Source organism: Oryzias latipes, chromosome 4, assembly GCF_002234675.1.
Source record: "Oryzias latipes chromosome 4, ASM223467v1".
Lineage (NCBI taxonomy): Eukaryota > Metazoa > Chordata > Actinopteri > Beloniformes > Adrianichthyidae > Oryzias > Oryzias latipes.
The window spans coordinates 21376837-21520885 of record NC_019862.2 but is presented as its reverse complement, the minus strand read 5'-3'; the positions used below and the strand labels follow the sequence as shown (position 1 = coordinate 21520885).

General features: G+C 40.8%; 4 protein-coding genes and 2 long non-coding RNA genes across 10 annotated transcripts; 2 read left to right on the top strand and 4 right to left on the bottom strand.

Moving 5' to 3' along the window:
• Positions 1-2515: 2515 nt before the first annotated feature.
• LOC101165720 (adenylate cyclase type 1) lies at positions 2516-55998 on the bottom strand. Its single transcript, XM_011474265.3, has 20 exons — positions 54783-55998; positions 54131-54280; positions 48577-48695; positions 44517-44628; positions 34620-34747; positions 31980-32138; positions 31022-31163; positions 27736-27891; positions 24716-24910; positions 21696-21793; positions 21508-21592; positions 19878-19967; positions 18591-18838; positions 17543-17669; positions 16870-16986; positions 9347-9493; positions 8772-8870; positions 8255-8369; positions 5160-5284; positions 2516-4677 (listed from the first exon to the last, which is right to left on the bottom strand). Exons 1-20 carry the CDS (start codon positions 55395-55397, stop codon positions 4372-4374), a joined length of 3333 nt encoding a protein of 1110 aa, XP_011472567.1. The 5' UTR covers positions 55398-55998; the 3' UTR covers positions 2516-4371.
• Positions 55999-58526: 2528 nt separating this feature from the next.
• LOC105353969 lies at positions 58527-59343 on the bottom strand. Its single transcript, XR_908674.2, has 2 exons — positions 59159-59343; positions 58527-59055 (listed from the first exon to the last, which is right to left on the bottom strand). It is a non-coding gene; the product is annotated as an uncharacterized LOC105353969 (long non-coding RNA).
• A 20495-nt stretch (positions 59344-79838) lies between these two features.
• On the top strand, positions 79839-82883 carry LOC105353968. Its single transcript, XR_908672.3, has 3 exons — positions 79839-80233; positions 81200-81338; positions 82705-82883. It is a non-coding gene; the product is annotated as an uncharacterized LOC105353968 (long non-coding RNA).
• Positions 82884-82989: 106 nt separating this feature from the next.
• Positions 82990-90713, bottom strand: sirt5 (sirtuin 5). Of its 2 annotated transcripts, none has more exons than XM_004068127.2 (9): positions 90506-90713; positions 88520-88628; positions 88300-88433; positions 86977-87202; positions 86811-86898; positions 85535-85588; positions 85324-85447; positions 83512-83627; positions 82990-83430 (listed from the first exon to the last, which is right to left on the bottom strand). In XM_004068127.2, exons 2-9 carry the CDS (start codon positions 88620-88622, stop codon positions 83358-83360), a joined length of 918 nt encoding a protein of 305 aa, XP_004068175.1. In that variant the 5' UTR covers positions 88623-88628; positions 90506-90713; the 3' UTR covers positions 82990-83357. The 2 variants fall into 2 exon arrangements, with proteins under 2 accessions (XP_004068175.1, XP_020558208.1); XM_020702549.2 differs by lacking the exon at positions 90506-90713 and adding an exon at positions 89769-90182.
• Positions 90714-92145: 1432 nt separating this feature from the next.
• Positions 92146-135346, top strand: LOC101165469 (phosphatase and actin regulator 1). 3 transcript variants are annotated; one of them, XM_023954393.1, is made up of 13 exons: positions 92146-92334; positions 119574-119738; positions 122316-122396; positions 123190-123312; positions 125024-125215; positions 125296-125551; positions 129556-129752; positions 132009-132165; positions 132265-132320; positions 132393-132454; positions 133647-133787; positions 133857-133933; positions 134553-135346. In XM_023954393.1, the coding sequence occupies exons 1-13, from the start codon at positions 92220-92222 to the stop codon at positions 134566-134568; spliced, it is 1638 nt and encodes a 545-aa protein (XP_023810161.1). In that variant the 5' UTR covers positions 92146-92219; the 3' UTR covers positions 134569-135346. The 3 variants fall into 3 exon arrangements, with proteins under 3 accessions (XP_023810161.1, XP_023810159.1, XP_023810160.1); XM_023954391.1 differs by lacking the exon at positions 92146-92334 and adding an exon at positions 115812-116166; XM_023954392.1 differs by lacking the exon at positions 92146-92334 and adding an exon at positions 115813-116145.
• On the bottom strand, positions 135247-141596 carry LOC101162204 (TBC1 domain family member 7). Of its 2 annotated transcripts, none has more exons than XM_004068126.4 (7): positions 141104-141594; positions 139906-139986; positions 139631-139821; positions 137142-137279; positions 136152-136297; positions 135610-135739; positions 135247-135541 (listed from the first exon to the last, which is right to left on the bottom strand). In XM_004068126.4, the coding sequence occupies exons 1-7, from the start codon at positions 141213-141215 to the stop codon at positions 135455-135457; spliced, it is 885 nt and encodes a 294-aa protein (XP_004068174.1). In that variant the 5' UTR covers positions 141216-141594; the 3' UTR covers positions 135247-135454. The 2 variants fall into 2 exon arrangements, with proteins under 2 accessions (XP_004068174.1, XP_020558206.1); XM_020702547.2 differs by having other exon boundaries at positions 135264-135541; positions 139664-139821; positions 141104-141596.
• Positions 141597-144049: the final 2453 nt, after the last annotated feature.

Here is a 144049-nt window from a genome sequence, read left to right as displayed (position 1 = left end):
TTAAATTCTCCTCATCCCCAGGGAACGCTGCGTAGTTCCTCATGCACAAGCTGCACGTGCTATTTTGCGTCATCCCTTCTTAAAAAAAGAGAATTTTAAACAAATAAATTCAGACTGTTTGCAAATACATGAAACAAGTTCGAAGCACACGCAGAGTGTTTTTTTTCCTCCCTCGCTCCGGGGTCCAAATTCCAGCAGGATTTACAGTAAGTGATGTTATGACACATGGGGTCATTGGGTAAGCAAGTAAGAGGGAGGGGTGTCGGGGCAGTTAAACTGTCATTACCCCTTGCAGAACGCCCCGGTCAGTCGAATCAGAGCAGCGATTTCCCTGCCGGAGTTTGTCACTCAGGCTGCTGATACCGCAGCTGCAAACAAGGCCCGAAAAGGCCCGCTTCCGCTCCGCGCGTTTGATCCTATCAGAGACCGGCAGGTGGTAAACACTCCCACGCGCAAAGGCACACTCTGTAGTAAATCTCTGCTTTATCAACAAGTGGGGCATTGACATCCTCTGTGGTGATTACACACAATCAGCGTGACTCACAGAAAAAAAAAATCCTGCAGTTTTTCATGCATTTGCGGAAAAACACAACCTTGATGTTTTTCATCAACCTTGTGTTTCTATGACAACCTGTCACTCAGGATGCTCCGCATGCCACACACAAACATGTTCCCATCGCTGATGAATGCTTAAAGGCTGCTTTTTCCTAAGATAGAACTGGAAACATCCTTCTTGCTCGCAGATGTTTGTTTTCCTCGTCCTCCAACAAAGAAAAACAAAAGGATGACGGGGAAGGAGGCGTGGCAGTGGCAATCAGTTGTTAACAAGCTGAGGAATCTTCACCGTACAATGTTTACATGACTGTAATTTCCAAGCATGCAGTTCCCCGAATGGCCACTAGAGGCTGGCAGATAAATTGAGTCAAACAATATTTAACTCTTGTGTTAAAATAACATCACTGCAACAAAACAAAAACAAAAAAAAGAAAACTACTGATCCAGATTGTGTTCTTGGGCTGTCTGCTTTAGATTTGTTTTTGGGTAAGTTCTCAGTTTTACCTATTCCCGTAAAAAGACGTTTTTGATTGACATGTGCTGCATCTTTTTTACAGCTAGCAAGTAGCTTCTTAGCTGTTCATCAAATTCTGTCCACAAGAAATCATTATAATGTGAAATCAGAGTTCTTTTCACTTAATTAGTTAATTAGTTAAAAGATTTTAACATTCTTGAGTAAATTAAGCTGAGGGGTTGAATCTATCACAACCCCTAAATTCTAGAAACAACACACGTTGTTGTTATAGGCTCAAATGATTTAACATCTTAAAACTTGCTAAAGGGGTAACACTATTATGTCCAAAATCAAGTCTGTGAGAGATTATCTAAAGTACTTCCGTGTTTTTTTAATGAAAGCTATCAAGCTAACTAGCTAGCATTACCTGCTATAATTTAAGAGTGAATGCTGTAAGAAAGTGGAGTCACTCCTGCCAGACGAAGACTTAAATATGCATATAGCAAAAAACAGGTTCCTGTCACACAACTACCCAGCAGAACACATTTAAAGTGTTAACAGGACTTTTTGCAGTTGATGCAGTTGTCATCTTTGAAGTAATTTAACCCTGTGACTCCAGTGTTTACATTCTTCCATTTCCGTAATTAACATCATTCCGGTGCAGGAATGACGATCGCGTAAACAGTCGAAGAGTTGCAGTACGTCAAAAAGCGTTTGTCATTTAGGCGTCGCCGGTGACATCTCAGGTGTTAAAGGGTTAACAAGAAAGTTCTGCTGCAACATTTAGCGTATTGTTGATGTCATGCAACCAAACGTGGATGAAGAAATACCAAACATTTCTCTGTTTCTGATGCTCTGTCAGTTATCAGCCATTTCCTTTGAAATTTAGTTTGAAAAAAGCTTCTAAATTTGTCTGTCCGTCTGTTGATTCCAGTGGCATGATGTTAACGATGATGGTTACTTTATCTTTAAATTGTATCAACTAAAACCCTCCTGTAAAGGGGAAAAAAAACAATGTTCCTCTTCCTTAAAACTTTGAGTTTGTTCTTTCTTTTCATATGAATGCTTATTGGTTCTAATTAGTTCATTGCAAAACACATAGAAGTTCTATACTTACAATGTTTTACTCTAGATTACACTTTTGGGAATTCCTTTTTATGCGACAATGATGGGAAAATGGGTGAAATGCAAACACCTGTACGTTTTTACATTAACTTTATATGTGAAAATCTCAAGCACAAATTTCAAAATCAAAGGTTAATATTTAGTTTTCTTCCCTTAAAAATTAGATTTAATTTAAAAAATATAACGTTATGTCTTTTCATGTTTTTATTTACTGAAACAAAAATACAAGTGCACAAACTTCTTCTGAAATGGGACATGTTTTTGTTAGCATGAGGCTGACATTGACCTTTATGTTGCCCTAACCTGAAATCAGCTGGTGTTTTCTGCTGTTACCTAACTCCGGCCTAAGTGTAAGATGAAATGAGCCCAGAAGGATCAATGTTTTGTTGTTTTTCTGCAGGAATGGCATTCCCGCTGACTTTATTTTTATAATACGTCAATATTCTTGCAGTGCAAACACTTAGTATAAAATACGCTCTTTAACAAAATGTACATTCACATAAAACATCTTCATAAATACATCTTCAACCAAAAGAACATGACAAATATCAGATTAATCCTAATATATCTCTGAAAAAGACAGATATAGCCGGTAATGCCTACATATAACAATTGAAACCCGTATCGTACAGTATGAAAATATCCAATTTACACGAAAAAAAATACTACACGCAACTTTTTTCCATAGTTGATCAATCAAATATATAAAAATCCTCATTTTAAACTTTAAAGAAAGTTTCCTGTACATCTAGTTTCCCGCTCTTTCCATTTCTAGGAGTTTATGGCGTCCCCATAAATCCCTGCAAAGTTGCGATTGTTAAAAACGTTTTAAAGAACAGCTCAAACGGTAAAAACACAGGCATTCCACGCAGGCAAGTCCACAGAAACCGTAGCCACAGGCACTCAGTTGTGCTACAGCTCGACACGATAAAAGTAGTCTGATATGTTTATGAAAATAGGTTGGCACGTTTGAGAACCAGCTACCTGTTGACTAACAGCAGGCGGAAGGGGGCGGGGACACGCCCCGCCTGGCCTGATGCCCGTCGATCCTGAAGTGTGTCCTCGGAAAGGATTCGCTTCTCGAAGACACGTGTCAATAAGAGCACCTTACATTCAAGAGGAACCGCTACCTTGAGTGCATGCATGAGGACCACGGAGAGAAGAGTGCGCCTGCCGCTCGGCCTGCATCGTCAAAGCATGCATGCAGGAGCCACGGCCTTGCATGCAGTGTGTGTGTGCCAGGACAGGCTGCGCTCAGCCATACTCAGAGTAGCATGCTGAGTCGTAAAATAAACCTCGATGAGTCCAGAAGTGGAGCCATCCCCCCCCAATCAAGTGGTCTTTTCTGATGGGATATTCAACCAACAGAAAGAAATTCCACTGAAAAAGAAATAAATCATTCAAAGAGGCAGTAGGAACCACACCACAGAGAAGACGTGTTTTTTTTTTCCGTTTGCTTTTTTTGTCTAAGTCATGCTTAAACTTCACTGAGAATAATGGCTAGCAATGCACACTTCTACTGGCTACAAACACGTTCAGGTCCAGCAGGTGACCGCATGCATGGGGCGGACGGGCGGAGCTGGGAGACGAAACTGCGTTATTGCTACACTTTGACAAGGAAGAGTCTGGAAGTATCACGGGGGAAACAGAACGGACTGGATTGCAGCAGTGGCATCATGCGTTTAAGGGGCGGGGACGTCGAACACCCATAGGTGCCTGACGACTGTACCTGCCTCTGTTGTGTGTTTGTTTTTTTTTGGCAACTTTATTCCTTTAACAGCCAGCACTTGTTACACATTTGGCTTTAATCACTGTTAGATCATTTTGTCTGAATTGCTGCTCCATAAATCCAAAACAAAAAATGAAAGGCAACGTAAAAAAAAAATGTGAAAAAAGGCAAGAAAATTCGTTAGTAGTGGTTGCTAAGGCAACAGCACTGATTTAGTTAATAGACAAAGGGGTGAGCGGCTGCTACACTATCGGATGTGCATCATTGCTCCAGGTTTGACCCTGGTTTCAGAGACTGCGGTTGCAGGCAGATTCTGGGCAGTTCCACCCTGACATCTCGCAGACACCCTTGGCCTTTAAGGATGTCAACGTGGCGAAAGCTTCCTGTATCCAGCTGAGCTCAGGTGTCCCATTGGACCGGCTTGTCTCCGCCTCCCTGTGTTCCACAGACAGTAGAAGCAGCGTGGAGAGCAGCTTTGCTCCAGATCTTCACATCACCAAGAGTGTTGTTACACCTTCCCCGTAGGCAGATACCTGGTGGTGCTTGTAGACGTGGTTGGAGTGGCCACGCCTGGGCTCGGGGTCCTGATGTTGCCATATGATGCTGCGATAGGGGCGGGACTTAGCCTTGTGCAAACGCTCCCTTGTGCAAAGGCGCTGGAGCTGCGCTGCGTGCTGCCGGTCTGCTGCTGGCTGCCCGGCCTGCGCCCCTCCAGGAGATAGGTTAGCATCTGACCTTTGCCCTTTACGCTCACTTGACCACGGCACACAAAATTGTAAAAGTCGGTAATGAGGCGGTGTACGTCCTCCGTCACCTAAAAGAGAAGCACATCCATTGATTTCCTTGGTCCCATTTTTTCGTATCATCTAAACGCCATTCCACTTTTGTCTAGTAATAGCAACATTTCAAAATAGAAAAGATAGCAATTATTTGGTAAACCTTAATCTGTGAAATAAGACTGTCCAGAAAAAGGGATAGCGCAAAGAAACATTTGGATTCTTGACGTCTTTGACAGCTTAAGTTATGTTCACACCGGGCCTGTGACCCACATTCTTGAAGACGTGTTTATGATATGGTATTTATACTGGACAAGCAGGAGAGGGCTTCTTCTTCTTCTCTTTCTACTTTTTTCTAGTGCATGTCCACCACTACCAGCTGGAAGAGGTTTGGTGCGAAATGTCAAAGCATTATTTCTATTTATTGCTTGAAATAAACCATTTCAAATCAAATCAAATCAAAAACAATGGAGGAAGAAAGTAGACCAAAGCAATTTCAACAGATTTTCCAGTGCTTCACCTGGATTTTTCCTTGCACTCCAGTGCTGTCCATTCTGCTGGCAACATTCACGGTGTTTCCCCAGATGTCATACTGGGGCCTCCTGGCTCCAATGACTCCTGCCACCACTGGGCCCACGTTGATCCCTGGTGTAGACAGAAAGGTTAAAAAAAAAGTTGGTTTAAGTACACTTTAGTTGGACTACATTTAGATCTACTTTAACATCCAAGTAAAAATGCTGGTATTTTCTATCAGTTTTTACTTGACTTTCTTTACATCATAATTCATCCAACCATTACTCTGCTTTTGTATGGTTTCTGGCCTCATGCTGGGAACAACTTCTTCTTCATGCTCATATTTTTTAGTGAAGCAGTTCACACAGAGGCTTGGCAGGTTTTCATGCCAGATGTTCTTCCCAACACAGCCAGACGGTGGCCAAACCATAACTCCATAACCCACAGCTAGAAGATTCAAGCCGAGAGTTTAATGCCCAACAGCACAAAGCAGTGCAAAACCTAAAATACTAAAAATAAAACTGTGAAACCCCTCCAAGATAATACAACTCTCCAGGTATTTGACCCACTTTTTACTTCCTAGTTTTCTTCTGAATTTGAAAGGCTTTCAAAAGTTTGATTATTTTCCTCTAAATAAAAGAAGAAAGGATCCAAGAAAATATGGGGAAAAAATTGCACATAATTTTTTTGAGATTTTACAACAAAATGCAAAACAACAAAACTCGGGAACTCTTTTGTTTTTTGATGCACCATGCTGATGGGGAATTCTGAATAAATAAGTGGATGGCAGAGCCATGCAGTCATTTTACTGTTGTTGGTAAGGATGGCCATTCAAATGAGTCTCTTGTCTTTCATAATGTTTACTTGAATTCAAAATTAAAAGGGATGAAACAAGAAAGTTCACTGAAGAAGAACATCTAACCAAAAAAAAAAAACCATCTTCATTGACTATAGAACTACTTATTCAATATACTGTATTATATTTGGGGAAAAATAACAGCATTTTAAAAAAACAAAGAACACATGCATTTTCCTTTAAATGTATCCTAAACAGTAAAGGTAAACTAAGTCAAATTTACTTCAATTTGACTGAAATTTTGTCTTATTTTGGGGAACACAAATGTTTTATGAGCTCATAAAATGAGCTCATAAAATGAGCTCATAAAACATACTGCAGCCAGAAAATGTTTGATTTTATGGTTCATGTCTAAAGTTCATTTAAGATGTAATTTTGGGCACAGGTGCATAAAAGAGTTTATCTAATCAAAAAATCTCATCAAAACTGAAATCAAGAGATCTGTAATTATTTTCCTAAAGCATGAATCTGAATTAATAACATTTGGTTTATGGCAAACAATCCTAAAATAATGAGAATTTTGCTCCAAAGAGAATCACATTTTAAAAGTAGGATAAACCCTGAAATAATACACTGGTTGATCACAGAGTATCTGAGGAAATTCCTCACTTGACCAGCATGCTTTGCTTCGATACAAACATGTTTTTCTTCCACTCAGCAGTGCAACTAAAATGACCATATATGTCCTAGATTACTTATGATTTTTTAAAATCACACAATCGGCAGTTTTACATGATGACACTATTCATCAAAAGGCAAAAAAAGAAACAGTTTCAAAAAAGGGTTTTCCCTCCAACACTTCTTACTTCTAGTTTGACGTCTTAGTCACATGCACTTGAGGTTTGTGCGCGCGAGTCGGTTTAAAAATCCGCTTAACAACATCACCGCCTCTAAAGTGCTCTCTAGGTGTTCCACAGGGCAGTATTATAGGTCTTATACTCTTTGTTCTGTACATCAACGACTGACATCAAGTGCTCAACTTTTCCCGTTCTCTCTTATATTCCGATGACGCTGTTATTTCCCTGGGGCTCAAACATCACGCTGATTGATGACAAACTTAAAACAGAGCTGCAGTGTTTATATAATTGGCTATAAGATAATCACTTAACACGTAACGCACATTCAAGTGACCACTTTCAATGAAAAGTCTTATTTAAATGTACGTATATGCCCGTTCAGAACTCTCATGTTAAACTTTAACCAATCAGAGACTCGTATTTAGTAGTTTTAATTACAGAAGTGCCAACCATTTGAAAATTTATCGTGGAAGATAAATTAAATCTAGCAGTTAATTATAGCAGTTCCTGGCCAGAATTATATGACACCAAGTTTTTTTCGAGCTTTCCTTTTTTAGAACTGTGAAAGAAAAAGTCTAGAACAAGATTTGCACAACTTTGACATTTCACACCAAGCCTCTTCCAACTGTAGATGGCGGACATGCGCTAGTAAACTGTAGAAAAAGAAAAAGAAACCCCTTCATGCACGTCTAATGTGAACACCATGGGCTAAAAACACATGTTCAAGAACACATTTAGCGCTTTCTTGTCTGTTGTCCTAAATTCAAACAGTCAGGCTTCTCACTTACAGTGTCACTTGAACAGCACCAATGGGCCCCTTGCGCAGTTCACAGGATTTTAGGGGGTTAATGAACATATTCACTACTTCACTCTTACTCCCCTTTACGTGTTGTTTAGTGGGTGTTACAAAAAGTATTTGAACATTTTCTCTCTACGGGCTTGCTTGGCACTCTGCAACTTTGACATTCTCTGCAGGTTACTTGCACGCCCCATTCAGATTTGTCCATTTTCCGCCTGCAGACAGCTCGTCTTGACTTGACCCTTCTGCTGTTGAATGCCTTAAATGGCAACATAAAATGATTCCTTTCAAGGTTTTTCATTTTGTCCAATGTTTGTCATCTTTAATAAAACGTCTTCATTGAAGTTGTTTTTGGCGGTTCTTCAACATTTCCTAAAAATATCGTTTCTCAGTGTAAACAAAAGTGGATTTTTAACATACTCTGCAGACAGGATAGCAATGTATACAGGAGTTTACGCTACTCACAGGATACCCAACACAATGGGGACTAAGACTTCAGGTCGATCTGTGCCGAGTTTCCCGGTGGGTGGATTGGGGGGGGGGTGCTCTTTATGTGATGCATTTCCCAGCAAATTTACTGGCAATTAACTTTAATGGGAATCCAAGGAGCACATACAGGTCAAAGTTTGACATCAGACGTGTTGACTCACCGACTCTCAGGACAAAGTCGTTGTACGATTGGTAGTTAATGGCATCCAGGACATTAAACATCTCAATGGCGAAATCCGACACTGTGCACAAATGCGAGGTGATGGACTTTTTTGCCTATGAATCATATGCACAAGAAAAAAAAAGGTGGAAGAACAGATCCCCAATATTATTAGGCAAAAAAGTAATATTAACTCAAATTCCTCTTAACATGCATGACCTTATTATGCTCAAAAACAATCACAAAGGCTTACAAATGTAAAGTCCAAGTCGAGCTCTGCAGAATTGGCAGAAAGGACTCTTTTGTTTGTCAGCTTTGTAGGGTTAAAAACAACTTGAATGCAGGATATGCTGACGCCAAACAGGCCCGTAATCCTTTGTTAATGACTTTGTTTAGTCAAATGTGGCTTGGTTTTAAATAGAAAATTTATTTTTGTGAAAATTCCTCTTAACAATGACATTTCAGCTAATGCTTCTCAAACACTAAACAGGATCTAAATTAAGCTTGTGCACATGTACCTTGGAAGCAGTTGTAGGAACCAGCCCGACTGCAGCCATGTACGTACTACCAATGGTCTTAATTTTCTCGATATCTCTGTAGCACTCTTTATCCATCAGCTGAAATGAAAGAAATGAAGGAAGTCGGTGTTAGGGAAAAACATAGATCTCAAAGCTGATTATTTCCAAGGAATTTCATCTTAATGGTTCGTTTATTTTTTTTCCTGGAAAAGGAATCCAAATGTATATCAACACAGATGATTCACACTCTTTTAAATTAATGCTTTGTGCTGCTGATTACAGATTCGAGTCATCCAGACATCATCTGCAAGTGATTCCTCGTTTTGGAAAACTTTCCCAACCGCAACCATCGCCAATTATAATCCGTCAATAAACACAGTGTTTCTTTAAACCTCAGTCACTGCCGCAATGTCATCTTTGAGAAGATGATATCATGGGTGACACACGACTCTTAAGGCTTCCCTCCGTATTCTCCACAGAAGGAGCCGGCAGACATGCAATCTGCGGGGAGAAGTGTATAAAAACAGCTGGTTTATGGACAGGGGGTTTTATGGGACGAATCTCTCTCTGCCCACCTCATCAAAGTCAGCGATGATCTCATTGAGCAGCCTCAGACACTCGACTCCCATGTTGTTCCCGTCCAACTCGATGTAAAAGTCGTTGAAGTTAGCGATGGAGGCAAACAGAACTCCAACTTGAGAGTAAGACTGGTAGTACAGGTCCTGGATGGAATGAGTTTTATCAAGTATTAATGTTCTGATTATTCTACTTTAATTACAACAAAGCATGAAACATTTTTAACATTTACTTAGCAACAAACATGGCTAAACTTAAAAGAGTGGTTATCTTTGCCAATACTTGCTGGACTCATGTAGAAATAAAGGTCTACGTTGTTGTTGTTTTTTTTACATTACCTGTATTTATGATAATATGAGTACAATAGTCACATATAGCTCCGCCAAAATATAGCTGACAAAGGCTTACAATGAATTCAGTCACTACATCGTGCACTACACAGGACATTCGCCATGTTTTTTTGGTGTCCAAATCTACAATTCTGAAATCCAATGCCCTGGAAATTTCCTGCTGGTTTCTACGAACAACCAGTGCCTCAAAAGACTAGCAAATATAGGCCACAAGGCATTGTGTTTGAACAATTTGTAATTTAAAAAAAATACATGGAAGTTCATAAATCATAATGTTTTCATCATCAGAACACAATGGATCCATGAACAAATTTGTAAAATGTTGACATTTATTAGGTTTGTATTTTGGCAAAGGAGTGGCGTTACATTTTAGAATTAAAATAAAATAAATAAATAAATAGTAAGGATGTGTCCAATTTGCATTAAAATACAGGGTATGAAATAGTATTATAGTAATATAGTCTTTTAGGGGCTAGGAAGTAGTGAAGGAATTCAAAACAAGCCAAAGTAAACATGTAGTTTGAACAGTCAACTAATAATAAACTAGTTAAGCGACTACTTAACTAGCTACAAACAGTTAGGTTAGCCAACAGTTAGCTAAAACTCAATAAAATCAAAATTTTATATTGAATTAAAAAAATACAACAATGCCCCTGTGACCCTTCCGCGGGTGGTTACTCACACAAACTCGGGTCTTCTACCAGAGGCCTGGGAGCTTGAGGGTCCTGCGCAGTATCTTAGCTGTTCCTAGCACTGCGCTTTTCTGGACTGAGAGGTCTGAGGTCTTTCCAGGTATCTGTTGTAGCCACTCCTCCAGCTTGGGGGTTATTGCCCCGAGTGCTCCAATTACCACAGGCATCACTGTCACCTTCACTTTCCATGCTTTCTCCAGTTCTTCTCTGAGTCCCTGGTATTTCTCCAGTTTCTCATGTTCCTTCTTCCTGATGTTCCCATCACTTGGCACTGCCACATCCACCACAACGGCTTTCCTCTGTTCTTTGTCCACCACTACAATGTCTGGTTGGTTCGCCATTACCATCCTATCAGTCTGGATCTGGAAGTCCCACAGGATCTTTGCCCTTTCATTCTGTACCACCTTGGAGGTGTTTCCCATTTCGACCATGGGGTTTCCAGTTGATATTCTGCACTCATGTTCCTGTATTTAATTCCAGCCACTTGATTGTGGAGCTCCATGTATGCTTTACCTGCCAGCATCTTACACCCTGCAGTTATGTGCTGGATTGTTTCAGGCGCCTCTTTGCACAGCCTACACCTTGGGTCTTGTCTGGTGTGGTAGATCTGAGCCTGTGGTAGATCTGGTGCTCAGGGCTTGTTCCTGAGCTGCCAGGATGAGCGCTTCAGTGCTGTCCTGTAGGCCAGCCCTTTATAGCCATTGGTAGGACTTCTTGAAATCGGCCACTTCAGTTATGGTCCGGTGGTACATCCCATCCAGGGGTTTGTCCTCCCATGAGGATCTGTCCTCCAGCACTGTATCCTCTGCTCTCCATTGCCTGAGATATTCACTGAGCACACTGTCAGTTGGGGCCTTGAGCTTGATGTACTCATGGATCTTGGATGTTTCATCCTGGATAGTGGCTTCTACACTCACTAGTCCTCGGCCTCCTACCTTGCGGCTAGCATACAGTCTCAGGGTGCTGGATTTGGGATGAACCCTCCATGCATGGTGAGGAGCTTTCGTGTTTTAACATCTGTGGTCTGTATCTCTTCCTTTGGCCATCTTATTATTCCTGCAGGGTATCTGATAACTGGCGGTGCGTAGCTGTTTATTGCCCGGGTCTTGTTCTTGCCATTGAGCTGGCTTCTCAGGACTTGCCCTACTCCTTGGAAGTATTTAGCTGTTGCAGCTTTCCTTGTTGCCAGCTCCAGGTTGCCATTTGCCAGTGGAATTCCAAGGTACTTGTAACTGTCCTCAATGTCTGCTATTGTTCCTTCTGGGAGTGAGACCCCTCCTGTGTGGACTACCTTGCCTCTCTTTGTCACCATCCGGGCTGCATTTCTCGAGCCCGAATGACATCGCAATGTCAGTACTGTAGATCCTGGTGGTGTGGATCAGGGAGTCAATGTCACGCTCGCTCTTAGCATATAGCTTGATGTCATCAATGTAGAGGAGGTGACTGATGTTGGCCCCATTTCTGAGTTGGTATCCATAGCCAGTCTTGTTGTATATGTAGTACTAGGAAGAGCTCAGCACTGCGTAGGACCCTGAAGGTCCCAGGCCTTAGGTTAATGGTTTTAGTTCATTCATCAATATAAAGAATTAATCTGTAAATTATAGCAAGACTGGTTGATTTGTCTTTTTGTTTTAAATTTTTGATAAGAAAGCAAAAAGAGTCAGCCAACTTTTTCTAGCTCCTAAGGAGCCTTTATCACTGGTAGCTCCATCAGTTTATAGCTAAGATCCGGAAAATAAACAGCGCAAGTAAACCAAAGATGATCCCTTTGTCTTTTTATTTTTTTAAATCCTACCAAACAAGAATGTATGGCATCAGTTACAACACTAGATTACTGCTGATGGTGAAGCAGTTACATTTAAAAAACCTGAATGAACCAGCTGAATGCCATACTTCTGCCCCACTTCCTGTTAAACACTGATGTGGAGCGGTCCCTAAAACAGTTTATTTTAGAGGTTTTTTGTGGTACCACGGAGAGCCTCTTTGTGAAGTCAGCACACAGGTTCACATCTTCTGTGTAACAGTGGAAGCCATGTTCCTTTCTTATTTACTTTTGTACTGTATATGGTTTGAACAAACTTATTAACATTTGCCCTTTCCATTACTTTGCCATCAGAACGCCAAACCCTTCTGTAGACTGTCAAAAGTGATCTGCAGCTACAGCTTTTTATAATTTTCTAAAATTTGATTTGACTTAAACAAGATATACATACATATATTGGCAAAAGTGGGATTTAAAAAATCTCTTTCCGAACAATTAAATGCTTTAGTGAAATTTTGATTTGATTAAAATACCCTTTATGTCACATATGAGCACATTAGAGACCGTTGCATTCACTGGTGGGATGGCATTTTTTGTTGGAAAAGCACAACTTTGAATTTCAGTCTGCAGAGTCCCACTGTGCTGTGTTATGAATACAGTGTATGGCTGAACTTTAGCCTAGAGGAAGAAGAGGAAGTCTTTCTATACACTGTAGCTCCGTGGGGTCATCAACATGCTGGAAACATCTACTTCCTGGCTTCCCGTCTCCAGTCCGTCACAGTCTCAGCCTCAGATGATCCCTGCACTGTCTGAAGAATGGCCCCGCTGATTGTTGAAGGATGAAGGGTTGTTTGTCTTTATTATTAATATGATTAACAGATGGAATTACAGTTTACATTCTTCACCAGGATATTATTACTATATTTCTTAAATTCTATTTCACCTTTTAAACACAAAAATTGTGTGAAGTTTATCAAAATTTCTTTGAGTGCATTAACTTTTTCCAAGAATTTACTAAACTAAAATTTGAGGTTAGGATCTACGGAGAAGATCTTGTACCATACAGTTGATGCCATGGGATTTTAAAGATTTCATAGATTTGGGAATTCTGGGATAAAGTACTATGCACATGAAAAATGTTTGGCACTTAACTGCATCTGCATATTTTTACTTTTTAAAACATAAACCTTTGGCTCAAAGAGAACACGGGATGTTCTGATGATTGCAAATATTTTTCATGGGTTTTTTTTTTCATTCATCCATCCATTTTTGCTGCTGAATCCCTTTCCAGGACACAGGGTTGCTGGAGCCAACCCAGCTTGAGGTTTTGTTGTTTTAGTATTCTTCAGGATTTAGCTTCTTTTTTTTTTTTCCTCGTGTCACTAAAGCTTCAAAAATAAAAAATGTTATGTTGAATTTAAATAAGTGTACTTTAATGTACTTTAACACTTAAATTTAAAGTACACTTAAATAAGTGTACTTTAAATTGAAAAAATTTAAAGTGTAAAAAAATTTAAACTGTAAAATTGAAAAATTTTAAAGTGTAAAGTACACTTACATAAGTGTACTTTAAACTTTAATTGCGTAAAATTTTCATTACTGTAAAATGTGGCATATCAGCACAAAGCTGCATTTCTCCGCTTCAGAATCTGGTGGAATTTCCGTTTTTTTCCACTCTGAGGAGCACTTAAAAGCTTTACATTTTCAAAAAAATGATAGAGCACCTTTATAATCTGGAGAGCTTGATATATGGATTCACTCCGGTTGTGTTTACTTATGTCTAAGTGATTTAGAGATGTACCCTGCCCTCTGTCAAAATGTTTGGTTATGTATCATTGGGAATATACTAACACGGCTAGCATATAGCTGTGTCAGAGTAGCTGCAGATACATGTGCAAAATATCTTTGATCGGATCAAAGATTGGATTCGATTTGAATAAATCGTTTACATGCACCACAATCGGATCAATAATCAGCATAACCCACCTATCTCAATCAGAGAGAAGTTTTCATCCGAATGAGTCTGATCGGGGCAGACTATTTCGAACGGCATGTTTACATCAAGCATTTTTTTTCTGATCAGGCGTTTATTCCGATTACTTTTGTCCATGTAACTGCAGCTAGTGTGCTTATTTTAAATGCTAGTAACAAAGATGGATGTTTGTGTGGACACATTTTGTTTTACGTTTTGCAAACAATGGGTGCTTTTGTGAATACGCTGACGCGGCCAACGCTTTTAACATGGCTACTGTGTGGCGTGTTCTGAACAAATTCCAGAGTTACTGGAACCGCAGTTAATAAAGTCTGACTGATGGACTTATCAGATACTTTTCTCCCGCTCAACACCTCCAATAGTTCAGTGTGCCCCACATATGACACGAGTTAAAAAATAGGCCGTTCATTGACGATGCGTCGTACAATCCTTTACAGTGCATAAAACAATGTGTTGATTGTGTAAACATTTGAAGAATTGTTGTAATTTAAAAAACATTGACACGGTAGCTAAAGCTCCAATGTTAAAGGGTTAACACAATGCCCATTACCATTCCCGTGAATAATGTTTTTTTTTTCCTTTCAGCATCCTAATTAATTCGGTTTCATTTCATTTATCATCGGTTATCACCTCTCAGCTTGTACTTCGCTTATTTTTCAGCTCATTTATGAAAAGGTGGTAAAAAATAGATTGTTTTGTATTTTTAATATAGTTGTATATTTTTTGTGCTTTTAATTATGTGTAATTTAGCATCAAACTTTATAAAGAGGATATTTATTTTTTAAATCAATCTTGCAATTTAGTTAAAAATACATTCTTTTTCTGCCAAAATGTAGTCGAAATTTGTCCCAGAAAATTCACCAATCCCCTTTTTACTTTACGGTAATAAATACATGACATTGAGAGCCATTCTAGCAGACACATGATTGATTCTGACGTGAAGACACGTTTTTAGAGTCGTATTGATCTACAGAGACAGATGTGGGGAACTTTATGTTAGTTTATGTTAAGAAAATCTGTGCCTTAACTCCCCCTCCATCCTAAAGCTCCCTTCGGCTTATGGGTTTAGCAGCTCGACGGCTTTTAAGAAGTGTTTGAATCGGAGGGTCACGCAGTCTGTGACTCACTTTTCATCACGTCCGACTCTCGGTGGGGGGGGCAGAGGTCAAGGAAGCGAGGAGCAAAGGTCAGTGGAGAGGATGTTCTTCAAACTCTCAGGACTCTTTAACTCGCACTTCCACTGCAGCGCCGAGGGAAGCGCCGCTGCCATTGTCTTCAAAGGCTGGGAAGCTTTTCTGAAGTTTTACGGGGTTGAGGAGTTCCATGGGACGCCAAACCAGGATCTCAATCCAGATCCAGCTAACGTTAAAGTGAACCTTTACCCCATGTCTCGAAGTATCAGAACTAATATTTTGACATTTTGGAGTAAGATGTTTATCATTTTTAGTCAAAGTGTGTGAATTTTTAGCATTCACCTCTTAAACTACTATTCCGATAAATAATATATTTGCATATATTACTGTATTATATGCACTTTAAGATGCTCTTAACAGCATTAATTTTTTTTGACAGTGTACCTTATAGTCAGGAGCATATATATATATATATATATATATATATATATATATATATATATATATATATATATATATATATGGGTTATATATATATATATATATATGGGTTATTTCAACTTGCGCTTACTAATGTCGTAGCGATTTTGCGAGGTACACGCCGCTGTTTTTCAGACGTTCCAAACAAGGTTGGGTAAATACGCCAATGCGGCGAACATGTAGCGGTGTCGATGGTGGCGTTTTTTTTTTTTTTTACATATTACCATAAAGGTTGGGAGTTAGCGTAGTCACAGTCACATTTGTTTTTATGTGTTGAAAATACGGTTGGGAGGTGCAGGTATTGTGAATACGCTAACGCTGCTAACGTGGCTAACATGTAGCATGTGAACAAAAAGGTCTAGAGCTACTGTGAACGCATTTAGTAGATACAGTGCTGTTTTCATTGGTAAATCCTTCAGTTTATCAAAAATAGTGTCATGCTGCACCTCAGTAATTCACACGACTGAGGAGAATTTCTTTTCTACTAATTTCTGCAGAATTGCTAGTCATAAACTTTTGCTTTTTTGTGTTCTGTTTCTCAGCTTTGTGTGTGCTCAGAGCAAGTTTGGACAACTATCCTAGCTGTTAACACACACACACACACAAAAAATCCCCACAAAAGAGTCACGGCAGATGATCTATGTGTGCCTCACTGACACTTTTCCCAACGGCAACAGAAAATGTGCATCTTCATCTTGCTGTTAAAAAGTGACTCATGGGTCAGATATCCAGAAACACTTGAAACTCTGAGTCACAAACTTCATTAAGTATCAACTTGTGATCCTTCTGCATCATGGATCTCCGTGTACATAAGGTTTCCATGTAGCCCACCTAAGATGAGGCTTCTCCAACTGTTTTTGAGTGAAACAATAAGAAAAAAGGAACTTTTGTGTTACTTTACTAGGGACTAAGCAAAAGGAGCAAGATAACACTTGTTTTATAGGTCATTTTTTGTTCTTTATTTTGACTTTTTCTGAAATTCATATCCTTTTTTTCTCTTGTAAGAAAACTTCTAAGACAAGGTTTTTAAGGTTTTCATGTGTATCAAATAAAAAAGAGTTTTGTTTGATGATACCAGTGAAACGAGCCTGGGCTCGCTCCCGGATGCTCACCATATTCCTGGGGTTTGACATGAGGAAGTGCTGAGCCACATGAGCCGGCAGCAGGTTGAACAAGATCCTCTTGTTGTCCAGCTTCACCTTCTCCATGTCATTCCGGTCCTCCTCCGCCTGGACCCACAACAGAAGCAGAGGAGGCCTCTAACTGAAAATAACCACACCACCTTCCTCCCTGAATCCAATCCCAGATGGGACAGAGGCTGTAAGTGCCTCATCTGGTCACTAGAGGGAGATCACACTTCATGAACAGACATGCACACGGCTGTTCTAAAAATAAAAGCACGCAGACTTTTCTTGATCCACTGAGACGACACAAGACGGTAAACCTCAAAGAAACGCGGCGCATCCTTGCAGCTCTGCAGAGAGAGATAGAGCCATATCGGAACAGAATGTTTCCACGAAACGTTAAGGGTAAAAATAAGACATTTTGGAGAAAATGAAGCTTTTAGCAAGAAGTTGACAGGGTGAACAATAATCTTCTAAACCAAAAATTAGCCAAGTCTTTTAAGGCGTTTGCAGTCATTACCAAATGGGTTTTCTCCCCCCAGATTTTAGAGGACATCTTTAAGAAAACAGGACAGTGGTCAAACAGCGAAGCTGGGCCTAATGTGAGGCACAATAATAATTAGTTCTGCCTGATCGAGCTGCCAAATGGAGCCACACGTACCTGGGTTGCCCAGAGATAGTCCAGCCGCAGCTTCAGGTCCAGCTGTCTTGAATGAAGAGCCAGAGCTCCAGAAAAGAGCAGAACAGCCAAGACGGGGTCATAGCCTCGAGTGTGGAGAAAGCCGCCGCTGAGGGATGCAGACAGAAACATGAGAAAACCCGTTTGAACACATTCTGATTCCACCTCAATGACAGAAGGTGCTGTCGCCGGGTTAAACAAAAGATCACACTGTGCAAAACAATTATTTTGAAAACGAACATTTTCATGATGTACACAGTTGTGTTTGCTCAAAGCTTTTATTGTAACTATCTGATTGAATTGGCTTTTTGTAAAGTTTGGGGTTTCTTTTTTTATCTGGGAAGTCTACAAAAAAAAATTTGTTTTCTTCAATGGCAATGTATTTTAGTTAAAAAAAAAGTTTATTTTATTCATGTTTCCCGAAAAGGGTTATTATACAATGGCTGTCCTGAAGGAGTTTTAACATTTTATAAATATATTTTTTCATAGCATGGCCTTGGTTTGGTCCAAACTAAAGAGATGTTTAGTCAACAGTTAAAAAATGAATATGAGAAATTTTATAAAAACTAATAATTTGAAATTAAAGCCTTTTTTTCTACAACATCTTTGAATTTATTTCCCTGCTAGTATCAATAGAAATAGTTTATTTTGAAATTTTTGCTATTAAAAAACCATCAGGGGTTTTCAACAACCTCAGAATACAAAGGTTTTTGTTTTTATAACCAATACAGACTACCTGTCAGCTATTTTTCTATGGAATGTCATTTATATTCATGTGTTTAACCATGCATTAACCATGACCTAACTGTCTGGGATTTAAGGAAAAAAGGATCTCATATCAATTTAATTGACATGTCCATTATTAAAAATGCATTTGCGGGTTTTCCATGTTTACTGATGCTCTTTTCAGTTATGTCTTCAGAAACCAAAATTTCTACCCAAGAGTGCAGTCAAATACTTGCAATCTCAAAGAGATGAGGGATAAAGGATATGGAGAGCAGCAGTTTCGGCTGCCGACGCGCAGTCTCACCCCACAGCTTGGCGGTAGCCGCTGGTTTCCATGACAACAGTGTAGGTGACAGAGAGGAGGAGGAGCAGCAGGATTTTAGGCAGCGATGACACGCGGAGGTAAGGGACGATCGTGAGTGTGCCGGCCACGCAGGACAGCAAGGCGTAAGTCATGTAGTCCGCCGCTGTGCTGTTGTGGGGCCCCGCCCCCCGAGCGGCCGCTAAACGACCGGTGCTTTTCTCTGCCATTTCCCAGGGTACACTGCCGACCTGTAGGGAAGTGAAGCAGCGTTCAGCGTTCAAGCCACCACTCTACATAAGTCTACATACACGCAAATATCCATGTTGAGAACTCTTGTGTTGATGCGTCGCTCCGCAACTTTCTACAACCGTTTTCGGTCTCTATATACAAAAACGCACGGCCGTTGAAAGTGAATTAAAAGTCAAACCAGTTTGAACTTTGACCAATGAGGGACTCGGACTGGGCAGTGATGTAGAGATGGCATCTCTTTTCATTCATGGAAGTGCCAACCGTTGGAAAAATGATCATGGAGGAGAAATGATTAATTGCAGTTTGTACCTGGCCGTAATAATGACACCAAGTCTTTCATATATCTGGTTAGAGCTGTGAAAAGAAAGATTCACCAGAATTCACACCAAGCCTCTTCTAACTGTGCTAACAAACAGTAGAAACATTAGTAGAAGCCCCTCCCTGCTTGTTCAGTGTGAACACCATGGGCTAAACTGGTGTTCAAGAATCCGTGATAACTGCATACTCAAAAGCGCGTCACATAACCGATGAGTCTGTAGCTTCAGACATTTAAAAAAGAAAAAAGGTTTTTTTTGGCTCTTTTAGGGTTTGTTTTTTCCTTTCATTTATCCCTTTTGCATCCCTTTATGTGAAAGTTGGCTGCTAACTAGCCATGATAAACCTGAGAGATAATCTCATCATATTTCTGTTTAACTGGGTCTGTCTGTCACTTCTGAGAGAGCAAACACAATGAACTGCCTTTACATAACTGTCAGGGATGGACTACACACTTAATCCCTGATTGTTGGTAATCTCTCAGCAGCTACCTCCCAGCTGCAGATCTGCCCCAGTGTCTCAATTCCCAAAATGAAATACAATAAAAACTATACAATGTCAGCAACTATGCAATTTTCTTCAAGACAAAAAGGCAATCTCTGATAAAGATTAAAATGTTAATCCAGAACACCAAAAGCTTAGTTTGGGCTTCACCGGGGTTAGCACAACCAAATCCGTGATTTCAAACTGTTCGAAATGGGAAAGTCTGAGATTGTGATTTACCACACAGGCCTGGGTCACAGAGTACGTGAGCAGGACGAGGAAGACACACAGCACTGTTCGGATCTGGATGGTCAGACACCCCGGTTGGCACTAAGGAGATAAAAAAAAAAATAAACAAAGGATTCAGCTGCTTGACAAACAAACAAAAGGAGCAGCAGAAACACTTCTGTTGTCAATAGTAAATACCTTTTTTAAGACTCACTCTGATGAAAATGGTGTTTTTGGTGTATTTAACATGTTTTTGCGGCATTTCTCCTCATGATGGAGGACGTATATGAAGGAAATTAGGATTCAAATTGCTTGCCGTTTTTGCTGCACTGCTTACGTTAGATTGGGGTTGTGAGTAAGCTAGTGGGAGAGTGTAAAGAAAGGCTAAATAGGCAGGATCACTCAGTCTCGCCCACAAGGGAATTTCTAAAGAACTACTGCCGCTCTGCAGAAACTACTGTATCTCCTAAAAAAACGGCATTATCGCAATTAACGCAATTGATACCAATTACTGGAGCCAATTTCAGGTGACTTTAAAGGTATAACAGACAATCACAACAAAATAAAATGTTACCATTATAATAAATGTAAATTGTACAAAGTTTTTTGGCATTGTTATCGTAACATTAAGGAGTCGGTTTTGGAATATTATTCAGAGCAGGCTTGGTGTGTGAGAAAAACCGCCACAATAAATCCATATTTGGAGTAAAGACTCCGGTTTTTGTCTGATAAATACAACTTTCTCTGTTTTTTGTCTTTTAAATGGCTTCAGAGTTTCAGTTTAGTGGCCAGAGCTGCCTCATTCACCCTTTAACACCAACCGGTGACAAATAACACATACTCTTTGAATGACCGTAACGCTTCGTCTGTTTTTGCAGGAAACGTGTGTGATTTCAAAGGGTTCTGACGTAAAGTGTTGCATAACGGTGCAAAGCCACTTCTCTCTGCTTCAGAACCTGCTGGAATCACGTTACTGTATTTTCCACGCTAAAGGGCACACTGTCAATGAATTGTCTGTTTTTGAATTTATGTCATATTAAGTGAGACAAAAGTCATAAATAAGTCAGTCGGTCAGACTTCATTACCTGCGTTAACAGTAACTCTAGAATTTGTTTGTGAGACGCTACACTTTAGCCGCGTTAGCATGCCCACATTACCTAACCTTCTAACAAACAGACTGGTATCACTTAGAAAAATGTCACTGTGACAACGCTATATCCCAACCTTGTTAGTAAATGTCCCATTTATGCACTTTGAGGACCATGATTATTGCCATGCTTTTTGTGAAAACTGAGACACAGCTGTGTCTGAATTCACTCACTACTCTCCGGTTAGTGTACGAAAAACAATTCCAAGAAATCCAGCGCGCTTGAAATTTCCCTGAAATCTCTACAAAACAATCATTGTGCATCTATGGTCACTAGACCATAAAACTTCCTTTTAATTGAGATAATAAATAAGAAAAGAAAGAACAACTGCCTTCCCCCATTAACCTTTTTAAAGACAATAAATACATCTGTTTTATTTATGTTTATGACCATGTGAGGTAAGAAGGGTTTGGACAAAGCGTTTCCTTTGTGTCAGCTGACAGATAAACATGTGTTTACCTCCATGGAGGAAAAGGAGAGATGATGGAATCTACCTGAATGCTGGTAAGATGCAGGTACAAAACGCAGGCCACATGGAAACACAAGCACAGCACCAGCAGCAGCAGCACCACCATTCCCCTGAAAAGAAAACAGTAAAGGTCTTATCCCACTGAGTGGACTGAAAACACAGTCACTCCTTGTGTTTGTGTGTGTGTGAGTGTGTTTGTGTGAGGGTACATACTGTGGAATCACCAACAGATAGATAAGGCCAAACAGAGTAGCGAGGATCAGAGAGAGAACTACGGCACTGATGAAATCATCATCGTACACCTGGTGATACTGAGAAGAGAAAGGAAACAGGCGGAGGTTGTCAGTGGGAGGAGCATCCACCCATCCGGATTTTAGTCTTTAAGAGCAGATGCTGTTTTCTGCTGTAAAAACATGGTTTTTGAAATCCTATTGAAGTCAATCCAGTTGCTTCTGGCAATTTTTAGAGTCAAATCTGGAATCAACAATTAGTTACTCTCAATACTGGACAGTCAAACACCAACTCTTTTGTAATGGGTATCTGTAAGGATTCCGTGGTTTGCTTTTGTTCGTGGTCATGTTTTTCGTTTTCTTTTTGTCACTCACTCCAGTTTCAGGTTCATGATCCACAGCTTTCAGTTCAGTTACTTACCCTCAGCCTATTTAAGTGTCTTGGTTTCTGTTCATCTCTGTCAGGTCATTTGCTCTGTTGTGTCACCAGTTTGGTTCTCCCCATAGCTTTGTCAAGTTTCAGTTTGTTTATTAAATGTTTTATTTCCTGTCACCAAACCTGGTCTCCTGCATTTTGGGCCCTCCACCACCAGTTCCTGAAAGGTTTTAATGAAAATTCTTCTTTGGAACAGCCATGAATGTTTGCAGTTGTCGTTGACCCACACAAACATGCATTTTAGAGATGCATCAATTGTGCAAAGTTGCACTCTAAACCATTTCAGTCAGACAACTCATGCAGTAAAGAAATGTATTTTTAGTTTGGCATAAAGCTCCGTTCAATTACATAAGACAATATCTCCATAGAAAACTTCTGGGTAATAAACTACCCCTAGCGGAGCTCACAGGTGGAAGCCGGGGAGGAGGGTGGGTTGAGGAACCCAACACTAGTGGTAAAGGAAGAGAAGGAATGAACAAGCACGCCTGGAATTAAATAGGACGCTGAACAGGTGAGCTGATTGACTGAACCGCCCTAGGGAGGAGTAACCAGTTAAATCGCTCTGCTCGAGTTGTCTGCCCGAAATGCTCCCCAGGTCTCTCTCGTTGTACATTTAACCCTTGTGCTATCTTAGATGACTCCACCCTTGAATTGAGGTGTTCTTCCTACCATGACAAAGGTGGATAAAGGTGGAAAGATTTCATGTAAACCATGGACACCAGTGAAGATCACAAATCATTGAAGAAAAAAGGTTCAGAGCACTGTCTAGTGGGTCAAGATGACCCAACTCCCAATGTTAAAGTGCCTAGGATAGCACAAGGGTTACAATGATCTTACCTGCAATCATCAAAGCTGTGCAGTGCACTGACATTGTTGACAAAAAGATGCTATCACACTTGTACTACAGAAAAAATATCATTAAAACAATTAGGCTTAGCACGAACATAATTTAAAAAAAACGTAGCAGAGCAAGAGTGGTTAAAAAAGTAAGTAAAAAGACTGTAGACTGTCTGTTAGTAGGGCTATTAAAAATAAGGTCTACATTAATTTGGTACTGTCGACGTGACGTATTTAAAAAAAAAAATTGTCATTTCGGTTTTATGAGCCCGCAGACAGCCAGTTGTGTTCACAAGCACCAGATACGAAGGTAGCGACAAGGAGAAGATTCTTCTTCTTCAGTGTATTTACTGTTTATTAGCACTCGTCTGCCATCGACAATATGAAAAAGCTCGCTGAGCAAAGTCAAGGTGGTGCAAAGATGTTTTGTTTTCACAGCTCTGTTCCTATAAATGCCGTCTTGTTGTTATATAAATCCGACCGGACACAAACCCTAATCATTAATTTCTCCTTCGTGATCATGTTAACAACAGTTGGTACTTCTGTGTTTTAAAGCACACACACGTCACTACTAAATCTGAGTCCCCGATTGGTCACAGTGCTGCGTTGCTTCGATTTAGCGTGAAAAAGATCAACTAACCTTCAGCATGCGATCAATGAACGTCCCATAGTAGGTAGAGATTGAGACAGTTTGGTAGAGCAGTTGGAAAATTGATCATGAAGGAGAGCTTAATAATTGCGGTCTGTGTCCCGCTATGGACACACAGTCTATGACACCAATCGTTCATGTATCGGAATAGATGTAAAAGAAAAAGCCTAGAGCTAGATTCACAAGATTTATACCACTTTGACGTCACGCACTACGCCTCTTCCAACTGTAGGTGGTGGACATGCCCTTGTAAACAGAAGAAAAAGAGGAAGCCCCTCCTTGCCTGTCCCGTGTGAACACCATGGGCTAAACACGTGTTCCAGTGTTTAAATTAAAAAAAAAAAACATCTTTAAAGTACACAACTGTAGCATGAACCCAAACTAACAAAGATTTGGTAGATTTTTGTTATTCAAGAAGTCAAGCCAAAAAAAAATTAAAAGACAGTTTAACTTACTATTTCTAATAGTTTAATTTACGAAACTATCTTGATTAACGTCTCAATTTGTTGCACAGCTTGCATCATCCATTTTAATGATCAAGCCTAAGTGGACAAGAAAGTGAATAATCAGAGTATTATCTTCTTTCTTTTGCACCACATTCAGGTTCTTTGAAACCAGTTGGACGGTCTAGATGGCAAATCCACACAAAGAAACACGTGGGCGTGCACAGACCTCTCCCCGTCGGGGTTCCTTTATAGCGCCACCCACGCTCACACAGGAGAACAGCGTCACGTGCGCAGCTCAGACTCTCCCAAATCATTATCTGCATCCCCTCCTGAGAGGGTGGGTGGATTCCACGTGCAAACGCACACAGACACATGAGACAACAGGCGTGGGAGAAGGGGGGGGGATAAAATTCTAAACTGTGTAGGGTGTTGTGTGAGAACAAGACATATAGGACTCCTATATGTCTTGTTCTCACCCCCTCCCCTCTCCTATAATAGGAGAGGGGAGGGGGATGAAGATGCCATCACGAAGCAACTTGCCTTGTGCGTAACAAGGATAGATTTCTGTGGAAGCGAATTTTGTTGGAAAACAATAAATCTCAGCATCTGTTTGGGTCGTGTGCCACGGGCCTCACCCTGCGCTCCTTTTCTCTGCTGTGGTAAAACAGGGTGAAGTAGTTGAGGTCTGATGTCTCTGACTCGGTCTGCCGCGCTTCGATGAGGCGGCCGATGTAGCGGTTGACGCGGGTGGCAGGCGAATGCTGCACGGCCGTGGCTGAGAAAGACGTCCGACTCCTGAGCTTCTCCGAGGCAGTCCGCAGGGCCCTCCGCTGTTGAACGGCGGAGACACAGCATCGTCACTTTGTGCTTAGGCAGGCTGCGCTAAGGCAGCCAAAATGCAGTGTCCTGAGGAGACTTTCAGGGTCATTTTCTGTCTTTGAACATTTTTTACAGAGAGAAGATAGAAATTCTCAGTCTGACTAGTCAAAATGTCACTTTCACTGTGATTAAACTTACAACTCAATTCCTGCTAGCTTTTGCATAGCTATCTATGACAACAAAAATCTCATTTTACTGGAAGTGAATACTTCAAGACAACAAAAGAGCCAAAAGATGCCAACCCTAGTTATGACAAATCAGTGCTATCATTGGAATGCTAGGCTAATTTGCAACAAATGTGTATTTTTTCAAAATTCCTTTTTTAAACTTTTAGCTTAGATAAGGTCAGCTGTGGAGTGACTCATCATGTGCTCATGTCATTTAGAGATGGAATAGCATACCCAATGTTCCTGTATGCACGTGTAACGTGTACCGTGTTAGAAACATGTTGTAGACTTTCTGCAAATGAAGTTAAAAATGACAGAATGACAGACTTATCTCTTTTTTTGGCTCCCTTAATATGCCTTATAGTTTGGTGTGCCTTTTAAAAAAACATAAGCTCAAGAATAGACTGTTCATTGATGGTACGCCCCATAGTGTGGAAAATAGTGTAAGAAAATATTAAAAGATACTTTGAACATGAAAACTTTATGAGAGAGGGTATAGCTTAAAAAATGACTCCGCATGAATATGTTAGCTGGAGATGTTGGAACGCTACCAAGCAGACCAATTAATTAGTCCATTGGAGTCTGACTTGTCAGTTTTGTAAAAAAAATTGCATTTCTTATGAAGTGTGAAAACTCTTAACATTATAGTTTATTTTCCCAAAATGAGTTTTATCCATGTGTAAAAAAAAAACCATAAACATTGTTGTTTTCTTATAGCTAAATGGTCTTAATTTATGTAGATGTTTATTTAACCATGCGAATCCTTTAGCTAAAGATGATCCTAAATTGGAAGGATAAGTCATTTCCCTTTAAATTCTGGCTTTGAAGCAAGCTAAGCCATCCTTCTGAAGGTAATTAAGCCTAGAGGAAAACCACTAGACTGCAAAGTTCTTGGCCTATTTGACCTAACAGTGCCCTAACTGTGTAAAAAAAAAAGATCTAACACAGGTAGAACATCTACTACATGTGACTCCATTTGCAGTTTAAACTTTTTTCTCTGCATTAGCGCAAAAGAAGAGATGAAATAGGAAGTAAAGCAAGTTGAGGATCTGTTCTGAGAAGATCCTGAGATTATGGGAGTGGTGCAGTGGTGCAGTGGGCCTCTGATCAAAAGATTGCAGGTTCAATTCCCACCTGGCCCACCCATGTGCTGAAGCATCCTTCGGCAAGGCACTGAACCTGGTGGAAGGTTGGCGCCAGTGTTTGGCAGTGCAGCCGCCATCAGTGTGTGAATGGGTTAGGAAGGTAGAAATATAATGCCATATTATCTGATAACAGGTTCGTGTATGAGAGAAGCCAAACAAGTTGTGATGATGCGTTTGTTGCAGACTTTATTGGTAAAGGTGAGACCCTAAATATAAAGAGGTTTTCATTGCTTAACATTAAGAAGCTTGTACCACATCATCCCCTACATAAAGATTGTCAAATTTAGGTGTGCATAAGGTTGCGTATACACCACACTGACAATTAATGCAACTCATCAATAGATCTACCATTGAATTTAACTGCTATCTTTGATTCTGTATGGATTGTGCACTTTGGTTTGGATGGTTTTAGTGGCGTTTCCTTAGTTTTTGTCAGGTTCTGTTTTCATGTTTTCCCTGTCAGTCACACCAGGTTCAGGTTGTCAATCACCCACAGCTGTTTTGATTTGTGTTAATGATCTTCAGTGTATAAAGGTGTCTGGTTTTTCCAGTTGTTGTTTGTCAGGCTACTTGCTTGGTCATGATTTTGTTTCTCCATGGGTTTTGTCATGTTTAAGTTCATATACTAAATGTTTAAGTTTCTGCCACAAAACAGTGATGGGCACATGAAGCTTTAGAAAGTACGGAAGTGTTGCAAAGCTTCACTTGCTCTAGTAGGACATCTGCTGGATGTAAAAATATTAGGATGAATTTGAAGTGTGTGGCCTTTTGAAGAAAACCTGAAAAAAATCTGTCAGTAAAATAAAGCCTTATGCAAAATATTTATACTGTAGTCTCTTGTGTATTTATAAATATTTAGAGGAAGTATTGAAAATTACAACTTGAAAATGATCACTTACAATGAAATGAAAGTATGTATACTGATTGTTTGGATAATTTTTCACTTAAATCTGCAATTTAGCTTGACTTCTATATATTAAGAACAAAGCCAATTACTGCTTGTGTTAAAATGCCGTTCTCCCTAAACTTTGGTCACTCGGACATCAGAAATAGTATCTAATGCTAATAAAGGTGATGCGATCCAGCTTGCGAGTGATTAACGGCACTCGTACTGTAACCACATTAGAGTCATGGAGTGCTAAAGCCTTTGCTGAGCTCACGCAGCTCGACAGATTACAGCGAGCAGGCTTTTACTGACAGCCGGACTCTGTTATGCCTCAACCCCAATCCCCAGTGAAGCAGCAGTCTCATTAATGCAAAGTAGTATTCTAAGGCTGGGAGATGCACGAAGGTCATCAGAGGCATGCTTATCACGCTTTTCCACTGATAATGTAATATGGTTTGTGTATCACAATAAGTAGCACAAAAACACAAGCTTTATAGGTAACGTTTGTCAAATGTGTCCTACTTAAGTTTCATTTCAAGATGACAGCAGAAATGTGAAGTCCAAAGCGTGTCACGCACCTTGTCGTCATCCTCGCACGTCATCACGTTGGAGAAGGGGATCTCGGCCTTGAACATTTTCCTGCAGTGCATGAGCTGCACCAGCAGGTAGCACACCGTCTTGAACTTCATCCTTTTGGCTGGTTTTATGTCTGACAGGATGATTCCAGGAAAGATCTAAAAATACAACAAAACCAGTGAGGCTTATATGCAACTCAGTTTTAATTGTTTACAGTTAAGCACCAGAATCAAAAACAAGAGATGGGTGAATTTGGATTTACAACAGCAGTATTTTCTATAACAGTGATGTTGATGTTAGTGTGGATGATTACTGCACTGAGAAGTCATGCATTTTCAGCCTACTTTGCGCCCAACGGCACAATCCTGACTTGGTAGCATAACAAGTCTGACCTTTTACTAAAGCCCATCTGCAGCGCTTTTGCTTGAGCGGGTAAAGGTTTAGCCCACAGTCGTGGGGTGGCTACAATATGATGTGGCATGAAATGTCTTTGCTGCAGATTCGTTTAAATAAATGAACAAAGTACAGTTTTTTTCAAATTAAATGTAGCTTACTGTAGCGATTTGCATTTAGAATTAGGGGAAGGATTTTCCTGTTGCCTCTGCCCTTAAATACATTATAATGCGTCTCCCTGTTATGTTTTCACTGAAGTTTGAATCCTGAAAAAGATGCCCTGCTCACCCCAAAATCATGCCTCATAATCAACCAAATTTATTAATATGAAAAGATAAACATAATAGTGCTTAACAGTACCCCTTCATTGTGTATATTTTGGTCCATATTTTCTGCCCTGTAGTTCACCATCAGTCCACTAGGGGCAGTAGAAGGGCCTTTTTTTTTCTCCTGCTCATTTCAAAATGGCTGCCTACGTGAAATCTCAAAAACACTTGGCGGGAAGAAGGTTTGTTAATTTTCAGAACGTTCTGATGAGAAATAACTTATCTATTGTTGTTGTTTTTTAATATTTGCTTTTTTAAAAGACTGCTACATTTAGTCTTTAACACAGTTACACCATGTTAAAGTATTTTTTCAAGACAGTTAGTTTTTTGTCAAATTAATCCAAGGTGCACTTTGACTCTCTCTGTACCATTACCACTGTCTGTTCTAATGGAACAAATATAAAATAAATTAAAAAAACTTAAACTCAATAAATTAATTTTATTTATTTAAATCACAATTTACATTATTCTAATGAAAAATTAACTCTACTTTAATTCAGGTGTTCTCTCAAAATCACCCTCTTATGGCTCCATTTCTAAAAACAAATGACGGTTAAATAATGAAGCATTTCCACGTCATTTTCTTTTCTTTGCATAAATAGGTATCTACAGTTCTTGTGATATAGTTATTTGGTGATTCTATATTGCTTCAACTCCAACAGCTCATCTTTTACCAAACACATGCAGAGGGGAGCCATTCACACTCAAGGAATTCTAGGATTTTTTTTTTTTTTTGGTAATAAATGGAGTTCCCTGTTACATATTAGACCTTATCTGTAGTTCGACCTTACTGTCATCCTGTAAGGTTAGTGAACGTTGGTTTGGTTTTTGTCGGTTATGTTATGGTTTTTGGTCATGTTCTGTTTTGAATTGTCCCTTTTTTGTCAGTCCCACCAAATTCAGGTTTGTTATTTTTCACCAGATGTCTTCATTTCAGGGAATTACCCTCAATCTATTCATGTGCCTGCTTTTCAGGTCATCGTAGTCAGGTCATCTGCTCTGTTCTCCTGTGTCATCCTTTTTTGTTGCTCCCGTGATTAAGTGTTTTAGTTTATGCTACCATACCTGGTCTCCTGCATTTTGGGCCCTCCACTACGAAAAATCCTGACACATCCCAGGACTTTAACACACATTACCATTCACTGGCTTTAAACCTGCCATTTTAATTTGAATGTATTCAAATAATTAAAAACCTGCTTTTGTGGATTTGTTCATCGATGCATTTAAATGTTTCTGGGTTTGTTTTTCCACATATTTTGGGCTTTATTACTGCAGTCTTATTTTTACCACAATTTTTTATTTATATGTATAATTTTAAGCTTTTGTTTTGTTTTTTGTTTTTGAAATCCTGCATATAGCAGGACGATATAACATCCCTTTTCACATTTTCACCAAAATAATGTTTTTTTTACCGAGTATAAGTTGCAATTTTCTGCATAGTTTGGCCATGGGTGCGACTTATACTCAGGTGTGACTTATAGTCCGAAAAAAAATGGAAGCCTAAACCGAGAAGCCTCTCGCCTGACTTCACCACACATATAATTAAATGATATGCAAAGCATTGGTTTCTAAGAACAGAACATGCATTTAAGGCATAGGAGGCAGGGACATTGGTACACTTTTATTTACAAGGCCTTGCTTGGATTACTGCCTCCCCACATTTGTTCTTTAATCACAAGGAGAAGTGTGGAATCTTACTCCTTAAGATCTAAAGACCAGTTGTTGCTTTCTGTTCCATTTGCCCGCACAGAGCTGAGGAAAAAGCCTTTATCCACTCGGCTCCTTTTGCTTAGGAATATGCTGCAGAAAGACTGGAAACTAACTGAACTGGTATCTTTAAATATTTTTATGAACAAACTCAAAGCATCAGAGACTGAAACAATAATGTGCAACTGCTTTTTATGATGTATGTGGTTTTAATGATGTTTGGTTTTATGTATTTTTTTTATTGAAATGTGCTGCCTCTTGGCCAGGACTCCTTTGAAAAAGAGGTTTTTAATCTCAATGGGACTTTCCTGGTTAAATAAAGGTTAAACAAAAACAAAAAATACAGAGTTATTTTACTTTGGTGACTGCATGCTTGTCTGGAGGGGCAAACTGCGATTCAAGATGGCGGTTTACATGAAACGACATGCAAACCTCTTCTGCTTTCATTGAACCACAGTTTCAGTCACTTACTAAAAAAGTACCGGTATATAAAAAGAAACTTTCTTTTTGAGTTCCTGCAGTCCATTTTCAGAACTATTCCAGACTCCTCTAACAGCAGAGTCTCTTCCAGATCTGAACTTGAGAGACATTTACATGAAACTCTCACCTCACACTTCCCAAAAAATAAGAAAATACAGAGTTATTTTTGTGGTCGATCATTCGTTGTAAAAGACAAAAGTGCCAATTTTATATGCTAATTGATTAACTAACCATTATTTTGAGGAGAGTTCAATCAGGAACTACAAATATCAGATGCTAACTTTAGTTTGTAGTTGTAGTCGGGTTCAGAATCAAATTTCTTTTTCTACACCAGAACCGTCATGGCTGTGTCACCTGTAGGAAAGAAACTGATCTGGCATACTTTGCGTCTGTGCGACGGCACGATAAAGAACGTCTCGATGTGGTGCTTTTGCAGAAAAGAGTGCCTCTCGTGGCCAAAGCCCGGCTCCACCTCGTAGTCTCCGTTCAGACACTCCAGAGTGGTCTTCGTGATGTGCACCTTGCTGAGAGCACAAGCACAGACGAGGATGAAAAGCAGTCAGTGATGAAAGAAAGTTGCTGAGCCCTTAAATCCTTATCTTCCTCATTATTTTTATCAGCCTAACAGGCCTCCCAGTTTGGTCCAAACTTCACATGAAAAAAATGTACTTCTAACAACTTTTTAATCCATATAAAGACTTAAAATATTCTAACTTCTACTGAAACAAGCCCAAATTGGGCCAAAGAGGTGGCCTCATTCCACTGCTTTTTAAATGCAAATCTGCCCATTATTGTACATGGGTTTTTCCTAAACGAAGTGGAATTAGCTTAATACCCATTGGAGTCAGGTTTATTTCCTGCTGTGGTCTTTGAAGCAAAATCTGCTGCTGAATCCAATTTAAATAATTTCAGAACAAAACCTTCAAGGTGACTTAGACAAACTGTTGTTCGACTGATTGATTTGGTTGAATCCATTCAGAGGACCAGTGCTGAACCCCAGCGCTCTCGACTTATTTTCTCACGAAGAGCAGAAATTATGATTCTATTAGTAAATTTATTTTGCATATATACTGTATATGTATGATTTTGATGGCTCATGATCTACCATAATTAGTCATGTATGTGGGCTCTACTTCTTATCATGTTGGGATTCATTTAATATGTCTTGGATAAGCAAAGAAGTGTCTCCATTTATTCAAATTAAATAAAGAGAATTTGAACCGGTTGTCGGAATGGTTCTTTTTTGGTTGAACGCGCTGCTTTCTGGGCATCTCCGGTATTCTACGATCCGGCTGCTGTCTGTACGGCTTTGTGCGTGTTGCGTCTCAGTCTGCACTGACCCGGGCAGCCCTCCAGCCTCCATCACATTGGCCAGTGTGACATCGTTTGACCACACATCATACTGCCACTTCCTCAGGCCCAGCACGCCGCACAGCACGCGCCCCGTGTGCAGACCCACGCGCATGTTCAGATCCACCTCAGTCGCCTCCACCACCGACCTGCAGGCAAGCAAAGGTTTGAAGACAAATATTAAGCATCTGAACTTCTGCTGAACACCAGAGACTGCACGGTTTAGCAGAAATGAATGACATCCCTTGTGTTCACAATATATTCTTAAATCATGGTGCTTTACGTTTTCTTTTTCAACACATCTCTCTTTTATAAAAACGTTGTGTTATTTACATAAAAGCATACTGCCTAGCTATGTAGCCACAAGGGGGTTAAAGTCTGGGTCTCCCTGTGCCGGTCCCCACCCCGGATGAACACAGGGTTGTGTCAAGAGGGGCATCCAGTGCATAAACCCCCTGTTGAGATCAGTGAAAGCTGATTCGCTGTAGCGACCCCTGCGGGATATATCTAAAGGTGAAAAACACTAATTACATTGTTCTGGTATTACTATATCTACCTGAAGGTAAAATACCAAAAAGTTTGCATTTTGATTCAAAACAGACACGACATTTGCTAATACTTTTTTTTACATAAATAAATGAAATATTTTTATGGTCCATTTTACTGCTGACAATGCCAATGCACTGCAAATTCAGGCCCCTTAAGCTACGTACATTCCGGGCTTGACGAAGGTTCACAAACATGCGTGTTTTTGTCACACTGGACAAGCAGGGAGGGGCTTCTTCTTTCTCCACTGTTTTCAATGTTTGGTGCAAAATGTCAAAGCGGTAAAAAATCTCACAAATCTTGCTTCAGGCTTTTTCTTTCACAGCTACTTTCCGATATATGAAAGTCTTGGTGTCATGTAATTTAGTCCGGGCACAAACTGCAATTATTAATTTTTCCTCCATGACTAATTTTCCAACGGTTGCCACTTCCATCAGTGGAAAAGGGATGTCATCCAAGCGTCACTATCAAATCAGAGTCCCTGATTGGTCAAAGTTCAACCTGGTCTAATTTTCAATGTGCGTTCCTTGGCAGTGTGTTTTGTATGTAGAGCCTAAAAACATGCATAGCTACGTGTGATCAAGAGTGTTTTGAATGCAGAAGCCCAAAAAGTATTCTTAATCGGAAGTGATTGTTGTAACATGTTTTGCTGAGGGTGGTGTAAACATAGCTTAAGAAAGAAGTAAAATATTCTTACCAAATTGGGATAAGAAAAATGTTCTCACCACGAATTCTTACTTTAAGAAAACAGTTTTAGTCTAATACATGTTTTCTTAAACACATATTATTTTACCTTTTAAAAGCTTTGTTGATAAAACCTTTCTTCTTGAAACAAGAATGTAAAACGGGATGTCCCCGCTGGCAAACATTTGAAACCTTTGCATGGTCTGCTTCCAAGTGGTAGGGGTGTGGCCTCCCAACGAGCTCACTCTTGATTAACAAAGGTGGCTTCCATAGAAACAACTCAGTCTAACGTTGTTGCCTCCAACATCCAACGTCTGCATCACGAAGGGTGGCGACTGAATTTACTTCATTTTAGAATTGTGGTGGAAAAAAGCCTCAAAGCAAATGTGTGATGTGGTATTTCACGATACGTGTTTATCCAAAAGTAGCATCTTTGCAGTTCATCAACACAAAAAAAAGAAAGAAACCAGAGCGTCTCCTCCTGGGAATCACAAAAAGCGCTGCATCATAAGCAGGAAGTCTGCCACTTTCCACACAAGCCAGAGATGCAAACGGAGAAGGGCTGACAAATCAGGCATTTCTGTGTGTTTGTAGAGAGCAGGATAAAACCTGAGCCCATCAGGCTGAAAGAGTGATGTAACACACACACATTGATGGAAGAGTGTGTGCACCTGTCCTCAGAGATAAAAGACTCCTTCAGCGGCATCCATCCACTTAAACGGAGAAGCGGCGAAGGAACATGACAGGTGAGTGCTCGCTAAAGGAAATGAGATGAAGGTGCTGTATATGTGCGTTAACACACTTTTTTTTTCTTCTTTTGCAGAAGACTGGGGCTGTGCATGTGTGTCACCAAGTGTCTTTTAGCAGAAAAATGTTCCTAAATTAGAATCAGTGTCAGCAGGAGAGATCTAGTTGGTGTGAAGCAAAAGACAGCAGAACTCGCTACTGTCAAAGCTGAAATTAGCATTGTCAAGATTCACAGGATTATGGGATGTTTGGGAATTGGTTGGGGGGAAAAACAGCAATTTCTCCTGTAATAGAAATGAGATTTTTGATTTTGAATAGTTTGCCTCCTTCAATCTGTTGGATAAACCCAAAGATAAATGTATTGATTAAAAATGTCTATTGTTGTTTAAAGTTTATATTTGTTTTTCTAACAAACAAAAAAAAATGGAAAAAATGTGATTGTTCTACATAAATAGGAAAATACAATCTCTTCTTCTGGATCAAAAACACATTTCTACATTTTTTTGCGTTATCTTAATACGTAAAAGTTAAAAGTTGTTTTAAATGTAAACATTACGTCAATTGTTTTGAGGAACTTAATGCAAGTTTAGCTAAAAACCATAGACAAACTAGAAATGACGACATCACAGAGTCTGGATGTCAGTGACGCTTACGCAATGGTGTCGATCATGTCCAGCCCCATCTCTACGCAGCAGTGGGCGTGGTCAGCCTTGGGCTGGGTCAGTCCTGACACACAATAGTAACAGTCCCCCAGAATCTTGATCCGCCTGCAGTGGTTCTCCTGCAGACATAGAGGGACATGCATGAGAACCCAACAGCTCATGGTGATCCTGTAACCCTTTTAACCCGTGTGCTATCTTAGATAGCTATCTTAGAAAGCAAAACACTAACAATAATCAAGGATGCACACCACCCTGCACACAACCTGTTCAGCCTTCTGCCCTCAGGGAGGAGGTACAGGAGCCTCTGCTCCCGGACCACTAGACTCAGAAACAGTTTCACGCACCAGGCCATCAGGATGCTAAACACCCTCTCCCCTCTCCCCTCTCCACCTACCCACCACCCATATCCCCCCATGAACAGTGCTCAAACGAACCCCCCCCCACCCCACCCCCCCGCTGCCTTGAGACACTGCCTTAAGTGCACTCGCACTTTTATAGCAAATTGCCTATGTTGTATACTGTAAATTGTATCTTTTTCTTTCTTTTTACTTATTTATTTTATTCTAAACGTATACTTTGTTTTTATTTTTCTTCTACTGAACAGACACGAGAGAGTAAGAAACAGATTTTCGATTCATTGTATGTGATGCACATGTGAAGAATTGACAATAAAGTTGACTTTGACTTGACTTTGACTTTTAGATGACCCCACCCTTCCATTGACGTGTTCTTCCTACCATGACAAAGGTGGATAAGGGTGAAAAGATTTCATGTAATCCATGGACACCAGTGAAGATCACAAATCATTGAAGAAAAAAGGTTCAGAGCACTGTCTAGTGGGTCTAGATGACCCAACTCCCAATGTTAAAGTCCTTAGGATAGCACAAGGGTTACAATCTGCTTTCAGGTGTAGTACCTCATAGATCCATATGGTGGCACTAAACACATGGATGAAGATAACTTCCACCGTCATTTATGAAGCAGAGAAGACGAAGTTAACATTTTAACTATATAAAAAAGATCTGTAATGGTTCCATTAAAAGCTGTTTTGCGATGAAGAACACACAAAACTGAGGTGACCATGAAGACACGTAGAAAGATACGGTTAAAGTACCACTCATTCTTATGTGAGCATTTGTTTTAATTTTTAAAACAAAAATTTGTTACGAATTTTAAATTAAGTCAAAGAGGCAAGCATGTGGTGCAACCACCCCCTAGTGGTAACATGGTGAATTGACCTGGCTCCACTTCCTTTTATAATGAGTTTTAAAACAGAAGCTAAAGGGTTGATCAAAATGTGTTTACTTTGTGTATCTACTGTATGTTTATTATGAGATAGTTGATGTGGTTGACATCCAAACAATCCACTGTAAGAATAAACTGAAAGTCAGGCAAAATGTACAGATCATGGCTGAACAGCAACACGCCCAGTGAGCAATGAATTCTGGGAAATGCAGGGTCTGCAAATGAGCTGCTAGATACTAGCAGCCAGGACGCATGTGGACTCGCATGATCAAATGTCTGATGTGGTCTTAAGAGAGGAAATCAATTAACTGCAGCCGCCTGCGCAGCTGCTGGCAGGTCAACCTTCACCTCAAATGACTGATTTGGACGTTGTCTATGTTCGACAGCATCGGGACAGTCTCCGCCTGACTTTGACCACAATTTAATTGATCAATTAGAAATGGATCCGTTCTTTTGGTGTTCGAGATTTTCTCTGGCAAAGTAATTTGTTTTGCTGCAGATTGTAGAAAAATGTTTTGTAGCGAACTGAGTTGGGCTGGGGGGCTGTCTGGGTTCAGGAGCTCAGCGAACGCACCACGCTGAGGTGTAGTACTTCTAGGTTCTGTCATCCAACCTGTTGTCAATCCACTAATAAATCAAAAACTAATTTAAATAAAACAAAACTTTTGCGTAGCAATTCTGTTGATTTTAGTTGTAACCACAAAATAAAGAACTTAAACCAGATTACGTCTCAGCGTCTCAGTGTGGGACAGGGAAAGAGGGACACTACAGTATATTCTTTGTTATTTGGTTATAGGAACAAAATGAAATTTGTTTCCTCGTGATAACGAAATAGTAGACGTCTTTATCACCAAAAAAACGGGCAAAAAGAAAAAGGAGGGTAGGCCGTTCTCGGCTTCCGTAGTATCCGTTTTATCCCAAATGTTTTATTTGTTTCAGAATTTATATACACAAACTCTAGTATGAGACCACACTAACACAGCACTAGGACTAAATAAAAAAAACAAATGTCATCAATATTTACATTAAAAATGCATTAATCAAAAGCATAAATTATCTTTGAATGTTTTTCTGAATTTTCTGTATCTATGTCCTCCACCATCAAAAAATTGCATAATTAAGGATTTTATGTCATTTTGCTGCCGTCAAAGAGGGTCAAACATTTAGTAAGTTCTCCTGGAGATTTTTCAAAGATAGTGAACTTTTGCTGAGTTTCTATTTTAAGACAAAGAATGGCAGCTCCAGTGCAAATCACGCTGATGAGACGTTTTTGTTTGTTTGTTTGTTTGTTGTCCGGGTCTGCTTTAAATGCTCCATCGTGCTCTTGAATTTTGCAGCCAGCCCACATGTACTCAGACAGTTGGTCACAAAGTGTGAAAAAATAAAAAAGCGTTTGCAGTTCTAAAGTTTATTTTTAGCCACAAACGTGCAGAAAAACACAAACAACCCCGTGACTGCACGTTAAATACTGTACTGTCCCATTTATTTTGGAACAGGCTTTCCTTTTGGCATGTCACTCACAATCGTCAAAAATAATAATTGTAGACCCTACAAAGCTTAGCCTGCAGCAGCCCCTGAGTGAAAAACACACATTTGTGGGAAAAGTACACACACACACACACACACACAGAGGCTTCATGACATCTGTGGGGAATGAGGAGGAGATGAGAAGAGAGAAGACGTGGTGCTCTGGTTTTCTGCTCACGGCTGCAGAAAGATTCTGGCGTGGGAGAATGTGAGAATTCATAACGCGGATGATTATCCCAGTAACAGAAATATGTGTGTGTGTGTGGGTGGGTGTGCATGTGTGTGTGCTGAAGCGGTGGGGGGAATCGTCAGCTGACAGGAGTCGGGAGAGAAGAATCTGTGTTTGCTTTCAGAGACATATTTGAGAATGTACGCTGGCTGATTTGGATGGGTGGAGGAGCTGGTGTGTGTGTGTGTGTGTGTGTGTTTGTGTGTCTCCCCACAGTGATGCATTTCTCTTGTCGCTTGTGGTTTGAAGCTTGGGTTTGGCGTGTTGCGTTCCGGGTTCAGGGAGTAAATGTGTTGTCAGATTTTCTCAGCATCTGTGACAGAGCAGGTTTAAAAGTGAATCTCTCTGGAGCAAAGGCGACAGGTTCTAAATCTCAATTAGGATGTAGCTGCTGACACTCACACACACACACACACTCATGCAATATGTGCAATATGTCCTCATCAAAAGATTTCCATATAATAGGTTGCTGAGAGCTGCAGCAGTGATAGTGAGCCACATATTACCTTGTATCAAGCACCCCCCCCCCCCCCCCCACTCTCCGCACAGTAAGCCATGACTGATTGTGGAGATACAGAATTAACTGAGGAGGGATAATCCATCTGTGTGTGACTGTGTGCACCGGTGTGTGTGCGTGTGTGTGTGTGTGTGTTATAAAACAAGAGTAAAAGGTCTGAAGACTTGTCTTGGCTACTTGGCAGGAAGTCAAAGCGAGCGGCTCGCTGACTTTGATGTAAAAAAGGATTTTCTTTTCCCGGGTTTTTTTTTTTGAATTAGTCAAATGTTTTTGATGTTCTCCAGTTTAACCCGCAGTAGTCTGGGGCCTTTTGTGTGGACGTTTTTTCACTCAGAATTTAAACTAATAAGCAATTCTCAGTTGTCAGTTTAGTTTGCAGTTTGATCTAGCAATACGAAAAAGCATCTTGCAATTTAAATTTCAATCTGAAATTTTTATAAATAAAATTTTAAATAATTGCAAAATCAAGTGCATTTTAAACTGTCACAGGTTTTTTGATATCATCGATCACATGGAAATGCAGTTTGAAATGAAAGTTTGAAATAAAACAAAGTTTACAATCCAATACCAAAAAAATGATATTTCAATACACGGCTTGTTTTATATTCATTTTAGAGTAACTGAAAATCTATTCCATTTTAATTTGAAATGGTGTTTCTGTCAAAATGAAATTGCTAAACATCGCCTCCTGGTTGGTGGACTTCAGCAACAGCGTGAGTGTAGATGGACAAGCTGGAAGACCATAAGGTGGAAGCTGAGCAATTCCAAACGAATGTGGATCAATCCCAAAAATGGGAGTCTCAGTAAACCTGGTGTTCTAAGTAGACTAGCAGGACCCATTCAGGGTGTACCTCTTCTTCACCTGACATAAGCTAGGATAGACTCTAGCATCCTAAAGAACCCCGAAAAGGAATGAAGCGGATGTAGTGGATGGATGGATGGATGGATGGATGGATGGATGGACTGGCCTTTTTTTGTACTTTTATTATTCTATCCATACTACTTTAACATCAGCAGCAGTTCTAACTGTGACACTTCCTTTTCTAATCTCAAATAAAGAAGTGCAAAATTTTGACATTCCTCACCGAATCCAATGCAGCTTATAGTATAGAAATACTCAGAATTCATTTGGAGAAAACTATCAGAATAAACTAAGCTCCACAAGGAGACAAGCTAAAAAGTAAAACCACACTTGGTTTTGAGAGTGAATAAAGCTCCAGTTGTAGATTTTTGGTAAGTAGTCACTAGAAACCCCTCAGAACCACAGAGGGACAAATGTGTGTCTCATACAAAATTAACATGATTCCAGTGTTACCGTTCCAGATCACCTATCACTCACCTACCGGTAATCCTCTTTCCCAGGGAACAATGCCAAACCAGCTCGCCGCTGCATCCTGCACGCCACCATGCACCATCTCCCAAGTCCCACCACACAGTAAAACAATCCACCTCCTCAGTCGTGAGCTCTCCTTCTCTTACCCTTCCAGTGCCTTCTCCCTCTTGACTTTCTCCTCTTCCTCCTCCTTGTCACTCAGCCTCTCTGCTTTACTTTCACCGTTTGGATCAATACATAGAAAGCTTGACATGAAAAGTGATCTTCAGGAATCGCTGAAGGATAAAGCTCAATTCAAATTGCTATTTTCTTGAACTAGACTTTGGTGATTGATTTATTCTATTACTAAATGATTATTCAAATGAAAAATTATGAGTCAGTTCCTTGAACAGTTGCCATGACAACATTACAATCAATGTTTATGAGTTGCAACTTTGAGTCAAATATGTTGCTTTCGAGTTTTTTCACAATGAGACACGGGAGGAACTTTCTTTGGGTCTTTTTTGACTATAACATTTAGATAAATACAAATAAATAACTTTAAATACAGTTTTTTAATTTTCTTTTTTGTTAAAGTACAAGAAAAAAATAAAAATTGAATGCTGAAAAAAAAGTACTAAGGCGGATGTTCTGAGTTAGAACTCTTTGTATTTAAAATTATGAACCGAGCCTCATAAATTACATCAAAGTTCATGAACAGTTCTTGCCATTTGGATTTAAAACTGTGTGAGTTCTGCCTGATGTCACATAAAAAGAAAAACAAGATACAAAAGACACATTTATGCTTACAAGGAAGTACATACACACACTGGCCACTTTACAGCACACCTGTCCAGCTACTCAGTGCATTGAGGCATGTTAACATGGTCAAGACTATGTGCTCCAGTTCAAACCGAGCTTCAAAATGAGGAAGAAAGTTGATTGAAGTGACTTTGAATGTGTAGTATTTCAGAATGGTCAGAGAATTGGCAACAGTTATGTTGGTAGGAGCGGAGGAGAATGAATAGACTGGTACCAGCTGATAGAGAAGTAACAGGAACTCAAATCTTCTTTCTCTTTCGGCTTTTCCCATCAGGGGTCGCCACAGCGAATCATCCATTTCCACCTCATTCTATCATGAACATCTTCTATCCTAACATTAGCCAACTTCATGTCCTCTGTCAAGACATCCATGTATCTCCTCTTTGGCCGTCCTCTTGCCCTCCTGCCAGGCAGCTCCATCTCCAACATCCTTCTACCAATATATCCACTATCCCTCCTCTGAACATGTCCAAACCATCTTAGTCTGGCTTCTCTGACTTTGTCGCTAACACAGGCAACATGAGCCGTCCCTCTGATGTATTCGTTCCTTATCCTGTCTAACCTGGTCACTCCTAAGGAGAACCTCAACATCTTCATCTCCGCTACCTCCATATCAGCCTCTTGTCTCTGTCTCACTGCTACCGTCTCTAACCCATAGAGCAGAGCTGGTCTCACCACTGTCTTGTACACCTTTCCTTTGAGTCTTGCTGACACTCTTCTGTCACACAACACTCCTGACACTTTCCTCCACCCGCTCCAACCTGCCTGCACTCGCCTCTTCACCTCTTTTCCACACTCCCCATCACACTGAACTGTTGACCCCAAGTACTTAAACTCCTGCACCTTCTTCACCTCAGCCCCCTGTAACCTAACGCTTCTACCTTGATCCCTCTCATTCAGACACATGTATTCTGTCTTACTATGACTGACCTTCATGCCTCTTCTTTCCAGAGCAAACCTCCACCTCTCTAGCTGTTCCTCCACCTGCTCTCTACTCTCACTGCAGATTACAATGTCATCCGCAAACATCATTGTCCAGGGAGATTCCTGTCTTACCTCGTCTGTCAGCCTGTCCATCAGCATAGCAAACAAAAAAGGACTCAAAGCTGATCCTTGGTGTAGTCCCACCTCCACCTTGAACTCCTCTGTCTGACCTACAGCACATCTCACCACCGTCATACTTCTCTCATACATGACCTGAACTACTCTGACATACTTCTCTGCCACTCCAGACGACCTCATACAGTACCACAGCTCCTCCCTCGGCACCCTGTCATACGCCTTCTCTAAATCTACGAACACACAATGCAGCTCCTTCTGACCTTCTCTGTACTTTTCCATCAACATTCTCAAAGCAAAAATGGCATCAGTGGTGCTCTTACGGGGCATGAAACCATACTGCTGCTCACAAATCTCCACCTCTTTCCTAAGCCTGGCTTCCACTACTCTTTCCCACAGCTTCATTGTGTGGCTCATCAACTTTATTCCTCTATAGTTGCTGCAGTTCTGCATGTCACCCTTGTTCTTAAAGATCGGAACCAGAACGCTTCTCCTCCATTCCTCAGGCATCTTCTCACTCTCTAAAATCCTATTGAACAACCTCGTTAGAAATTCCACTGCTGTCTCTCCTAAGCACTTCCATACCTCCACAGGTAGGTCATCAGGACCAACGGCCTTTCCGCTCTTCATCCTTTTCAGAGCCTTCCTAACCTCATCCTTTCCAATCTCTGCTACTTCCTGCTCCACAACAACCACATCTTCCTCCCTTCTTTCCCTGTCATTTTCCACGTTCATCAGCTCCTCAAAATACTCCTTCCATCTTTTCTGTACACTCTCCTGGGTTGTTAGCACCTTTCCGTCTCTGTCCTTAATCACCCTTATCTGTTGCACGTCCTTCCCATCTCTGTCTCTCTGTCTGGCTAGCCTGAACAAGTCCTTCTCTCCTTCCTTTGTGTCTAACCTGTCATAAAGCTCATCGTAAGCTTTCTGTTTGGCCTTTGCCACCTCTCTCTTCACTCTACGCTGCGCTTCCTTGTACTCCTGTCTACCTTCCTCAGTCCTTTCTACATCCCACTTCCTTTTAGCCAACCTCTTCCTCTGGACGCATTCCTGTACTTCCTCATTCCACCACCAAGTCTCTTTACCGTCTTTCCTCTTTCCAGATGACACACCTAGCACCTTCCTACCTGTTTCCCTGATAATTTCTGCTGTAGTTTCCCAGTCATCTGGAAGCTCATGCTGACCACCCAGGACCTGTCTCAACTTCTGCCTAAATTCCTCACAAGTTTCTTCATTCTGTAGCTTCCACCACTTGGTCTTCTTTTCTGTTTTCCCTCTCTTCTTCTTCCTGACCTCCAGAGTCATCTTACACACCACCATGCGGTGCTGTCTGGCTACACTCTCTCCTACCACCACTTTGCAGTCATTAACCTCTCTCAAATGACCTCGTCTACATAGGATGTAGTCCACCTGAGTACTCCTACCTCCACTTCTGTATGTCACTCTATGTTCCTCTCTCTTCTGGAAGTAAGTGTTGACTACAGCCATTTCCATCCTCTTCGCAAAGTCCACCACCATCTGTCCCTCCAGATTCCTTTCCTTCACACCAAACCTGCCCATCACCTCCTCATCACCTCTGTTGCCCTCACCAACATGCCCATTAAAGTCTGCTCCAATAACAACTCTCTCTCCTCTGGGAAAACTCTCTATGACCTCATCCAACACACTCCAGAATATCTCCTTCACTTCTAACTCACAGCCAACCTGTGGCGCATACCCACTGACTACATTCACCATCACCCCTTCAATTTCTAACTTTAGGCTCATCATCCTGTCTGAGACTCTTTTCACCTCTAGAACACTGTTTACAAACTCCCCCTTCAGAATCACTCCTACCCCGTTTCTCTTCCTATCAACACCATGATAGAACAGTTTGTATCCTCCTCCAATACTACGTGCCTTGCTGCCCTTCCACCTTGTCTCCTGCACACACAGTACATCTACCTTCCTTCTCTCCATCATGTCTGCAAGCTCTCTGCCTTTCCCTGTCATTGTGCCAACGTTAAGAGTCCCTATTCTCAAACCTATGTTCCTGCCTTTTCCCTTCTCTCTCTGGCCACGGGCCCTTCTGCCTCCCCTCTTTCTTCGACCAACAGTAGTCAAATTTCCACCGACACCCTGTAGGTTAACAGCATCGGTGGCGGTCGTTGTTAACCCGGGCCTCGACCGATCCGGTATGTCAAAAGTGTTGTGGATGATTCGCATGGTTATTTTGGCAATTTTTACGCCGGATGCCCTTCCTGACGCAACCCTCTCTATTTATCCGGGCTTGGGACCGGCACAGAGGCAACTGGCTTGCAACCCCTGTGGCTAGATTAAACAGGAACTCAAATAACCACTGGTTAAAACCGAGGTCTGCAAAAGAGCATCTCTGAACGCACAACACGTCCAACCTTGAGGCAGATGGACTACAACAGCAGAAGACCACACCAGGTGCCACTCCTGTCAGCTAAGAACAGGAAACTGAGGCTACAATTCATACAGGATCACCAAAACTGGACAATAGAAGACTGAAACAACGATGTCTGGTCTGATCAGTCTCTATTTCCACTGCAACATTCAGATGGTAGGGTCAGAATTTGGCATCAACAACATAAAAGCATAGATCCATCCTGCCTTGTATCAACGGTGGTGGTATATACTTTAAGTAAGAGTGATATTTTTTACTTTCTTGGCACACTTTGAGCCCCTTGATACCAACTGAGCATGGTTCCAGTGCCACAATCTACCTGAGTAATGTTGATGACTGTGTCTATCCCTTTATGAGCACAATGTACCATCTTCTCATGGCTACTTCAAGCAGGATAAGGCACCATGTCATAAAGCTGAATCAACTCAGAATGGTTTCTTGAATGTGATAATGAGTTCACTGGACTCAAATGGCCTCCACAGTCTCCAGATCTCAATCCAATAGATCACCTTTAAGATGTGGTGGAACGGGAGATTCTCATCATGGATGTCCAGCCAACAATTCTGCAGCAACTGTGTGATGCTATCATGTCAATATGGACCAAACTCTCTGAAGAATGTTGCCAGTACCTTGTTGAATCTATGCCACCAAGGATTAAGGCAGTTCTGAAGGCAAAAGTGGGTCCAACCCGGTACTAACAAGGTGTACCTAATAAAGTGGGTGTTGAGTGTATTACTGAGGATTAACTGATTAAAAAAAGCTCTTACCGTGGCGAGTTCATCAAACTTCCCAAAGAGTTCATTGAGCAGCTTGACCAGTTCCTGAGCAGTGCACTGAGAAGCCAAGCTGGTGAAGCCCACGATGTCTGCAAACAGGATGCTGTCAGGAAGCAAAGAAAGAGATTTTAATCTTAAGTGAATAGCTCATCTGTCATGACAGTTGATTTATCTTCTTTCTTTTTCCTGCAACTTCAAGCGCTGCATTTTTAAGAGGAAATTTAAAAAAGAAAAGAAAGCTACAAAAACTGACAGTTTCACCAACCAAACACCCGTAGATCGCACAGAGGCAGACTAACCACCTAATAGTGATCAAGAGCAAAGCGCCATTGAGTGTTGTAATCCAGTCCCTGATAAGGAAAAGTGTCTTTTAAAGCAGACGGTAAATCAATTACAGTTCTGAATTGGCTGAGCTGATGTAGTGGTTGAGGAAGGCTTTGGGAACCACTTAGCCCCTCATTCATTTGCTCACAGGCGGGCCAGATGGCAGCAAAACAAGGTGTTATGAATCTTATTGACGCAGTGAGAAAGCCTGACGTCTCACAGGAGAGGACTTCCGAGTCGCAGCAACATTTATTTTAATTACGAAAGTTGGCTGTCTGAGTTTTTAAGCACTTTTCCTACAGGATGTGCTGAGGCAGGTTTTCTTTTTTTCCCCTCTGAATCCTGTGTGGGAGGGTTTGCAACAGTTGCAATGTAAGTCATCTCGACTTTTGTCATTTTTTCACGGATTAAAGAAAATCTACATTTTTTAAATTCGATTATCTATCTATCCCTTACCGCGGTCCAACCAGGCACATCTGTCTGAGACAAGTTGTTAGTTTAATACCATCATAAAATTGATTCAAAATGGAAGGAATTGATTAAATCAATATTGGAAATTACCATTTGGATTGAGATACAAAAAAACAACCAAATGCATCACAGACGACACACGTGATGCAGCAAAAAATGATTTAGCCATCATTGCAGTCCAGTGTGTGGAAACACTTTGGATTTAGCAAAGACGTGACCATAGAATATTCTAATAAATTGTATTATTTTGATGTGAAAAAACAACAGCTGGCTGAATTATAGGAAACTAAAATGTGAATGGATTTGCCATTAATTCTAGTTTACGTGTTTGTTTGTACACATATTCAATTTACACTTTATCCTCTTAAGGAATCTGGAAAGGTTCACCTGTACCGTTCAGTACCCAAATATTCATCTATGAGTCACAACGGACGAATTTTTGGCCAAAGATGGATTTTAGGTCAGTGAATCGGATCATTCAAAATGAACAAATATTGACTACGAATCATATTGGCAACCACAACTTAGGAATTCTTAAAATGAATCATTACACCCATTTTTAGCATTGTTGAGTCTATATATATATATATATATAACCGGATGTGAGCTAAATGATTTAATTTTTTTCCCCTTTCCAAGTAAAACTTTTGTTTTTAGAAGCCGATCTTTGACTTATCACCTATCATTATTCACCATCCATACAGATGGAAACGGTATAATACTAGAGGTTTCTATCAGCTCCATCGATGACCTGATACGACCTTGATACACCATTGATACACAAATGACGTTGTTCGGATTTGTGACATAATAACTCGAACGCTCAAGAGAAACCGCCTCATTTCCACCTGTTACACTGTAGTTGGATGTAGTTTGGGTTAACCCGTCTGTTACCGGTACAGGAGGGTAAGGATAGGTCCAGTGTAATGTTGCTTTGACTGTCAAAGGCCGATAGGTTAGGTGTTGATGATGTTCAAGTGTAGAAGTGAAGTGAGGAGAAGAGGTTTATTAGAGTTACTCTATGAAGGAGTCCAGTACTTCATGTAACATTAACAGCACTTCTGCTGAGAGAGATTCTCACCGCTTTGTCTGTCTCGTTTTTCACGAATCGCTGTTCCCCAGACGTTTTCCCCCAGCAATCCGGCTCCCACTCATCTCTGGGGGAGCTGTTGCAAATCCACGCATGAACACAAAGCTAATAAAAGGAAAAGAAATCTGTTGTATGCTGCCACGTAAAGGTGTGACCGTCCTCCAATCTGCCCCTCCTCTCTTTGATGTGGCCCCCAGAACGTTTGATCGCATGTGTAGTTACCCCCACCACCACCACCACCAAACCGCAGCACAGCACCATTCAGAGCAGAGCTCTTCTGTCAAGCAGCAGTCGTGATCCCAGCTTTGCATACATCAGAATCCTCTGCGACCGAGCTGTGCTGCCAAAAAAAAAAGCAAAGGGAGGGCTCCCATCATGCAACATGCGCTGCAACAGCAAAAGAAAAGCAGCCTGTTGCTCAAAATTTACCATCATTTTACATCAGATCAGACTGTTAGCTTAGCCTTATGAGGCCCAGCTTTGCTTTTGACAGCTTTAATCAGCAAAAATGTTTATCCTATCAGGAAGCAAATAGACTGTGAGCTAAAGAAGACTTCACAAAAGGACTCGGCGGCATGTTTTGTGTCATTTGATGTTTCTCATGTCTACAAATCTGGATTTATTCAGTGAAGATTCCACTATTTTACTTTTTTGTCCTTTTGCAGTTCCTGTAAGTACAAATAAACTCAAGCTAGTTTTCGCATTATGATATCTCATGAACTCATAGCCCCACATGGATCTCTGACTGCAGTGTCAGTTTCTCACAACTGAAATCAAAGACGATTTCCTAAATCTAAGTCCTTTGATGCATTCTTGAACTAAGAAAGGAAGAGAAATTACGTGTGTATAAAATAATAAATAGCTTTAGTTCTTTAGTGAACTTTTAACTTCGAACTGAGGCAAAGAATAAAGGAGTTTTCGTCAACGCAGAGGACAAGAAACTCAGGAATCAAGTTGATTTTTACTCTGACGTATAGTTTATAGTAGGAAAACACACCAAAAAAAAAATGAATAAAGTGCTTTAGAGCACAGCCATATTTTGCGTTCTGTACATATTTTGGGGAAAAAAACAAAAACAAGAAACAGCTAAGGTGGAAATCATCTTTCACTGACTTTCAGATGAATTTACACCATGTAGTTAACAGCTCACTTAGAGTTCTTTTTAATTTCATTTACATGTTAAGATGTTAAATCTACACAAGAAATGTCAGACAGAATATGTCAGGACTCTGCCCTGATAAATTTTCTAACATGTTCTTGATAATCCTAATATTTTTCCATGATACTTTTCTCTGTGCAAGTTTTTCAAGTTATAAACTGACCAATCAGATGCCTCACTAAAAGTATGTTGTCTCACGTCAAACGTTCGAAACATTGAATTGAGTGATTCTGCCAAGCCCGCTGTCAAGTGGTAGGGGGTGTGGCCTTCCAACAAGCTCACACCTGATCAGTAAGAGTGGTTGCCATAGAAAAGACAACTCAAACCGACTCGGACCATTCACTTCTTAGTGTTGATGCCTGGCTCCAACATGGCAAAGTCATTTCACAGGAGGACGTTGTTGTTTTCTGTGGGGGGTGTCATAATTGGTCATTTTTACATTATAGTAAGTGTTAATGGTAGTTATCAATTGATTTCGTTTTGAAACAACGTTATAATATTAAGGTTGATTTGATTGACAGCTTTCCTCAGACAGATCAATCTGGTTGGATCATAGGAACATAAATCGATTCATCAATTAAGTCAATCAATGGTTAGTTAATTTGCAAGTTGCTTGGTTTTAAGGTTGTTCTACTTTTTTTTCTGGTTGCTTGAAAACCTTCACAATGAAGGAAACTCTCATTTTGGTTGCCAAACAAAAGCAGAAATATCTCTCTGACACATGAGCTCCTTCATCTCCTGTGGAGGAAACATCTGGCTCAGTTTGCCTCTAAATTGACTCGCTGTTCTCCTGCTGGCGGCTGTTGAGCTCGAATAGATAGACCAGTTTTGAGATCGACGCCAAACATCAACTTCCTAAAAAGGTTTGAGGTTCAACCTGCAGGAGGTAGAAGCTCCAACCGGTTTTTTGTGCTTTAGTTGCATTTGTGCTAACAACCCATTTTCCTGATGTCACAGCTGGATCAGAGCAGCACACCCCTGCAGTTGTCATGGTGCCGCCTCCATACCTGACATTGTCATGACGCTGGATGTAGATCTTGTGAAAGATCCTCTCGGGCGGCTTCAGAAAGTCCTCCTTCATCTCCATGGCAACATTTCTGGGGAGCAGGCTCATTAGCAGACGCTCCTGGGGAGGGAGGGGGGGGTCACGACAGAAGAAAATCAGACGCTGGTAAAACTTCAAACTTGGCTGGATAAAACCATGTAAAGAGAAGGGCTGCTCCCTCGCTGGAAACACGCAGACATATTTTCAGATCAGCTGGTAAAACCTTCAGCGCTCACGCTGACTCTGCACTGAGAGGATTTGTGTGTTTTGTTCTTTTTTGGTGTTCAGTACTTAAAAAAAAGTGTATTTGGCTTTCAAAACTTTTGATGGACATTTCTCCCAGATTTCCATCATTCTTTATCATTGTATTGAAGGTCTCTAGCAGCAAACGAGCATCAAAAAACAAGAATTACATCAGCTGCATTTATAGTTTGAAAAGACAAATGTTTGACTTTGAATATACAATATATTGCCTTTTCTTGTAAGTGTTGTGTTCTAATGAGTGTTCTAATATTGAAGCTAAACAAGATGCTGTTAACAACAAAACACCAAACTAAAAGGACCACAAAAGCCAAAAACCTGGATCCATCTGACTTTTGATCCAAATAGGGAAAGAAGCCTTGGCCACGTGACCTTTAGTAAGGGAGATGGCATATTTTAACCCTTGTGCTAGCTTTTGGGGGTGCCCCACCCTTACTTTGACGTGTTCTCCCTACCATGACAAAGGTGGATAAAGGTGGAGAGGATTTCATGTAATCCATGGACACCAGTGAAGATCATAAATCTACATGCTACTGTTTACCAGTGCATGTCTTTTATGCTATGTTCACACTTGGTATATGAGGCCTGTTCTTGAACGCTACTCAGTACCGGAGCATGTCCACCACCTACAGTTGGAAGAGGCTTGGTGTGAAATGTGGAGGCGGTGCAAGTCTTGTGAGTCTTGCTCCAGGCTTTTTCTTTCACAGCTCTATTCTGATATATAAAACACTTGGTCTCATATAAACACAAACCAAACACAAACCTCAATTACAAAACTCTCCTTCACGATCAGTTTTCAAACAATTGGCACTTCCGTGAATTCAAGGGGAAGCCATCCATACGTCACTACCAAATTTTGAGTCCCTGATTGGTCAAAGTTCAACTTAGTGTAACGTTTAACGTGCGTTCATAGGCTACTCATATTGTTCCTACAGCCAGTCGTAGAAACTTGCATAGCTGGGAACCCTGGGAGTTTTGAACACAGAACCCCGATATGTGCATTTATGTGTGTTTACATAGACTTTTGATTAAAAGTGGTGGCTTGAACATGCACTACCGAGGGATTTGTAAACATAGCTTTTTAATAAAACTGAATGTGCCTAAACTGTTTTAGTACACAGACACAATTACAGATGCTGACATTCAGGGTCATCGTCCGCTTATCCTCCATATTCTTTATAAATGTCACACCATGAAAAAAAAAAGCCTCTCCAAATCTTTTGTTAACATGATGCATTTTTAAAACCAAAAATTATCCTGACAAACACAAGTTTCCTTTGAATCTGAACGCTTTGCTTGTCCGTTCAATTGAAGTAAAACTTTTTAAAAGTTGTAAATTTTGGAAATAATTTTGGATGCTTATTTCCCCTTTTGTTGAGTAGCTATGTCTGTATGGTTTACAACAGAAAGTATGGAGAAAATACAAAATAAGCATTCAGCTGAAACAACAGAGGAACTCAGAATTATAAATAGCAAGTTCATCTTTAAGGCTTTTGATGCTCACATAAGTCGCTGACACCAAAAGAGCCTGAAGAAAGCATTGATGTGAGATATTTTTATCAGCCTAAAACTCAAACTCCAGACTGGATAAAAAGCCCGACTGCAGGTGTTCAGCGCAGAGAAGCTTTTTTTGTTTCCGAATGGTCTCGAATCAAGTGTTCTCGAAATTCCTGCAGGATGTCAAATGGTTTGAATGCTGGGTGAATCATCAGGCGGCTGCGCTGAGCGGGCTGCTGAGAGGCAGGGGTTGCCCCCCCCCCCCCCCCCCCCCCCATCATCATCATCGTCATCATCATCATCGTCGTTGAATGCTTCCATTCACACAGCTGCTGCTCACCTCAGCCAAGCGGGGCTGTGTGTGAACGTCTGTCAGTCCCCTTCTAGCCACGGGGTGAATGTCGGCCGTTTGAATAGAGCGACGGGTTAACCTGCCTAATTAATCCCTTCAAATTCCATTCATTAGTGAAGAGCACTTCTCTGATAAATTGTGGCTTAATTTTGATAGATTTTCTGGGAAATCGCTACTAAAAGTCACCAAATGATGATGTTAACGTGTTAAGTCAGCCCTAAATTTAAGAGAATCTGACTGCCATTTTCTGTGGAAAAACATTACTATAGGCAAATATTTTAAATTTTTGTGTGCAACTGAAATATCCGCAGGGTGAAATTTAATCCCAAGTGTTACCTAATTACCTTATGCTCATTTCAGATAGCCTGAACGCTTGAACCAGACAAACGGTTTAGCACCAGTTAGAAATTTTTCAAATCTAAGATCCAAACGTGAAATGACATGAGCTCGTTAGCAGACTTTTATGCCAATGCTATTATGCATGCAGCCATGCAAAAAATGATGTAAATAATGCATGCATGAATGAATTAAAAAGGCCTCCAAACAAAATGAGTTGTCAGTCAAGAAGCTTCAGAACACAAAATTAATTAAAAGTGTTAACAAATCGGAGTAATTGATCGAATCAGGTCAGCTCTTCCTATTGATCTGCAACAGTTCTCACACCATACTTTGGTAAATAGTTGCACACTGGGTAAAACCTTATTAAAATATATAGACAAATATATTGACATTCTTGCCAATAAAATACTGAATCCGTTTATACTTTCACTATCTATCTATTTTTTAAAAGCTGCTGGAGAAACCCGACTTTGAGATCTTCCTATTTTTTTTTTAGAAAAATAATGTACTGTTTTCTGGTTATGATTACAATGCACATTCTTGAATGTGCATTCAGTCAATGGTGTTCACAACGCACAAGCAGAGAGAGGCGTCTTTATCCTTTACTTCTCTTCACTGGCACAGGTCCACCATCTACAGCTTGAAGAGGTTTGGTGCGGAATGTTGAAGCAATAAAAGTCTAGAAAATCTTGCTTCAGGCTTATTCTTCGCAGCTCTGTTCCGAAATATGAACGACTTGGTGTCGTAAAAATCCATCGAGGCAAAAATCTCAAATATTTCATTTCTTCTTCATGAACAATTTTCAAATGGGTGCCACTTCTGTGAATTAAAAGGGACGTCGCTCAAACATCACTACCAAACCTGAGCTCCTGATAGGTCAAAGTTTGACCTTCATTTAACATTGAATCAACTTTTACTGATTCACTCAGGTGATTTAGCAGTGTTTACGCCAGATGGTTTTCCTGACACGACCTTGTATTTTATCCCAGCTGGGGACTGGCACAGGGGGACACAGACTTGGGCTCCTTTGTGGCTCCATAGTTAGGCTGTAGCACAAAGAGTCTTGCACAAGGACCTACTTGAGATGAAGCTCACCGCTTATCCTGGGAAACGAACCCTTATTTCCCATGCGCCAGTCCAACACACAGCCAACAGAGCCATCCAGCCGCTAAATAATAAACAATTTTAAAAATCTCAACAGTCTTCCCCTCATTTATGGCATGGGTTATGTTTTAAAATTAATTTACAATGGGAGAAATCAACAAAGTAAAATTGCAGATATTTTAAGGCTGTGAAACTCCTCAATACACACTTTATAAGCTTTATACAGACAGACATAAACATTTTCCCACTTTTCTCTCTTGTTTAAACTCTCCTAGATTTAGAAATAATTCCAGGATTATAGAGTGAAAACAAAGATCTCATCGTGACTGAAGATTTATGTAGATTTGGCAAGATGACCGCATTCTGTAAAGGAGACGCAGCATGGAGGAGACTGATTGGCAAGGTCAACAACCAATCAGGAGGCAGACCAGCGTGCACTGTTGGAAAAAAAACAATTGCACTAAAAAAAATCAATGACATCGTCGACACAGTTAAGGCCCATAAGTTAGCATGAAAATGCTATATCATCTTTATATCAGCAAAAATTTTCTTTGCTATACAAGAATAAACATCGACTACATTAGCCTTGGACCTCGGATCTGTAAGACCTGCGTTAATAAAAACATTCAGCTACTGGACTCTAGTCACACACTGAACCTACTCAATTCACCTCATTGTTCTAAATCAACCACATTACAACATACTTCTTCTGCTGGAAAAGTGTTAGCATCAGCAATGAAGCTCGGCTACATTAGTAAACTATCAAGTAACATCGTCTTTTTTTGCCCCACAATGTTTTATCCCTTATATTTGTTTCACTGATGTTTCATCAGCAAGAGTGACCGAGTAACTTGACATTGGTCAAGAACGAGTTGGATGTGGTGGAAAGTTTTTTTTTTTTTAAAAAAACTTTCTTCAGATTCAGATCATGAAAAAAACAAGAAAATGTAGATTGTTCTTTTTTTACTCTGTAGCCCGGTACCAACTGGTACCAGTCCTGTTATAAATCCACTTTAAAAATAAGTGCAACGGATTGAAGATTCTGGGATTCTGATTTTCCTAGTTCACAGTAAACACATGTTTTTGCTAAGTGGTATCTAGTAAAAGATGAACACTGAAAAAAATCGGATGAAGAAGTCATAAAAGTCCCAGACATTCAGACTTTGGGCTCATTTGGCCTCCTGTCAGTACGGAAAGCCAAACAGATGACGTATTCTGCTTTCACAGGAAAGAAAAAAGGAAGCTCTTCCAGCCTAGTCTGGATTTTGTTGAAGAATCAATTGCACCTTCTGGATTCATCTTCAAGCTAAAACCTAGGACAAACACCCGAGGGATGACAGACATCTAAGCCTCCAACGGGCGTCTCAGTCGTGTGTTCACAGATGCATCAGGCCAGCTTGCTGCCTGTTGATGGATAACAATCAGGGAGTCAGTGTGTGCGTGTTTTATGCTCAGATAAACTGTGACCTTTCCCGGAGTAGAGAGGCCATGAAAGCAATCTGCTCTTATAATTACCTGTCAGAAGGGAGCCTGTTACTGGCGGGGAAAACACAGCATATCATGGCCTAATCTGCAAAGCACAGGTGCTAAGTGTGCGTGTTAGGAAAGAGTGGAGGCAAAAAAACTATATATCCTGCGTGGATGTGTATTAAACACGGGGGATATTTAATTTTTTGTTAAACATGTGTGGGTTAAAGTTGCCGGATTGTCGCTCGGATAAATTGCTGCATGTGAGTGAAGGGAGGGAGGAATTTGAGGCGCTGCCGCGTGCTCCATGGTAATTGTTCTTTCCTTAAATAGCTGCTGTCATAGTTACTGCGCACCCGTGGGCAGGTTGTTGGAAATCATTGGCACCTGAAACGCCCATGATATAAAAAAATAAAAAAAAACACACACACACAAAAAGAAAAAAAACTTCCAAAGTTTTCAAGTGGCGCTTTAAGGACTAAAGCACAGCATGTACCTGCTTCTCATTCTCATCCTCCAGCCTCAGCCGCTCCTGGATGCAGTTGCGGGCCTGCAGGAAGACCTTCCTCTGGGTGCGCTCGGTGAGGATCCTCACGAACACCCCTGACAGGTTGACGCTGGTGAAGAGGACAGCGTTGGCCACGAGCTGCAATAAGAGCAGGCAGTGCTGTGTAGCTGGAACAAAAAGGTCCTTATAGCCTGTTTGTCCATGTAATTGGAGACCCAAAGCTGCAGTAAGCGTGTGGTTATTGATCAGCAGATTCCTGATGTATGATTCTGCTACAATTAGATGTAGTATGTGCATCCTTCTGCTGTGCAAGAAAATACAAGCCTCGCTGCTATTGATTTGACCAAAATAGATTGGAAAGGGACTATAAATAGGAACTTTTTAAACAAATGTTTCATCTAAAAAGCTATTTAAGGTGAGAAACATTAAAGTGAAACTTCCAATCCCGTGCAGAAGTGTTAAAAGTATCTGTTTTCTGAAGTTTTTATCTGTCAGAAAGAAGTTTCAGCACCAGCGGCTGGACAGCTCCCCAGCCTCAGATCTGCGTCTCCCAGCATCAGCATCCCGCCGCTCAGCCTCTTCCTCCAGCTCCAAAGCCCAGCTTGTGGAGTGAAACTTCCCAGCCCCGCAGGCCACTCACCGGTCTCCACATCCGCTGCTTCCTCCCCGTGAACGACGTGGCGAAGACAACGAAGTGAGACGCTGCCAGCATGATGCCGAACAGCACGGCCAGCAGCGTCCGCACGGGCAGCAGCACGTACGCCACCAGCGTGACCAGCATGAGCTGCCACACGCCTTGCTCAGGGGCAGTGGCGTGCGCCGGCTCCGACGTGCCGAGCGCGAGCGGGAACGGGCAGCAGAGCAGCGAAAAAGTGAAGCTGAAGAGCAGCGCCAGCTTGGCGATTTGCTGCAGCTGCGTCACCTGCAGGTACTTGACGTTGGTGACGATGAAGAGGGAAAGGAAGACCACGCAGTGCACCGGGTTGGAGCCCTTGGAGAGGGTGAGACGCGGGCTGGAGAGCAGCTCCATCAGGGTCATCGACGACGCAGCCACGATGAGGACTGCCAGCGCTTTGAGGGTGGAGGTCTGCTCCAGCTTCAGGTTGTAGCTCTGGAAGAGAGCCTCCAGTTCGTGGCTGTTGAACTCGTCCTCGCAGGCGATGGCGTCCAGAGGGGCAGGGGCCGGGCAGTGACCCGTCCTGCGCCGCTTCTGAACTCTTGCGAATGGCATCTCCTCCATGTTCCGGCCATTCATAAAGCGGGGTGGGGGGCTGGGGGAAAAGGGGGTTGAGGAGGGTGGCGCAGGAGCCTTCAACTTCCAAGCATCTGTCCTCCTGCTGGGAATCGAGCAGGCATCCTCCTTGAGGGTCAGAGGGAAGTGGGTGTCCGTGGGCGCTCCGCGCGCCTCATCTATCCACAGGTTGATGCGTCGTCAGAAAAGTAGCCCGACCACTTTTCGCGCGCGCCTCCCCTTTCTCTCGTCCCTCTTCTTCTCTCTCACCCCTTCTTTCGTGCTCGCGGACCACCTGCCTTGCTTTCAGAAAGTGGGGAGGAAGGGGGGGTCACCTGTAGTCCTGCGCCTCCCCACGAGGCTCAACAAACAACCCTCCGTCACTCGGAACCCATGCTTCTCCTCCAAAGAAAGGGGGGGAAGCCTGTGCGTCCGTGCGTCTTGGCTGCTTGCTTTCACGTGCTTTAGTGATAAGTCAGTGGTTGGATGAAGCAAAGCAGCGCTGGTGATTTCCCCTTCCAGCGTCTGCAGGCAGAGCTGATGTAGTTCACGACTAAAAATAGATCAGCTGCACCGGTGGATGCGCCGATCCAGCAGGAATTTGGTCTTTCCCTTCCTGCTTTTAACCCCCCCCCCCCCCCCCCCCCCGCGCGGTGAGAAATGACCACTTTGTGCAGAAGAGAACAATTGAAGGGTCAGATTTGATGTCAGAGCGAGCAGAAAGAACGTGTGAAAGCAGCCCAAAGAACCTGATGCATCATGGAAAAGGAAGGAATGAAGGCACGCAATGAGGAAATTAGCATATTAGAGATGGTTTGCATTTTTGCATAGTTACCATCACGTTGTCATAAACATATTTCCATACAATGTATACGTATACGTTATTTAATCATGATTAAATAAATGAAATAAAATGTGTTTAGACACACTTATATATTTACAGATCCTTTCCAAAAAATTAAAGTAAACCTCACAAAAAAGCATTTCAAAAAATTAGAATTGTGGAGAAATCTGCCCACATTTTTCCAGGAAAATAATGAATGTACGTAACTGAGTTAAACCAACTAATCATTTACTAAACTCAAAGCACCTGCACAGGTTCCCCATTTTTGTCAGATCGGTTGGATATGGGGAAGACTTCAAACTTGACACCCAGCCAGAAGACCATCATTGATCCCCTTCATAGTCTGGGTAAGCCACAAACGTTCCTAGCTAAGGAGGCTGCTGCTCACAGACCGCTGTGTCCAAGCAGATCGACGGAAAGTCTAATGGAAGGAAAAACTGTGGCAGGAGAAGATGCACCAACAAAAGAGACGAACAGCGAATTATCACAAGAACCTGCAGACATCCAGAAAGAGTGGAATGAAGAAGAGGAACAGCTTCAAGAACCACCACATTGAGATGCATTTAAGATATGTGTTCGGGTTCTTCGGGTCAAGGCATTTGGGCCAACAGAACAAATGTCTCAACTGAGTCAAGAAAAAGGACCGGACTGTTGGTCTCTGGTCCAAGATCCTGTTTTCTGATGCCTTTTTTATTTGGGAATCAACGTCCAAGGGTTTGGAGGAAGACTGTGAAGAGCAGAACCCGTGCTGCATTAGGTCCAGCGTGAAATTAAAAGTCAGTTATGATTTGCGCTGCAATGTCCAGTGCTGGTGAAATCCTGTTTTTGTGGGTTTAATGAACTGAAACCCCAATTTATGCACAAAAAAACAAAGAAATAGTTGAAATAAATAAAACTGTGGGCACTGAATTCATATTCTATGAAAGTTTCCATTTTAAATGGAATTATGGAAATTAATACACTTTCCCATGATATTCTAAATTTTTAGAGAACATCTGAATGAATACTTTCTTATAGCTGGTTAAATATTAGACTGTATGTTTCAGTTGTGATGTCACTCGACTCTGTGACCACTGTCCATGCACTGCAAACAAGAAGTGTAAATATATAGCAGAACTCAGGAAATTAAATTGGGGATGTGGAGAGATGACATCATGGAGCCTACAGTACACGCTGATGGTGGTGCAGGGACAGACCAAAGCATTGTTCCAGGTGGAGAATGGGGTAAAGGAGGGCAGGCTTATCATCAAGAATGCAGAGAGAGACAACCATCCATGAATTTAAAGGCAAAAATGTAATTGTGATTGGCTGAGAAAAAAGGCAGACAAACTATCTACTGGTTCAAAGTGAAGAGCTAATCGATACTGGCGTGTAGAGTGATGTAACAACCCAACATACCTAGCAGTGTGGTTGATCTTACTTGTTGAAATTGCACAAAAGTTTTACTTAAATATACATCCAAAAAAGTGAACACCTTTTGTGTTAAAACATTATGCCAAACAGAATCTCAACTAGTTTATGCTGATGATACTGTAATATATGTTACTGTAATGTTTTTATTTGATCAATTCTGACTGCAGCTTTTAATCATAAATGTCCTTAAGTGAAAATCTTGACTTTATTTTCAACAATTCCCAACTTGAATTCTAAATATTTAGTAAAATTAGCTGAATCTGACATTTGTTCTGATTAAAATTAAAGCAGTGTTGTATGGCCTGCAGGCGCTACCAGACCCTCCCTGCCCCCCTTTCAACTTACCCTCAGAGGCTGCCACACACCCCTCCCTCTCCCTTTCTGCCCCTGCCAGCCTGGATAGATCTGCATGTGACTAATTCCTTAAAAATAATAATAATAAAGAATTCTTTATTTCTGTTGGTTTTATCTCCATAGCAACCATTTTATGATTTTTTTTTTTGGGTCGTCTGAGGGTGACGGAACAGGTCGAAGGGATTTTTAGAAGAATTACTTAAAGTAAAATTTGGGTTTCTGTGACAACAAAGGTTTTTTTTTTTTTTTTTCACAGCTCTATTCCGATATATGAAAGACTTGGTGTTATAGAATTCCAGCCAGGCACAAACCGCAATCATTAATTCTCCTTCATGATCAATTTTCTAATGGTTGTTAGTTCTGTGAACTAAAAAACATGCCATGCGTCACCAAATCAAAGTCCCTGATTGGTCAAAGTTCAACCTGGTTTAACTTTCAGTGTGTGTTTAATGTCTGCCCGTTTGTCATAGAAACTTGCGCAGTGTTACGTCCCTGGGGAGGGCGCAACAGTACAACCATGAAATAAGACAAGTAGTCAAGGATGATGTATATAAATATGGTTTATAATATTCAAAGACTCAGGCTGCTGCAAACAATTACCTGTGGGGGAGGAAGTGACGTTTGGGTTGTGCCAAATAAATAAACTCAATATAACAAAACCAGGCCTAACTCTGCAACTAAACCCATAAATCAAAAGAACAACAAAAGACTACCTAACTAGTCTAAATACAAACATACAAAACATTACAAGAAATGGCACCAACCCCTTACCTGGTGTGTCTAACAAAGTTCAGCCTGCGTGTGAAAATGTATGGGGCCCCAAACTTGCCTGATCACAACCTCCCACCACGTACCTGAGGAAAACAGCTTAGTCAGAAGCATGCAGCCAAAAGAGAGTCAGGATCGCAGTGAGTGTCAGCCAGAGACAGTTCACCAGACTCTGCCAGGCTCAGCTCCCAGGTGTGCTTTAATAGGCTCCGGCTTCCTGGTAGAGGAGCACCACATGACCAGCAGGCGGCCAGTCACAGCTGATGAAGCTGCAGTCCCAGGTGAACATCATCAGGAAATTAACTGAAGTGAAAATCAACAGGATGAGGGCAAAGCAGAGGGCTGTGCCCGTAACACTCCCACCCTTACAAGTCCAGACCACGCACGAAGAAAAACACTCGCCTACACAGAGTATGATTGTGGTGCATCTCGAGGTTGTAGTCCTGTACGAACAGCGCCCAACGCATAAGGTGCTGGTTGTGGTTGGACATCCGCCTAAGAAATACCAGGGGACTTGAAGCAGAAGATTACTCAAAACCACAAACTGGTGTCCAAAGATGTGCAAATGACAAATTCACACAAATGAGCAAAATGACTCAAGCAAAGTGTCAGCACAAGGCACAAAGAAAAGCACCCCGAAACAAAGTGCTAACACGAGCCACAAATGCGCATTCCAGTGCCCAAAAACCCAGGACAGATGACAGAGACAACACAGGCTGTACAAAGACAGACCTACAACTAAGTATTGCCAAAAAAAAAAAAAAAAAACCTGCCACTGGTCAAGCGGGATAAATCCCAGACTCCTTCAGGACTGTGCATTGTAAGCTGTCAGAAAGAGAGGATACAACCTCCTGAGCTTTCCCCCACCAGCTTACATTGGAGCAATATGGACCACATGTCCTCTGGCCAGTCAAGAGCTATTGCCACACGTTCAAAAGCTTTAAAGTAGGAATCCACCTCAGACTCACGAAACGTAGGCACCATCGCTATGTTTCTGCTTACATCAAACCCCCTTTTCCCGTTAGAAACCGCTAAAGCAGTAGCAGTGTCTGCCATCGAAGACTGTGCTGCAGAGTGTTGCAAAGCCTCAACCTCCAGCTGCTTCAGCCGGACTTCCTTGTCCGCCTCAATCTCCATCCTGCGAACCTGCAGGCGGAGCTCATACTCTGCCCGTCGCTCTCTTTCTTTCTCCCTCTCCTCTGTCTCCAGACGTAGCCGCGTGAGGCGAAGCTTAAGCTTAGCATCACTGCTAGAACTCCCCAATTCGGGGGACAAAGGATCAAAGCGTGGTAAAGTCGCAGGAGGGACCTCAGCTTCCTCTACCTTTCCTGGAGGCGTGACAACACCCACAGCGTTGCTGTCAACAGCCACACCGGCAGTTTCATCTTTAGAGACAGACGGGACACTGGCAACAAGGACCTTTAACTCCACTAAATGCTCTATAAGCTCAGCCCTGAGCTCTCTTTTAATGGCATGTCTAGACACTGGTATACCAAAATGGGCGGCAACACACAATAAGTCGGCCTTACGACAAGACTCAAGGACTTCGATCCTCGGACTATCAAGGAACGCCTGCAAAGTAAAGATCATTATTGATTCTACAAGAATACGCAAACGGTAACAACAAAAAAAACCACTTGCTTACTCCAGGGTTGCGTGATCCCGGACGAGCCCCCACTTGTTACGTCCCTGGGGAGGGCGCAACAGTACAACCATGAAATAAGACAAGTAGTCAAGGATGATGTATATAAATATGGTTTATAATATTCAAAGACTCAGGCTGCTGCAAACAATTACCTGTGGGGGAGGAAGTGACGTTTGGGTTGTGCCAAATAAATAAACTCAATATAACAAAACCAGGCCTAACTCTGCAACTAAACCCATAAATCAAAAGAACAACAAAAGACTACCTAACTAGTCTAAATACAAACATACAAAACATTACAAGAAATGGCACCAACCCCTTACCTGGTGTGTCTAACAAAGTTCAGCCTGCGTGTGAAAATGTATGGGGCCCCAAACTTGCCTGATCACAACCTCCCACCACGTACCTGAGGAAAACAGCTTAGTCAGAAGCATGCAGCCAAAAGAGAGTCAGGATCGCAGTGAGTGTCAGCCAGAGACAGTTCACCAGACTCTGCCAGGCTCAGCTCCCAGGTGTGCTTTAATAGGCTCCGGCTTCCTGGTAGAGGAGCACCACATGACCAGCAGGCGGCCAGTCACAGCTGATGAAGCTGCAGTCCCAGGTGAACATCATCAGGAAATTAACTGAAGTGAAAATCAACAGGATGAGGGCAAAGCAGAGGGCTGTGCCCGTAACACGCAGCTACACTTGAATGCAGTAGGTTTTTTTGCCCGTTTACAAAAACATTTCACTGGAAGGGGTGAACATATATTGTTAAGGTTGTTATGAACGCAGCTTGAGAGAGGAACCTTTTCAGATAAAAAAAACTTAGAAGCAGTTTTGAAGTCAGCACAAACAGCTTCTAAACCCCGTTTCATGTTTCCTCTTCTCGACTGAATTCAAGTCTCACTTTTTTGTTTTTTTTAATTATGGATGTGAGAAGGCAGCACTTGCCTCTGCCTGCAGTGCAGTGCGTGAACAGCTCTGGGTTTTGCTCTGGAACATCTGGGCCGTCTGGTTGGGAGCATCATTGTCACTGCTGAGCCTCTTACCTGCAGGCGTCAGGCCAATCCGTGCACCGGCTTTGTTTCTTCTGAAGTGAGCGACAGCTGCGAATTTTCTTTCTTTTTTTTATTTTATTTTTTGGATCATCCCACCCTCGTCAGGATCCCTGACAGTTGCCATGGCAACAGAGGCAGTAAGGCTAGCAGTTGTGACTGATATGCCACAGAGGTGTTTCCCAATCTGACACTGCGGCTCCCCTCCCTTCAGTCTTTTGTCTCCACTGCAGCCTCCATCCGCTCACCCTCTTGCTTTGCTTTGAGATGATGCATTTGTAGCTACCCGTCTGCGGTGACATGGCCTCGCCGTGCTCACTGACATTTCTCCAAATTGAGGCTCTGACACGAAGGACGGGGAGGCGCTTCGCAGGTGACCAAGCCCCAAAAAACGTAACCACCTCCCAGGTAGAGAAGGGAGAGCGAGGCGTGTGTGTGTGCTGCGAATCTACAGATTCAAGTTCAACTCTGAAAATGTCAAAGCCAAACCTGCCTCTCATCCAGGCGGCTTTGATTGTCCCGCTGCAGTCATCACAGCCAGATGACTCCCCGACCAAGGGTGCGTTTGCGTGCACGACCCCAGTTGGCAGGGAGACGCGGCGAAAGACAACCGAGAGCTGGACTCTCCATGAAGGAGGATATTCTCTTTGCATTCATGAATAAACCTGCCCGCTGCCATTCACGCAAACACAATTAGCTCCATACTTCACCTGTGAGAGACGGGGGGGAAGCACACGCCAGCTGACATGGGCCGCACAAATGCTAATGCAGCCCCAGAAGGACCTCATTAAGTCTATTGTGCTCGTAAATCGTTCCTACAGTGCATTTCTACCTCCTCATATGTTGACAACAAGCTTTAAATGTAGGAATATGCAAAACAGGCATTGATATTTTAATAAAATAATTGAACGATCTCTTTGACGCCCACCTGCTTTGATATCTTTTTTTTTTAAATCGCACCACAGCTGGCAGATTGAACATATTTATCTATGCGCACGAGAGAAGAGCGTAAGCTGAGAGTTACAGTGTGTGTGTGGCAGCGTGTGTGTGTTTCAGCTGCCTCTTGGGTTGCAGCATGTGTGGGAGTGTTATTGAGAGATATTTTTAATTCTGCGTGTCAGCGCCTCTCATCTCCCTCCGCAAAAGATTTCGGATCGAAACTGAAGCAGCGCTTTCCATTGAGCTATTATTTAAATAAACAAACACTATGAATTTGATAAAGTGTTGCAGACAGTACAAAGAAAGTGGGTCTAAATGTTGTAATCAAAGTGTTTCTGTATAAAAGTTTGCAAAAGTCTCCCCAAAAATTGACAATTGGACACAATTTTTGTTACTTGACAACATTTTGGAGAATTCATATCAGGAAATTGTAAAAGAAAAAGTCCACCAGGCCACAAGGAGGCGGCGCAGCAGGAAGCAGTGTTAACACTCTATTCAAGTGCGTCCAACGTGTTCCTTTGTAAGTGTTAAATCGCCACTCCTTGAGTTTATTAGGATCAAAAATGTTTGTTTAAAGTAGTTTCTTATTTTCAAAGAATATTTGTACCATGTAGCAGTGGATGCAGTTTGTTTTTGTTGAATCTTAATCAGTTTGTTCAGGCTTTTTGTGCTATTTCCTGGAGGAAAGCTTTACGATCAAAACAATGTGTTACGCTGGATTTGTCAGAAAGCTGAATTCTAAACTGGAGAGTGTAATAACATCACATAAGTCTGGTAAAAAATAAAACATACCGGTAATCTAGGTGTCATTGGGGAAAAAAGGAGATTTTTTTTTTAAACGTAGCCTTATAATTTTCCACAATTATTTTAGAGCCAAAATTAAATAAATAACAGGCATTATAACTTTATGTTTCAAAATAAAGCATAGTCTCCAGAGCAGATAGCTGCTTCTCTTTTTAATACACCAATGCTCTGCAGTTATACTAACAGTTTAAGTACTCTATGTAGTTCCAGTCCATTGATGTGTCACACTAAATCTGACTGCTTTGCAAAAGTTGGTGTGGAATATTCAATAGTGGGAGTAGTTAAGAGCGCACTAAAACAGCAAGTCTGTTTTGTTTTTCTGAACATATTGGTTCTCTCTGGATCCAACCCCCTTCCTCTGTGCTGCTGCTTTCAGGAGTATTAAATTCAATTCAATTCAATTTCTTTATTTTAAACACAAATGAAAATAAACACGAGTTTAAAACAGACAGATGAAACAAGAGGGTGTGCTTGTAAAGTAGTGGGTTGAAGAGAAATCTTGTATGATCCCACCCCTTTTTACAACACCTGATGATCTGTGCATTTCTATTTACAGTTTTACATTTTGCATACCACCTATGCAGAAGTGATATTTTTGTATTTGTATTATTTGTATTTATTGATAATGTCTTGCCTTGTACAGTTCCGTCAGTGACATCTTGTTGGTTTTTTTGAATGCATGTAAACTTTTGGTTTGTTCTAAACCTTCGTCCAATCCATTCTATAAATCACCATGGGCTGCAGGATTACAGCCGTCCTGATGGACGAGGATGCAGGATTTCTCCCACAAGAAAGTAGACATAAATGGATTTGCCCCAAGTCATCTCTGTCATCAGTGAAGCCTTACAAAACCGCTAAAAAAAGCCCTTCTTCAGAAATTCAGCAGTTTTAAACCTTTACTTGTGTGATAGCCTCTAAATTCTAAATCCAGTTTCACTGGTTTTCATTAGGAAGAGTTGACTCACAGTGAAAGATTTTTTTTAATCTTTCTCTGATTGATCTGGTTTGGAAAAGGATGTGTTTGTGTGAAGTGAGAGCGTCGACTAAACACATAAATACTTCATGAAAACAGCAAAAGCTGCAGTGCAGACCAGAAGACAAAATATATCACTCAATTGTAAACTATCATCAATAGTTGGAGAGTATGACGAGTCAAATCTGCCTTTTTTATATCACCATTCGCTGTGACTCCAGTTGCTTTTTACCAAACATCTTATCAATGACAAAACTGTTGCAGCTCTCTTCATTTATGTTAATAATCCTTAAAGTATGAATGAAGTGTATGTGTAAAGTAAAATGTAAATGGACATTCCTCTCAGTGCACTCAAGTTAAATATGGAGTCCCACAGGGCTCAGTTTTAGGACCCATCCTGTTTATGCCATTCTACCCCTAGGAAACATAATTAGGAAACACAGCATTCATTTGCATTGTTATGCTGATGATACGCAGCTGTATTAATCCATTAAACCTCACCAGAATGACAATAAAGAGAAACTGAATGCCTGCACGAGAGACATCAAGACCTGGATGACAATTAATTACCTCTTCTTGAACCCAGAAAAAACTGAGGTCATTATACTAGGTCCTAAAAACCTCAGAGATGCTCTGTCTGCTCAGATAGTCTCCTTGGATGGTGTGAGTATAGCCTCCATTCCAGTTAGAAACCTTGGGGGTTTTATTTGACCAGAATTTATCATTTAAGGCTCACATATCTCAGGCGTGTAGAACTGCCTTTTTTCACCTGCGTAATAATCCTAAGATCAGAAATATACTCTCTAAAAGTGTTGCTAAAAAACTGATCCATGCCTTTGTTACGTCTAGGCTGGATTACTGTAACTCCTTGTTAGCAGCGTGTCCTAAGAGTTCCTTAAGACGTCTCCAGCTTGTTCCGAACGCAGCAGCTAGATTGTTAGCTGGAACTAGCAGAAGAGATCACATCACTCCTGTGTTAGTTTCGCTCCATTGGCTCCCAGTCGATTCTAGAATCAAGTTCAAGATCCTCCTGTTAACCTATAAGGCCTTACATGGACTGGCCCCATCCTATATTAAGGACCTCATAGTCCCTTACCAACCAATCAGAACACTTCGCTCCCAAAATGCAGGACTGCTTGTGGTTCCTAGAATTAGTAAAAGTACAGTTGGAGGTAGAGCGTTTAGCCATCAAGCTCCTACTTTATGGAATAAGCTCCCAGCTCATGGAAGACACAGTTGTACACAGTAGTTGTAGACTTAGATAAGTTAATTCTTCTCTATGAGATCTGGTAATCGCCTGTCCATCCTGGGGGAGGATCCCTCCTTCATGTGGGCACCCCTGAGGTTTCTTCGTTTTTTCCGGAATCCGTTTTCTTTTGGAGCTTTTCCTTACCGCGAAGGGGGGTCTAAGGGAAGGGATGTCCAGTTTAGTTTAGTCAGTTTGTTAGTTCAATTTGGTATTTTCCTATTGAATTATATGTTTTCATGATCCTTTTGATTTTATGTTTTACTTTTCAATTCCCGATACGAAGCCCATCAAGACGACTGTTGTTGTGAATTTGGGCTATTTAAATAAAATTGAATTTAATTAAAGTCCCACATCTCTTGATCTGTTTTAAATGCTGTTTACTCAGAGCTAGAATCAAAAACCTGGGTCATATTCGAGGCCATAGTTTCTGCAGAGCAGCAAAGGTTTATTAGAAATTCACCTGAGTTGTGAGTGGGACTGTAGGCGCGGAGCAACTCCACCCCCACCTCCCATCACCCATCTGTTTACAATCTCTTTCACTAGCTTACAGCCCCTAGTAAAGTGTTGCACGGCAGTGCAGGGCTGCTTTTCCTCCTCTTCAGGATCAGCTGGAATTGCGTTAACTGCGTAAAGAGTTGAAGAGTTCTGGTATTCAAAAGAATGTCAAAACTGGAGCCAAAGCTCTGGAGTGAACGGATCAAGGAAAGGTAAATATTTGGCTGAGTTTTAACAGGGAAAACAATTTACCTGTACTTTTCAGCATAAAACTCCTTACGGTCTTTAAATCAATCAACATAAAAATTATCATAAAGTTTTTGGTTGCTTTCCATTGCCCCTGATGTTGTAGGCAGAGAAAATGTTGGTTGCTCTGCCCGTCTCACACCGCCAAGACAACCTCCTGCTTTCGTTTAGCTTCATCTGCCATCTTTTCTCTCACAGAATAAAAAGTTCTTATAGCAAAAGTCCAGGATATTTTCTAGTTTTCATAAAATCTAACTCTGAAAGCCCACAGACACTTTTCTCAGCTTCTCCAACTGTCAGCCATAGGTGCAGGATTTTTCTCACAACACTTTTTTGGAGGAAAATTCTCTGGAATGTTCCTCATGGTAGACATGATTATAAAAAAGGGGCTTGAGTTTAAAAACATGAAAACCGCAGTACTATTGGCATGAATTAACTGAAAAGAAGCATGTGTTTTAATCTTGTTTAAAATAAGAAATGAGAACTTTCCCTTTAGTTGCTCTGTCACAATAACAATCAAAGACCACAGTCACAGCAGCATCTATCAGGATATTCCCCCCAAGCTCTTCCTGCTATCCTGAGGGTACTATTTTTTTTTTTTGCAACAGTCCAACTTCAATCATCTGTTATAGCAAACTCGGATACAGTATGTTCTGTTAGTTGTGAGTCCAGAAAATCAGATCACATTGCCATCAAACGTGCAGCAGAGAAGGAAAAGGCTGCATCATATAAAAAATGGATAGATGTTTGCCGCAGGTCTCCACTTTTTATTTATATTAAAGTATGAGAGCTGATTTGCCCGTTTGACCTGAAACGTTCCTGGAAATGACGCGTGATGAACACATTTCACTCACCAGTAGTGATGGAGAATCTCTTTGTGACCCACAGTTCTATGAGGTTCCATTTGTGCCAAAAATCTGTTTTTGTGTCCACTGTCTATGTCTTTGGTCGTCTCACTTTGTCGTCAGGACTTAGCAACCGTTGCTACTGTCGATAGCTACTGTCGATAGCTACTGTCGTTAGCTACTGTCGATAGCTATTGTCGTTAGCTACTGTCGTTAGCTACGGTGTTTGCTACTGTCGATAGCTATTGTCGTTAGCTACTGTCGTTAGCTACGGTGTTTGCTACTGTCGTTAGCTACGACGTTTCCCCGTGTTTTGTCGTTAAATGTTCTCGTTTTTCAAATTTTGCCAAAGTCGTCAGAAAAGTCCTTTGTAAGGCCGGTAAATTTTTTCCTGTACTACCACGGAACGAAAAAGAAATGTTTATCAAAGCAGACGTCAGGGTTAACCATGACAACACGTTTTTAAGATGAACTTTATTTTGATATTCCCTCAAACGCGTATTGCCAGAAAGGGGGGGGGGGGGCATGCATACAACGCTTGAAACGAAAACAAAGTGGCGCATTACCGCCACCACCTGATCTGGAGGCGAACTACTTCTATTTAACGCGTAGAATGACACATAATAAATATGAAAATTTTACGAAGACTATTTATGAATGTGCTGTGTTCTGATCATGAAAAACGTGGTTGATTTATTAATAATAAAATTACAAACACATTGGTGTTGATTTAATGTATTTGTTCAGAAATAAACCCTCAAGTCATTAGTCCATGGCAATATTTATTTTTTTGCCGCTGAACGATTTACGGGGGCCTTGCAAGGAGGCCTTTAAAATGTCTTTGATGAGTTACCTTCTCAAATTTTAGTGGGTCGAGTCACTAACACTTTTAAAAGTTTGTTCTGACTATGGCAGAGACTTTGACATAAAATACAATCCCTCCAAAAGCAAAGTAATGATCGTAAGGACCAAAGACGACAGAAATGTAAACTTTCCTGTTTTTAAGCTTTGTGGAACGCCTCTGGAACAAACATCATCTATCAAATATCTTGGACATTTCATTACTGACGATTGGAGGGATGATAGAGACATTCAGAGACAGTACTGTAAACTCTATGCTCAGGCAAATATGCTGATGAGAAAATTCAGTGCATGTTCTCTTCAAGTGAAGTGTTCGCTGTTCAGATCTTACTGCACTCCTCTGTATACGGCCCCTCTTTGGTGGAACTATGGACGTGGGACATTCCACAAATTCTTAGTGGCCTATAATGATGCTTTTAGGCTTCTGCTACAGGTGCCCAGGTGGTACAGAGCCAGTCAGCTGTTTGTGGACGCTCACATCCCCACCTGTGAAGCTCTACTGCGTAAGCTTACATACAGCCTCATGGAACGCCTGGACAAATCTAAGAACTCAATTATCATGTCTCTGACTGATCCCAAAAGAAGCTCATGCCGCTACACTTCTGCCCTAAGGAAACACTGGATACAGCGATTATACTCTTTTTAAGTTATATCTTTTTACTTTTTATTATAAATACTGTATTTGTATCTTATGTTTTATTTTATTCTCTTTTCCTCCTATGGACCACCTGAGTCTGAAATAAAAGTTTGATTTACTAATTATGAATGTAACAGTCGAAAACTGTTTGGTTTTTGAGCTTTTCTTTTTAATCTATTTATGTGACCATGAGATGGCGCACTCGGGACCACATAAGGCTCTTATTAGCCCGTCTGATCCTCGTTTATCCATCAGATTTGTAACAACATATTTTATAAAGATCAGTCATTTTTCAAAATAATTTGAAATAATAGTTTCATCACAAGATTAAATTAAAGCCATACTCTAAATAACTTTAAACGGGAACGTGAAACCGTTGTACGCTGCACCCCCCCCCCCCTTTCTGGCAGTGCGCGTTTGCAGGATTGTCAATAAAGGTTTTTTTTTTTTAAGTGTTTTGTTCCGTGATAATACGGGAAACAATTTATCGACCGTACAAAAGACTTCTCTGACGACCTTTGCAAAATTTGAAAAACAGCAAGATCTAAGGACACGACATGGTGAAAGAACGTAGCAAACGACACTAAGAACGGTTGCTAAGGATCTTCCTGACGACACGTGAAACGACGTAGCAAACGACACTAGCAACGGTTGCTAAGGATCTTCCTGACGACATGGTGAGACGACGTAGCAAACGACACTAGCAACGGTTGCTAAGGATCTTCCTGACGCCGTAGTTAGACGACATGGGATAAGGACAATGACAAAGATAAAGTTTAAGGATAAAGCAAGCATATACATCACAAAGTTAATACAAAGTAATAATCAAAGAATCATGGGCATGCAGAAGATATTGCTTAGTAATACATAGACATGAACCAATGTAAAATGAACTCGTTCAATAGACATAGACAATGAGCCCAAAGCATAGACAGTGGACGCAAAAACACGATCAGTAGACATAGACAATGGACCAAAGACATAGCAGTGGACGCAAAAACACATTTTGATATTTTTGGCACAAATGGAACCTCATACAGTTCTGCAGGACCATCGTGTAAGAATGATGTGAACCTACGAAAGCTCTCTGGAGTCTATTCTTGTTCCGTTGTTGTTGGGTCGCTGAAAATGAATGAAGAAATGGAGTCTGTCCATCCATCCATCCATCCATCCATCCATCAATCCATCCACCTTCCAAACCCACTGAATCCCTTATGGGGTCACAGGTTTCTGGAGCAGGTCACAGCTTTCTATCCAATTACTGTTGGGGCAAAGACGAGGTCTTTGACTTTATTTGAGAACTGGACTGAGTGACTCCTGCCCCCTCATGTTCCAAACAGGAAGAAGAAACCAAAAACCCATAGACTTCCATCGAGAAAGAAACGGCTATTCAATCGTTCTATTATTCAGAATAAACATTCTTGCTCTGACACCTTTTTTTAAATCATGTTTTTGTTAATAGAATTTTTTTTATGATATTCTTTCCTTATTGCAAATTATTCAAGTTATAAACTGGCCACTCAGATGACTCAATAAAAGTATGTGATCTCAACTCAAACATTCATAACGTTTGACAGATGTGTGGACTTCCTACAAGCTCACTCCTGATTGGTGAGAGTGATTGCCCAATAGGAAACGTTGACTCAGACTGACTTAGACCAATGACATCTGTATCGCGAAAAAAACCCACAAACTGACTTCCTTTTGATTGTGTCCGATGTAAAGCTATGTTCACACCGCCCTCTGCAACGTAAGTTCAAGAGGCCACTACCAATGAAAAGTCTACAGTATGTAAACGTGCGCTTTGGGCTTCTGTGTTCACAACTCTCGCTTTTATGCAAAATGCAATGCCAAGGAATACTCATTAACCCTTTTGCTATCCTATGACCCCACCCTTTCATTGACGTGTTCTCCCTACCATGAAAAGGTGGATAAAGGTGGAGAGGATTTCAGGTAATCCATGGAAACCAGTTGTTACGGCTGTGGCCGTATTTGGTTCTGTTTATTCTGTGTTTTGTGTATTTGGATTTGTATCAGAGTGGGACTTCTGTGTTTTTTGTGGATCTTTGGGTTTGTATATCCAGGTCTAATTATTTTCAGGTGTGCTGGAAAGGGTGTGGCCTCCCATTGGACCCAACCTGATGTAAGCAGCCTTTAAAAGCACCACATGGACCTCCAGTCTGTGAGAAGGGAGTTTGGCTGCAACCAGTCTCCATTGCAGCTTGACCCTCGGCTCCATTTTTGTTTTGTAGTTCTCCACCTGTTTTGTTGTGTGTTGCACTTTAGTGTTGTGTTGTAGAATTTTGTGGTTTTGTGCCCACTCTTTTGAGTCTTTTGGTTTGTAGTTATGTTATGTGAAGCTGTAGGGTGAACTGCCATTTTCTTTAGTTCATGTTTTCTCCTGTTTCTGTTTGGTCAGGGAAGTTAGTGTTTTGTCATTGATTTCCCTTTTCTTTCCTTTACTGGTAAAATTACATGTTTCAGTTAGGTGAAGTTTTTGTTTGTTATTTTGGCCTTGGTTCACCCTGAAGCCTTTTTGCTTCACTTGTTCTTGTTGTTTTGTTTTTTTTGTAAAGTTGTTATATTTTGAATGGAGACATTCGTTTGGCGTTTTTGTTCATTTAAAACAGTAGTCAAAATGAATACTTTTTATGTTATGCCCTCCAATCACCCCTAGATGCAAATGGGGTGTTACACCAGTGAAGATCACAATATCATTGAAGAAAAAAAGGTTCAGAGCACTGTCTAGTGGGTCTAGATGACCCAACTCCCAATGGTAAAGTGCCTAGGATAGCACAAGGGTTAATTCAAGTGCTAACTATTTGAAAATTGATCATGAAGGAGAGGAGAGGAAAGGAGATAATAATTGCGGTTTGTGCCTGGCTGGAATTCTATGACACTAAGTCTTTCATAAATTGGAATAGAGCTGTGAAAGAAAAAGCCTGGAGTAAGACTTACGAGATTTACACCACTTTGACTTTTCACACCAAGCTTCTTCCAACTGTAGGTAGCGGACACAGGTTTGTATTGAGTAGCAATAATGCAGGGTGAACACCATGCTGAAATCACGTTCTTGAACGCATGTCACATGCCCGGTGTGAACGCAGCATTAATCATTTGCTTTGGGGGACATCACACTCACTCAGTCCAAATCCATATATAGTCAATGGGGGGGGGCACACACTGGACAGGTAACTATACTGTTGCACATATGGATAATGATTGGAATGTTGTATAATACAACCCAATGCAAGAATATCTATACATTACTCTCATTGGCTGCACGGTGGCGCAGTGGTTAGCGCTCTTGCCTCACAGCAAGAAGGCCCCCGGTTCAAGTCCCGGCTGGGGGACATGAAAAAACACAACATCAATGGGGGACCTTTCTGTGTGGAGTTTGCATGTTCTCCCCGTGCATGCGTGGGTTTTCTCCGGGATCTCCGGCTTCCTCCCACCATCCAAAAACATGCTACACAGGTTGATTGGCAACTCTAAATTGTCCATAGGTGTGAGTGTGAGAGTGAATGGATGTGTGATTGAGGATATTCCACCCTGCGACAGACTGGCGACCAGTCTAGGGCATCCCTTGCCTACGCCCAAGTGGCCGGGATAGGCTCCGGCAACCCCGTGACCCCGAAAGGGAATAAACGGTTAAGAAGATGAATGAATGAATGAATACTCTCATTGTCTGGTGCTGTATACTGTAATCAAAATGACATCAGAAGCTTTTTTGGTTTCCTTTTGATTTGTCTGCATTTAAAAAGCTGAACAGTTTTGGTTCTACTTGGTTTCACAACAGAACCAATTAGATTAATCTACATAAAGACTTGAGTTGAAAAAAACCTAAGCCTGTCTTGAAATCTAAAACTAATCTGACATTTTCCCATCCACCTAAATTCTAGCAAATCCGAAGTCCTGAATCTCCAAAAAAAATCCTCAAAGGCTGTTTATTCAAGCAGCTTTAGGACTATTTATATACATTTATATTTTACCTACCTAAACCATAAAACAAACCCTCATCTTGTCCACCTTTTCTTTACCTTTTGGGGACACTCATCTGTTAAAAAACAATTGATGGAGCTTAAAGCAAAAACTTTTGGGTTGTTCCATGTTTTAAATGATAAAAACCTAAAGTCTAAAAGATTAAAACAGCGTTTTCTCAGACAGCAGTGCGCTGCAGGTTAAACATCAACCATCCACAACTCCTTCACACAGAAAACGACAAAATGAAACATTTTTCAATTCTTGCACTTATCCCTGGCAGATCAGGGCTCCACACATCAAATATTAAAGAAGCGCTGTTAATTATTGATCCTAATCAACGACTGCAGACGGCAGTGGATCAGCTCGCGTGTGGGCGTCAAAGGAGCGGCTGGGCAGCTCCAAATCCACAGCTGTAGGGAAGCACCGACAGACTATTACAGAAAAAAAAACAGAGAAATCCGTGAAATAATCATGCGGTAATGTTCCCTCTAAGAAAGGAAGATATGCCGATAGATTTATTTACAGACAAATTGTGCAGATTGTTATAAAAAGAATACTTTCTTGCTAAAGAGCAATGTTTATTCATAGCAAAGGAACTGAATGTAGGAGTTTTTTTGTTATGCTGATTGAAAATTAAGTTTCAAACAAGAATCAAGTGAAAAATTGTTATTTTAGTTTGTTTTATTTTCAGTTGTCCGTGTTTTTGGCTTTGCTATGGTGACGTTATTCACGTGGTGATTTGCCGTACTTCCTTTTCGATGTAATCCAAGGATGTAAGAAAAAAAGTTCCAGTATTTGTCGTTCGTCAGAAGTAGCATTTTGATGTATTTGTTCCTGCTTTTTCTTCAATCTTTTAAAACAATTCAGTGTTCAGGTCATACTACTGTATTTGAAGCATCATAGTGTTGTTTTCACAGACTCAGACCAATGTTCAAGTCATTTTGTTCAATTTGCTCGGTAAACCTGTAGAGAAAAAAAGTTCATGCACATTTTTTTCTATAGGGATGCTACGGGCGACAAGTCATAAGGGTTTACCTACCCTTAGGTGAAGGGGATGAGACGCAGATGATATCCCGTATCTCTTCACGCCAAATGCCTTATGGTAATAATGATGGACAAACGTCATCGACCCATCAGTGATGTCCCATAGCATCTACCTTTTTCTGGTTTCTTTTTTTGTTTTTTAACATTTCGTTTTGTTTTCTGGATACTAGTTTGGCATTCGGAAATGTTTTTTTCTTTTTCTGAAAACTGGAAAAGGTAGGTACCAAAGGACATTGCTGATTGGAAGATGACTTGTGTCCATTATTTCAAACTAAAGTTTTTTGGTATGAAGCAATACTAAATATCGTCATCCTATCAGATATCCCATAGTACCTACCTTTTTCCGGTTTATCTTTGTGTTTTGCTTTTCTAACATATTTTGTTTTTAGACACGTTTTTCTTTTTTCTTTTTTTATGTTTTTGGCTTCTGAAATGTTTTTTTGTTTTCTAAAATGTAATGCTGTTTTTTTTATTTGTTTTGCTTTTTAATTGTGATCCATCAAAAGGTTTTTGCGTCGAGTTATTTGATGATCTGTTTTGCACTTCAGGGCCACCATAAATTAACCCCCTATCAAAACCTTTGCACTGTGTAGGGAGGCTCTTAGTGCTGTTAAACTTGTGCTATCCTAGGCACTTTACCATTGGGAGTTGGGTCATATAGACCCACTAGACAGTGCTCTGACCCTTTTTTCTTCAATGATTTGTGAACCACACTGGTGTCCATGGATTACATGAAATCTTTCCACCTTTATCCACCTTTGTCATGGTAGGGAGAACACGTCAATGCAAGGGTGGGGTTTTCTAAGATAGCACAAGGTTAAAGTGACGTGCAGTAAGATAGATTGTAGTTTGTGTGGTCGGCCTACGGGCACTTATATATCACCTGCACGTGGTCATTAAGGAGCACCTAATTGATTAGAGCAGGGGAGGACAATTGTTTATGAGAACAATGGTAAACAGAACAATAGTATTTGAACATTTTTGCATAACAACGATAATTTTCATTCACCTTCTTCCAAAACCACATCTTGAGTTTCACAAGTTGTTAAAAAAAACACTCAACAAATCCCAATATTTCAGTTTTCTGAAAGCCAAAATGTACCATTTTTAACATCTATATGCCATAATCATGCAAATGACAGAAAAAAGGTTTGATTCTAATTGTGTACAACATGAGTTGTACTTTTTGAAATGACTGACAAAGATTATGGAGCTTCTTCTAACAGCCTACATTCTTAACCCTTGTGCTATCCTAGGCACTTTAATATTGGGAGTGGGGTCATCTGGACCCCACTAGACAGTGCACTGAAGCTTTTTTTCTTCAATGATTTGTGATCTTCACTGGTGTCCATGGATTACATGAAATCCTCTCCACCTTTATCCACCTTTGTCATAGTAGGGAGAACACATCAATGTAAGGGTGGGGTCATCTGGACCCCATAAGATAGTACAAGGGTTCAAATATACCTGCAGCTGAAATATCTTTGCTGCTTTAACAGTGGTACGCTCTGGTGAAGGATTCAGTGCTTCTTGCAGCTTTAGTTTAAAGACCCACTCTGATGAAAAGGCTGTTTTCATGTCCTCATGTCTTTTTTCTGATCATCTAGGAAATATATTAAGGAAAATCAAGCTTCAAAATGCATTTCTGAGTATTTTGTTATTCATGTTGCAGTAGCAGATGAAAAAATGCAGTTGGCAAATATGCAAAAGCATATTTGTGACGTAGAAAACACGCTGGGCAGGCCACAAGCTCCGTGCTCCGCTCCATTCTGATGCATCCACTTGCAGACAAACAGATCTTGGGAAGATGTTGGGAAGTGGGGGAGGCCAACAGCCCCGCCCACAACTCAGAGTCGAATTTGTAATTAACTACCATCGCTCTGCAGAGGCTATGTCATAGAAAACGACAAAGGTTTTTTTTGTGTGCTAAAAACGGCATAACCATAGGTAAAAGACTATTAGAAAAGATTTGACTAAAAAGATGATCGAAGAGGGACTTGATATTCTCAAAAAATGTTTTCTAAAAATGTCTGTCTAAATCGTACAATATTATTTTTAGGTTTGTTTCAGTCAAAGAGAAATAGTGTCTACATTTAAGTGAGGAAAGCAGCAAAAGCCCTTTAGCCGCTTTCAGCGAACCAGTGCGCTGAGCAAATGTGTACTCTGCTCTGCTATTACACAGGAAACACACACACAGACTCACTTACAGGTAGAGCAGCTGTGAGCACCACATCTGATTATGTTATTGACACTGGGCAGGAAACACAAGTGAAAGCTTGCCTCAGCTGAAGGGAAATAAATCCACAGAGGACGATGCTGGTCCATCACATTAAATGACATAACTGGTTTCCATCACTGCCGCCCTATGCACAAGCAAGGCATTGGGGGCTAAAATACACGGTTAAGCACAGAGGATCTGCACAATCCACACATCACTTTGTTCATGTATTAGAATTATTAATGCGGCTTGCTACTTTGCCAGCCTTGGTTGTGTCTGAGCATTTCCAAAGCCCCAGGCTCTGTGCTCCAACTAATGATTAGCATTTACATAATGAGCTAAATGTTAGCTCTTCCCTTAAAGTGGTGCTCCTCAGCTGTAGGGGGCAAGTTGACCTCCACAGAGACAAACACAGAGGCTCAGGGGGAAGGGACTCAGACCAAAATGTAGTGGGAAAAGTGTGGAGGTTCAAAATAGTGGATGACCAGAGATAACCCTATTTTCAGATGGTCTTTTAGAGAATAATTAAAATAAACAAGATGTACGTTGGGTTTTTTTTTTTTGGTTTTTTTTCAAGGAAACTGAATGTCATGGCAATTGTTGTTGCATTACAGCACAAAAAGAACAACTTTAATAATAGGATTAGTTTTTATGTTAACTCTATTTTGGATAATCTCAGATTATGCAAAATGTGTTTTCCTATCAGATCTTTTATTCATCCATCTTCATTCTATCCAGTTCTCTTGCATCCTGTTCTTGTGAAAAAAAGCTACAAGAACATGTTAAAAACAACCAAAACATCATTACATGTGTTTTTAAATTACTCTCTTCCTTGCTGCAGAGCAGGTTCCAGATAAAGTCAAACTTCAAACATCTATCAAAATGATTGTAAATGAGAGTTTTTCCAAATCTCCAAATCCACAATCATCGAATAGTTTCCAGCTGAGGCTCTGACTGCAGTGAGGTCACCTCGGAGGACGTGTCAAATGTGAAAAACGAATTTTCACACAGACCTAAAAATCCTCCTCACAGTTGGAGACAATATGTTTACGTAAAGGAATTCTTTCTGGTGTTTCTTTACATCCTCAGAAACTCCTCCTGCCTTCCTCATCAAAACCTCCTCATCTTCAAACTCTGTCTTCTCATATATAGACTCTTCTCTGACTGTGTGGAATACTCAGTCAGACCTGCTTGTCACTTCACATCTCTCTCGTCTTCGTGTCTCCTCCACCTCTCTCTGCGTCTGTCCAGCCCTCCTCCTTGTAATCTGTCCGTCTCCTGCTCCACGCAAGCAGATCAGTCTGTGGAGGTTTTCATTTTTTATTCCTCTGCGGAGGAACTGAGGGAGTTGTGGGGGCAAGAGAAGGTGGGGCTCCAAATCTGTAGAGCAGGGGACATGGGAGGGGGGGGTCTAAATGTAAACTGTGGAACACAGAGCAGCTTAACAAAGCTATAAATAGAGCACTGGAGCATGAGAGAAAGCGAGCAAGAGAGAAAAAGCTTTGCTTACGGAATAAAAATTGCTCCCGACAGTCGGGGATTAGTGCTTCCCTGGAGGATTTTCACTTTCCAATCTGGGGCGATTGGGAAGAGCACCAGCCTCAGTCATCTTAATTCAGTTAAACCCTGCCCAGCACAGATAGGAAGCATGGATCCGTCTATGTTGCACCAAAATAGATGTGGACACATTCAGCCAATAAAGACACAATCCCCGTTGGGGGGGGGTGAGGATGGTTGAGTCTCAGAAAAAGCTTTAAAAACGGCCACAATCATTCAGCAAAACGAGTATGAATCTCATCACCAGCAGATTACTCAGCACCGTTTGGCTGCTGTGCCTGCTGCTCGGCGCATGTGTGTCCAATCAGGATTCTCTGAACTTTGGGGATTTTATGATTTTATGAACCTTCAAATCAACTCATATAAGAGATAATCATCAATACCTGAATATGTCCGGTTTGGTTGATTGAAAGATGTTTTTTCTGCAGCTACATTCACACCGCCCTCGGCAACATACATTAAACCGACAACTTTCAATGAAAAGTCTGCGTAAACGTCTATATGCGCGTTTCGGGCTTCCACGTTCAAAGCTTTTGCATTTACACATATCTACACAAGATTCTACAAATGTTTTTGGGCTCTACAAACAAACAGCGTGTGGCCATAGGCAAAGAAAATGGTATCCCACAATTCCTTGCGCTGCCTTGCATTATGACGTCAAGACACATTGACAGCTTCACACCAAAGTTACACCAACTTAATTGAATTAAGTTGATTGAAAGTAAAATAACTATGTCAGACTACGTGTTCTTCTTAAGTTGAATGAACTCAAAAAAATGATTTATTTTCACCAAACTAAATAATTAAGTTAGATCAATAAATGTACAGCTCAAATACTCTTTTTAGAGTGTAGATAAACAAAAGACCATTCACCGAAATGGGACAAAGTGCTGAAGCCATTAAATAAACCAGATTAATACAGGATTGAAGGGAGTTGCATAGTTTTCTGAAAAATGTTGAACTCCTCTGTTGCTCTTGTGGGCAGAATTCTCTGAAAATATTTCTGCTTTCGGGAAAAAATATAATAGTCGAATAAAAAACATTGAGAACAATGCGCATTTTTAATTGAAGAATTAAAACTTTTTTTAAAAAGAATCTGTCATATCTCAATGGGTTTTTGCAGTCAGGGGCACCATGAATCCCTTATGAGATTATAAATACCAGCAAGGCTTGTCACAATTTAACCCTTGTGCTATCTTAGATGACCCCACCCTTACATTGACGTGTTCTTCCTACCATGACAAAGGTGGATAAAGGTGGAAAGATTTCATTTAATCCATGGACACCAGTGAAGATCACAAATCATTGAAGAAAAAAGGTTCAGCGCACTGTCTAGTGGGTCTAGATGACCCAACGCCCAATGGTAAAGTGCCTAGGATAGCACAAGGGTTAAACCTACCAGACAACATCCACCTTCAGCTAAAATATTTTTTGCTTTAGAAGTCTTGCTAAAGTTGCAACAGGGTGTAATGCAGTAAAACTGTTTCTTTGGGGATCATTTTGCTGAAGGGCAACACTGCTCAAATCCCACTGCATCTCCTGAACTCTAAACCATACAGACTAGAAAAAAAAGGGTTTCTGCTCATGAAAGTTGGACTTCGTAAGCACCTGAAGTGAATTTGCAAGAGTGAGTAATATGGACAGAACAAGGAGCCTTAGTCTGAATTTTAGAGGAAGAGAGTTCTTGAAATGCAATGGGAGAACCAAGGGAAAGAGTTGAAGGTGCGAGTATGAAGAAATTAGACACTGTGAATGGGGATATGTGTCATGAGTTGGTTAAGTGTAGGACTGGCACATGGGAAATCAGCGTTTGATTCCCAGGGGACTCGATGATCTTCACCCAGTGAGGGCAACCCCCTTTGTGCTACTGCCAATTATGTAGCCACAAAGGGACCCGGGTCTGGGTGTCCCTGTGCCGGTCCCCAGCATGTATAAAATACAGGGCTCTGTGAGGAAGGGCAGAAATCTCTGCCAAAACCACCTGTGGCAACCCGTGATGGGACATGCCCAAAGACGAACACATGCATTTCAGATATGTACTTGTATGCTTGTCATACATGCTTATAATGCAGTCAGTCAGTCAGAAATGAAAAGGTGATCCTGATTGGCTGCTTCATCTCCCCCTGTGGCCCACAGCAGTCTTGCACTGCAAGGACCAGAATTGTTCTGGAATTCTTCTTTCTTACTGCCCCTCCCTCCTTTACTCAAAAAAACCACCAAGATCTGCACGCGCCTATACCCGCTGGAAAGGAATTTTGGGAGAAGTGAACCTCAAAAAAATGATGACAAAGTCAAAAAAATTACAGAATCCACTGAAAAAAACAACGTTTAAAAATTCATTTTGGCTGTGGGCCATACTTGGACTTGTCTCCTTTATTTCAAATTAAAAGCCTTCATTAATAAAATATTTGATTTTGCTGACCAGAAGATCTGTCCTCATACTGAGGAGGTTTGGACCAACGATTGTTCGGTTTCTTTTAAGTGGGTGGGAAAATGGCATCTGCACAAAAGAAATAAACCACGAAAACAAAGGTTTCTGTTGCGTTATTTATACAAAGTACTCAAATTATTTAATTTTACAAAATTCCAGTGTTGGGCCAACCGAGCACAACTCAGCAAATGGGGGGTGTTGTATCCTGGCTGATCACATCATTGACACAGACAGAGGGAAATTACATAATACATAACAGTCTCAGATAAATATACAATTAAATCAGCGAGTGTTCAATGCAACAAATAATTTACTTAAAGTTTAGCTCAGTACCACAACCAAAAGGTTAAATAAACAATCCTGATCCCCCCTTTTCCTCTGTCACTGGTGGTTGGGTCCTTCCAATGAGCTTCTGCATAAAAAGCAGCTCCACCCTCATCCACCTCTTTGGACCGGGAAGGGCTCCACTGGTTTTTTGTTTTTTTATTGATGCAGAACAAAGGAAGGGCTCCACTGGTAAGAGACCAGGAAGTCAAACTCTACACGTCACTCAGATGAAATGAATCCAAATGAATCACTGATGAAAACTAGATATAACAGAACACGAAAAGCTAAATGTGCACTGCGTGAAGCTAATCTCACGGTGTTAGGTAAATTCAAATTAAAAAAAATTGTTTGTGTATCATGGCATACTGAAAATCCTCCTGAGAACCAGCCTTTTAATTTATGACTCAATTTTCCCTAGAAAACTTCCCATGATCCCATCCAAACACATGACGTCATTGGAAAGGCCAAACTGAGTCAAAGGACACAATCCAAAAACAAATGTCCTACAGAAGATTAAAAATGAATGGGCTAGTCCCTCAGGAGGATAGAACATGTGAAAATAATGCGGCTGTGGACACAAACATCACAGGGGAACATCACATATGGGTCATGCTAGTACCTTTTGATTGATAATCAAAAAATGGCCCATTCCTTTGTGTTGTACCACATCTAGATCAATATTTGCATGCAGATTCCTCAAGGAACTAACATGGTAACACGTTTTCAGCTGCTTCTACAACAAATCATCTGCCTCCACCAAACGCTCTCCTCTGCATCCTCCTCGCTCACACTGTTGACTCTATAGGAGAAGTGGACCGAGTGACTTTAAGTGGACCTCATAATGTGGAAAATACGTCGGTAAATTATTTTGTTGGTCAAAATAAGCGGTTTTTATACTATTTATACTATACGATTTATACTAAACTGTATTCATCTTACTCTTATTTGTGTTTGTATTATGGACCAGTCACTGCTTCCTGACGACATCTGGTTCCAACATGGTAGTGTCTGTATCGCAAAAAAATGGCAACTGATTTGATGTTTTTTTTTATTATAGACATCACACTCACTCGTTCCAGTTCCCATATACAGTCTATGGTTCACACCAACCATCCTCATGTACATCCATCAACCTCCTCTTTGATTATGGTTTAGATCTTTTCTCTGGTTGCTCCAACCTCATCATCCTTTTACCGACATCATCCCTGTCCTCCGTTGAACGATGCTCACCTAAATCCGGATGTTCTACTGGTATCAACTGGAGACAGCTGATCAGAAAAGCTTTACATAAAAGGTAAGTAACATCTGAATATTCCAAGATTTATTCCGAATATAGCTCAAGTAAAAAAAGGTGCTAAGTTATTCAAATCAGAATCATAATGAGGGCTTAGGGGCCATTTTAGGAAAACTGTGCATAAACTTAAAGTTCTTAAGTGTGTTTACAGAAGAAGTCTTTTCAGGTTTATCAGAGCTGACCTATATTTTCCTCCCCTAGCTTTGCCTTCCTCTTGCACCTTATTTCGTGCCGTCTCTGACAGGCGTAGTTGGGCAGTACATCTCAGATTGGTGTGAAATCGCCGCCTAACAGGCGGGAAATTGGCTCTGTTATTTTTGGAGCCGAGTCACGGGGGACCGTCGGACCATCATCCTCTCTCTAATGAGCAGGTGATGGAGGCGTATCTAGGGAGGTAGGGAGGGGAGATTTGTGTCTCCAATGCTGCACACATGGCAGGTGATCAGATGAGGGGAGAACAGGACGAGTCGAAGCAGGAGGAGCGTTGAATAGACACGACAGCGGATAATATTATACAACAAAACTCAAGAAAGAAAGAAACAAAAGGAAGGATCCGGGTAAAGGGGACTTTGGGTGGGCAACTGTGGCTCAGGGGTGATGCAGTCTGATTCCTGGCTACTACAGTCACATCTTGTTATTGTCTTAATTTCTGGGATAATAAATATCAAACTAATGAAGATGGTGCTTCTTCTCATTCATTATCAGTAATATCAAAGGGAACCTAAACTTATTTCACTAAAATTCAGACCAAATAAGCACTTAGTAAATAACAATATCCCTAACTGACAAAACATTGGTTTTGAATTGTAGCAGTAAAATATTGAAAACTAATAATTTTCTGTACTATCAGGCACACCGGATTATAAGGCGAACCATCAATCAATCGTCTATCTTAGAACTTATGCCACACATAAGGCACACCGGCAAAGGCCCATTAAGTGAGACAAGAGTCAGAGATAATTCCATCAGTCAGACTTTATTAACTGCATTCACAGTAACTCTAGAACTTGTTTGTGACACGGCCACAAACGCCCAGCTGGCCTCTGGCTCTAAAATGTACGGCTGGATAGCTCCAATATGCCCGCCATTTTTGTCACACCATAATGTTAAGTTGGGGTTGGGAGGGGCTATAAGACAGTGGGAGCAGGCTTGTGAATTCTTTATCTGTTAAATAAACACAATTTGTAAAAAAATATATATATATATATCATGTATATTGTATGTGTATGTAAATATGTATATATATATGTATACATATATATGTATGTGTATGTATATATGTGTGTATACATAATTATACAATTTGTATAATTCACAGTTGAGCCACTAAAGACAGTTTCTCTATTTTTTCATGTTCTTTCTCCAGGATGTGCCTTCTCCTCCATAAGAACGAAGAGTTCTTGGAGAGATGAAGCTGCTCTGCTGATACAGCTGGACTTGACCAGAGGACAGCGTGTTCATGCTCAGATTATAGAAGTCTGTAGGGGGTGGTGGTGAGGGGGGTGGAAGTTGAGGATGAGCAGCCAAGTGTCAGACCAAACCTCACCTCAAGGAAGCATAAAATCAGCTGCAATAGAGAATCGGTTGCAACAGAATTCATTTTGATGAATTCTGTAGCTTTAGTGCGACTACACGACACACACACAGTATGGAGGCTCAGCAGTTTGATTTTATTTTTTTACTTCCCCCCAATCTGGGGAGAAACTCTTCAGAAAGATGGAAAGACGCGCTCACGACGGCATTCGAGCCCGCTGGAAGGCGTCACACACCACATTCATCACACTTCATAAATCCAGGCATTACTGCACTGACAACACAAACAGCCTAGAAAGTCTGCACTGCAGTGGCTGAACACTGCCCCCTCCTGTCCAACAAAATATAGCTCTGCACTTTCCTTTTCTTTTTTTGTCACACTAGCAGCTTTGTAGTTTTAAAAACAGAATACCAATAAAAATAGAAAAATCCCTTTGTTTTCTTTTTTTCTGACTTCATCAAGTTGCTGGTGCAGCACCTACGGCCTCAGTTTGGCTCGCTCTTGTGGCGCGCCAGGGCGGCCGGCAGCGTCGTCCCACAGGGCCCCTGGAAGTGGAACCTGAGACAGAAGTGGAGACTGAGAAAAGGCTGCAGGGGGAAGCCGCAGACGAGCAAAAATAACGCAAAAAATGACACGTGCTTAAAGTGTGTGGTGGCCGGCGTGTTCTCCATGTTGAATTCAGCAACGGGGACGCCTCTGGCTGCCACCTGGGGGGCAAACATGGCCGCCGGGTACACCACAGATGAGGTGCCGACCTGCAGAGAAACACGTGAGTAACTGACAGCTCCACCAGTAACACTCCCATGAAAACTGTTTTGGGTGTTTTTAAGCATGTTTTTGAAAAATTCTGTCGCAGCAAACACGCCACGATCTCCCTGCTCTGCTTCGCAATGGGAAGGGGAAAAGGAGGCGGGGTTGTTCCACGCCAACAGTCTGTCCTACAACTTTGAGAAAAGGTCTGTAAGTTTTCAACATTTTATGGTGAGAATAACTCATCTATTGTCATTTATTTTTTTAAAGTGGCTACTTGTATTGAAAGAATGCTAAATGTGTTGATAATGAATTCTTTATAATACAGTTACACCATGTTAAAATGTGTGTATTACCTGTAAATTTGAGACAGTGGGTAAATAAGGCAATTAATTTTTTATTCCCTGAACAAGCGTAACAATATTTTTGCATCCTAAGCTAGCATTGTAGACAAAAACTTACCAAATCACCCAACGGATCAATAATAATTTTTATTGTAGATTTTGTCAAAAGGTTTAAAAAGCACAATAAGTCAAAAAATAAAATACATTTTCAGTCAATTTTCTGATGTAGCGAGCTTTACGGGGTTAAAAGACCACCGTGTACACTTTCAAAAGGACTCCAAAGATGTTTAGAGTATTTTTTCAGATTTATTTATACTTTTCTTACTAACACACACTTTTAATGTAACATTAGAAAGAAATAAGCATCTTTAGGAACAAACAGATTCCATCTTCCTGCTTTCACCAGAAAGCCTGACTTAAGCAGAGAATGTGAAGCAAAAACAGAACAGATGAGTCAGAAAAAAATCTAACAGAAGCATTAAAAAACAGGAGAAGAATCGGGGGAGACGAGAAATGGCAAAAATCCATCAGAATATAACTTTTACCTCATAGTAGTACAGTAGTACACCATTTATTTTCAACAATTCTGAGAAATTAATGTCAAAATATATATATATATATATATATATATATATATATATATATATATATATATATATATATATATATATATATATATATATATATATATATATATATAGGTTATTTTTCCAAAAAAGTGAACAAAACCTCAACATATTTTGCTGTAAAGGAGCCAAATGCCTGTCTGATTGATATTCAGAGCGTGTGTGGTTGCTATGGCAATATTTTAAATTTATTTATTTATTTATTTTTTAAGGATTCCTAAAGTGGTGTAGGAGGCAAAAGATTACTTCAGAGCCCTTTTCCTTAAAATTAGAAATCAGAAAGTATAGATCAAATTTGATTCAATAGAACTAACAAATAATAGAGAAATATATTTTTAGAAAAATGTTTGATCTCTAATCTGGTCTACACTACTTAGTAACTTAAGTTAAGGGGAATAACCTTGAACACGTGATTTCATTAAAGGAATGTTTTGTCAAAGTAGTCAATCCAGGAAATAATTTACTTCCTGGTAACCTACAATGGAAAAGAAGAACATGATCTGGGACGATTAAACTGCTCAGAGCAACACTGTATTCACACACAAGAGAAGTGAACTTTGAATTTATATTTTGTACAAAATAATCAGAAGAAATGGCCAAAACAGTCAGAAAGCTCCAACAAAAAGTTAATTTTTGACTAAACTGCAAAGCTTTTATAATCGATAATTCAGTGTGTGTCTGTTTCGCATCAATTGATAATGAATAGTACAGAAAAACTAAAGGGAACCCACCACAAGACAGAGATCGCAACTGTCCAACACTTCATGTGAGCGGGAAAGGACGTCTGCGTCCAGAGATTCTCCAAACCACACCACCGCCGGTCTCAGGAGGCCACCACAGCCGGCCCGCTCGCACCTGAAACGCAAAGAAACGGCGTCTCGGCAGATGAAAAAAGCAGAGCGGTGGGAAAAGCAGAGCGGTGAGAAAAGCAGAGCGGCTTACCGCGGCAGCTGCTCCACGGGGATCTGGGCGTCGTGCGTGTTTGGGTCTGGAGCTCTGAGAAGACAGCCAGATGTTACATCGATTCTACTCGAATGCTGCTGGTGTTCCTTCAAAGATGAAGCTCAAATGCAAAATATGGCTCCAGAAACTGATAAAGCAAGACTAATAAAAGTTCATATTTTCTTAAAATGTATTTAAAAAAACTCTGATATCTTGGAGGAGGAGCCAGACATTAAGCTACGTTCACACCAAATATTGTCAAGTGACCACTTCTATGTAAATAGAAGTTATTGTTGATGTGTAACAACACAAGTTTTTACAACCATTTTCAGGCTCTACGTGCAAAACACGCAGCCATTGAACGTGCCTGAAAGGTTAAACCAGGTTCAACTTTGACCAAATATTTTCTTCTTCTGTTTCCTTTGACAACTTCTTTTTTTTTTTTCCCCCCACCATTGTCAGGAAAGCTTACCTGGAGCTGATCTTCTTTTTAAAATATTTTTTTATTTTAATAATTTTTTTTAAAGAATTACAAGTTTCGCAAAGGTCCTTGGGCTGAGAGCTCTCTGTTTACACTCCCTCCCACTAGCTTACAGCCCCTCAAACCCCCAAAATGACTGGATACAAAAATGGGGAGCAATATCATGCTGTCAATTTTTTAAATTAATTTACTATGTATAAAAAATGCTATTTAAATTAAGATTTATTTAAATTTTGAAATTGCAATTTTTTTTTCTGCCAAAACTAACAAACAGTGAAGGAGGGTTTCTTCTTTGTACAAGGCCTGGTAAGGCCTGGAAAATTCTTTAGCTGTTAAATAAACACAATTTTTAAACTCAAAAATAAAAAAAAGTATTAAAATATATTTCAAAAACTAATTATTGGAAAGTGTAAAAACATACTTTTTTTATGTATTACAGCACTTAACAGTGCAAAAGAGAAAAAAAAACATTGTAAAAAAACTGACTGGAAATTTTAATGCCAAGCATAAAAATTGAAAAGTGATGCTTGTAGATTGTTTTTTTAGTAACTTCTTTATTATTTTCTGCTTATTTGTCAGGCCTCGCTCATCTGTTTCAAATGTTGCATTAACTGACAGAGATGCTTTCAGTGTGACATTTGATTTTTGCTGGATCAGATTGCGTTGAGCTGGTTGACATTTGACTGCCTGAACCAGTCATTTTTCTCTGGCATTTTGGCGCCTTAATGCCTGCGATCCATGTTTCTCACAAACAAACTATATTCAAAATATTTGGTCACAAAGGGAGGCTCTCACCCTTTGTCCTTCAGGGCGGGGCAAATGGGGCTCTTGTGGTTGGCCTCCTCGTGACCGCAGCTCAAGCAGCGGGTTTTAAACAAGCTGCCTGTGTGCAAAATGTAACTGAATTTCAGAACTTTATCGCATTCACCTCGAAATAACGACACAGGAAGTCCTCACTCACCGTGGATTTCCAGGATGTTTTTGGAGCCGGCACGGCGGTGGAGTTCGTCGATGTTCTGGGTGATCACCGTTACTTTCCGGCCCTGTTTGCCCAGCCGCTCCTCGCACTCGGCGATGGCCTTGTGAGCGGCGTTGGGATCTTTGGTGAGCATGACCTCACGGCGATAATGGTAGAACTCCCAAACACGGGATGGATTTCCAGAAAAGGCCTCGGGGGTGGCCAGGTCCTGATGCAGGAGGAAAGAAATGGTAAATGGCGTATACTTGTACAGCGCTTTTCTACCTTCCTCAAAGGCCCAAAGCCAAAAGCACACAAAGATATCCAAATAAAGTTTTCAAACTTATTATGGGATGACCACAGGCTCGGTGGCAATTTTGTGGCAAAGTGAGAAATATGTCGATTTTTGCATTTTCCCCCAATATGAGAAAAATAACAGTGTACCTACCAAACTTTCACACACAACCACCACACAATTTCCACTGACGTTTGACTTCAAAGAGAGGCTGCCATCTTATTTTTATTTTATTTTTTAAAGGCACCTTTAGTACCTTCTACAAATTTAAACTCCTCCTGGAGATTTCGCTGTCACCCCCTAACTCCTCGAGCATCATTGGGAAGCTACTGTGGAAAAAAAATGTTGACATTGGGATAAGAAGTTGAACTGAGAGCTCACAAATGTGGCGATCTTTTCTTGCTCGCACATTTAAGTATTGTGAACATTCGTTATATAAAGCCCTGGCTCAAGCTGATCGAATCCGATATTTCATACAATATGAACCTACTAAGAATGTGGCTGTGGTTCACCTCCGTTGTTTCCAAGGAAATCCAAAAGTCTTTTAAAAGTTACACAGACCTGAAGGTGATGGGAGGCAACAAGGGTGAGATGTGAGGGCGGGTAGCGCCTGCACGCCATAAAAAGCTGCTTGCAACTTTACTTTTTCTTATTTTTGAGGTCTTTTGACTCTAAAGTTACAAATTCATCTAAATGTCTAACATTTCAGAAAAAAGCCTGTCAGCCAACATGTCAGAGGGAGGATTATATACACCAACCTTTATTTTGGAGTGTGTTGTTTATATATATATATTTTCAAACAATGACTAAAACTGGGTACAGAGAGAAAGTTTCCCCCAAGATTAACGTCTAGTAAGCTAAGTTTTTGATTATGTGCATTAATAAAATTGTTTCTCCCTTTTTGTTGGTGATGTAATACACATTCGGATGCTTCTTTTGCCCTCAGAAGGCAGATGAGCATCAAGGAATGACGTCTCATGCCTGATTTAGTCTCTATTGTTGTAGTTCTGACCTCAGGTATTGGTACCCACCTGTGCCTGCCACTTCCTCCAAAAGCCTCCAGCACCTCTGAAAGTGGGGACTCCGCTCTCGGCACTCACCCCAGCTCCGGTGAGGATGGCAATGTTTTCAGCTTTGGCAAAAAAGTCCCTGAATGCCGCCAGGTCTACAGAAAAACGCACCCGGACAGTTAGCACGCCCCCCGCCCCCACACAGCCCGGGTTTCTATGTCAGGACGCTGCAACGGAATACCAGAGCTGGGTTTGGCCATCTCTCTGCTTCCAGCCAGTCTTCTTATGCGGGCCTGAGTGCAAGCGTTTACCACGGCTCTGCAGGTGAACTGCCGCAGAATCATCAGCGTCTAAAAATTTGAGAAGAAAGGGGAAAAAAAACCCACAGTGACTTAAAACCGAAATTTAAACTAAATGTCTCCCAACATATATTTCAATGCAAACATTTTGACTTTTCTCTAAGGCTCCCATCTAAGGCCTTGATATTAAAAAAGAAAAAAAGCTCTTACATTTCCTCTAAAAAACAGTTGAGGCTTGTATATATAACTATTATAGAAAAGAATTTATAAGAATTACTACAAAAAAATTTGAACAATTTTTTAATTCAAACATGGTTGCTAGGCAAAATTTCCCATGACAGTCCATTAAAAACTGTCCAAATCCCAAGTTCTTCAGCAGAATGAGTGAACGGGTTCGTGGCGCAGACGCCATCTTTGTTCTAAGACACAATTTTTTTTTCATTTTTTAATAAGGCTTATAATGATTAAGGCTGTCCTACAAAGAGCAGGTCATCCGTGGACAGGAAGTTGGTTTCTGAGTACAAAATAAAACACCGAGTCAAGTTTCAAAATAAATCAACCTTATTTAAGGCGACTTCGTAGCTTTCTCAATACAGGTCTGTTATAGCTGCTTCTGGCATCTCCCCTTTGCAATGGTTTAGTGTATTGTCTAACATTTAAAAAAAAAAAAAAGGTTAGGTTCCAGTTGGTGAAAGGAGTCTTGAAGTTGAGCCACAGCAACTGGACTTAAAATCTTCTTCCTTGAAACGTTTCATCCAAATACCTGGTGAGTGGTTCACCCATTTTCGGTCAAATCTAGTTGTTTAAACCCAGTTGAGCAGCAATAAGAGTAAGAGTCTTTATGAATCTGTTCATGTTTATTGTAATATTTTCTGTCAGAACTGCCTTCTTTAAACTCTGTATCATTCAGTTTCACAATCTTTTGGATTAAAATCTTGCCAATCACACCAGGATAAGATGCAAAAGAGAGTTTAGCTGGCTGTGAATTCCCATATAGAATAAGAGTCACATTGGATACAGCTGTCAGGACCTGGAGGTGTAGGAGCCAAAATGCAGGAAACTGAGTTTGGTGGTAGAAACACAAAGATTTAATAAATAAACTTAAACAGGACAAAAACCATGGAGAAACAAAATGGGGATAAAGCAGATGATCTGATGATGTAGAACTTAAAAGCAGACACGTCTACTCACTGAAGACAATGAACAGAAATGAAGACATCTGTGGAGGATTGATATGATCCTGGAGTGACTGACAGAGGACAGAACATGTCTAAAAACACCACTGAAACACTGAACTAAACTGCAGAATCCTCACAGCAACACTATAATAATAAACAGAAGAGATGAGTCAGAAAAAAATCTAACAAAAGCATTAAAAAACAGGAGAAGAATCGGGGAGGATCAAACTTGACACGTTGATTATGCCTGCAGCACATTGTGTGTCAATATAAAAAGCCTCCAATGATTTATTGTTTTGTCTGCACGTCTATGATGAAGTTAACAACTCATGTTGACAATAATCTGACGTAAAAATGACAATTGTATCACTTTCTGCTATACATGTCTCATAGCTGAGTATTTATCTATTAATTTTACTTAATTTCCATACTTTATAAATTACGGTAAAAGAAAAAAAAAAGTGTGTTGTTGCTCTTTTTCCGACGTTGAGCGCCTGCCCCTACGATCCCGTGCACGTCCCTGGTCGTAGACGTGGAAAAAAAGCTAAATCTGTCAGCACTTTGTGCCAACAATAATCCTAAAGGGTGCACTTTTGTGCGTTTTTGTTTGTTAAAATAGTTCAAACGTTTATGTCCAAGAACTGACGCGGCAGCACACTCCAATGCTAAAGGTTAAGCTAAAGCTAACTAGCTAGCGCAGCTAACGTGGTGCTGATTGGAGTCCTATGAGCGTGAAGGAGGAGCTCTTACCTCTAGAGATAAGAAGACGTCTCTCCTGGGAAATGAGAGTTCAACAGGCAAAGACTTCAGGTTGGATAAAAACTAGGCTGTCAATCAGAAACTCAATAGTTTTCTCCTCATTCAGAGCAGGGGTGTGTTGTGTTGGATCAGCTGGAGTAACGACAGCCAATCACAGCGAAGAGCAAGGTAAACAACAAAAATGGGCTTTCGATCATACCATTTTAGAACCAGCAGGGGGAGCTTTTGCACTGCTGCACACTAAACCAGCATAACCCCGAATGCAGGGGTCACAAACAACCCCCGGCAATAAAAGTATCTACAATGGCCAAACAACCAACTGAACTATGATTGGATGAATATACAGAAAAGCTATAGTTAAAAAAGACTCAAAAACACAAAAGTGATTGTTTAAAAAAGCATTTTAGGTCACAATAAACATTTGTTTACACAGTTTTTCCATGATTTTTGGGGTAAACATACCCATTACAACCCGAAAAAAAATCCTGTTTTTTTTTTTCCCTAGGAATTTTGATCCATCTTCCTAACTCATCATTAGGAAGCAACTTGGAAAAAAATGTTGAATTAGAGATTGTATTTTGAATGGTGTTAGCATGGCGTGCTAGCAAAAGTGTTGTTTCCTTTTTGCTTTTACATTTTTTGCCGGTATATTGTGAAAAATGTAATACACAAATTGTTGGTCCAAGCTGAACCAAACAATATAATATGACTATTTTAGGCTGCACGGTGGCCCATGGTTTAAGTCCGGCTGGGGGACCTGAAACAGAACATCAATGGGGGACTTTTCTGTGTGGAGTTTGCATGTTCTCCCTGTGAACGCGTGGGTTTTCTCCGGGGACTCTGGCTTCCTCCCACCGTCCAAAAACATGCTTAAAGTTAACTATTTACTCTAAATTGTCCATAGGTTTGTGCATGGGTGTGTGATTGTGGCCCTGACATACTGGCAACCTGTCCAGGGTGTCCCCTGCCTTCGGCCGCAAGTGGCCAGGATATGCTCCGGCACCCCCGTGACCCCAAAAAAGACAAAAACGGATTAGAAAATGAATGAATGACTATTTTAAGAATGTAGGCGTAGTTGACAAAAACCTCCGTTGCCAAGGAAATCCGAATATTTACTTTTACCAATTCTTCTAAAAATGGCATTGACGTGTTTGTACCCTTCAGGCAACCGAAAAATAAAATGGTTGCTATGGAGATAAAACCAACAGAAAAGCTGTCATTTTAAACAGTATTTTTTAAAATGAATTTGTCACTTGCACCTTTGACTAGGGCAACAGAGACATTGGAGTGTCAGGCGCCTGAAGTGGCAGGTAGAAAAGGGGCAATCAGAGGTGCAGCGAGAGCAGATAGCACTGCCTGTGGCTTGGTGTTTTTTTTTTTTTTTTTTCATCATTTAATTTCAATAAAATTTTAGATTGAGTTATAGATTTGATATAATATAAAGTCAAAGTTTTGTCATTATGTAATCTTTTTATGTATTCTCTCTAGTTTAATCCTGTAATAAAAAACTAAAATAAAAAAATGACCCCCTTCACCTCCCTCTCTCCTTTCACTGCTATCACAAACACACATTCACACAAACACACACACACACGCGCGCGCACACACCCTCCTTCCTGGGCGGTGCAGAAGGGACTGCTGCCGCCTCTCTCCCTCCCTCCCTCGCAGTCCCGCCGGTCGCCTGTGGACTCTGCCCGGCTCGCCGATGATGGCGGCGGCCCCGGAGGAAGAGGTGGACCGCAGACCGATCCGGAGGGTCCGCTCCAAGAGTGACACTCCGTACATTAACGAAGCGCGGATCTCTCTGCACCTCGAGACAGGTGAGGCTTCCGGCCAGCCTGGCGTTTGGGCGTTTTTAGCTGCGTCCATGGGGTTCCCGTGCGGGCTTTCGCTTTCTTTTGGTGTTCTATTTTATTTTTAGTTTGCGGGACACCTCCCACAAACGCATGGACGGACACATGCATGCATGACTCTGATTTTTCATTGTGCAGCATTGACGGCATCAGTTGTGCTCGGCTATTCCCGTTGATTGGAGGCGTCTGCAGCTGCACTGGACGCATGCTAGTGGGTTTTTTTTTCTTCCAGCCAGACTCCGCCTTGACTGTCGGCTGCAGAGAAAATCGTGTGGGAACTCGGCTGTTGCTTTTTTAAACGAGTCTCTCTATACACGTGCAAGGGGGAGTGCGGGAGTCATGCCCGGCCCTACCCGAGCGTGGCTCTCCCGGCATGGGCAGATAGGTTTATGATCCTCCTTTGTTGCCATGGTCACGATGCTTCATCTGCATCTTGGTGCTGCCCTGCAGCCGCAGCTGCAGTCGGTCTCCGGATTCGCTTGATCACACCGCAACTCAAAACGTGGGAGCGGAGCTGTCCACAGTGTGTGGTGCTGAAGGGTCCACGAGTGGAGCACGCAAGACGAGCCGAGGCGGAAGGGTGGGGGGCATCTACTCACATGATAATTCATACAGATCCCTGGACTTGGCATTCCAAAAAAACATTTAAATTGCTACCTCAAACTATTAGTTTGTGGCCACAATTTTATATTTTGTGGACACAAATGAGCATTTTAGTATTGTCCTTTTCTTGTTTGTGCTGAATTGTAGTGGCAAAATACAAATTTGTGTGAAGTTTGTGCACTAAATGCTAACTTGTGCCTAGAAAACAATTGTTTGTGCCCACAAAATGCTAATTTGTGTTTACGAAATACTAGTTTTTGACCACAAAATACTCATATTTGTGTACAAAGCCAACAAATTGCTAATTTGTACACACAAAAGGCTAAATTGTGCCCATAAATTGCTAATTTGTGCACACAAAATGCTAAATTGTGCCAACAAAATGCTCATTTGTGCACACAAAAGGCCAGGTTGTGCCTGCAAAATCTAATTTGTCCACACAAAATGCTCATTTCTTCTTTCTCTTTCGGCTTTTCCCATCAGGGGTCGCCACAGCGAATCATCCTTTTCCACCTCACTCTATCATGAACATCTTCTACCCTAACGTTAGCAAACTTCATGTCCTCTGTTAAGACATCCATATATCTCCTCTTTGGCCGTCCTCTTGCCCTCCTGCCAGGCAGCTCCATCTCCAACATCCTTCTACCAATATATCCACTATCCCTCCTCTGAACATGTCCAAACCATCTCAGTCTGGCTTCTCTGACTTTGTCGCTAACACAAGCAACATGAGCCGTCCCTCTGATGTACTCGTTCCTTATCCTGTCTAACCTGGTCACTCCTAAGGAGAACCTCAACATCTTCATCTCCGCTACCTCCATCTCAGCCTCTTGTCTCTGTCTCACTGCTACCGTCTCTAACCCATAGAGCAGAGCTGGTCTCACCACTGTCTTGTACACCTTTCCTTTGAGTCTTGCTGGCACTCTTCTGTCACACAACACTCCTGACACTTTCCTCCAACCGCTCCAACCTGCCTGCACTCGCCTCTTCACCTCTTTTCCACAATCCCCATCACACTGAACTGTTGACCCCAAGTACTTAAACTCCTGCACCTTCTTCACCTCAGTCCCCTGTAACCTGTAAAATCGTGTGGGAACTCGGCTGTTGCTTTTTTAAACGAGTCTCTCTATACACGTGCAAGGGGGAGTGCGGGAGTCATGCCCGGCCCTACCCGAGCGTGGCTCTCCCGGCATGGGCAGATAGGTTTATGATCCTCCTTTGTTGCCATGGTCACGATGCTTCATCTGCATCTTGGTGCTGCCCTGCAGCCGCAGCTGCAGTCGGTCTCCGGATTCGCTTGATCACACCGCAACTCAAAACGTGGGAGCGGAGCTGTCCACAGTGTGTGGTGCTGAAGGGTCCACGAGTGGAGCACGCAAGACGAGCCGAGGCGGAAGGGTGGGGGGCATCTACTCACATGATAATTCATACAGATCCCTGGACTTGGCATTCCAAAAAAACATTTAAATTGCTACCTCAAACTATTAGTTTGTGGCCACAATTTTATATTTTGTGGACACAAATGAGCATTTTAGTATTGTCCTTTTCTTGTTTGTGCTGAATTGTAGTGGCAAAATACAAATTTGTGTGAAGTTTGTGCACTAAATGCTAACTTGTGCCTAGAAAACAATTGTTTGTGCCCACAAAATGCTAATTTGTGTTTACGAAATACTAGTTTTTGACCACAAAATACTCATATTTGTGTACAAAGCCAACAAATTGCTAATTTGTACACACAAAAGGCTAAATTGTGCCCATAAATTGCTAATTTGTGCACACAAAATGCTAAATTGTGCCAACAAAATGCTCATTTGTGCACACAAAAGGCCAGGTTGTGCCTGCAAAATCTAATTTGTCCACACAAAATGCTCATTTCTTCTTTCTCTTTCGGCTTTTCCCATCAGGGGTCGCCACAGCGAATCATCCTTTTCCACCTCACTCTATCATGAACATCTTCTACCCTAACGTTAGCAAACTTCATGTCCTCTGTTAAGACATCCATATATCTCCTCTTTGGCCGTCCTCTTGCCCTCCTGCCAGGCAGCTCCATCTCCAACATCCTTCTACCAATATATCCACTATCCCTCCTCTGAACATGTCCAAACCATCTCAGTCTGGCTTCTCTGACTTTGTCGCTAACACAAGCAACATGAGCCGTCCCTCTGATGTACTCGTTCCTTATCCTGTCTAACCTGGTCACTCCTAAGGAGAACCTCAACATCTTCATCTCCGCTACCTCCATCTCAGCCTCTTGTCTCTGTCTCACTGCTACCGTCTCTAACCCATAGAGCAGAGCTGGTCTCACCACTGTCTTGTACACCTTTCCTTTGAGTCTTGCTGGCACTCTTCTGTCACACAACACTCCTGACACTTTCCTCCAACCGCTCCAACCTGCCTGCACTCGCCTCTTCACCTCTTTTCCACAATCCCCATCACACTGAACTGTTGACCCCAAGTACTTAAACTCCTGCACCTTCTTCACCTCAGTCCCCTGTAACCTAACGCTTCTACCTTGATCCCTCTCGTTCAGACACATGTATTCTGTCTTACTACGACTGACCTTCATACCTCTTCTTTCCAGAGCAAACCTCCACCTCTCTAGCTGTTCCTCCACCTGCTCTCTACTCTCACTGCAAATTACAATGTCATCCGCAAACATCATTGTCCAGGGAGATTCCTGTCTTACCTCGTCTGTCAGCCTGTCCATCAGCATAGCAAACAAAAAAGGACTCAAAGCTGATCCTTGGTGTAGTCCCACCTCCACCTTGAACTCCTCTGTCTGACCTACAGCACATCTCACCACCGTCATACTTCTCTCATACATGTCCTGAACTACTCTGACATACTTCTCTGCCACTCCAGACGACCTCATACAGTACCACAGCTCCTCCCTCGGCACCCTGTCATACGCCTTCTCTAAATCTACGAACACACAATGCAGCTCCTTCTGACCTTCTCTGTACTTTTCCATCAACATTCTCAAAGCAAAAATGGCATCAGTGGTGCTCTTACGGGGCATGAAACCATACTGCTGCTCACAAATCTCCACCTTCTTCCTAAGCCTGGCTTCCACTACTCTTTCCCACAGCTTCATTGTGTGGCTCATCAACTTTATTCCTCTATAGTTGCTGCAGTTCTGCATGTCACCCTTGTTCTTAAAGATCGGGACCAGAACGCTTCTCCTCCATTCCTCAGGCATCTTCTCACTCTCTAAAATCCTATTGAACAACCTTGTTAGAAATTCCACTGCTGTCTCTCCTAAGCACTTCCATACCTCCACAGGTACGTCATCAGGACCAACGGCCTTTCCACTCTTCATCCTTTTCAGAGCCTTCCTAACCTCATCCTTTCCAATCTCTGCTACTTCCTGCTCCACAACAACCACATCTTCCTCCCTTCTTTCCCTGTCATTTTCCTCGTTCATCAGCTCCTCAAAATACTCCTTCCATCTTTTCTGTACACTCTCTTGGGTTGTTAGCACCTTTCCATCTCTGTCCTTAATCACCCTTATCTGTTGCACGTCCTTCCCATCTCTGTCTCTCTGTCTGGCTAGCCTGTACAAGTCCTTCTCTCCTTCCTTTGTGTCTAACCTGTCATAAAGCTCATCGTAAGCTTTCTGTTTGGCCTTTGCCACCTCTCTCTTCACTCTACGCTGCGCTTCCTTGTACTCCTGTCTACCTTCCTCAGTCCTTTCTACATCCCACTTCCTTTTAGCCAACCTCTTCCTCTGGACGCATTCCTGTACTTCCTCATTCCACCACCAAGTCTCTTTACCGTCTTTCCTCTTTCCAGATGACACACCTAGCACCTTCCTACCTGTTTCCCTGATAGTTTCTGCTGTAGTTTCCCAGTCATCTGGAAGCTCATCCTGACCACCCAGGCCCTGCCTCAACTTCTGCCTAAATTCCTCACAAGTTTCTTCATTCTGTAGCTTCCACCACTTGGTCTTCTTTTCTGTTTTCCCTATCTTCTTCTTCCTGACCTCCAGAGTCATCTTACACACCACCATGCGGTGCTGTCTGGCTACACTCTCTCCTACCACCACTTTGCAGTCATTAACCTCTCTCAAATGACCTCGTCTACATAGGATGTAGTCCACCTGAGTACTCCTACCTCCACTTCTGTATGTCACTCTATGTTCCTCTCTCTTCTGGAAGTAAGTGTTGACTACAGCCATTTCCATCCTCTTCGCAAAGTCCACCACCATCTGTCCCTCCAGATTCCTTTCCTTCACACCAAACCTGCCCATCACCTCCTCATCACCTCTGTTGCCCTCACCAACATGCCCATTAAAGTCTGCTCCAATAACAACTCTCTCTCCTCTGGGAAAACTCTCTATGACCTCATCCAACACACTCCAGAATCTCTCCTTCACTTCTAACTCACAGCCAACCTGTGGCGCATACCCACTGACTACATTCACCATCACCCCTTCAATTTCTAACTTTAGGCTCATCATCCTGTCTGAGACTCTTTTCACCTCTAGAACACTGTTTACAAACTCCCCCTTCAGAATCACTCCTACCCCGTTTCTCTTCCTATCAACACCATGATAGAAAAGTTTGTATCCTCCTCCAATACTACGTGCCTTGCTGCCCTTCCACCTTGTCTCCTGCACACACAGTACATCTACCTTCCTTCTCTCCATCATGTCTGCAAGCTCTCTGCCTTTCCCTGTCATTGTGCCAACGTTAAGAGTCCCTATTCTCAAACCTATGTTCCTGCCTTTTCCCTTCTCTCTCTGGCAACGGACCCTTCTGCCTCCCCTCTTTCTTCGACCAACAGTAGTCAAATTTCCACCGACACCCTGTAGGTTAACAGCATCGGTGGCGGTCGTTGTTAACCCGGGCCTCGACCGATCCGGTATGTCTAAAGTGTTGTGGATGATTCGCATGGTTATTTTGGCAATTTTTACGCCGGATGCCCTTCCTGACGCAACCCTCTCTATTTATCCGGGCTTGGGACCGGCACAGAAGTTACTGGCTTGCAACCCCTGTGGCTAGATTACACAAAATGCTCATTTGTTCTCATAAATTGCTAGATTTCAAGCACAAAAAGGAAATCAAATCAAATCAACCTTTATTTATATAGCACTTTTCGAACACATGTCACTCAAAGTGCTTTGCTTAGAATATAATAAAAATTTAAAAACAAAATGACAAGACAAACAATGCCGACAACCCCCCCCCCCCCACACACACACACACACCAAGTTTTGAAGACATGTCCACATCAGTGACCCCCCACCAAAGTTCACGGAGTACACTACCACAGGACGCCCCAGATCCGATCGAAAGAGTTAGAGACCCGGGAGATCCCATTGCAGCGACCCCGTTCACTGAGAAGGGTCAGTCACCGATGTAGAGGATCCCTCAGAGGAAAACACTGGAGTTACAAATAAAATGTAAAATTAAAATATATTTATAAGATGATCAAGAAACAAATAATTACATAAAACCTTGATAGACATATAAAATGGTAAGTGTGACTAAAAAATTAAAAATAAATAAATAAAATAAATACAAATAAATAAATAAATATATATACATACACATATAAAACTAGTAAAAAGAGAAAATAAATAATTAAAATATTAAAAAAAAATCCTAAAATTCAACTAAAAGCTAGATTAAAAAGGTAGGTTTTAATGCTTCCTTTCAAAACATGAACAGTCTCTGCGGTCCTGAGGCTCTCTGGGAGGCTGTTCCCCAGGCGAGGTCCGTTGTAACAAAATGAGGCCTCACCGTATGTTTTTGTTCTAACTTTTTGTTTAACCAAAAGGCCGGTATCAGAGGACCTCAGGGTCAGCCAGGGCTCATACTTTAAAATCAAATCAGACCAACATGAAGGCCCGAGACCATAAAAACATTTATTATCCAATAAAAGAACTTTAAAATCAAACCTGAAGCGCACTGGGAACCAATGCAGCGATTTTAAAATCGGTGTAATGTGTTACCGCCCCCTGGTCCTCGTCAATACGCGAGCTGCTGAATTTTGCAGACGTTGAAGGTTTGATATCCTTGTTCTGGGAAGACCAGAGAGCAGGGCATTAGCATGCATTAGCACCTCTGTGCTGGGAAAAGAGAGAAATGGGCGGACTCTGGCAATATTTTTCAGATAATAAAATCCTGTTTTCCTGATATTTTTTTAAATTTGTGGTATAAAATTAACCTCTGAGTCAAAAATAACACCCAGTTTTCTCTCACACTGAGCAGTTTTGTAATTCTTTATTTTAGATAAAAATATCTCTCTCTTGTCTTCAGAACCGATCACTAAAACCCCTATTTTAGTGAAATGTTTATGTCTGCACATAAAATGCTATATTGTGCAGACAAAATTATGATTTGGTGAACAAAATACCAATCTGTCCACACAAAAATGCTCACTGTGCACACAAAACACTAATTTGCAAAATGCTAATTTGTGCCCACATAATATTCATTTCTGCACACAAAATGCTAATTTGCTTGCACGTATTGCTAATTTGTTTGCACAAGTTGCTAATTTCCATGCACAAAATACTAATGTGTGCTCATTAAATGTTTATATCTGTACAAAATAGCATTTTATGTGCAGACAAAATGCTTAATTGGGTCTCACAAAATGCTTATTTTTGCTAACAAAATGCTAATTTGTGCACACAAAAGGGCAAGTTGTGCCTGCAAAAACTAATTTGTGCCAGCATAATGCTAATTCGTGCCCACATAATATTAATTTGTCCACACAGAATGCTTATTTGTTCTCATAAATTGCTAGATTTCAAGCACAAAAAGGAAATGTTTATGTCTGCACATAAAATGCTATTTTGTGCAGACAAAATGCAGATTTGGTGAAGAAAATACCAATCTGTGCACACAAAAATGCTCACTGTGCACACAAAACACTAATTTGTTTGCACAAATTGCTAATTTGTTGCACAAATTGATAATTTCCATGCTCATTAAATGTTTATATCTGCACATAAAAGCTATTTTGTGCAGACAAAATGGTTATATGTGCCCACAAAATGCTAATTTGTGCACACAAAATAATATGCGGCCACAATAAGTCTGAGGGAACCGTATTTATTTTAACTTTTTTTCAATGTCATGTCCAGGGCTCCATGCATATGTACTGGATGACGTTTGATCAATGCCTACTACCACCTCCTCTGGAACTGGCTGACTTGACAGTCACATGTACAGCTGCTGCTTGATTGAAAAAGTATCCCATTGTTGTTCTGTATTCCATCATTGTCCTCCTAAACATCCTTCTTCACACGGCAATCTGAAGGGATTATTTCTGTGAAACTAATCTGAATGAGATCAGTAGTTACTGCTAGTCTACTATGACGCTCAGATGGCTCAGACCTTCATGACTCATGATGATCCTGTCCACACACTCTAAGTCTCTCAGCTTTTCTCGGGGTTATACCTTTCCATCAAATGTATTGTTAAAATCAGCTCAACGATACTTTTACTGTTATTTAATTGCACAGTTATGGGCTTTGAATGTAAATATTTCTTCACACCTGAGGGGCCTAGTGATAGAGGGTCCGCCCTGAGGCTGGGCAATTATGAGTTTAAACCCACGTCTGGGTCATACCAAAAACTCTCCCCTTGATTCTCAGTATTAATGGGTTAGATTAGGGGGTTAATCCACCAAATGGTTCCTAAATGCTGCTGTGACAGCTTCCCTAGGGGAATGGTGAAATATGGAGAACAAATGTCACCACTTTTACTCAATTTAAACTGTGTCAAAGTGTTCTTCGGGATTGTGGAAGATCTTTTTCCTTTGTCTTTTAGAATGAGTGATAGAAAAACTACCGTATTCTTTAAGTTGTTTTGACAATATTTACAAAGGATTTCTGAAAGTTAACAAGTAAAATTAAAAAAGACAAAATCAGAAAAAGTTTGACATCTGTTTTAAAATGTCTTTGGCTAAAGCTAGTATTTATACTTACGTCAGAGCAACAATAAAGTAGTTGGAATTATTAAGCAATGTTTTCATTTTCTTTTTTAAAAAAGTTTTTTCTGAAAATATGTTTTCTGACTTTTGTAACATTTGACATTATTCAGCTTTTTCTATCTTTTTTTACAACACTTAAGCAAGTAGCTAAGCTGCCATGTTGACTCAAGACAGTGCTAAACAAACGGTTCAGCATCTTTTGAGCTATCTTACACTCCAACTAATTTAGTGTTCCTTTTTTAAATATATATGATGCATTTAGTTCACTTAGCATATTATTTCCTTTTTTTGTTTTTTTTTTCAAAGTTGTTTTTCGATAAATGTTAATGTTTTGATAAGAAATTACTTATTTATGATGTTTTACATTTTCCGATATCTTTTTATGTCTTATAGCATAGTTTAGCATTGATTAGCTTTAAGCTATTTAGCACATTTTCTTTTGATAAAAATGCGAGCATTTCTTTACCTTTAGGTGATTTTTATAGCTTTCTTAAAAATTCTTGAGAATTTGCATCGTTTGGATTGTTTTTTCTTTCTACTTTACACTTTTAACACCAAAATCTAACTTTAATCACTGAGTTTACTTCCTTTTTTGACTTTGTAGAGTTGTTGATTTTTCTGTTGGCTGTGATAGTCATTCTTGAAGAAATACACAAACTTTAATCAGTTTTTAAATTATTTTTAGATTTTATGTAGCAAGTGTCTCGCTAGCTCGCTCATTGTAGAGGTGCACTTAGCTAAATCAGAGCAGAAACAGAGCAAAAACAAACCAGGCACAGCTAGCAAATCCCAGAAAGGAAAATATTCCTTCATACTCCATCTAGCATTCTTTTTTAAATGTCCTTCCTTTTCTCTTTTCCTCCCTTTTTTTTCAAATGTAAACCAATGTGCCCACCCACCCCCTTCATATAATTCAAATCTCTGTTTGTTTGTTTCCGTTTTGCAAAACCCACTCCTCTCTGTGAAGTGTGTCACAGTTCATGTGTGACAAATTGTCATAATGTGTTCAGCACGCCTCCTCTCTCGGCAGCGTGTGGGAGGTGGCTTGGAGTAGTAAACCTGGGTTTTCACGGCGGCTTGTTGCTTTCTTTAGCCACATTCTGGAAAAAAAATTAACAGCTGGTAATGGTCTGAATGGCCTTCTCAAAAGTGTTTCTGAGAGATCATTTGAGGTTTTTGTCATGCACATCCTGAAGTTAGTGACATTAATAAATGACAAAATTGTTTTAAACATAAAGTTGAGTACTTTTAAAACTCTTATTTCAGTTTTTTTTTAATTATCTTATATTTTGAAGGTGGGAAAGAAACGGTAAAGGCTGGTAAAATAGTTTCCTTTTCTTTCTTTTTGACTTATCGTTTTGTGTTGACCAAATGTTGACTAATGTGACCACCAAGGTTATTGTAGTTAACGAAAACGAACAAGAAAAACTAAAACTAGAACTGAAAAAACATTTTCGTTAACTGAAATAAAAATAAAAACGAGAGTTTTAAAAAAACGAAAACTAACTAAAACTGTTTTGTTGTGTGTATAAAACTAACTGAAACTAACTAATATTAACCCCAAAAAATACTTCGTTTTCGTCTTTGTTAATACATAAGTCTTTTGGGTTGAAATAAAGTCTATTTTCTTCACCCTGCTAGTTTTACTGTGTATCTTCTGAACCTTACGGCATCACGTAGTCTGTGACGTCACATGATGTCTGTCGGACACTGCCGGCTAGCGTTGTCATAGACATTTACATGAGCGTGATGGCTGCATTAAAAGTTGGGAGAAAGCGGGAGAGTCCTATTTGGGACTTTTTTGAATATAACAGCGTCGAAAACTAAAGTAAGTGCCTTGTAGTCGAAGCAGGAGACAACATTTGTGGAATGCTCCTCAAAGGGAAAAACCCTACGAATCTAAAAGTACATTTAAAAAGCGCACACAACAACGCAAATCAACAGTACCTAGACAAGCTAGCCTGTCGCCCGCCCTCCCCCGAAAAAGAAGCCAGAGCAGATAACGTAATGCTGTTATCGGCTGTAGTATTTTAATTTAAGGATGCTTGTCCTCTGAATAATAGGTGTTTCAAAATGTATCTTTGATTGAGTTTTTATCATACAATACTTATTCTGGTGATTTTGAATCATGCACCTGACAAATATCCTAATTTACAAAAAAAAGAAGAAGAAAAAACTAACACTAAAACTAATAAAAACTAAACTAAAACGAAGCAATTTCAAAAAAAATAAAAACTAGTAAAGCAGCCTCTAAAAACTAATTAAAACTAAATAAATTTAAAAACAAAAATTCAAAACTAAATAAAAACTAAAACTAATAAAAAATCCGAAACTATTATAACCTTGGTGACCACTGATATTACACTACTCACAATAAGTCTGGGATAGTATTATTTACAATACTGCTTTTCCAATTTGTCTGAATTTTAATGGAATACATAGTAGGTCCCCCAGAATTTAAGGTGATAATAAAGACGGCCCTAAATAGTAAAAATTGACCATGTCGATAGTGGGTATTTCTACCATTTGCCGCCATGACAGCCAGCTTGACAGTGACGTCTTGTTCTCCTCACTCATCTCATGATGTTTTTTTGAGGCAATGCGTTCCACTCTTCTACAAGTGCTAGATGCAGTTCTGCTAGGTCACTTGGGGGTGGGGTACGATCCTCCAGTGTCTGCTTCTGCTGGTCCCAGATGTGCTCTATGGGGTTCAGGTCAAAAGACATTGCTGGTTATATCATATGAGATATTCCCACTTTTTGAAGTTAAGCTGTAATAATTTTGGTAGGATGTGGTGGAGCATTGTCGTCTGTGAACAGAAAGTTGAGGGTGTGTTGGTGGAATTGGGGAATGATGATGGGTTCTGTGTAGATAATAATGTGCAGTGATTAGCCCATCTACAATAACCAAATTGGTTTTGCGTTGACTGGTGATGCTGGTCCATACTGTTGCACTTCTTCAACCAAAACACGTATTGCTCACCTTTGCCTTCTCCAGCAATGCTGACGACCATCGTTTCTGACCAGACACTCATCTGTGAACAGGACGGTAGACCGTTGCTGCTTTGTCTAGGTCACATGGTCGTGTGCCCACTGTAAATGTCCATGGCAATGACTCACCTGCAACAGTTTAATGTTTAATGGAAACTCTAATACCCCTCACATCATTTAAACTTGGGTTCTTAAATGCACATTTATCTTGTGGTGTTCACACTGGTCAAGCAGGGAGGGGCTGCTTCTTCTTTTTTCTACTATGTACCAGCACATTTTTGTCACCTACAGCAGGAAGAAGCTTGGTGAAAATGTTAAAAGTGGTACAAATTTGGGGAATCTTGCTTGTTGAAGGCTTTTTCTTTCGCAGCTCCATTCTGACATATGTCGCATAATTGTCATATAATTCAGACACAAACTGCCATTATTAATTTCTCCTCCGTGATCAATTTTCAAATCGTTGGCACTTCCATGAAAGAAAAGGGGCGCCATCCACCTGGTTTAACTTTTAATGCATGTTCAATGTCCACTTATTGTGGGTAGTCTAATTATGAAACATACTGATTCCTGCAGTGTCATACTGATAAAAAAAAAAGTATTTCACCCAATTTCTGACAGTATTTTGAATGTTTGCAACTTCTCCTGCTTTTTTGGTTCATTTTGCCTCTGCAGTCTTTCCCAGAAATACTGAGACGCATGAGAGCGGTTTGAATGGATGTGAGCTGACACCAACAGGGCTTAAGAAAGAGGAGGGGGGGCAGGAGGAGTCTGAGGATGAGGACGGTTTGGCAAGATGAAGCCATGAGGGTTGGCAGCTGGAAAAAAGATCTGGGATTGGACGGGGTCTGTGAAAATATGGTGGGAACGTTGCACACGAACCGTCTCTCACGGCTTTTTTGAGCAACTCTCTTGTCATAAGCTCGTGCATTAACACGGCTACCAATCTGCCTTAAGCGGCGCATGGTGTCAAATCCCCCGAAAAGGTTCTTAAATGGCCTGGGAAGACGAAAAGTGGGGCAAAAAGGTATTTAGCACTCATCGATTCTGCAAGTTGTCCAACTTCAACAGAACCTTACAGGATTGTCTCTTCTTTTTAAGTTGGACAACTTGAAGAATCAGTCCGGGACAAATCCTTGTATTTTTGTTATTTTTTTTTTTGCACACTGAGCACATCCACATTCTGCTCCACTGTTTGCATGTGGGACTGTTCATTTAGCTCGCACAGGGTGCCTTTTGTGCTGAGAGAGAAATCCAGAGTGACTCAGACTCGAGTTATTACTCACCATAGTGGGAATTATGCTCCTCAGCTGGGTGAGGTCAGAGTGAAGGAGCAGGCAGAGGCGTGACATGGAACAGATACTGTCAGGTATGAGTTCTCTGCAGGATGGCTGCACCTTCTCCAGTTTTCATCAACATACTGGCGTATGTTTCCTTTTGTATGCTGGTTTGTTTCACCCACATGTGATTGTTGTTTTTGTTTTTGGGACGTTTTCCTTCTCATTTTACCCACTGAAATGCTATGTCCAAATTATGTCACTACACCCTAACCCAAAAAAAAAAAAAACTATGTAGTGTAGGACTGTCCAGTGCTCTAGATTTTAACGCAATTTGGACACACAACTACTAATTTTTTTAACTGCAAATATGACGTCACGCATTTGCCAAAGTAAAAGCCTTCAAAATAAGAAGATTTTATGAAGACTGTTCGTGAACCAACTGTGTTCTGGCAATGAAAACTTGGAGGATTAAAAAAAAAAATGTAGAGATTTTGTTTAAGTGAGATACATTGGGGTTTTCACCAATTCAGTAAGCATCAATAAAAATTTGTGTTTGCAGAGACTTCAGAGACATTTCCAGGGCACTAGACTTTGGAATTGTATATTTGAACCTGTACATAACAATAACTGTATATTGACTGTATAAAAGAACTGGATTGAGTGACCCCTCCCCCCTTCTATTAAGTCTTCTATTAAGAAATAAACCGCTATTACTTTGTCATTATATGTGTCAGACTATTCTTGCTCTCCTACCTTTTTTAACATGTTCTTGCTAATCCTACATGCTAATTTTTTTTATTTCACGTTATTATAACTGTCCCATACTTACCGTTACCTGAAGGAACACACACATATTTTTTGTAATTTAAAAAGTTTATGTATTTTCATAGACAGTATCTGTTATTGTTTTAGGCTAAAAGAAGACATTTTGCCAAATTCTTTTGTTTATGTTTTTCTTTTTTAAGTAGATAGGTATGTTGAGTCCATATGTTCATTAGGATGGACTAAACTGATTCAAACTGAATTTTTATCCTCCAACTGAAAATTTCCGTTGTGCAGAAAGTGTGATTTTTGTGAGACACAATTTGGTGTTTTGATCGTTTTGAATTTAAAAATAGCTAAATGAAGAGTAGCAAAAAAGAAAAGTCAACATTGTGTCAAAATCTTTGAGTTTTCATGCTAAACCTGACAAAAAGATATAGATCTGGGCTGCTTACAAACCATCCTTTGGACTGAAAAGCTTTGTTTGTGATTCTTGTACTGTCGTCTTTACTATTATTAGTTATTATTATTACTTTTATTACTATTATTATTACTTTGCCCCTAAATTTAAAGATGTATGTTTTTTCCTTCTATTTTTGCTGGTGTAATCAAAATAAAGCAACATTAATCCAGGTGTTGTGAAATGCATTAGAATTCGGCAGTGGTGGAGCTAAGAAGCACTTTTTATAAATAAAGTTTGATTTGGTTTGAACATTTTACATGGGGGAGGAGGTGTAGAAGACTTTGATAAAATAAGATAAGATGATAAGAAAAATGAGAACAGTAAGTGGTCATAACAAACGGAAAGTATAAAAAAATAGCATGTTTCAAACAGTTTTATTTAATGAATTCATCTTTAAGCTTATATTGATGTTTTCTTAATCTTTGTCAATAATGATTCTAATATTGACTCAAAAATTGGGGGACAAGCAGGGGTAAATCATTTTGCTGTTGGGCAGCTGCCCCCCCCCCCCCCCCCCCCCTTGTCCCCTCTAGCTCCGCCCCTGCAGGAAACAGTAATGTTGCAAAGAGTTTTTAAAAAGAGTAGCAAGTACATTTGTACAGAACCCTCCTAAAATGTGGATTTAAAATCTCATGGGAATTTTTTTTTTAAATGTGTGCGTGCCTTCAGATTCATCAACTCTGCGTGGAAGTATTCGCCGTGAGCGTTTCTTTTGTATTGGACACCCCCCATCCCCATTGGCATTTGTACATGTGGCCCCCTCCCGTGTGAACAAAGCATACACCAAACCACAAGTTCACACAGGAGACAGAGAGGGATGACTCACATTCACACTTTCACACTGCTCCACACGCACACAGACACAAACACACACACGTACGCTCCTGCAGGCTGGACTGCACTGTCACTTTGTATTTATGCAGCGTGACGTGAGTCCAGTCACAGGGAGCAGGGAGGGGGTTGTAACCAGCTGAATAGTGAATGACGGCAAAAGCGAGAAGATGAAGACGAGGAAGAGTGTAACTTCAAAAGGCTGAACTTTGTTTTGCCTTTGAACCTGCCAACACTCTTGTCTGTCTTCATCAAGCAGGATTCAGAGCTGTTCCCAGCATCTGGAGCCAAAACACTTCAGAAAGGACACAGAAGACTGAAGGAGTCACAGACGGCCTTTAACGCCGCCTTTCTGCTTTTAGGCGCAGACTCTGAGTGAGGGAATCAGGTTGCAAAAAATCTAAATTTTACCTCGAAAGCCAGATTAATGGAAGTGATATTTTTAGAAGAGCAGTTAAGATGCTGTAGTATTGGTGTGGGATTAGGTGTCAGCAGACTTGTGAAAGCCACGTTTTGGTTTCAGGACTGGAAAAGGGAGATTGATGCATCACCAATTTCATACAGAAAAAGAAAAACGTTTTAAAATTTAAACCTTTTTCATAGAAAAAGCTGCATACATGATCACATAGAAGAATCAGTGAGACCACGAAAGGTGAACTGAAACATAGAAAGGGAACAGTATATTCTACTCTCTTTGACAGGGATTTTTTGGGGGGAGGGAGGGTTCAGATAGGGTCAAGACTGCAGAAGGATGGAGTTAAATGTCACATTTTTTGCAGGTGTTCATTGCGATACCAGACTCAAAAAATAAAAAAACAAAATCACGAGTCTCTGATATTGTTCAGGGGCCAGGCCAAATGTAGAGGCGGGCCGGATCTGGCCCTCGTCCATGGTTTGGGGACTGCCCATAGTATTCACACTGGACAAGCAGGAAAGGGTTTCTTCTTCTTCTTAATCTTTTGCCACTGTTTACTAGTCCACCACCTTTCAAACGATTGGCACTCCCACGAATTACAAAGGAACTCCATCCGTACATCACCACCAAATCCGAGTCACTGATTAGTCAAAGTTCAACCACTCAACATTACAAGGCCCTCAATGGATGTGTGTTTTGAACGTAGAGCCCAAAAATGGTCGTAGAAACGTGCATAGCGGTAGCCCATTAAACCGCATTGACATAGATTGTTCTTTGAACGTGGTCATTTGAACGTGGATTTTACTCAAGGCCGGTGGGAACGTAGCTGGACAACTCTCAGAATTTGTTTATATTTCCTCTGTAACTTTCTTGGTTTCCCTCTCTGACTCTGTTTCTTGGTGTGATGGACCACGCTGCAGGTTCCTTTAGGCTGGTCTGACAGTTTTGGTTGAGGCAGTTCTCCTGCTGTGCGGCTAATTATCTGCTGTTCAGTAACACAGAACTGTGTTTGAGCTCCTCAGCAGTTTCGAACCGGCAGACGTCTTAATTACGGATGCAGTCGAGCACAAATGAGGGGTGGTAAAAAGAGGAGGTGAAAGATTAAAGTCTGTAGTCAAACAGGAGGCTTTACTGACATTAATCGTGTGTAGTAGATCTCTGCCTGGATGGTGAAGGTCTTAGTTCAGGGCTGAGATTAGCAGCAGCACCGTCAAAGGCCAGAGGATGATTAATCATTTCTGTCAGATTGAGACAGAAGCCTTGATGAGATGAGATATGATAGATGATCATTAGAAGGAGGCGGTTGTTTCTTCGTCATATGTTAGGATTTGTGGATGGACTACCAAAAGAAAAACAAACTCGGGAGTTTAACAGAGTTCAACAAGACAAATAATAATCCTGAAACTTGGTGGGGGGGCTTGGGTTTGGCTTAGGGTCCTCCCTGGGGTATAACTGGGTCAGGATTTGGGCTTGACTCAGGGCCATGTGGCGTAGCTGGGTCAGGGTTTGGATTTTACTCAGGGTCTTGGTACTAGGGCGTAGGGCTGGGTCTCATCAATAATTTCCAGAATGAATTTGATTTGTCTCACTAGAGCCTGGATGGATTTGATTCACGGTTTTTCGATTCTTTTATTCTACTCGATTCGATCCAATCCAATTTTAAATTTACGCACTTTACACATTTAGACACATTTGTAAAGATATACAGTATTAATGTAGACATGTTATGAAGATATTCATATTAATCCGATACAGGTCATATATTGTAAAACGTATGAGTGAAATAATAAACCAATGATGTTTTTAAACACCATACAGTGTTACATGGTTTCTTAAACGGAGAAGCTCCAATGAAAATGTGCTTATTATTAAGGCTCTAAACTGACTCATTATTTTTGAATGCGTTCCCTTGTATTGTCCTAAAATAAAAAAAACATTTTTTTCATATTTTAATCTCATTTTGTCTCTTTCGGGGCCACAGGGCTACCAAAACTAATGACCTAGTTTTAGGTCACTGGAAAAGGAAAGGCATAAAAGATCAATATCTATTTATGGATCAATTATTTATTTATTAAGCTTGGATCCAATCAGATCGATAAATACATTTTCTCACCCCAGGGTCTCAGTACTGGGGTGTAGCTAAATCAGGGTCTGGCTCAGGATCCTGGGGCGTGGCTGGGTCAGAAACGACTGTCAAATCAGTCATCTTCAATCAAAACCAATCTTTTTGTGTTTTTTAAAGATGTTACATCATTTACCCGTGATCTCTAGATAACTGGGTGTAATTTTTTCTTGTTTTCCTTAAGTAAACAGTTGCTTTGTGATGTGAGCTGTTAGGTTGTCATCTTGAGGAGATGAGCTAAAAAAATCTCTTTCTTCTTCACTTCAGCATATGGACATTTTTTCAACATTTTCTTGACCAGCATTTTCTAAATTGTAAATCAGGTTTTGTGAAGAAGTTAAGTTTTTGGCGTCTACTTTGGTAACAGTGTGTGTGAGGAATGGCATTTCTCTGAAAACACTCAGTTTAGATGATTTACAGATTAAAATTTTCTGGCTTTTATAGTTGGAAAGAAAGGGGGAGGGGCTTATTATTTCCATATATTCAAAGCCTTTTTTTGTAACTGCAGGGGCACTTCAATTGGCAATGCATAGGGCAGCACAATACAGGAACACAAGGACGTGTCTGCTTTTGTTGTCTGAGCACCACCTGTAATCCTTCAGTACCATGAGTTTGATTCGCATCCATGAATCCGTTTTTTTCTCAGGATATAAAACCTTAAAGGTATCCTGTAAACTTGGCAGTGATTGAATTTATAGAGCCGGTTTTGGAGCCCGTCCTTGGTGTGAACATCAGAGCCAGTATTGATCCTGGCAGTTTTACTTGGCACTAAGCGGAGAGCTGTGGAGAACTCATGACCTCTGGACCCCCGATCGATTATCCCTTCAACCGATCAGTAATCTACAAAACTTTCCATCAAAAAACCCCACTTACAAAGGAAAGTGTTCGGGTCAAATCCACGCTAGAAAAATAAGAAGATTAGCAGTTTAAACCTGGAAATTCAGAAGGAAGGAGGGAAAGAAATCTCATCCTCTACAGCGACATTTTGCGATCCATGTTATTTTAAGCTCCTCTGATGGTTTGGGAGGACCGTGACGAGGTTCGGATCTTATCGTAGCCGTCAGGCAGAAGAGCTGGCTGATTCCTCTCGTTGTGGGCTGAAAATCCAGCCTTCATGTGCTGGTTCTGTGATGCTGGTGGACGGGACGGTTTAGCATGTGACAGCACGCAGACAGCAGGCGACCTGACAGCAGCAAAGACATGTTCCCGTGTGACAGGAACACCTGGGGTCTGTGCTGGACTGGCTCCACTTCCTGGATCTGCCTTCAGACAAACAACCTCAATATTATGAATAACAGAAAGGTTGCAGCATCAAACAAGCCGGCGCTGAAATCATATTCATCTTTAAAATAAATCTCTGAGCTCCATCTTTATCTAAAGAAAGACAGAAAGCTCCTCACAAACGATGCAAATAAAAATACACGAGCATCATGGGAAATTTGATCAGAGGGAAAAAATCCCTTACAACTCATGTCACACACAAACTTTTATAAAAAATAATCTTTGCATATTTATAATCAATAAAACAATGACAATCTCTTTTTTCTGGCTTTGGGACAAATTAATCCTAATTTTAATTTTAAATCTTAGATTAATTAGAATAACTTAAAGTGTAACTCTGATCTTTTGATCAATTTTAAAACTGTTTTTGTAATTATGATTATTCTTAGGATTCATGATTATTGTTTTTAGCCAAAACCAAAAACACCTAAATTCGTCTGTGAGCTGTGGGCGGGACCATTGGCCCTGCTTTCTTTACAGTTGTCCTTCATCATCAGAAAATGCCACAAGGAAATGTTAAAAAACAGCAAAAACGCCCTTTTCATCAGTGGCTCTTGAAAGGTAAGATAAAGATAAGAGAACAGTAGAAGGAAATATGCAGATATGTTCTACTTTTTGTCATTTATGGGTGAAGAACTATTTCTGTTCTCTGCAGCTAAAAGTGACATGTTTTGCTAATCTAGGCTGGATTCATGGAGAGAACCTTTGTTAAATACTCAAGAATAGGAATTATAAACTTTCCTTTGACTAACATTCTTTTCAAAATTGAATCAGTTTATGATTAAACAGAAATTGTCGTTATTGCTGTGAACTCTGTTCATTTCCCTCTAATGTCAGAGGGTATTTTTGGATTTGCAGTGGTGTATTTTGAAACAAGCTTACACACAAGAGCGGTAATGATCCACCCTGAAGGGTGACGCTGTGTTAATTTGTCTCTTTTGCACCTTTTTTTCACATAAAGGTGTGAGAGGGACCGATGAGAAGATTTTTAGGGCTATATTTCGTACCCAATCGCAGTCTTATTTGACGTAAAAACGAGGGTAAAATCAAGTTCTAAACACAGCAGGGGAAGCAGTTGGTCATACCCCTGCACAACCTTCCCATCAGGTTCCTCTAAACCCAGATAAGACTAACACAAATTTGCTTTGCAGCTTTTGACAAACCACCAAAAAGGCACCAGATATTTTTAGGTTGTTTACTTTCAGCAAGCAGCAGCTTTTGAGTGCTTAAAGTTTGACCATGATCTTTGCAGTTCTCCCTCCTTTTATTAAGAAAAAAACGATTTAACTTCAACTTAATCCTACCAATTGACTGATTTCTTAGTAGTTAAATATATAAATATTGCAACCAAGCAGCAAAAACTCTTAGCTGGGATGGTATTTTTGCATAATTTCCAGTGTAAAACAACTTACTTGACATAAAGAAACAATTAAATAATTAGCATAATGTTCTAAAAATAATGGTAAATAGCGTATACTGGTATGGCGCTTTCCACCTTCCTTGAAGGCCCAAAGCCCTTTACAGTCACAAACCTATTCACACACACATTCACACACTGGTGGCGGCTCCGCTGCTGAACACTGGCGCCAACCTTCCACCAGGGGCAAGGTGGGGTTCAGTGTCTTGCCCTAGGACACTTCGACAGGGTGGGCAAGGACGGAATCTAACCTGCAATCTTCCAATCAGAGGCCGACCGCCCTACCACTGCACCAAAATCGCCCGTTATTATATATTACTTGTTCATAGACAAGAAATCTTAAAAATACCACCTTTTTTTTTAGATTTAAGATTTTATTTTATAATTGCTAAAGGTACTCAAAGTTCTGATTTTTAAAATGTTTGTAGATCAGAAAAAGTTGGAAATATGCACAGTGGGAAATACTATGATGAAAAAGAACAGAAAGTTACCTAAATTAAGTCATGCTGCAATTATGAAATTATATATAAATTATTTTTTTAAACTTGTTTGTGTGTTTTGTTTAGTTTTTTCCAGAGTCAGATTTGAAACAATGTTATTATATAAGCTTCAGCATTGAAGTTTAAACCAGCAGTGTGGTTAAAAATACTGTTATTAGATCACAATGCAAACTGTAGACTCTACCTCTCTGCGGGAATACTAAAGGTAATGAAAGCGAGCACTAGTGCCTCCAGCTGCATCATTAAAAAGCCTTCTTCTACTATAAATAGAATTAGGAACAGTCTGTTTATATAGCTGCATGAGATATCAGACAACAAAACAATATTTTCTAAGTCACATTTTTAGTTTTGATAATAATAAAAATGTCTGAACACATCATTTGCTGCAAGATGAATCTGAGCTCTTTCTTACCACCTCTGAGTTAAAAAATCGAAACATTTCTTCATCCGTCAGGTGTTGCTAGTTCTGCAGAAGCTGCTGCCTTTTCCTGAAGTCACTGGAGACTGCCTTTAACCCTTGTGCTATCTTAGATGACCCCACCCTTACATTGACGTGTTCTCCCTACCATGACAAAGGTGGATAAAGGTGAAAAGATTACTGTCTAGTGGGTGTAGATGATGGTGCCTAGGATTGCACTAGGGTTAAGGTCATGAAGTGAGTATTGATCAGACTCTCACTACTCTGGTCTTCAAACCTCCATCTTTTTTCACTGGAAAAGCAGCCAAAACATGCCCTTAACTCACTCTGTGTGCCACCTTGGATACCTCTACAATACCTCTTGTATGTTTCTGCATCGGTTCAGGACTGCTTACAGGATTTTTCTATTACATTTTTTAAAGTCTATTTTTTTTGTTTTTTGCAAATTACATCTTTTTAATTTGTATTACCACTTAAACATAAGTTTATTTTTAAAATTCAAATATTTTCCTCAAATGTGAGATTTTTCTCTCCATCCATCTTTGTTTTTTGTTATTTGGCTCCATCTGCAGGAGAGCATGTGTAACAGCATCTTAAGAGCTAACTGTTAAACGTTTAAACACGAGTTACTGTAAATATAAAAGAAAGATTTTTTGTTTCTCCTCCCAAATAAAAAAATTACATTTTCTTTTTACTCTGATTTATGAAAGTTACTTTATGTGTGTGAATGATAGTGGTTAGAATTTCCTTGGCAGTATGAGTGCAGTGTGTGCTGTTAAACCTAAGAGGCTACTCTTACACTAAAATCTATTTTCTTTTTCTCAGTTTTATACAAAATTGTATTCTCTTAGCTATACAAAAACAGGACAGTTACCATTGTCAATGAAGGACTGAGCTAAGACTGAAAGGTGGACATGAGGGACATTTCAAATGTCCTTTGCTATAGTGACAAACACAGATATGAGCTTTTGCAGGTGAACCATGGTGTTGTGCCGAACCATCCACATTATTTTGGCAAAAGCATCAAGAGTGTTGAGAACGTCCGGTCTGCTTCAAGAAATGAGCCAAAGCAATTGAAAAGGATCTTTGCCATTTTGGTGGCACTGACTCTTTACATGGGAAAGGAATTTAGTTTTGAAGCATAAGTGAACAGTTTTGGGAGATATATTAGACGTTTAAACACGTGTTAAATATAAAAAAGGAAAATGCAAATTTTGGTTATTACCTGATTTAAATACAATTCTTGATTTTTTTTTCAAAACAAACGAAAAATCAACACAGTGGTTTAAAAGACACAAAACAGTGCAATGTGCTTGAAAAGGAGTGGGTTGAAGAGAAATCTTGTCTGCTTCCACCCCTTTTTACAAAACCTGATGATGTGCCTATTCAAGATGCGTATTACTATTTGCAGATGGCTACAAAACATTCACGGTACAATTCTGCAAGGCACCTGCGCTAAAGTGACATTTTTGTTTAATTAATCGTTTCTGGCCTTATACAGTAATATTAGTGACTTCTTGTAGTTTTTTTTGAATACATGTAAACTTTTGGTTTTATTTATGTACTGTAACAGTGTTTTAAGAAACTCGTTTGTGTAGAACTTGTTTTAGTTTGAAGTTATGACTAGTTTTCCAAGATTTTTGTTTCTCCTCCCAAATAAAAAAATACCGAACATATGCCTTTTTTTCGAATTTGATTGGCTAAAGGTGCTGGTCAGGCCCACATCCCTGCACTGTGATTGGCTCACTGAAATGGCTCATTGTTTTCAGTGACAGTCCCGCTATAGCCGGAAACTCAAAAAGTTCAGTACTTCTCCAAAATAAAGCCAATAAATTTAAATTATTTGGCTTTCGCTCAAATGTGGCGTTTTTACTAAACTGATTATGACTTGAATATTTTGGCCAAAACACTTTACAGTTATTTTAGAGAGACTATTAAAATATGTTCTATTTACGGGACACAAAATATCCGTTTCTCTTTCTCAGTTATTATCAAGGTAAAAATGTGTCTAAATGGACGAGCTTGTAGATTTATTGACTCATCTTACATGCTTCTGCACTGGATCCGGGCTGCTAGTTTACCAAACTAACACAAATTTGATGTTTTTTTAAATAACTTTTTATATTTACTTTCACAAAGTTGTCTAATAATTATTTTTCAAGTTTTTTTTTCATTCAGGTCTCTTTTATTTCTTTATTCTTCTAAATTATACTTTGTCATTATTTTCTTAGAAATGGCTAGAACGTTTACAAGTTTAAAATTTAAATGTAAAGTTCTTAATTTATTTACCAGTACTTGTTATATTCAAAATGTTATTTTTATGGCTTAAATTTGAACTTTTTGGATGGTTTCGATTGAGCGTTTGGAGGCTTTTGTTTTGTAAGATCTGCCCGGAAGTGTTTTTTTGTAACGGTCGTTCAGCTCGGCGGCCGGAGCCGCAGACCGTTAAATCTCGCTCCTCTGTGGAGCAGGAGCCCGGCACTCGGGTCCCGGGCGAACATGACGGGCCGTGGAGGGGGCGGGGTATTCTCCGGAGCGTGGACCGACACCTCCTGCTGCTGCGAGGAGGAGAAGCCCAAAAAGAGAAGGAGAGCCCTGTGTCTGTCCAGGAGGAAGCCTCGCGGACAGCAGCCCCGCGAGGCTCCCGCTCACAACAGGAAGAACACGCCGCTCAGCACCAGCATCCACTGTCAGCTCGGGAAAGAGATCAAACACATCTGCAGCAACTGTCGGAGAGCCGAGCAGCTGGACGGTGAGCGCACAGACGCAGCAGGTGAAGGAGAATAGCTCCCCTGGTTTGTGTTTTAACAGCGCGGGTACCGCAGCAGCCTCGCGCTGCGATGACAGCCGCACGCTCCGGATCCGTAGCTCTCCGGTTGTTTTCCTTCGCTGTCACGTGACCTCTCCTCGTTTCTTTTTGGATCATCAAATAATGCTTTTATTTTGAAAACACCACAATCAAATGACTGCTTTACAGGTTTTTCTCCATTGGTTTCCTGAAACAGAAATTACATTCTCAAAACAACATGGACAAACCTCCAAACCACTTGGCAAAATTGTTCACAACAGAATGGATTTTTTTCATTAATTTCATCAAATCGCAAATGTCTCAATGTCTCAGTACCTCTTTGCAAATGATTAAGTACAGGTAGCCTACATTTAGCACAATTTCCAATCAGTTGATCTAAACTGAATGTTGATTCTCAGTCTAATGGTTGTTCGCTCCAAAATGAGTCGAGTATATTATGCTGTATACATTTTCTTTTTACTCTGATGTATGAAAGTTACTTTATGTGTGTGAATGATAGTGGTTAGAATTTCCTTGGCAGTATGAGTGCAGTGTGTGCTGTTAAACCCAATAGGCTACTCTTACACTAAAATCCATTTTCTTTTTCTCAGTTTTATACAAAATTGGATTCTGTTAGCTATACAAAAACAGAACAGTTACCATTGTCAATGAAGGACTGAGCTAAGACTGAAAGGTGGACATGAGGGACATTTCAAATGTCCTTTGCTATAGTGACAAACACAGATATGAGCTTTTGCAGGTGAACCATGGTGTTGTGCCGAACCATCCACATTATTTTGGCAAAAGCATCAAGAGTGTTGAGAATGTCCGGTCTGCTTCAAAAAATGAGCCAAAGCAATTGAAAAGGATCTTTGCCATTTTGGTGGCACTGACTCTTTACATGGGAAAGGAATTTAGTTTTGAAGCATAAGTGAACAGTTTTGGGAGATATATTAGATTTTGCAAGTGAGCTATAGTGTTGTGCTAAACTGTGAGACTGTTTTGCCAAATGATCTTAGAATTTTCAGAATATAATTTCTGTTTCAAGAAATGAGCCAAACCAATGGAGAAAAACTGTAAGACATTTTTCTTCAAAATAGAATTGATATGTTAAATAACTAGTTCCACTTTTAAAACTTGACAAATCAACCAATCATACACCATTTTTGTTTTTATTTAATGTCTTTATTTCTCCTCTTTTTAAGTTTCAGCTATAAAGAAATTGTGCTTTTATTTTGAAAATGTCCCAATTAAATTACCGCTTTAACATTTTTTTCCTTAAAATTACAATTGATAATAAGTTAAATGAATAGTCCCAATTTTCAAAATGACAAAGTAACTAATGTTGATGTTCACCTTTCAACATATCGTTGCCACAGCGAATCACCTTTTATTAACTGTGTTTCCATTCCACATCTGCGCAAAGCTTCATTGAAATTCTAGAAATATTGAATAAACCCATTTTTGTAATTACATTGTTTCTATTAAATCATGATTATGGAAATAAACATAAACCAATTCACGCGATAAGTCATTCAAAAGCATGGATGTGAGCAAGGAGCAGATACATTTCTGTCTGTGTACATCTCATTACAATTCATGGAAGACACAGAGGATGTTGCCGCCTGGTCATCCTGCAGCCGCTGACAAGCTCCGCTGCCCCGCCCGCATGGCGAGCTGCTATGCTGGGATCCGGCGCAGCGAGCACGATCGCTCCAGCTATGCCGGACGGGCTCCGGGAAGTCTGTGGCCTGGCAAAAAAACACAAGAAAAAAGGGTTTCCATTGCAGTTTTGTGAAATATGTCCATTTCGATATGAATCAAAAACAACCTCCTCCAAGTGCAAAACTTTTTCGATAAATCAGTTTTCTCTAGATTGATGTGTTTCCATCAAGAAAATGTGTGGTCTCAGGTCCAATTTTTGCAATTTCAAAGTCATCTCCTGATTCTGACAGGTGGGGTTGTTTTTTTTTGCGCTAGAGGTTTGTTTTTTTTAATCCAGGTTGGGGACCGGCATAGGGTCAGGGATAGGGAGACTCAGATTTGGGCCCCCTTATTGCTAGGACCTCCCTCTTGACCTGGGACCTACACAGAATGAAGCTCATCGTGCCACCTGGGAATTGAACGCTAGTTTTCTGTCTGTCGGTCCTGCAGATCACCAACTAAGTTATTGAGCAGGATGTCAAAGGAACCAATCATAATCCTTTCTGGGGTTTTTTTTACTCATGCTTTTATTTTTGAAAAGTGCAGTTAATTGACTACTTTAAGACATTTTGACAAAGCAACAATTATACAAAATTCGTTTTGTAATTTAATGAAGGATGTCTGTATTTTCCCTCTTGTAACCCTTGTGCTATCCTAGGCACTTTAACATTGGGAGTTGGGTCATCTAGACCCACTAGACAGTGCTCTGAACCTTTTTTCTTCAATGAACCTTTTTTCTTCAATGATTTGTGAACCTCACTGGTGTACATGGATTACATGAAATCTTTGTAATGGTAGGAAGAACACGTTGATGTAAGGGTGGGGTCACAGGATAGCACAAGGGTTAAAGTCTCAGTCTAAAACGAGCTGCTAAATATTTCCACAGTATGTTGTGCTAAAAGTGAGCAAAGCATCTGAGCGCTGATGCTGTTGCTGTATCAACTGTGGTTGTTTTGAGGCATTGGCGACATGGGGGTCACATGGGGAGAGTGTGTCCCAGCTGTGTGAGGCTGAGCTGACGCTCTGATTGTGTCAACCAAAGGAGGAGGATGAGGAGAAGAATGCACAGCATCGTTGTTGTTGTTGTTGTTGCTGCGAGGCCTCTGCTGCAGATTTGAAGTGACATCTTCCTTCAAACAAAACCAACATGAGAATGAACGTATGCACATACACAAACATCCACACACGCCTGCGCTTTTCCTCTGCCTCAAACCCGCTTTGTTTTAGCGTCTTTGACAGCGTCCGCTTCATCACAGAGGAACCGTCTGATAGATAAACACAATACAGCAGGAGAAAACCCTTTTAATATTTCATACTTTGCTGCTTTTGTTTTGCAAAAGTGTGAAAATCTTTTGTTGTAATCCAAACAATCTTCTCTTTTTGCCATTTTTGTTGTGGATAAAAAAGATCCATCAGGGTAGAAACTCACTCATTATTTTCCCAGACTCCAAAGCTTGTTTGTACTTTCCATTTATTGCTAAAAGTAAAATAAATACACATTTAGTCAATCTGAACAGATGTTTTTGTTTGATTTAAATTCCAATGGTGCCAGTCATCGGCCTGGAAAATATCTCTTTTATCAAACTGTCGCAACTTCCGGTTTGAAACCAAACACGAAGATAGTTTCCACCATTAGAGGGCTTGTTGCACATGCAAGGCAGTAAACTCGCCCTTCTGTCTTCTTCCAGCTGAAGAGGTGGAGCGTTTGGCAGCGATGCGCTCCGATTCGCTGGTGCCGGGCACCCACACGCCTCCCATCCGCCGGAGGAGCAAGTTCGCCAACTTGGGACGCCTGTTCAAACCCTGGAAGTGGAGGAAGAAGAAGAGCGAGAAGTTTAAGCAGACGTCTGCGGGTAAGAGGAGACCGCGGCGGTCTCAGATTTGACAGCTAAAGGCCCAAATGTCTCTGTGCTGCAGCAGCTCAGCTGCAAAATCCTCCCATTTATTTACAGTTTTATCCATTCCCGGTGTTCAACATGTTCCAGAACAGGAACATTAAGTCCTCTAAAAGGGGTCAGGATGAACTAATTTGCATAATTCGATGATATAACTGTCCTTTTTTTTTATAAACCTTTCATCAAAGGTTTTGATTTTATTCTGTTTTTTTTCCTCCAATTATTTCTTCTTAGTTAAGAACAAATCTGAGGCACAATTGAGGTTTTAAACATTTACTTCCATATGTTTCTGTGATGACATCATCAGGTTAACAGACATAATGTGAATATTGGGAATAATCAGATCAGACTATGATCAGTGGGATTCAGTCCAGCTTCATGCTTTCTTTTCTTATCATCATCACTAATGGTATTTCTGAGGATCCCATCAGGCAGTATTGTATCTTAGGACCATAAGGCGCCATCTGGATCCTTTAGGTTTCACAAAAGTCGACAGTTTTTGTCTTAAGCGATAATTACGCATTTTAAATGTGCCTTTTGGGCATCTGTGTTCAAAACTCTTGCGTTCATGCGTCGCTTTGCAAGTTTCTACGGTCGTTTTTGGGCTCTATGTACAAAAGGCGCAGCCATTGACCATGTGCTGAATGTCAAATAAGGTTGAACTTTGACCAATCAGGGAGTCCGAGTTAGTGGTGGCGAATGAATGACGTCCTTATTACTACATGGAGGTTCTGGCCGTTAATAATTGCGGTTTGTGCCCAGATGGAATTCTATTATACCAAGTCGGTCATAAATTAGAATTGAGCTGTTGAAGAAAAAGTCTGGAGCAAGACTTCCACATTTGGCACCAAGACTCTTCCAACTGAAGGTGGCGCACATGTGCAAGTAAACACTAGTAAATGAAGAAGAGCTCAAAAAGTCCTCTAGAGGTTTTAGTGCCACTGGTAAATGACAACAGGCTTTTTGAACCTGCTTTTAACCCTTGTGCTATCTCAGATGACCCCACCCTTACATTGACGTGTTCTCCTACCATGACAAAGGTGGATAAAGGTGGAAAGATTTCATGTAATCCATGGACACCAGTGAGGTTCACAAATCATTGAAGAAAAAAGGTTCAGAGCACTGTCTAGTGGGTCTAGATGACCCAGATCCCAATATTAAAGTGCCTAAGATAGCACAAGGGTTACCCAAGGTGGACTTTGATGAGTTCTTGATCATCACAAAGTAGCTACACCACCAACCAGAAAATGTCAAAACAACGACAACAAAAACCCTGTTATTATTTGTATTAACAATGCAGTGTTCAACATAATCAACATAAGTAAAGAAGTGAGAGTTTTGTATTTTATGTTACAGTTGAACAATATTTAGTTATTGTCAACAAAGTTTGACTAACAAGATTTATATTTTTCTCAAAAACACATTATATATGGATGAAATCTGGCTGTACTTACTGATGTTAAAGGGTTTTTGGAGCCACACGGCGCTCTGTCAAAATGTTTGGTTGGGTGTTGTTGTGAGAACGCGAATGCGGCTAAGCTAACGTCTAGTGGTGTGGGACTGTGTTGGGAGTTAGCGAAGTCCCAGTAACATTTGTTGTGACGGAGTCTGCAGTCTGTTCAAAAATGAAGCCTGACGGACAAATCTCAGACACTTTTTTTCTCTCACTTAATGCGCCTTATCAAGGACATCAGTTTGAAAATCGATCATTGATTATAGTGCAGATGATACACCAACTGTGTGTTGCACACAGGCTGACAAATCAGCATAAAAACGCAGTTCACAAAAACAAAACTTCCCATCAACACCTCTAAACAATCAGCTTTCCACTTGGTCCCCTTGAGGCATTCTGGGTAGTGTAGTCATGTCAAATTATTTAACTGCTTTTGTTTTGCTTAATGCGTCTTATGTCTCAGTGCACAGATCTTTGTAGTTTATTTGATAAAGCTTTTTCGGAGAAACTGGGAGGTGCAGGACTCCTGAATTCCCAAAACAATAGAATGTTTGCTTCGCTAAGGATTTGAATGTGTGGTGGTTGATGATGACTGGATCACCTTTTTACCAGGGAGACACTCATCAAAGGCGATCAACAGAACAGCAACACCTCCCTCCTGCTGGATAAACCATTCCTCTAAATCCTGTTCTCACCAGGAGGCGCAAAACGCGCATCAGCGAGGCGCAGAGAGGCTTCCTGGCGCCAAGCTGTCAGCCCAGCTGTGGCGCCTTTTATTGTCTATTTATTCACGTCCTGCTGAAGCCTCCTTCTGCTAAAAAGCGAGCACATATTGCAGAGCGTGTTCCAGCGGGAGAACCGCCAGCCGTCCGTCAGTCAATCACCAGAGCAGGAATGGATTCTGACCTTTTGTTTCAAGTCTTTCAGACCAGACGGATGAAAATCTGATAAAAGCAGAAATCCTCCTGTTGATTTTAGGTTTATGAAGAAGCGCTCCAACTCTGAAAGGTTATAGAATCACTTGTACTTAATACTGGAATGTGGGATAACGTCTTCTTTTGTTTTCTGGGGCGTTCTCGCAGTTCTGGAGAGAAAGATGTCCACCCGTCAGAGCCGAGAGGAGCTCATCAAGAAAGGCCTCCTGAAGGAGGTTTTTGACAAAGGTGAGGCCTCACAGCACAAAGATGCTGAGCAGAGCTCCCACTGACTGCTAATATACCTATGGTTTATATTAGTGGAATTTTGTTTTGAATTCTAAAATATAATTTTGTTTTTTACTATTCATTTTTCTCTTTTAAATGGGATTTTTGGATGGGATTTGGACTTCAGGGCCTCCGTACTTCTGACTTGAGTCCTTACATGAAACCAAGTGAAGGGAGGTTTCAAAGTAAAAGCTGAAAACCTTCAGAGAAACTGTTTGAAAGTTTTTAAACTTGCTCTAAAGAAATTAAAATAAAGGCAAAAAAGTAGCTAGGCTCTTTAGGAGGTTAGAAGACAGTTCAGTCTGTTTGTCTTTTCTCTTCCCAGAAATAAAAAATAAAGGATTTTGCCTTTAATCTATGTATGATTTGAGTACAAATGTAGAAAAGAGTTCAAACTGAACTACTAAATACATTTATGAATAGCTTTGATAATTTGATACTGAAAAAGAAAACACAAACTGTTCAAATAATGTTACTTTTTGATCCATTTTTCACGTTTTGTAGCAGAAATTCTTTGTAAGATGTGGAAAACATAACAAATGTGGATTGAATGGTAGTCTGCAAATATCTGCACTGGAAGAGGAGGAAAGATGGTTTTCACTGTTTTGCTCTACACTCATTTGGCTTAAACCAAAAAGACCTCTTTTAACACTAAAAGATGAATCTTAGTGTTGTTTTGTTGTTGTTTCCTAATTAAAAACTATCATTTTTAAAAAACATTTCTGTTGTTTTCTCTGTTCTTCCTTCTCTCCAGACGGCGCTCCATCAAGTTTGCAGGAGGAGATGAAGATGGAGAAAGGGCGCTCCCCGCCACTTGGCCCCGCCTCTTCAGAATGTGATGGTGGTGAGCAGATGGATGGAGCCACAGCAGCTGGAGGTAGGCAGCAAAGCTTCCATCTTCAGTAGTTTGAGCCTTTTTTTCTTCATTCTTTTTACTACTTTACAGTTTGCTCTAAAAATGGATCTTTAAAGCAGATTTTTGAGGTTTGGATTTATTTTTTTTGCGCAAACGTTTAGAAAAATATTTGAATTCCTTGATCCCATGGGGTTATTATTGCCCACTTCAGCACCACAAACAAAGACACTAAAGACAGGGGGGTCTTTGGCAGCTTTTAAAGGGGAAATAGACAGTCTCACACTATCGGACATTTGACAGACGTTGTCAAGTCGATAGTCGCCCGATCGTCGAACCTCGGATTCAGGAACAACAGTGCGGTTTCCGTCCTGGTCGTGGAACAGTGGACCAGCTCTACACCCTATCTAGGGTGCTGGAGAGATTTTGGGAGTTCGCTCATCCAGTCCATATGTGTTTTGTGGATTTGGAGAAGGCGTTCGACCGCGTCCCCCGTGGTATCCTGTGGGGGGTGCTCTGAGAGTATGGGGTCCGGGGGGCCTTACTAAGGGCTGTCCGGTCTCTGTATGACCAGAGTAGGAGCTTGATTCGCATAGCCGGTAGTAAGTCAGACCTGTTCCCGGTCCACGTTGGACTCCGGCAGGGCTGCCCTTTATCACCGATTCTGTTCATAGTTTTTATGGACAGAATTTCTAGGCGCAGCCAGGGGCTGGAGGGGATCTGGTTTGGGGACCACAGAATTTCCTCTCTGCTTTTTGCAGATTATGTTGTCCTGTTGGCTTCATCGAGCCAGGACTTCCAGCATGCATTGGGGCGGTTTGCGGCCGAGTGTGAAGCGGCTGGGATGAGGGTCAGCGCCGCTAAATCCGAGGCCATGGTTCTTGACCGGAGAAAGGTAGCTTGCCTTACCCCAGGTGGAGGAGTTTAAATATCTGGGTCTTATTCACGAGTGAGGGAAGACCGGAGCGTGAGATTGACAGGCGGATCGGAGCGGTGTCCGTAGTTATGCGGTTGCTGTATCGGTCCGTTGTGGTGAAGAGAGAGCTGAGCCGAAAAGCAAAGCTCTCAATTTACCGGTCGATCTACGTTCCAGTACTCACCTATGGTCATGAGCTATGGGTCATGACCGAAAGAACGAGGTCCCGAATACAAGCGGCTGAAATGAGCTTCCTCCGTAGGGTGGCGGGGCGCTCCCTTAGAGATAGGGTGAGAAGCTCGGTCACCCGCGGAGAGCTCGGAGTAGAACCGCTTCTCCTCCACATCGAACGGAGCCAGTTGAGGTGGCTCGGGCATCTAGTCCGGATGCCTCCTGGACGCCTCCCTGGAGAGGTGTTACGGGCATGTCCCACTGGGCGGAGGCCCCGGGGAAGACCCAGGCCACGCTGGAGAGACTATGTCTCTCGGCTGGCCTGGGAACGCCTCGGGGTTCCCCCAGAGGAGCTGGAGGAAGTGGCTGGGGCGAGGGAAGTCTGGGCATCTCTGCTTAGACTGCTGCCACCGCGACCCGGTCCCGGATAAGCGGAGGAAGATGGATGGATGGATGGAGACCTTGTCAATCACAGCTTTTTTAAACCTTCACATTTGGAATGAAAACCATATTAATGGCGGCTCCGCCGACCTTGTTGACAAAAGCCACAAAGCATTCATCAACTTCTAAGACTCAAACACGCCTCCTGTTTGGTGCAGATTTTCTGAATTATTTTCCCCAAGTGTTTCCTCATTTTCTTCCCGTCAGGATCTCCGGATGTTCAGATGCCGAGCGATGCCACGTGTCAGCAGGACTTCTGCCAGGCCCCGCCCACAAAGACGTCAGCAGCGTGTCCGTCAGACAGCGCGGAGTCGCCGCTCTTCAGACCTCCATCCGTTCACAAACAGCCCCCTGCTCTGCCACCCAAACCCTTCAACAGGCTTCCTAATCACTTCACAGGTGCGCTTCTCGCCCCCAGATCACACTGGAGATCCCTCGCCGTCTGATCCGTCAGCGTTTTATTTCTCTGTCCTGTCCAGACGGCGCCCCCATCAGGTTACCGTGCTTGTCCATCAAGCTATCTCCTCCTCAACCATCGAAGAAGCTCCTGATCTCTGTCCCTGTGGGGCCCATGGAGCCGTCCCCGCTGGCCTTCCAGAAGTGCCCCGCCCCTTCCAGCCATGCACCTGTGGGGGGGCCCTCGCTGCAGTACCGACAGCTGCCCCTCCACCCGCCCAGCCGGATCATAGAGGAACTCAACAAAACCCTGGCCCTCACCATGCAGAGGTTTGAGAGGTGAAGCTCCAACCGACACGCAGAGCTTAGACAACAAACGAGAGCAGGGACGATGCAGGAAGTTTGGGAAAAACTTTCAAAATAAAATAAAAACCTCCACTATAGCAGGTAAAACTGTCCTACTTTACAACCAAATTTAACACTCCCAGTCTAATTCCAGAAACAGGTTAGTCAGCGAGATCATTTAATGGACAACAGCAGCAGTCCTCAAAGGTTTTAGGATTGTTCTTTTTCTCCCATCTTTAAAAAAGCCATCAGTAGCTGATCATGGAATTATTTAAAAAAAAAATTCAAATAAGTATTATTCATTTATTAGTTGAGTTTCTTTAAAAAGATCACATTTTTCAAAAATCTTTGAAACATTTCATTTAACTGGTTTAAATTATTCAATTTGTTATAGTTGTCATTTACTGTCTATACATGTGACATAAGATGACACATGTATGGTGCATGGTGATTCTTTCCGGTTCAAATTTGGGTAACGCTTTCTTTTACAGTACAGTACTTACAGTGTTCTTAAGTGGTATTTACATGGTACTTATAGTGTAACTACTGGGTACTTACATGGTACTTTTTATGGAATTTACTGGGTACTTACAGTGTGTTTACATGGTACTTTCTATGGGACTTTACTGGGTACTTACATGGTACTTTTTGTGTCTACTCTGTACTTACATGGTACTTACTGTGTATTTATATGGTACTATTTGGTTCATACCTATGTGGTACATACTGGGTATTTATAATATGCCTACTGGGTATTTACATTTTGTGCAAAGGTGTCTTTTATGGTACTTACCACATGTAAGAACAAGGTAAGTACAAATAAAGTACCTTGACCTTTAGGTCTGCACTCGCTGCATGTTTCACGGTATTTACCATCAATTTACCACAGAAACTACCCCTTAAGTACACTGAAACTGTAACTGTAAAAGAAAGTCAGCCCTATTTCCACTCAACTACATGGTACTTTCATTACTAAATACCGGGTATGTTCACTTGAATAGTACTTGGTACTTACCCCTTAAGTACACTGAAACTGTAACTGTAAAAGAAAGTCAGCTCTATTTCCGCGGTACTTTCAGTAGTAAATGCTGGGTATGTACACGTATTACCATCCCGTACAGTGTACATACACACTTGGTCTTCTGACCTCACCACATGAGACAATGCTAACCTGTTGGTAAGGGTAAAGTAACTACATTGTAAAAACATATTCCTACTTCTTGTAACATGAGGCTAGTTTAAAGAGAAACAAGACAGCAGTGAAAACAACAATCTTTAATATGATACATGTCTGCAGCATACAAAGTGTCATCACAATGAAATATGTTTTACGTACAAAACAGTACAAAGGAGCATTCCAAAAAACACATTATTGGCCTGAGGGTCGTGCTTTTTGTCCATCCAAATTCCTTCAGCAGAGTTTGGTAACGGTGCAGGACTTCTTCAGGGTTTGTAACTGCAAGAAAATTCACAATAAAAGCTCAAATGAAAATAAAAAGCAAAACGACTTTGATGAAATACAAAATAAATTTTACTTATTTAATCATTTCTGTAATGAGTTTGATAAATTTCTGTGAATTCTTTATCGCTTTGACTGTAATGCTTGAAATTAATCAATTATCCTCATTTATGAACATGACAATAAATTATTCACAACTTTATATTTTAGTTACATAAACAAGAACAACAAAAAAGAAATTAAAGAAAAAAAAAATTGAAATTGCCATAAAAAAATCTAATTTGTTTAGACAAAGAATGACAAAAGCAATGTTTTAATTGGCAATTACTGTGTGTATTTCTTCTTTATAAATAATATTCGCACCTACAATTTGCATTAGCATGAAAAACATTGCAGTGTAAAAGAAAAGGAAAAAATAAATAAATAGGCAATTTCAAATTCAACACAGTTATTCACAAAAATATGTTTTAATTTTCAAACAGTTACATTCACTGTTGTGTGGTATTGTTGTCTCTATCATATTTGAAAATAAATAAATAAATAAAAATAAAATAAAAACGGCGAAAGAAAAGAAAATGGGGAAAAGGCAGTTAAACTCTTCATTTAAGTAAATAACATGTCCACTTGGAGGATTTAACTTACTTTAGCTTACTCTCCTGTGACTTCACGGATTCGTCTGGAATGTCTTCTTCACCATTATTGATCTAAAGCGGTAAAAAAACGGAAGTACGTCATCATTATTTTAAATAAACGCCTTTCTTTGATTTTCCCAGAAAGACGTGCGCTCAGTCAAACGAGCACAGAACAACAGACTTTATCATTTAGGCTACATGCTTGTTTTACAGGTGCCCCACTCCTGGTAAGTAAAAACAATGTTTGTAGATTTTCATTACAAACTTTGAAAATGTATACATGAAATAACTGAAATTATTGGAGTAAGGTAGACATGCTCTTACGTCACGTTTCAAACACAGAGATAGTGGCTTGAAATCACGAGGTTAGCTTCTTTATAAAGTTTTATCAGTTTAAATATTTACATGTAATTTATCCAATATTTAAAAAAAACAAAAACACTGGCTTACCTGCCAGATGAAGAGAAATTCAAACTGTTGCGCGCGCCTCGAGGCTCTCCGGATTAATCCACGTTCACTTTGGGGGTAGTTGTGCTGCATTCAAGTGCGCTGGGAATTTGCAACTTTACTTGCCCCGACCTACTTAACAAAAACACACACTCGGGGTGTGCCTTGTTGTTTTACATATTTTCCTGACATTATATAATATATATTAAAACAAGTTCATTTTTAGAACAATATTTAAAAAAAAGTTAAGTTTTTAATAATTTATTATCATGTTTTTAAATGAGGATAGTACTTGATTAATTTCAAGCATTACAGTCAAAGCGATAAAAAAATTCATAGAGATTTATCAAACTCATTACAGAAATGATTAAATAAGTAAAATTTATTTTGTATTTAATCAAAGTCGTTTTGCTTTTTATGTTCACTTGAGCTCATATTGTGAATTTTCTTGCAGTTACAAACCCTGAAGAAGTCCTGCACCGTTACCAACCTTGCTGAAAGAATTTTGATGGACAAAATGCACGACCCTCAGGCCAATAATGTGTTTTTTAGAATTCTCCTTTGTACTGTTTTGTACTTAAAACCTATTTCATTGTGATGACACTTTGTATGCTGCAGACACGTATCATATTAAAGATTGTTGTTTTCACTGCTGTCTTGTTTCTCTTTAAACTTGCCTCATGTTACAAGAAGTAATCAGGCCAGTATATTTTTTTTACAATGTAGTTACTTTACCCTTACCAACAGATTAGCATTGTCTCATGTGGTGAGGTCAGAAGACCAAGTGTGTTCATGTACACTGTACGGGATGGTAATACGTGTACATACCCAGCATTTACTACTGAAAGTACCATGTAATAGAGTGGAAATAGGGCTGACTTTCTTTTACAGTTACAGTTTCAGTGTACTTAAGGGGTAAGTACCAAGTACTATTCAAGTGAACATACCCGGTATTTAGAAATGAAAGTACCATGTAATAGAGTGGAAATAGGGCTGACTTTCTTTTACAGTTACAGTTTCAGTGTACTTAAGGGGTAGTTTCTGTGGTAAATTGATGGTAAATACCATGAAACATGCAGCGAGTGCAGACCTAAAGGTCAAGGTACTTTATTTGTACTTACCTTGTTCTTACATGTGGTAAGTACCATAAAAGACACCTTTGCACAAAATGTAAATACCCAGTAGGCATATTATAAATACCCAGTATGTACCACATAGGTATGTACCAAATAGTACCATATAAATATACAGTAAGTACAGAGTAGACACAAAAAGTACCATGTAAGTACCCAGTAAAGTCCCATAGAAAGTACCATGTAAACATACTGTAAGTACCCAGTAGTTACACTATAAGTACCATGTAAATACCACTTAAGTACACTGTAAGTACTGTACTGTAAAAGAAAGCGTTACCCAAATTTGTCCTTGAAATCTGACCCTCTGTTCTCCGTGACCTGCAGCTCCATGATGCACGCGGGTCCCGCGGTGATGATCGAATGTGATGACGATGACAAAGAAAACCGTCCCGACGAGGCCGACTATGAAGACATGCCTGGGATGTACAACGAGGAGAGAGAGGAGGAGGAGGAGGAAGAAGAAGAAGAAGTGGAGGAGGAGGAGGAAGAAGAAGAAGAGGATGACGACACGCTTTTTTCAAGTACGACTTTTTGTTCTTTTATTTTTCTTTGTTTTCTTTTGTAGCTTTGAACAAATCTACCGAGAATGAAGGTAACATTTCACATGAACTCCTCAAAGTTCTTTTATGAGTAGAAGTGATTTGACAAAAATGAGTTTATAACATTTTAACAATATAATTTGACCTAAAAAAAAAAACATTTCATACATAAAAAATGGTCTAAAAGTCAAAACAAGAAAGTAAGAAATACAGGATTACCGTAAGTTCCGGATTATAAGTCGCTACTTTTGACACATCCTTTCGCTCGAGCAGAAAGGGTAAGAGTGAGACAAGGGGAATATGGTATATGTGTCGAGGAAGACGCAAGTTTAATGTGAATTCCTGCTTTGTGAGTGAATGGCACGAACAGACCCTCATCATGGAAAATGCAAGAAGAAATGCAGATGACGCATCTTTCAAGTTAAAAGCAGTGTGAAAAAATCCACCATCACCAACGGGTTTGGAAAAGCCGGTCTGTTTAGGAGAGAATTTGCCTCAGGATGAGAGTGACACTGACAACGACAACGAAGGAGACACTGAGAGAGTGTGTGGCGAAGAATGTCTGACGCTATTCCAATCCGACACTGAGGAGGAAGACTTCCATGGTTTCAGCGAACAGTGCAGAGGTGCCTATAAGTTACTTCTGCTCTGTGACTTTTATCAGTATGTTGTTTTTTTAACCAGCCATGTTAGTGCTGTTACCATATTGCTGATGAGTTACTGCAGCGTCACAGGCACTGTTTGGAATAGAGCTGTGACGGTGTGGGATTTTTGATCACCGCGGTGATGTAGCAGTAGGAGTTACGGTGTCGCGGTTCACCCCCCAAACACAAAGTACCCCGGCGGCCGTGTCGCAAATACGCGGTATTCTTTATTAACAAATAACAGTAACTACTACCTACTAACTATCTAACTGCATGTGTAGCAGGAAAGAGCAGGAGCAGCCCAAGAGGGCCTCCCCCTTGAGCTGCACGAGCCCCCCTCCTTCTGCTGCACGCACTCCCTCGTCTTTATTATACACGCAGCGCCACGGTTTCCGCACATACAAATCCTCATTCTACAACACGTGTCAATGTGGGCAGGTGCGGCTTATGTATGTACAAAAAGGTTTATCCTCTAAAAATGTAACGGGTGCGGCTCATGATCAGGTGCGCTCTATAGTCCGGACATTATGGTAAATCATATATATATATATATAAAAAAGTTGATATACCAAAAAATATTCAATCTGTTTGTTCACTTTAAAAAAATCTATTTAAAAGAATGTGGAAAAGAAAAATTTGCTGCAAGAAAGACACAAAAATTGAAGTCAGAACTGAACAAAGGAATTATGAAAGGAAAGAGACTGAAAAATGAATTACAACATAGACAGAAATGATAAGATTTAAAAAAGAATTTTATTTTTTGGTCGCCCAGGGATGACTAACAGACCTTTGTCATTTTTGGAAGAACCTGCACAAATAAACTTTACCAAAGTTACTTTACCACCAGTAAACTTTACCATCAAAGTTACCTTTGCAACAGAGGTTTTTTGTTAACCACGCTACCATTCCTAATATATTCATCTTGAATGTTATATCTTAAGGATATAGCCAACGATTCATGTGTCAAATTTTCACAATATTCCACGGAAAATGTGCAAGCAACAGGGAAACGCCACTTTTGTAAACTCGCCACACGAACGCCATTCAAAATCTGCAACTTCTAATTCTAACATTCTTTCCTAAGTGGAGGTAATAGATAAATATAGGAGCTTTTTTCCCATACTGTGGGATCCTGTTTAAATCCCCAAACTTCACACTTAACTACAAAACGGCTGCCAAGCCGTAGTAATCCCACAATAAGCCATCCCATAATAATTTCAAAACTTCCTTTGGATATTCCTGACGTGTGTGTTAGTGTCATTAGTGAATTGTTGTTATTTTTTTAGCCCCATAAAAGATTTTGGACCCTTTCTATTTTTTAATGGTTTTGCCCACTGTGATGTCATCTATTTTTACAGGGGGGGGGGGGTCATTTTGCCCCAAAATAATTTTCAAATAATATCAAAGATTGTAAGGAAGTAAAGATTTCTTGAAAATAGAAGTAAAGCATAAAAAATGGGTTTATATGAATAAAAAATGAGACCAAAAGTTGGTATATCCTACATCTCAAATGATGCTGTAAAAATGAAAAGCAGGAGCTTCAATGACTCCTTTTGCCCAGTGAAAAGCCTCCATTACCGAGTTCCTCCTTCAGGCACGCTCGCCATGAAGATTTTACGGAGAGACTCTCTGGCCATCAAGCTGAGCAACCGTCCCTCCAAGAGGGAGCTGGAGGAGAAGAACATCCTGCCCGTGCAGTCGGACCAGGAGCGGCTGGAGTCGCGGCAGCAGACGGCCACCAAACTGACCAGGTGAGCGGCCCCTGCAGGCGATGTAGGGTAAGGACGGGTTACAGGCTCCTGTTTGAAAGAGAGAAAAAAAAAACCCCTCACGGATGAATGTTTGTTCAGGCGGCTGAGTCAGAGGCCGACAGCAGAGGAGCTGGAACAGAGGAACATATTAAAGCGTAAGTCAGAGGAGAAGAACAAAACAACCATCAACCAAACAGCGACTGAACTCTTTGCTCTCCTCCTTCCAGCTCGCAATGATCAGGAGGAGCAGGAGGAGAAGAGGGAGATCAAAAGACATTTATCTAAGAAGGTATGTCTTTGATCAGAGGACATATCTGTGACCTGACTGTCTGCCCTTCATTCTACAATCATGTTTTTATCATTTCATCACGCTTATTGAGTCATATCTGTAGCTTCAGAATGCAGCAGTGCATCTCTGAAAACATTTAGGTAGTTTATTTTATAAGTCACCATTCAGAAATGCTGTTCAGGTGAGGAGGAGGAGTCAAAAGAACCAAGGAGAGACTGAATCACATCTGTACTACAAATCCCATAATGCAGTGTACCTGTTACCCATGAGGTTAGGACCTGTCGCTCAGGAATAAGAGACTGGCTTCTAAAAGATGAGACTATCCAGTTTTAACTAGGGATGGGAATAGAAGCCCCATGAAGCTTTTCTAGGGGTTCATGTAATTGTGCCGGAAGAATGAACCACCCATCCCATTCAGGGCTTTGAAACCACACAGAATAGCGCCATCTGGTGGCGGACTGGACGTAAAATCATACGCGTCAACTGAGCTCCTTGTAACACTTCAATGTGGAAATGATGGTGAAAAAACATAAAACAAAACAATTTTGGTAATGATGATTAAAAAAACAACGTAAAACAACACAACATGTGATGTTTTCTGTCCGAAGAGCTTGACACAGCAAATGAAGAAAATAAACGCAAAACAAATAAAATTGTAAGATGCTGGTTATGAACCCAGGATTCAAACCCCATTGACTTTTCCACTGAGCTATCTCTGCTGATTCTGATCAGGTGTGCCATCGTAGATTCATTGAACTATTTTTTTTGTATACACAACATTCATAGTGTTTGGCTTGATTAGGAGAAATCGAGTTGAAATGATCCTGAGCCACAATACGTTTTTTACCAGGAGTTGTGGTATTTCTAGAGAATAGGGCTGCATTGTGGTCTATATAAAATTTAATGTGCATTCATGCACACTGGTTTTATTGCAAAGACTTCTGGGCAATTTGAAAGGGACTGGATTTTGAAGCTAGTTTAAACCTAGTGACTACAGCTATGCAGTTCAGCAGGTAACCACTAGATGGCGTTTACTGAGACACTTTCTAACTTGACAATAGGGAAAACTAACTTAAATTTGCGTTTCTGAATAATTTTTAATGATCAGGTAGAAACACTTGAAGATGTCTGAGCTGCTGCACATGTTGACATTGTTGTGACATCACCAAAAACCATGATGATGCTCCTGCAGCTCAGCCAGAGGCCCACAGTGGAGGAGCTGAGGGAGGCGAAGATCCTCATCCGCTTCAGCGACTACGTGGAGGTGGCCGAGGCCCAGGACTACGACAGGAGAGCGGACAAACCTTGGACACGGCTAACGGCCGCCGACAAGGTCTGTTCAGATGAGGACGAGCTCAGGTTTAGGCGCTCCTTTCTCTTCATGCTTCTCTCTGCTGTGCAGGCTGCCATAAGGAAGGAGCTGAACGAGTTCAAAAGCACAGAGATGGAGGTGCACGAGTCCAGCCGCCATCTAACCAGGTGGGTCAGGTCATCCTGAAAGAAGGACATGAAAGAGAGGAAGTCACATGACAACAGCCAATGGGAACAAGAGGATATAGCATTAAAACACAGAGAAGAATACCTTAGTCATGAAAAATGATGACTCAGCTGCTTTATTTTGCAGAAAGAAAGAGTTTATGTAAAAATAAGCTCCCTGCTCCGTTCCATTCTGATGCATCCACTTGTAGACAAGTAGATCCATGAACATCTTTGTTTTCCTCGTCTGAGCTGGAATCTGGATCTAAACTGTATGACTGGATAGCTCTGATATTTTTTGTTGCACCGGTAATGTCAGGTTGGGGTTGTGAGGGGCTGTAAGATAGCGGAAGAGCGTGTAAACAGAAGGGTGATGGGAAGTGGGGGTGGGCTTACTTCACATCAACAGCCCCGCACTGTTTACAACTAAGAGGTAAATTTGTAAAAAAAAAAAAAAAAACTGGGAACAATTTTATGATCAGAGTGGGACTCCAACATTTTTCCACTCGTCTATCTTTTCCTCTGTAAACTTCAGCCTTGTTTCCGTCTGCATTCATTACCGAGGTCTTCCTCAAAACGTCTCTGGATTTTGTGTCACAAACCCGTTTTTATTCTCCTGCAGGTTCCACCGGCCCTGACACCTTGCTGCCCGTTTTTTTTTGTTTTTTTTAACTGCTAACCAGCGCCACCTGCTGACTGATAAGCTGACCTCAGGAGTTTGAGCCGTCACAGGAGCAAAAAGCCTGCAGACGGCTGAACTCTGGACTGCCATCTCCCTGCAGGGAGAACTAAAGGACTTCTTGATATTCAAAAGCTATGAACTGTTTGGTTTTTATGTGCATTGAGGAGGTGGAGATGTTTTACCTCGCAGATGAAGGTCAAACTGACTTCCTGTGCCAATCTGTGGTCGCGAGTGCTCAGAGATGAAGGTGCATCTTTATTTTTTTACCCATTGGATTCTGGCCGTTTTATCCCACAGAAGCCCAACATTGAATTCCACATCCGCTAGCCGAGCAATAACTTTCAATTCCGATCTGGAGCAGCTCCTCAGATCCCTGATTTAAACCAAAGCGAGCTGGCCGCATCCTGCAGAGTCCAGTCTTTGGATTCGACATTTTTGTTTACACCAATTTCAAATTTGCCAACTTCGTCATTTTCCAAACTGGAGGCAACCTCAAAGTCCGGATTGGGGGCGCCACGCCGCACCACCTTACCGTGTGTTGTTTACAGCTGAAGATGCCGTCGTGTTGGAGGACGCTTCGGTCAAGACAAACAAAAAAATCTATGAGGATGTACAGAAAGGGGAGCTTTTTGGGTGTTTTTGTAAACAAACTGCATGTTGTATTAATTTATTGTGAGTCTTTAATGATGTACACAATTTCTTAAAGAAAAACCTATAAAAAAAACAATACGTTTGCTCTTCGTCCTTCGTCCCCCCCCTTGTGCGAAAAAGTCAGTTCAGTAATTTCTCAGGAAAAAGTCTGTCCAGCTCAGATTACACCCCAAAGGATTCTGGGAAACGTCTCACACAGCGTGAACCGGGTTCCCGCAGTACTTCTGCCACAGCTCCACGGCTTTGGTCACAATGGCGTCCGTGTTTTCCTGCGGGATCTGGAGGAGAGGACGGCAGTGAGAGCAGGATGGGGGACGGGCGGGCCCCTGCGAGAACTGTCACTCACGTTGGACAGGAAGTTGACCACGCCCTCCGGCCGGTTGATGCCTAGCAGCATGATCTTGTAGCTGAGCAGGATCTCCAGAGCCACAAACACCAGGATCTTACAGGAGCCGCTGATCACCTTGTCCCAGACCCTGCAGACGTTTGGGGAAAGTTCAGCATCGATCTTCAGAGTCAAACTGAACCACACAGGTAACATCAACCACAAATCTCAGGCTCCGGGATACATCTGTATAAGTATTGTAATTCCAAAATAAAAGTCTGGACTGAAAATGAGTGGAAAAGTTCAGACAAAACTTAACACTACTAATGTAAATAATAACTTTAAAAAAGAAAAAAGCAGGGGTCTGCCACCATCTACACTTAAACAGCCAATTGAGTTGATTTCTCGCTGACAACAACCCAGCAGGAGCCACGATGGAGGGGTAAAAGACCCTCAGGTGGCCCCGGATCCTCAGGCGGCAGACCCCTGATCTAAAGGAGAGGAGTGATGGTGTGACTGGGTTCTGTGGATCAGTGACAGCAGAGCAGCACACAGCCTCTGACCTCTGCAGGCTGCACTCGGGCAGACAGCCGGCGAAGCAGCGTCTGAACCAGAGGCTGTAAGGCAGCTGAAGCAGAGCCCCCGTGCTCTTCAGGTGGGCCAGCAGCCGCGGCTCCTCCTGGCTCAGGTAATGCTCCAGGCTCTTCGGCTGCAGCGGAACACGAGGAGACCCTCATCACACTGATAGGATGACACGTTTGATGATGACACTATTCTTTGTAAAGCTAATATTTCAGCATCTTTAATCTTTAACAGTGTGCTGTCTGAACACACACACACACACACAGCATTTCAGAAAAAACTGAGAAGAAAAAAACCTGTGATTTATCCTGCAGCTTCTAAAATTAAGATTAAAATACATTTTTAATCAAAGCCTCCTAAGGCAAACAGCTTCTTTTTAACATTTTAATCTGAAAAAAAAAAAATTCTGACCAATCCTTTACTTTTGGATTGATAAACCTTTTTTTCTCCTATTAATGAGATCCATAAGATGTGCAGATTATGACCGGCATATGATCGGAATATTTGTTAAAACAGGTTTAAAAAAAAAGAAACGACTGACTATAGACAGCTGTAAACAACTTTAATGTCATAGAAAATGCTCTGCTTTTAGGGTTCTGAAGGTGGGCTTTTATTTTGAAGAGTTGAAAAGGGAAGTGCTTTTTATCTTCTTCAGGGTAGGATTGATCAATAAACAGACTGTAGAATGTTTTTTATAATAAACTTGTATAAATGGGTTTATTGAAATAGTTTATCTGATGTGATGCATTCATGTGCTGAACAGGAGTGGGAAATTCTCTATTACGTTGGAATCCCTTCTTTTTTTCGTTTGTTTTTTTTTGAAGCATTATTCAAAGTGATTGCAAGACTCGGCTCAGATCTGATCTGAACTATGAACAATCGATTTAGGAAACTTCCTTTACTGTAATTTTTTCTGCAAAATAGCATTCGATTTTTGTTTGGATCAAACTTAATTCGCCCAAAACACTCACCAGATGTGGAACCGAGTCCCCAAACTTGGTGTAGAACTGAGTAATGAAACATTTGATGAGCCAGTAGCAGTCCACCGGATCATCCACGATCTCCTCCATGGCTCTGCTGACCGCCAGGAAGTCCTCACTCTCCTCATCCTGGACAAAAAAAGATTCATTTTCTCAGATATGTCAGAACAAGCCGAGGATCTTTGACTCCCCCTCCTCATTTCAGCAGAAACTGACGTGGGAAGGCCATTATTCTATTGACAAGAGAATTTTCAGAAGAAATCACATGAATGCAGTCCTCAGGCTCATGGAGGGATCTGATTTCAATGTAAATATAACTGTTTTAACCACATACCTATGAAATGGGTCCAAATAAAACATCTGTAGCATAAAAAGGACTTTTTATTCAAATCTGCAGATTGATAAGCAAAACAAAAGCAGAAAAATGCAACATTTTATCGAATGCACTGACCCCTGTGATGAACATGAAAAAAATGTGGGATTATCTCTGACTTTGGCTTCTTTTTTATCAATGGATGCTTGTTTACATAAAAAAATAAGACTTAGAACCATAATAGTTCAGTTAAATCAACACTTTTTTGCTAAACCAACAAAAATATCATTACAAAGAAAAGAAAAAAACAACAAATAACACATGACAAGCATGTTTTGGGTGTTTTTAACCTGTTCTTGAGTGATTTTTCTGATGATGGAGGACATGTTTAAAGAAAATTTGGTGTTTGGGATCTGGGTACACGATGTAGCCGGGACGTAAAGGAGGCTTCCATCCTCATCTTTAGGGAAACAGACGGCCTCTGCTGCTGAGCAGTTCACTGACTCTCAGTAAAAAGCAGCGCATTGTGTGGCATTCACAGTTTATTTTAAAAATTGGATAAGTCAGATCCTTAAAAAAATAATTGTTCTTTTTCCCTCCCAAAGATATAGAAGCTGATTGCAGATCACTTAATTATGCGAGCATTGTATTTATTTGGCACAACAGGCCATTAAAAACACATCAGTAAACCTAAAACAGGGATTCTATCGAGGGCTTCAAAATAAAAGCACTACTGTTTGTCTTACGCTTCGTTTCCATCGGGCATGTGTGTCGCGTGTTGAACAACGTGCTAAACGTGGGCTCTTGAACAAGCGTGTTCACACTGGACTGTCACTACCCGACGCTGGCGCATGTAACTTCAGCTGGAAGAAGCTTGGTGTGAAAACTAAAATCACAAACCATAATGATTCATTTTTCCTCCAAGATCAATTTTCAAACGGTTGGCACTTCTGTGAGTTAAAGAGGACATAATCCAACCCGACTGGTCAAAGTTTGACCTGATTTAACTTTCTATTCACATGTTTTGGGCATAGAGCCTGAAAACAGACTTATAAATGTGTGTAGTGACGCATAAATGCGAGAGTTTTGAGCCTAAAAAGCACATTTACATCGACTTTATATTGGAAGCGGTCTCTCGAACGCGCGTTGCCGGGGGGCGGTGTGAACCAGTGACGTGCGGTCAGGTGAGGCTCGGCCTCACACATCAGTGTGATAAAATGGAAAAACCTACATTAAGTAAATATTATTTTCCACTGATCCGTGTTAAAGATACATTTTCGGTTTACTCCACACGTTTTCCACAGTTTCTGACGTTAAAATCCCTGATTTTGGGTGTTGCGCAATCACAGACGGAGAAGAAACTCCGGGTGAGGCTCCGGAGCGCTGCTGTAAACGCGCAGAATAGGCTGCCGAGGAGGCGAGCCTCGCCAGCAGGGGGCAGACATGAGCTACCAGCTGCTTTGTAGCTACATTGGTAGTAGAATCTCCAGCTCAGCGTATTAAACTAAGGGAAAATAAGGAAGACTTTTACAACAGACAGGGTCATGGAGCTTTTTGTGGAGAAGGATCGGTAGGTGGAAGTAAGTGGAAAAAAGGAAAGTATTTGAAAATTAAATTTTAGACCTAAAAGAATTCTTTTTATGATCATTTTCACAGACACTTTGTTAAAGACTGATTAAAGCACCAGAATTTAAAGCTGGAAAATTACCAAAAATAGTTATTGAGGGTCAAAATTAAATGCGTGCTGAACACATCTGTATACTTTAATTTGTTTACAGTATATATGAATAATTTATGCACAAGAAGAGTTTTTTATCCATGTCTATAAAAGAAATATTCTTTGTAGGACAAATATCTTCTTGCGTGTATCTTATATTCTGTTACCTGCTGTTGGATGAATGGTGAAATATTGTAAATCTGACTCCAGAGGAGTCGGTGCCTCACCAGCCATCAACGTGTGACGTGCGGTGAAAGGCTGAGGAAAATCTGAAGGGGGGTGGAGCATGATCACTGAATGATTTGTTTTTGTTGTGTCTCTCCATGTCTGCACACACGTCTTAGATCCCATACGGTGCCTCTAAAGACCAATCCTGAGAAAGCGTTTGCATCACTTGATCGACCTGCAAGTGCTCATGGGAGGTTAGAGTCATGCAGGCGGGTTTCTTACAGGAGGTAACATCTCGGAGCATCGCGGCAGCACCTGGTTCTCCAGCTGGAACATGCGCAGGTAGACGAGAGTGGACGGCGTGGAAGAGTTGATGTACCTCATCACCTCCAAAGCCTCCTTGATGTCCTGGTACTGCTCCCTCCTGTAACCCCCAACCAGCGCGTGGGAGTCACTGTGTGGGGGGAGGATGCCTGCAGGGACGGAGACCACAAACACGCTTTCTGGTGGATTTGTAACCTATTTTTGGCAAGATTTTGGCTCTGAGTGTCTCTTACCTAACAGCACTTTCCACACATGAATCCTGTACATGGAGGGTAGCGGGAACCTCTGACTGAAAGTGCTCAGCTTTTCCAAATCTGTAACAACACCAAAGCCATCAGTTAATCCACTTTTTTTATTATTATTTTAGAGAAACTCTGAGTCAGAAAAAAAAACGTGTTTCCATTTGCTAAGACCATCAGACACTAGATCTGCTGGCAGGCACCGTTAACCAGCAATATTTATCACCAAGTTTTTCTGTGAAATATAAAAAGCTAAAGCTGTGATTCCACAGAGGAGCTCAGCTCACAGTGACATTTAGGCTGTCAAACGATTAAGAAACATTTATCTGGACATTTTAAAACTTGAGTTTTCAGGCCTAATAAAAGCTAGTAAGAAAAAAAAGTCAAAAGCTGATGTTGGTCCTAAAAAAAAAAACAGGAATAAATATAGTTCATGCTGGCAAAAATAAAAAATAAACTGTACTTTCAAAATAAATCTGTCAATAGTGTGTAGGTATGTAAACAGTTTAAAAAAAAGTATTTAAGCATGACATAGCATGAAACTTTCAGATGTCATCTACCGTAATGCTTTCCACACTTTAGGTAAAAAATCATTATTTAATAATATTCAAAGTTCATCACTAACACCAGGTAACCCTTGTGCTATCCTAGGCACTTTAACATTGGGAGTTGGGTCATCTAGACCCACTAGACAGTGATTTGTGAACCTCACTGGTGTCCATGGATTACATGAAACCTTTCCACCTTTATCCACCTTTGACATGGTAGGTAGAACACGTCAATGTAAGGGGGGGGTCATAGGAGAACACAAGGGTTAAACCGGCAGATCAGAGTAATTATTTTTTTTGCCAAATCTAACACAGCAAACAAAAGTAACTATACTAAGTATCAAAGGGGTTTAACTTTAAAGGTAGGAAAATTAACCTTAAGGAAAATACCAGTTTTTAAATCATACTCAAAATGTACATGACATCTGAGGAGATTTAAAGAACGGATCTTGGGAAATGGAAATTTAAAAGGTGATTCTTAAGTCTGACAGAAGCAGACAGTAATTATCTTGTACAAGAATCCTCTCCTCAGATCGGACGTAGACGTTAGTAGCTTTAAGTCAAGTGATTCATTGATTTTTTTAATACATATTTTCTCTGTTTCTTTTTCAAGTTAAGTTTAAGAAAAGGAGAAAAAAACCTACCAAGAGGATTGTCCTTCAGTAGTATTTCCAGAGACTTCTTTTCCTCCACGCCCCTGAAGCCCATTTTCTCATAATAAGCTGAGCGAAAATTTCTCTGAGGGTCGTCAGCCATGACTCCTTTAACTACAATCAGTGTAGTTTCAGTGAAAAAAAAAATAGTCTGTTATGTGGAGGATATTTAACGACCATAAGCGTGTCTTAATAATCCGTAACCTTTTTGCTCATGCTGCAGGTTAGTGTGTTTAAGCTAACATTAGCTTGATAATGAATCACTGAAGACAACATGATTTTCGGTCACCGACTATAACCTGGTATAGCTGTTTTACTACACGAAGGTAAAAAAACAGCTCAACAGGAAGTTTAACTTCTCATTTTCACGTCTTGTTGTCGTTGTTATTAGCGGTAATGTTGATTAATATACTATCGAGGAATTTGTCAGAACTACCTGTCCTGTAAGCGACATGCTAAGTGTTTTTAACCACAACTTCCGGATGTTCCGTTCAGAATAAAAGCATGGGTCTCGCTTTTACGATTCCGTTTGAAACCTTTCCATTCTTTCACTATATAAATTAAAATATCGAAATAAAAAACAATATATTTCCATATCTTTTGATAGTAAACAGATTCAACGCCCCTTCTTAGTAGCGCATTGCAAAACTACGTTTATTTTGAAAGAAATTTCACTTAATTTTCCTGTCCATCATGTTCAAGCCCCACCTTCCGTTCCTCATTTTAACGGAAAGCAGGAAGGACCAAAGTTTCTTCAAGGACCGCGAGAGGCAAGTTGCAAAAGGAAGCTACTTTTCGTGCTTCCTGATAATACTTTGAAAATGTATTAAATTTGAAGTATTTAAACCACAGAAGCTATAGATATGATGAACATAAGACTGAAACAATCCCCAGCCCTGCCTTAAAGAACCAAGTAGACACCAGAACAGATTTGTGACCGGCTTGACATCTTCTTGAGTCAAGAGCAACCCCTGCAGTTTCAAGGACAATTATACAGGTAAAACCACGTTGAGAATTATTAGTGTCATCCAATCTGTAGATGGAAGGAGTCGATGAACAAATCCCTGACATATACCTGGACTTGCACTCACATATTAGTCCAGATGACATAATTAAAATCAAAACCCTGAAAGTGGAAGAATTCTCTCGTCACATTATAGGAGGTCTCAGATTCTCTTGTTTCTAGTTTTTACGGAAGGTAGGAATCGAACATTGAGGTACACAGGAGACCTTTTATCTTCACGAGCACTTTAGTATGGAGTTAATTCAGTCTCAATAATCAGAAATGCACACAACCGGTTTTACAAATGCACACGCTCCGATTCACAAATGTCATTTTATGCAAACGTGAAAAATAAATTCGGAAATACACACCCTGTGTTTCACAAACACACAGATTGTGTTTCACACATGCACACTAAATGTTTTACAAATGCACAATAAGTGTTTCTCACAAATGTGCACACTGTGTTTCACAAAAACATTTTAGAAATTCACAATAAATGTATCAGAAATGCACAGTAAGTGCTTCACAAACATGATTTTTAGTTACACATGTGATGTGAACTCACAGATCATTCGAATTGCAGACTGTGCATTCAAAATCCCGTTCTCGTTTGTGAATCTCCCCGTGTGTGTGAGAGATTTTTCTACGGTGAATATTGAGACTCATCTGACGGAGCGGGTCAACTAATGTCACCATTGGCTAGTGAATCTGTCAATCAAACTCGTTGGCAAAGCAGGCGGGTTCGCTTTTAACCAATCGAATGGACCCTTACACTCCTCACTTTCAAAGTGACGAGGGAGGGAGCTGTTCAGCACAGCAGTTGAAAGGACGCGGGCGGCAAACATGGCGGAGAGGTCTTCTGAACGGGATCAGTCTCAGCCCGTAAGTAATGCATTTATTTGATCATTCCCTCGTTGTACGTCCTGTAATGTTATTGAATACTAAGTTGAAGCGGTCTCCTTAGCCAAGTGACATGTGTGAATGCTTTATGAACACTGCAGCCGAGTCGTTTGCAGAGTACCCCCACCGCAAATTAGCTTAGCTTTGTTTTGCTTAGCCTGTGCCAGTTGTGGCTGCCTGTGAGTGTGAGTGAAGTTCAAGCCGGTGTCGGTTCAAGCTAGCGTCTGTAGCCAATGATCTGTAGGTTCTTAACATGATTCATAAGGAACTAAGGGGAAAAGCATGCCGGATTTACAGCAGCAAAGAAAGTTTAATAAAAAGTATTGATTAAGTATTAAGTATTGTTTAAACACTGATGCTATGCTAACTAGCTAGCTGTTCCGTGTGCTGCCTTTATGTAAATGCGATCCGGGTTAAAGTTAGCCACAGCATTTTCACAACCCAGACTTTAAGATGGGGTGGACTGTGCAACAAAGTTAATTCATATGACATTCATGAAAACGGCATTTTTTAAATATAACATACATGAATCCACTGTTGAATGAAAGCAGCCTCATTAAGTTTCTAACGTTAGAATCCGTATTGTGCTGAAAGCCCTGTGAGATTGTGTCAGAGTGACAGCCACTAAAATCCCCGTATCTTTACTTCCAATGACGTAATGACAAGAATCCCAAACATTATGTTTTTAGGCTGTTTTGCAGTCGATAAGTAGTCACAGAAAGGGTGGATGGGAGAAATCAGCTGTCAACAGTGATTTGAGTAGAAGTTACTGTAAGTATTACACACAGGCTTCCTGTGATCAGTGTCTTGTCTCTGATTTTTTTTAAAGCTGTTCTTTACTACAAGCTCAAGTAATCATAGCAAGAGTGTTTTAAAAAAATTCCCCTTTCATATATTTGAAAATTATGTAATTTAAGATCAGACAGCTAAATGATCTAATCCATGTTTGTTGTGTTTTTATTTATTCTCTAGGAATTACTGAAGCGTGACAGCGTGACAATCTTTTGTTCCTCGTGCCATCAGGCAATACA

What these genes read in the sequence shown, in the direction of transcription:
- LOC101165720 (XM_011474265.3), bottom strand. Translation starts at nt 55,397, where the DNA reads ATGAATGGCCGGAACATGGAGGAGATGCCATTCGCAAGAGTTCAGAAG. An exon ending in TATCTGTTGGTGATTCCACA is followed by an intron (nt 21,593 to 21,695) that starts GTATGTACCCTC and finishes TTTTCTTTTCAG; the next exon opens with GGGAATGGTGGTGCTGCTGC. An exon ending in GGCTACCGCCAAGCTGTGGG is followed by an intron (nt 17,670 to 18,590) that starts GTGAGACTGCGC and finishes TGCATCCCTCAG; the next exon opens with CGGCGGCTTTCTCCACACTC.
- sirt5 (XM_004068127.2), bottom strand. Translation starts at nt 88,622, where the DNA reads ATGATTCTGCGGCAGTTCACCTGCAGAGCCGTGGTAAACGCTTGCACT. An exon ending in GATGGCCAAACCCAGCTCTG is followed by an intron (nt 88,434 to 88,519) that starts GTATTCCGTTGC and finishes GTTTTTCTGTAG; the next exon opens with ACCTGGCGGCATTCAGGGAC. An exon ending in CCCGTGGAGCAGCTGCCGCG is followed by an intron (nt 85,448 to 85,534) that starts GTAAGCCGCTCT and finishes TTTGCGTTTCAG; the next exon opens with GTGCGAGCGGGCCGGCTGTG.
- LOC101165469 (XM_023954391.1), top strand. Translation starts at nt 115,893, where the DNA reads ATGACGGGCCGTGGAGGGGGCGGGGTATTCTCCGGAGCGTGGACCGAC. An exon ending in TGACGACACGCTTTTTTCAA is followed by an intron (nt 129,753 to 132,008) that starts GTACGACTTTTT and finishes TTCCTCCTTCAG; the next exon opens with GCACGCTCGCCATGAAGATT. An exon ending in ACGGCCACCAAACTGACCAG is followed by an intron (nt 132,166 to 132,264) that starts GTGAGCGGCCCC and finishes ATGTTTGTTCAG; the next exon opens with GCGGCTGAGTCAGAGGCCGA.
- LOC101162204 (XM_004068126.4), bottom strand. Translation starts at nt 141,215, where the DNA reads ATGGCTGACGACCCTCAGAGAAATTTTCGCTCAGCTTATTATGAGAAA. An exon ending in CCCGAGTGCAGCCTGCAGAG is followed by an intron (nt 135,740 to 136,151) that starts GTCAGAGGCTGT and finishes AAACGTCTGCAG; the next exon opens with GGTCTGGGACAAGGTGATCA. An exon ending in TGGTCAACTTCCTGTCCAAC is followed by an intron (nt 135,542 to 135,609) that starts GTGAGTGACAGT and finishes CCTCTCCTCCAG; the next exon opens with ATCCCGCAGGAAAACACGGA.